The sequence below is a fragment of the Macrobrachium nipponense genome, chromosome 5 (genome assembly GCF_015104395.2).
Source record: "Macrobrachium nipponense isolate FS-2020 chromosome 5, ASM1510439v2, whole genome shotgun sequence".
Taxonomy (NCBI): Eukaryota; Metazoa; Arthropoda; class Malacostraca; order Decapoda; family Palaemonidae; genus Macrobrachium; species Macrobrachium nipponense.
Window position 1 is genome coordinate 112047859 of NC_061107.1, and position 115945 is coordinate 112163803.

Genomic DNA, 115945 nt, shown 5'->3' on the forward strand with positions numbered 1-115945 from the left:
TCTTACGGCAGTAACTAGCATCAGGAACCAATGGGAGAGCAGGAGGATGGTGGCAAGTCTACTGAGTTGGCGGCGTGCGAGTTTTAAAATTGTTCTTGGCGGCCCTGGCGAATCTCAGACTTTACAGTACACCCTTTTGCAACCTGAATTATTTTCATACACAGATGCAAAGAAATCTTCATCTTTGCCTTCGTAGCCTGGATTTTTCGAACGTAGGGACTTATGTATGTGGGGGTATGACTGTACTAGTTATGGCAGCCTAAAAAATAACCACCCAATGCTCCAGTAATGTAAATTTTGAAATTCCAATGAGTAGATGCAGATGCACTGCTGGCAGTTACACTTAACACGCTCTGTTTTGGTAAGATTTATATTCATGTAACTAAACAACTGTTTTGGCAAGATATATGCATATTCATGTAGGTTTTTCAAGAAATTCATGAAATTAACATCAAACAAGTGTTTTATCATAGAAGAGTTCCTCATTGAACAAGTGGTTTTCGTGCTTCCCTACCAATCCGGTGGTCTGAAGTTTGATTCTCGGCCCAGACAACGCGGAATCAGAGGAATTTATTTCTGGTGACAGAAATTCATTTCTCGATATAATGTGGTTCGGATTCCACAATAAGCTGCAGGTCGTGTTGCTAGGTAACCAATTGATTCCTAGCCACATAAAAACATCTAATCCTTCAGGCCAGCCCTAGGAGAGCTGTTAATCAGCTCAGTGGTCTGGTAAAACTAAGATACACCTGACATGACTTGATTTATCATAGAAGAAAGTCACAAACATGAATTATCTTGATGTTTCAGGCACTAATTATTTTGTGCAATGTTTCAATGACAAACCCTCATTAGAGTTAAGGTCTACTCCCTTATGTCTGAAGACAGAGCCTAAAATGGCCCTGTAACCTTTGATCGTGGAGGTTGATAGACCTCTAGAGGTTCTCAGGTATATATATCTTTACATACTCTATTATTTTGAGGGTTGGAATGGATTAAGGGCATTTTAAGTATTTTCAATGGGGAAAATTTATTTAACGTGCGAACAAATCGAGCGACGAGTTCGGCCACGGAACTAATTAAACTTGTAGGTCAAGGTACCACTGTATATATATATGAATGGTCATATTATACTTGATTTCCTTTTCATTAACCCTCTTACGCCGACTGGACGTATTTTACGTCGACATTTTTTGTCTCCCGTGTGCCGACTGGACGTATTTTACGTCGACTTACAAAAGTTTGTTTTTAAATTTGCGGAAAAATACTTATAGGCCTACCACCCTAAAACTTTTGAATCACGCGCCTTGGGGGATGCTGGGAGTTCACGGATCAAGGTGTTGTTTTGTTTACAATCGTTACGCAGGCGCGCATGCGCGAATTTCTTTCTTGCCTCACTAAAAAGTATCTGTGACATCTCGGAAATTATTTTGTCACTTTGACATAATTTTTGTACCATTGTAAATTAGCCGTTACATGAAGTATTATATATGAAAATGTGCGCATTTTTATGTAGAATACAACAATAAAATACTCATGATTGTAGCTTTTATCAGTTTTGAGATATTTTCATATAAATAACGATAATTGCCCAAATTTCAACCTTCGCTCAACTTTGACTCTACCGAAATGGTCGAAAAATGCAATTGTAAGCTAAAACTCTTATATTTTAGTAATATTCAAACATTTACCTTAATTTTGCAACTAATTGGAAGTCTCTAGCACAATATTTCGATTTATGAAAAAACTTTTTCCTTACGTCCGCGCGGTAACTCTTCCGAAAAAAATCATACATTCGATTGTGGTAATGTTTGCACCATTTTAAAATTACCCGTTATATAAAGTTTTATATATGGAAATGTGTGAAATTTCATGCACAATACAACTAAAAACAACCCATGGTTGTAGCTTTTATCAGTTTTGAGATATTTTCATATAAATAACGATAATTGCCAAAATTTCAACCTTCGGTCAACTTTGACTCTACCGAAATGGTCGAAAAATGCAATTGTAAGCTAAAACGCTTATATTCTAGTAATATTCAAGCATTTACCTTCATTTTGCAACAAATTGGAAGTCTCTAGCACAATATTTCTATTTATGGTGAATTTATGGAAAAAAAAAACATTTTCTTTACGTCCGCGCGGTAACTCTTCCGAAAAAATCATACGTGCGATTGTGGTAATGTTTGCACCATTTTAAATTAGCCGTTACATAAAGTTTTATATATGAAAATGTGCAATTTTATGTACAATACAACAAAAAATAATTGAAGGTTGTAGCTTTTCTCATTTTTGAAATATTTGCATATAAATCGATATAGAAAAAAAAAAACACGTTCGGTCAACTTTGACTCTACCCGAAATGGTCGAAAACGCAATTGTAAGCTAAAAACTCTTACAGTCTAGTAATATTCAGTCATTTATCTTCATCTTGAAACAAATTCGAAGTCTCTAGCAAAATATTTAGATTTATGGTGAATTTAAAAAAAAAATCTTTCCTTCCCTCCGCGCGCGGATTCTCCGCCACAAATCTCCGAAACGCATACGTCCCATTCTCGGAATATTTGCTCCATTTCATATTAGGCATTTCATAGAGTTTTATATATGAAAATGTGCGCAATTTCATGTAGAATAAAACGAAAAATATTTGAAGGTTGTAGCTTTTCTTATTTCCGAAATAATTGCTTATAAAAAATATATATATAAAAAAATTCGACATTCGGTCAACTTTAACTTGTCAGATATGGTCGAAAACTGCAATTGTAAGCTAATACTCTTACAGTATAGTAATATTCAACCATTTGTCTTCATTTTGAAAGAAATTGGAAGTCTCTAGGACAATATTTAGATTTATGGTGAATTTTTGAAAAAAAATATTTGTTTACGTCCGCGCGTTACGAATTCATGCATTATTTTGTGATCATATTTTCTCTGTGTTGCTTTTATCGTTTTACAATGTGTTATATACCAAAATGATTGCTATTTAGTGTACATTACAACAAAAAAAAAGTAACTTGTTACCTTTAACCGTTTTGCGCACAGCGCGATTTGAATACAATTATATATGAAATTTCGTTTTTGCGCTATCATATATTGCATTATTTATATATGATAATGATAATTTTTTTCATTTCTGATGGTTGCATACTAAACTTCAGCCAATGACAAAAAAGGAGCCAAAAATGAACTCTTAATCTTGAAAACTAAGCGCGCTGTGATTTTTAGAAAAAAATATTTTTTCCGCTTCCGCACTCACTGAAACACCTCCGGCACACGGGAGACAATTTTTTTTTACCGCTTCGGCATAAGAGGGTTATATAAACATTATCCAAGTCCCAAATATTCTTACACAGTCCAGAGTCATGTTATACCCAAGTTTTTTCTCTGGAAGTGCTTTCATCTCTAATAATTGCAAATGAGTAACACTTTGTACTATATAAAAACTAGGTAACTGCCTAATTTGCAGCCTAAAAATTAGGGTAACATTTATAAGCAGGATACAATCTTAAGGGTAGTTGGATAACTGGTGAACTAATGACAAAACCAAAGGAAAATCCTTCATACAAAAATGGCTCAACATCATAGATCATAAAATTAAGACAACAAAAATTAGCTTAAGTCATGTTAAAATCAACTCCTAATAAAAAGGTGCACAAAACTAGATAAAAAAATATATAGTGGCCTACAAACTACAGTAATTTCATATTTTCCTCCAACTCTACAATCCTTACTTGTATAACAAAGCAGAAGTTGCCTCATCTATGGGATAGTTCTTACTCTTTCCTATGATTTTGTAATATATTACATCTGATCAGGCATAGTCCCTCCCATCAATGCTTATACCCTAGTACTTTCTAATCAAGTTCAATATGCTAAAAAAAGGGCAACTTATGGTAAAACTATATTTATTCGTAATAATTCATTATGAAACTGAAGAAATCTACAATGCAAATGTAGTATATGAGAATATCAAAACTATTACCTTCCAGAACCACCCCACTGAGTATCTGGAGTAACAGTGACTTCTCGACAGGAATCCGTCTTCACATTATAGACGTAAAGTTTCAAAGGCCTACCCTCATGAGCCTCTATCAAGGAGAACAGATCTTCACTTTCATGAAGTACAGAATCAGCACCAATGATATAGTCAGTGTGAGACTGAAGCCCTGCTATGTCTGCAGGAGAATTTGGCTCTACTTCCTGAAATAAAAGGTAATAGAGGATCAGCTCAAGAGGAGCCAACTATTATCAAAAGGTCAATCAGATACATTTTACATGAGACAATTAAAATCAAGAATTACCTATCTTCAAGTATACTGTAATTCAAATTTTTTATCATACATATTTCTTTAAAATTTTCATGATGCCTCCACTTACATTTTATGTAAGTATAATAACATAACAGTAGACCCCTGTATTTGCAGGGGATGGGTAACACAATCCCCCTTAAAAACCTAAAATCCTTGAACATTTAGAACCCCTCTAAAAAAGTTTAGAACAGCCTATTTTGATAGTTAAAACACAAAAAAAACCTCTAAAAATACTTATACCCAAGTACTTTAATACTTTTCCCACAAAAAGTGCATTGAGGCACAAAAATATGAAAATACAGTAAATTTTTAATATTTCTCTGTGAAAAATATGACAAATTTTCTAAGACAATTTGTATTTTTCAAAGCTACAAACCTGATGTCTTAACAATAGGATAATTTCTAGTGCCTAGCTGGATCCGGTAAAAAAGTAGATGAAAGCAAGGAATCTTGTGGTATTTGGCAACGCATGGCGTAGTTCGGGGTAAGAGTGTCAAACGCGCAACATCTACGCCAGTCCTTCCTAACTCAGGATGACTTAACAAAAAGAGGGGCGGCTAGAGGCGGGCAGTATAACGTTAAGACCTCAGGTTTGTAGCTATGAAAACAAATTATCTTAGAAAATTTGTCATTTGTTCAAACGCGAACAAACCTTCGGTCTTAACAATAGGATAGACACATACTTGGAGGGAGGTAAAAGATATCCTAGACCGGCTGGGGGACTACCCGCCAGTCCAGCTCTCAAAAGAAATAGTTCTTAGAGAGGGACTGAAGCCTGTTCAGAAGCTAGATACACTAAAATCTAACCACTCAGAACCTGAGTGACGTATATTGATATGTATATGGGATAACCATTGAATAAGGAACCAAAGAAAAAACTGTGACTGTCCAAAAAACAAACCAGGCCACTAGGGTTTGTAGTACTCCTGACTCGTCCTTGCCCAGGAGCGGAGCCTATGCTACTAAATAGTGGGTAAGATATTGAATACTGCATGACCCCACTACCAGTATGACTACCTCACTCACCTGTATCAGACCAGTCCAGCAAATGATGTGTCAATTCCTTAAACCGCCCAAAGGAAGAAGGAGAGGTACAAGAGAAAGAAGGAGGCCAGCCAACTCACTCATTCTTTCATCCACACAATCATCTTAGGTAAGATACAAAGGTGCCCCGTTAAGGGCAACTATGAGTTACACAACGTGTTGGGCAGCCACCACAGGACCCAGGGAAAATGTGTCCATAGATCTGTGGGCAACATCCTTAAGATAGAAAGAGGTGAACATGGACTGGTGTAACCAAGTACCAGCGCTCAGCACTCTATGTACAGCCAAGTTCTTTTTGAAAGCCAAAGAGGGACCAATACCCCTAATGTCATGTGCTCTAGCCTGCACAGACATGGCGATGGAATCATCAAGAGTCAAGTATGCCTGTCTGATGGCTTCCCGTATCCAAAAAGAGATAGTATTCTTAGACACCTCTTTCTTCGTACGGCCTGTACTGACAAAAATTCTGCGGCAGCCTGATCTAAGGTGCCGAGTCCTTTTAAGAGCATCACCCCCCACAAAGTCAGTCAGTGAGGGAATGGAGAACGAAGCGAACCTGTCATTATGCATCGAGGGATTTTGGGTCTTGGCCACGAACTCCGGAACAAATTTGAAGGACACTGACTTCCAACCCCTGGTGTGCTTCACTTCATAACTCAGACCGTGGAGCTCTCCTACCATTTTGGAAGATGCCAAAGCCAAAAGGAAAACTGTCTTAAGTGTCAGGTTCCTATCAGATGAGCGGCGCAAGGGCTCATATGGGCTCTTAGTCAAGCTCTTAAGCACCAAGGAAACATCCCACGTTGGGGCTTGAGCTCTCTAGGAGAAGACGACTGCTCAAACCCCTTAACTAGCAGGGAAAGTTCCCAGGAAGAGGAGACGTCGATGCCCTTCAGGCGTAACACCAAACTCAGGGCCGCCCTGTAGCCTCTAATAGCAGACACAGACAAACTTTTCTCGTCTCTGAGGAAGGTTAAAAAGTCTGCTATTCACTGAATAGAGGTCGTGAGTGGAGAAAAACCCTGCTTACGACACCAATCACAGTAGATCGCCTATTAGCCTTGGTAAACTGCGGAGGTTGACTTCCTAACGTCTCTGAAAAGGACTCTGATTTAGACACGGCTTGGTGCACCAGACGGTCCTTGGTGTCAGCCCGACGTCAGTCTATCGCATTGTCGAATTCGGTCCGTGGAAACAAAAATTGCGATTCTAACAGGTCACCATTCCTCAAGGCCAGCAAAGACTCGGTGTCGAGCGACCTCTCCATCCTAAACAAAGCCGCATCCCTCCTAACCAGAGGAAGATTAGCCCATAAATTGGCACCGAGGTGAGCCAAATAAGAAAACGCCTTGCCCCCGGATTGCAAAAGATTGGCAAGCGAGGTGGCACTCACCAACCCATCAGGGGACCTGTCAGAAGCTATCTTGGCAATCACCACAGACCAGAGGTCCAGCCAAGAAACCGTCTGCAACATGGAGGCCGCCGTAGATTCCAAGGCTAAGGCGTCTTGCGGAGATAAGGACGGAGCCACTGACCTCACCTGTTCCAAAGTCAAACCCGCTTCAGGCGAATGACGTCTGGGTTAAGGTGGCATGACAACAAAAATGCAGAGCTTGTAGCATAGTACTTCCTATGTCTTGTGAGAGGTGGGGGTAGGAGTTTGGTAGAGCCTCTAGAGCAAAGTGAACCGTCCCGGTCAGAAACAGAGGCATTAACCTTCTGCAAGACTGACTGAACGTGCCCTGACAACGGCAGGTGGAGAGATGATTTGGGGTCCTGAGCAGCTCCTACCAAGGCTTTCAAGCAAGAAGGAGTGTAAGACGACTGATCCTGAGTCCTACTTTCCAAATTGTTGAACACACGAATGAGATCAACAACCTTCGAAAAGGAAGACAGAAACTCCTGCGTGTCCCCTTCTTCCTGGTCTGGCACCGGCAACTGACGACGAGAAGGATGTGTGGGCTAATCTTCACCAAAATTCACAGAAGGGTTAGTAGGCAAACAGTCTGAAATCTCTACTAGCCTATCTGGGCTGGGACCAAGCGTCAGCCTTCGAGACGGACCCACTGTAACATTAGGCACATCACTTACCTCAACAGGTGACTCCAGACGACCATGAACAGACACGGGCGTGGATGCTGTACGTACGTGAGATGGGGGGAAACTTGAGCACTCGAGATTGATGCGATATGCAAGGACGGGGTGGGGGGATAGGGTGGTTGCACGTACGAGATTAGGCGGCGAAGCAACCCCTGCAGAACACACATCACTAACACTGCCCGAAAGCACAGCACTCTCAGGAACACGTCCATGCTGTTCCTCCCTCGGCGGCGAAGGAAGGGCAAGGTCCTTAGCCTTCCAATGCCTAATACGGCCACAAGGCGTAGAGGGGGAAGAGGGAGAGGGAGACAGCACCAGCTTCTTATGCACACTCTTCTCAGAAGGCGGGGAAGAAGCAATGCGTTTCCTACCAGTCCTCCCAACCGAAAAGGCAGCCAACTTCACATCTAAAACAGAGTCCAGCCTCTGAAGCACCGCCTGGCATATGAGCGCGGACTGATGTGCCAGAGAAGGCTCCGAAGACAAGGAAGGGAGATGTTTAGAACTGGACGGCAGAGATGACGTCATGGTTAAGAGAGGCGGCTCGGAGGAGGCGACTGGAAGATACATCATCGATAAGAGTGATGTCACAAGTGGTGGTGACGTCACGACCTCCCCTCTGAGCGAGGGGGAAAGAGACGCCACTGGCGGAGGAAAACACAAAGATGGGCCCCGTGACGACAACAACAGGGCTGATGCCGCAGCATCACTCCGAGACAAGGCGGCGGCAGACACCAGCGGAGCAATACAAGATGGCCGACTGCTCCCACCCGTGAAGACAAGGCCAGGAGGGGGGGGGGGGGGGGGGGGGGGGGGGGGGGGGGGGGGGATGGCCTGGCTGGACTGGGGAGGGGGGGGGTGCGAGCCTCCTCAAAATGCGCTGGCAAACCCCCCCGCCCCAAAGGACGGGGTACCCCCTAGCCCAAGCGTCTTCCAAATCGCCGCCATTTTGGACGCCTCCGACTCTGGAAGAGGAGAATGATGAAAAAACCTTACCCTTCTCAGGAACCAAAAAAACTCCCAAGGAAGAGGGGGCTACATTACCAATAATACCCTGGCGACCTCCCAAAACTTCCATCAACGAATCAATGGAAGAAAAGGGAGAAGCATGGGGCAACGCTACTATGGGGGTTGGCTACTGTGGAAGACAAAACATCAGGAGTAGGAGTAAAGCCCTCCCAAGAAGGAAGAGTAGAGACTCCGACGTTCCCTCTTACCATAAAAATTCCTCCACTGCTCCAAAGGCCATGCCCGCCATTCCGTACAAGGATTCGTAATCGTACAAAAATTGGAACGACACCTACTGTAAGTGATGTGAGGGTCCATTGCTGACGAAGCCAAGAAACGAGAACACGGGAATCCAGGAATTCCGGGGCACCAACGCTGACGTCAAGAAGGAGCAGCAGCAGCCACAATATAAGGTAAAAACACACACAAACACACTAAAGGAACGAAACGGACAAAAACCGGGAAAAAGGCCGAGAGGAAAAACCCAACTCTCGTCCCTAGGCGGTAAAGAAAGACTGGCATAGATGTTAAGCGTTTGATCACTCTTCACCCGATCTACGCATACATTGCAGATACCACAAGATTCCTTGCTTTCATCTACTTTTTTACCGGATCCAGCTAGGCGCTATAAATTATCCTATTGTTAAGACCGAGGGTTTGTTCGAGTATGAACAAACAGCATACAGGCAGTTTCCAGGTTACAGCAGGCTCAGCTTACAATGTTCCGAGTTTACAATGCTCTTGAAATATATTCATAAAAAATCATTTCCTAGGTTACAAAGCTTATTCCAGACTTAAGACACTGACAACACCGATCCGAAAGAAGAAATATGCTTCTAAAATGGCAGAATGGTAAAATTTCAAGTTTTTTTTTATGAAAAACAAAATAAAAATAGAGGAAACATTGTTTTCAAGACACCCAAAGGATTAAAACTATGGCTTTCTTATGATTTATGACAGTATTTATGATGACGCCAGTCAGAAGATGCTGATCCGAAAGTAAGCAATATGCATCTAAAAAGGCAGATGGTCAATATTTGCAGTTTTCTTTATGAAAAACTCAATAAAACTGCATAGTAAGTTGTTTTCAAAAATTCCAAATGAGTAAAACTAAGGTTTTCTTCTGTTTTTCAGACAACACCAGCCCATGCTGATTCGAATGGAAGAAATATGCATCCAAAATGGTGGAATTGTCAATATCTAGAGTATTTTTTGGTGAAAAACTTGATAAAAATGGATGATATGTTTTCAAGACACCCAAAGAATTAAAAGTAAGATTTTCTTAAGACTGCAACGGTTTTTTGGATGACGCCAACCCAAACACAAGAAATATGGATCCAAAACAACATAATGTTAAAAATGTAGATATTACCTCATGAAAAACTCAATATATGTGAAAGACACATTCTTTTCATGACACTCAACGGAATAAAAGTAAAGTTTTCTTACAATTTTCGATGGTTTTTTGGATGCCAATCTAAACAGAAGAACTAAGATTTACATTTGTAGAGCAATAGTCACTAATTACAGATTTTTAATCTTATTTTCATGACTAAATACATCTTTATGATTCAAATATTAATATTAAGATAACCACAGAAAGGTATCAATACTCTCTCTCTCTCTCTCTCTCTCTCTCTCTCTCTCTCTCTCTCTTCTCCCTTTTTCTCTTCCTTTCCCCTTTTTTTTTTTTTTTTTTTTTCCCTCCCTCTTTCCTCTTCTCCTCTATTTATTTCCGTGCACTGCATATTATCCTTTTATGAGCGTGATTGGAAGTAGCCAATAACAGAGCTGCGTAGCAACCCCCTTTCTCAATGAAACACCGCTATTGCTGGAGGACTGAAAGCAGCCCATAAAAGCTCGCAACCAACCCCTCTTATTCCTTGACAACTATGCTATTGGCTGGAAGGGTGGGATTGTAACCAACACCAGATCTTGTAATAAAGGGCTTAGCTTGCACTAACAGTTGGGGTGAGTAGTATTTTTTTTTCTTTCTCTCTCTGAGATATCTTTTTTTTTTGCTTAAGATGCAGCATCATAATAGAACCACTGTCATAAACCAGAGACTACCTGTATAGCCGAATAATGGGTCTATAAGGTCCATAGAAAAATCTATGAATAAGCAAGTCTGCGAATCACAAGTCTGCAAATAGCGGGGGTCAACTGTATATATTCAAAGTGATCTAACACAAATGCCTGTCATTTACTGAACATAATAAATTTTAAAATCATAATATTCACAAATTAATATTATTGGTTTAACAATTACCTTCTTGAAATTATAGGACTCTACTGAAAACTTATTATGTTGGTTTATATCAACTGTTAGACTATGGTAAGAATGAGTAAACTTTCTTTTTTCACAAGACATTTTGGTTTTCAATCATTATTTATCAATAGTAAAGTACATCATATCCTCACCAGTATATGCCAAACATTTTCATTTGCTCCTTCAAAAGAGCAAAATCGGATGGAAACTCCGAGTAACCCTTGGCCACCCCAGAGGTTGGATGGGGTGATGTTAACAGTTCGGATCGTCTGAGTCTTACTACTGTACACAGTCATCTTGAGTTCTTTTTCAATGTTACTCTTCAATAGTTCCTTTAATGTGTCATTATCCTGATCCTGAAAATGAAACAATTACTTTAAATATAAATAAAGTATTTTCATAGAGATAATCAAAATAAGAAATATATGTAATAAACCTTATATGCAGAACCAAGAAGCAATCTCTACAAATTTTAGCACTTTTCACTATCCGTAGGACTCAAAGACATCACTGCACATTAAGTGGGGACTAGCTACTTTGGGGTATAAAAAAAAATCCAAATTTAAAAAAAAATCTAAGTCCTTTTGGGGCCACAAAGGGCACCAAGGTTGTAAGGTGCTGCCAGCCTGCTGCGCAGCAAAAACTGTCCCTATTTACTCAGTCATAAAGCTCATTTTATCCAATAAAAATAAGTGATCACAATATGGAACCAGCTTTTCTTGCAACACTGGTTGTTATATTGATGACTGTAAAAATAAAGGCAGTTGCTCAGGAAATGAAACTCCACTATTTTTGCACAATCATATATTCATAGAAAATCCAATTTGTGCTCTATTTTATTGAAATTTTGGCATTCTGTTGATACTTCTTAGGAAACTGAATGGTCACACCCGGATATTTCCAAATGTAAAAAAAAATTATCAAAAATGCTTTATAATTGAATATTTAATGATGTAACTCGGGCTTGCATTACTGTAACATGGCCATACTATACAGCATTTAGATAATTGAGGAAAACTTTTTATGATGAAGCATTTAGACACTTTCCAGCTATTCACAGAAAAAAAGTTTAACTAAATACTGAGGCTGCTACAACAAAATAGTAAATACTACAACACAATGACATCATGACTGTATGTCACAACTCAGGACATTTAAATTCTTACAAAAATAATAATACCTTGCAGTGTTTATATAGTATGAATTTCCAACCCTTAATCAGCAATAGTTTCTGTTTTATAATTGTTTTACCCCAAAGTGACTAGCGGCCCCCTTTAATTAGTCGAGTAAAGCATCCCTCAAATCATTTGCACTGGATTTGTGGATTCTACAACCTATGCTACTGAATTTGTACTTCAAATTATTAATAATGCAGATGACAAATGAATTTAAGGTAATTCAAACAGAGAAAGATTGACAGAGAAAGATTGACAAATGAATTTAAGGTAATTCAAACAGAGAAAGATTGACAAATGAATTTAAGGTAATTCAAACAGAGAAAGATTGACAAATGAATTTAAGGTAATTCAAACAGAGAAAGATTATTGTTTAGAGGCCGACACCAGCAAAATCACTTGTGTGGACACCTGGCAGTTTGTCACTAATCCAAAGCAAACAGGGCTTTAAACTGGTAAACAGTCTCATTACAGACAAAGCTGAGGTACTTCCTGAAGGAATGAAGGACAGGTACCTGAAAGAATGTGTCCTTCAGAGACAGAAAGCATAATGTTACCCTCTCTGATGGGATCTAATACATAAAGACCATGTTGTTTTCATCTTGAACCAAATCTGTTGGGAAAACAGGGTCGCTTTAAGAGATCTTGGAGGGGAGGGGGATATCTGTTCTTGAAATGATGGTCTTCCCTTTCTTTCATCTCTCTATAGCCCTTTATGCAGAACTTGAAGCTTTATGATCTTGGTTAATGACTGAACTGGAAGAGTGTACTACTACTGTGAAAAATGATATTTCTATAATAAAATAAGGTTTTATATATACTTACCCAGTAATTATGTAACTAAGAGCTTACTACCTACAACAGCCTAACAATTGAAAATTTACGGTAGCACTAGTTCTGGTTACGGTGTGGTTAAAATGCCCCCGCCCACTACTGGGGAGGAGTATATGTAGGTAACAACCTGGCAGAGAGCTTCAATTCGTTTTCTGCTCTAAAGTCCATGCAAGGGGAGGTGGGTGGCTCTGATCCTATAATTACTGGGTAAGTATATACAAAAACTTATTTTATTATAAAAAATATTTTTGTACATGAGACATATCCAGTAATTATATATAGTCGATTACACATTTAACGGGGAGTGGAAATCATGGACAAACTCTATCTCAATACATTACATAGAGTGTAATGAAACTGAAATAAAAAATGCCAACATATGATATTATGCTTGTTGTTTCCTTACCTGGCAAGTGAGCACTGCAGATAATTACTGCCTCTGGCCGGTGCTCCACTTGACCCGTAGAGTATGTGGTTGTCTAGCCCAGAGTCGCCTTTACATAAGTGGGAGCTTTGGAGTCAGGAAGTATAATCGTGTCTCACAAAGCTAAAAAGGTTGCCCTTGCCTTGGGCGAAGACTAGAATCCAATGAAACAAAACAACGGTACACCACACAATAACCATAAAAAATTGTCACAACCCAACCATTAAAAAGGAACTGGTGGGCACTCTAGCCACAAATGTGCATCCAGGCTTCCCAACAAACATCGTACCTTATTCAAAGCAAAAATAAGCAAAGGGAAAGTAGATTCCCTATGCCTCCTCTCCCAACACCATACCAGCCAATGAAATCGGTCCTAAAGTATTATAGTTCTTGGATACAGTTTCTACATTCTTTAGGTAGTGTGAGGCAAATACTGATTTACACTTCCTGAACGTTGCTTGCACAATTTTGTTCAGTGACATGTCATGTCTGAATGTGAGGGACATCGCCACTGCTCTCACTTCATGAGCCTTGACTTTCAAAGAGACCAAATTGTCCTCTTGAATTTTAGCATGGGTTTCTGAAATACATCTCTGGAAAAAAATTATAAAGCATTCTTGAAGAGAGGCCGAGACGGATTCCTGACTCAACACCAAAAGAGATCCAAAGACCCTCTAACCTTTTCTATTCTTTGCAGGTAATATTTTTGGGCCCTGACTGGACACAACCACCTTTTGTCTTCATTAGGTCTGAGAATATCCGTCAAATTCTTAATAGTGAATGCTCGCGGCCACAGATTTGATGGGTCCTCATTCTTTGCCAGAAAACCCAGAGAAGAAACATACTGCGTCTCCTTGTGAAAATCTGACCCTTTTATCTATTGCTCGGATTTCGCTAACCCGCTTTGCTGTGGCTAGGGCCACTAATAACATTGTTTTCCTTGTTAGGTCCCTAAGAGGGGATGACTGGATGGGTAGAAAAGTTGGTCCTAAAATCTACTTCAATACCACATCTAAATTCCTTGAAATGGTATCATATCTTACTTGTTTTGTGACGTCAATAGATTTAATAAGGTTACTTAAATCCTGTTTTGAAGACACATCCAGTCCTCTGTGCTTAAAGACTGAACTAAGCATAGTTCTATAGCCTTTGATTGTAGATGTCGAAAATTTCCTAGATTTTCTCAAGTAAAAAAAGTCAGCAATCTGACTTATAGTGGTTTCAGAAGAGGACACTTTTGTTCTGTTACACCACTTATATTGATATAATTTGTTGGATGAAGGGCGTCTGCATTGGGCGATGGCTTTTGAAGCAGCTTTCAAAAAACCTTTCAATCTGATGAGGCGCTTGACAGTCTGTACCCTGTCAGAGCCAGAGCAGACAACCCTAGATGAAACTTCTGAAAATGGGGTTGTCTGAGAAGACACTGTTTTTGAGGTAATAGCCTGGGGAAGTCGACTGATCTTTGTATCAAGTCTGGGAACCACTCTTTCCCTGGCCAAAAGGGGGACACCAGTCACTATTACATTCTGGTGAGACTAACTTGTTTAAGACCTCCTGGATCATTCCAAATGGTGGAAAAGCATAGACGTCCAGACTCGTCCAATCTAGCAGCATCGCATCTGTCTTCCAAGCAAGAGGGTCCGGGACCGGCAAACAGAATCTTGGAAGCCTGTGGTTCTTTGAAGTCACAAAGAGGTCTACTGAAGGACAACTCCATAGTTTCTAAAGGTCCTTTCATACTCTTTGATCTAAGGTCCACTCTGTTGGGAGGACCTGATTCTTTCGGCTCAATCCATCCACTAAGACATTAATTTTCCCTTGAATGAAGCGAGTCAGCAACGACACCTGATTCTTGTCTGCCCACACCAGCAGTTCTTGAGCCACTTGAAAAAGGGAAAAGGAATGCATTCCCCCTTGTTTCTTGATATACGACAGAGCCGTTGAATTGTCGGAATGTATAGTCACTGTTTTCCCTTGCACTAGTGGAGAAAAAGCTTACAAACCTAGAAACATCACTCTTAATTCCTTTACATTGATGTGTGAACTTCTGAACTCCTCCAGCCAAGTTTCAAATACTTCCTTGTTCCCCATACGAGCTCTCCAACCTAGATTTGAGGCATCGGAATACAAGTCTAGGTCTGGGTTCAACGGAAGAAGAGACTTCCCTTCTTGAAGTCTTTCTTCTGACAACCACCATAGAATATCCTTCTTAGTTTGTGCCGTTATCGGGAACACAAAAGTGTCTTGAGCAGTTTTCTTGCTCCAATTTGCTTTGAGAAAAAATTGAAGTGACCTCATGTGGAGTCTCGCTAGTTTCACAAACTTTTCGACTGAGGCTAGTGTTCCATTGAACCGCTGAGCATTCCTGAAGGGACAGAAAACGTCAGACGCAAAGGAGACAAGCGTTTAATCGTTTTGGGGGAGAGAAAAACTCAAAAATTCTAAGCATCCAGAATCATTCCCAAATATAGAATCCACTGACTGGGAATTATCTGAGATTTCTGTATGTTCATCAAAATTCCTAGTTTCTTTGTAAGGAGCAGCATTGTAGAGAGATCTTTTACTGAGCTCTGAGCAGCCAGTCTTTGAGATAAAAAGAGATGTTCACTCCTAACAGATGAAGTGACTTCGTCAGTGAAGCCAGTAAGTGAGTAAAGACCTGTAGGGCAGTTGACAGGCCAAAGCATAGCGCCCGAAATTGGAGAACCTTTCCTTGAAAAACAAACCGGAGAAACTTTCTGTAATCCGGATGAATAGGGATGTGGAAATATGCATCCTTCATGTCCAGGGATACCATCCAGTCCCCTTGATGTATGGAGGACATGATCGACTGACTGGCCTCCATGTGAAATTTAGTTTTGAGAACGAACTGATTCAAAGCGCTCACATCTAAGACTGGTCTCCAGCCGCCCAATGTTTTGGAGACCACGAAGAGTCTGTTGTAAAACCATTCTGAGCTTTGATCTTCCACTACTTCTACTGCTCTCTTGCAAAGCAGTGATTCTACCTCAAGAGAGAGCCACAAATTTTTCTGATTTTGCCGAGTAGGCCAGTAATGTTATCAGCGAACTGACCACAGGTGGGCTTTCTTTGAAGGAAATGACATACCCCTGCTGTAAAACCTTGACTACCCAAGGTTCTGCTTCTCTAAAATTCCATTCCCTCCAAAATAGGCCCAACCTGGTTCCTACAGGCGTGCGAAGGACAAGCTCCTCACTTCTTACTTGCTGTCTTGTAGGTCATTTTCTTGATAGACCTGGTTGGAGGTCGTAGGTTAGTACGAGGTCTTGTTGGTCTCTCTGTCTTGGTCCATGAAACTCTTAGGTTTGAAGAGGAGAGAAAGACCTATTGTGTTAACTTGACGCTCCCTAGAATGCTTCAACGATTGCGCCAACAGACCGTTAGTCGATTTCTTCTGAACAGGCAACAAAATCTGATGTATTAACTCTTCTGGGAAAAGGTGCTTCTTATCCAATGGGGCAAAAAGCAAGGCCAACTTCTGTGCTGTGGTTACTTTAGTAGTAAAGGAACACCATAAATCCCTCTTCTTCAAGATGCAAAACAAGACGAGAGATGCTAATGGCCTTGTCTGAAGAAACTCACTTGGAAGTATATCTGTCTTACGCTTGGTCGAAACATACTGTCGCTCCATACCGGGGAAGATTCCGGACTATCACAAGCGGATTGGGACCGGGGAGCCGACGAAGCAGGTGGTGATACTGCATAGCTGCACAAAGGTTGAGGGCTACACATCTTGAAATTGCTCACAAACACTCTTGTTGGGAGTCGAGCTGTCCGACTCCGACAACAGATCATGTACACCGAATGAAACGCCTTTCCAGCGGCACTCTGTCGACATCTGGGAATCACCAGCAGGTTCAACTGAGGGGACAAACCCCATCAGCCTCTATTTGACCTCTGGTATGTCTCCTCTCCAGTACAGGGGAGCGTGACAGTGACCTTCATCTAGGATCACCGGGGGGTTGGACAGCGACCTCTTCTACACAATCATTATGCACTTCACTAACACTTTGAGTGTCTTTTTCCATCAAGGCTTTGACAGAAACTCCAAGTTCCGTCACTGCACTTGCTAAAAATTCTAAAGTCTTATCGAATTTTGACTCGAGGCTAGTCATGGTGTTGGGGTCAGAAGCAAGTGAAACTGGAATATGAGTTAGTGACAGGAGCAGGAGAAACAATTGGAGAATAAACATGAATTACAGGTGAAACAATCATGTTATCTTCTACCAATTTAGCAGCCTGAACATTATCTAAACTACATCTATTTTCTGCCCTAACAGCTGTTTTCCTCTTTCTGTCCTTATCCATTTTGTCCTGATGGGACCTAAAGATTTTCCATTTCTTGTCCTCCCAATCACAACATTCAGCATAAGTATTCTCTTTCTTGCACTCTTGGCCTCTACATTTACTACATCTGGTATGTGAATCATAGCAAGATTTTGCTAAGCTGGTCTTACAACCATCTACACAAAACCTAACACTAGTTGTGCTAGTTCTAATCTGACATACTGAAAATGCGCCAATGCAAAAAACAACCCAGAACACTTCACAGAGAACTCCGAATTCATCAATACAATTCGTTGGAAAAAAGGTTACCTAAAACCACCGACGTTGACAGGGAGCCGACAGGAAACTAATTGAAGCTCTGCCAAGGTGTTGCATAACTAGATGTGCTCCCCGGTAGTGGGGGGGCATTCTAATCACACAGTAACTGGAATTAGCACTAGCGTAAATTTTCAATTGTTAGGCTGCTGTAGGTAGAAAGCTCTTAGCTATATAATTACTGGGTAAGTTCCATACATGCAAAAATGGAATTTTCATTACAAAATATTTTATTGCATACTTACCAAACAATTACACAGCTGTAGGTTCCCTACGAATGGCAGACAATAGATTCAAAACTTCCGCGGTAATGCCGCCATCGCTGATGTAGGTGACATCATCTCCCTCCACTTAAGGGAGCTACAGGTACAACTGCCCAGGTAACACCAATTTGTTCTGCCCAGCAATCCACCTGTGGGGAGGAGGAAGGGCTTTGATTAATAATTGTTCGGTAGGTATGCAATAAAATTTTATTTTATAATGAAAATTCCATTTTTATTGCAGTCTCTTACCGAACAATTATACAGCTGATTACCCACTGCAAGGATGGGGGCTGTGGATGTAATGCTCAATTCAAAAATAACATATGATTCTTGAAAAAAAAGACCCAAAAGCACTGTTAGTGCCTGCTGTACCTTACCTTGTATGAGAGCTACTGCAGGAGAATACTGCCTGTGGTCGGTGCTCATCTTACGTAGTAGAGGGCTTGGAGTATGACCAATGGGTGCCTCTACATGGAGTGGAAGATCTTCGTAGTCATGGTGTTCACCACTGATTCAACGAAGATACAACACAATACTGCCCTTACCCTGGGCTAAGACCAGACATAACTAACATGAAAACACAACTGTCACCTACACCAAAATAAAAATCTTTACCCACCAAAACTAAAACTAAATTGACTGATGAGTACTCCAGGTACAATGTACCCCCAGACTTCCCTTTAACCCTTTAACGCCAATTGGACGTATTAAACGTCGACGAAAATTGTCGTCGGGTGCCGATTGGACGTATGGTACGTCAACAAAAAAGTTTTTAAAAATTCGCGGAAAAATAAATATAGGCCTACTAGGCGAAAACTTTTGAATCACGCACCTTGGGTGATGCTGAGAGCTCATGGATCAAGGCGTTGTTTTGTTTACAATCGTTACCCAGGCCCGCAAGAGCGAATTTCTTTCTTCTCGCACTAAAAAGCATCAGCGACACATCTCAGAAATTATTTCGTCACTTTGACATAATTTTTGCACCATTTTATATTAGCAGTTACATAGAGTATTATATATGAAAATGTGCGCAATTTCATGAAGAATACAACAAAAAACAACTCATGGTTATAGCTTTTATCAGTTTTGAAATATTTTTATATAAATAACGATGTGCCAAAATTTCAAACTTCGGTCAACTTTGGCTGTACCGAAATGGTTGAAAAACACAATTGTAAGCTAAAACCCTTATATTCTGGTAATATTGAATCATTTACCTTCATTTTACAACAAGTTGGAAGTCTCTAGCACAATATTTTGATTTATGGTGATTTTATGAAAAAAAAAAAAAAAAAAAAAAAACATTTTCCTTACATCCGCACGGTAACTCTTCCGAAAAAAATCAGATTTTTTTTCATCCGATTGTCGTAATGTTTACACCATTTTAAATTAGCCATTACATAAAGTTTTATATATGAAAATGTGTGCAATTTCATGTAGAGTACAACAAAAAACAACCCATGGTTGTAGCTTTTATCAGTTTTGAAATATTTTCATATAAATAAAAATAAGTGCCAAAATTTCAACCTTCGGTCAACTTTTACATTCTAGTAATATTCAATCATTTACCTTTATTTTGCAACAAATTGGAAGTCTCTAGCCGAATATTTTGATTTATGGTGAATTTATGAAATAAACTTTTTCCTAACGTCCGCACGGTAACTCTTCCGAAAATATCATAAATTTTTTTGTCTGATTGTCGTAATGTTTGCCCCATTTTAAATTAGTTGTTACATAAAGTTTTAAATATGAAAATTTGCGCAATTTCATGTAGAACACAGCAAAAAAACAACCCATGATTGTAGCTTTTATCAGTTTTGAAATATTTTCATATAAATAACGATAAATAGAAAAAATTTGTCCTTCGGTCAACTTTAACTAGACCGAAATGATCGAAAACTGCAATTGTAAGCTACAAAACTTACAGTCTAGTAATATTCAATCAATTCCTTCATTTTGTAACAAACGGGAAGTTTATAGCACAATATTTCGATTTATGGTGGATTTTTGAAAACAGATTTTTTTAACGTCCGTGCGTTATGAATTCATACATCATTTTGTGATAATATTTTCTCTGAATTGCCTTGATCATTTTACAATGTGTTATATACTAAATGATCACAATTTAGTGTACAATACAACGATAAAAAATTAAGTCATTAGCTTTAACCCTTTTGCTCACAACGCGATTTGTATACAAATATGTGAAATTTTTTTTTTGCGCTGGCATATATCCCAATATTTGTATATATTTTTTTTCATTTCTGATGGTTGCATACTAAACTTCAGGAAATGACAAAAAAGGAGCCAAAAATGAACTCTTAATCTTGAAAACTAAGATTGGTGCGATTTAAAAAATAAAAAATTTTTGCTTCGGTGCTCACTCGTGAACGCCGCCGGCATACGGGAGACGATTTTTAAAATACTGCTTCGGTGTTTAAGGGTTAATTTGTCAACCTTGATACAAGGCGAAACATAGGCTAAGGCCAGCCACACACGTGCAGTTTCAACTGACAGTTATAACTGTCAGTTGAAACTACACGTGTGTGGCCGGCCTAACAGAGGGAGCAACCCCCTATGACGTTTCTCTCAACACCACGCCAGCTACCGTAAGTGGACCGAGAGACTTACAATCTTCTAACAGTGTCTCAATTTCTTTCAAGTAATGTGTAGCGAACACAGATTTAGACCTCCAAAAGGTACTTTGGAGGATAGCGGATAGCGACAAGCTGTGTCGAAAAATGAGGGAAGTTGCTACCGCTCAAACTTCGTGTGCTTTCACTCTCAGTAAAGGAAATACTGTGTCGTTAGCTTGAGAGTGTGCTTCGACAATTAATTCTCTCAGAAAAAAGGAGATAGCATTTATCAAGAGAGGACGAGAGGGATTTTTAACAGAGCACCACAAACGATTCAACTGACATCTAATTTTCTCCGTTCTGCGGAGGTAATGTCTTAATACCCACACGGGACATAAGAGCCTTTCTTCTTCTTCCTGGCCTATCAAGTCTGTCAGGTTTTTGAGAACAAAGTTACGTGGCCAAGGATTAGAAGGGTTCTCGTTTTTTGTGAGAAAATTTAGCTCCATGGGGCAAACTGCGTTGCCTTGAGAAAATCCCACCTTTTTGTCCATCGCAGTAGCTCGCTAACCCGTCTAGCTGATGCTAATGTAACTAAAAATAATGTCTTTTTGTTAAGATTCCTCATAGACGAAGAAAGTAGTGGCTCAAAGGGAGGACCGGAAAGCCGTTTAAGAACTATATCGAGATTCCATGCTATCGAGTCCTTTGACGATTTGGAAGTCTCAAACAACTTAATTAGATCAGGAAGATCACTATTCGTGGATAGGTCTAGTCCTCTGTGTTTAAAAACTGAAGCCAGCATCGCTCTGTATCCCCTAAAAGTTGAAGGCGCTAAATGTTTAACGTCCGTTAAGAATAAGAGGAAATATGATATTGTCATGTTACAATAAAGTTTTATACATACTTACCTGACAGATATATACTTAGCTATAGACTCCGTCGTCCCCGACAGAATTTCAAATTTCGCGGCACACGCTACCGGTAGGTCAGGTGATCTACCGCCCTGCCCTGGGTGGCAGGACTAGGAACCATTCCCGTTTTCTAATCAGAATTCTTCTCTTCCACCTGTCTCCTGCGGGGAGGCTGGGTGTGTAAGTGTTTACATAATAAAAATATGGAATGTTAGTCCATATATATAAAAGTCTAAAACTAAAGAGGTCAACCAGATTGCTTGCAGGAATGTGATCAGACTAGAGACGCTAAAGATGACGTATACAATAAAAGTAGGCTAAGATAACATGCCGTCACCTGTAGTCATTCAATTGTTTATAAACATTAGTCCAAGCTCCCTGCTTGAGACAACTACCGCCTACGTGATCTGTAGCGTGTCTCATTTGATTGTGTGTTTGTATGTAACTATGTCATCTGATAGTATGTTCATATGTTCGAACTACTGTCTGTTCCTTCATAACTTGTAACAGAGATGGTAGACAGGCAGAACAGAGTTAGCTATCGTCATTAGAAGACCTGTATCTCTTTACCTAAGCTTTATCATGTAGAGAGAACAGAAGTAGCCATCATCATTGGCAGAAGCGATCAAGCTATCGTTATTAGAAGACTTGTACAATCATACCTGATCTTCATCATGTAAAACTTCAGAAGAATATATCTATTTTTATACTTCGTGTTTTCTACAAGAACCTCCTCACCGAACCATGAGTTTAACACATCGTCGTAATAACCAACAAGATAATACCGACTTCGTAAGTGATCTACAAAACCCCAGACACTCCATTGAAGATGGAAGTGCAATACCAACCGACTTAGCTTAAGATTATCGCAAGTCTAACATTACCTCATAGGGCGCCTTATCATACAAGGCACAAGCCCTAATATTGGTGGCAGTGGACCAGAAGAACTCTACAACTTCTCCGAAGATAAAACAGAATAATAAATCATGAAGTCAACGACGACGAAAGCAGCAGATTCTTCAAGCAACCTAGTATCATCGTTAGTGAGCGACTTCAGAAAACAACAAGATTCGTCAAGCAACTTAGTATCATCGTTTAGTGAATAACTTCAAGAAACAAAACCGACGTGTCCTTTTCCTACGGCAACGGAAGCTTCGTCTCTCATTAGAATCATTCAAGAAAACATCGTTAGTGAGCGTTTCCGGCACTGCAAGAAACAAACCGAACGCATCTGCAGCATCGGATCTTTCAAGGGCTCGAATCATCGAAACAACGCGCACGGGGGGAAACTGAAGCCAAACCAGGTCATCCGCTAAATAGAGAAGGAGGACCAAGGCCGTGTGTCGTTATCGGAACACCGTGACTTCCCACAAAAGCAAGCTAAGTACAATTTTTTATTCATTTGGAGTAACTTTGAGTGTTTCCTTTGCAGGTCGAATTTCGTTATTCCTGTGGCTGAAGTTACGAGACATTCTTAATCTTACTTTTTTTACAGAAATTATCTACATCATTGAGATTTCGCTACTGCGAGTTTTTATCTTTGAGTGTCTGTTTCCAGAAGTTCTACTGAAATATCATAATCATATAGTACTATGTTAATTTTATCATTTTGGGTGATTATTAATCCCTTACGTAACAAATCATATTAAACAGTGAATATACGTTTACGCAGTGGACGTCTGTATTTATACAGATGCATGGATAGGGTCGTTAAGCACCGTAGTGATTAGAAAACACACAAAAAACAAGTGGAACACCCGTACAAATCTATATAAATTAGAGGTAACACTATTTCGGGTCATGACAATAAATGCTCCTTTGCAAGTCCCGATCGCAGTTTTAGCCTTGAGTTTTTGAGTTATATAAAATATCGAACCTCAATGACTCAACTTAACTTTAAAAATATGGCTGGATTGCAAGGAATAACATGTCTGTAAAGAACTTTCATCAGGCTAAATGCGCTGACCAGGATCCCTCACTATTTCAAATTTTAGCAAAGAATGAAGTACAAACAGTTAATATGGAATGCAGTAGTGATAACTTGTCTTATTAGTAATCGCTCAGTTCCTAATAGTTCGTCATTCGTTGCTTTATACGTAACCAGCAACATAATGCTAAAAACACACAATACGTTGCTGATGGTAATAAAGAGAAGGATCCTAATTATTACAAAAAGAAATAGAAACAGTAGCCCGTTCAGAATCAAACAAGCAAACTCAGTGACTGTGTCACCTAGTCAAGCGGTCAAGGTCAGTCAAAACTGCCGAGTGTTCAATGTATAGCAAATTCCACACAATAAGCGACTCTAGCAGAGTGGGGAAAAGCGATGTTGGTTCATACATGCCAATATCTTTTTGAATTAAAAAGGATTTTTTCCTATAAAAACACACGACCGTATAAAGTAATCAGAGCAGGTTTTTCGTTTAATTTTAATACATTAGGTTTATAATAAATACTGGTGGATTAAAGCCCCCAAATGTACGCGCCGTAAAAATTAGAATATCTTGTTTATTTCCTTTAGTACACGTAATATCCTGTATTTACGGACTCACCGTCTGTTGTTCGAACTTCCCTAATGAGAAGTCCGGATAAGCGAGCGTTTACAGATACCTCTATAGTTATAAAAAACATTGATCTGTATCTAGTGTAATTGTAAGATTCATCTGGGGTGGGTATACAAAATATTATCTTACATCCTGCAAAATAAGGCGTGTTTATCAAGGGAAATCCTATAAACCTTCAAACATGTTAAAATCCGTTTTGAACAAAAATGAGACAGTTAATCAAATAATAACTTATATAAAGGAACTATACATTTGTCTCATAAATCGTAACATTGTTCAAATGACCCAACAGAATTCTCCCACAACCGCAGTCGCACTTTGCACGCAAATCTCGAGAACAGGCATGCACCCTCGAATGTCTTAGTGCGTGTAAAAAGACTTTGCTGGGAAATGAAATTTTAATCCTTCCCGACACTCTGAAATATAACGATTTCCGCGAACAAAGCCCTAGACACGGTTGACACAGCAACAAGTTAATCTAGTGATCCACAAACGTATACATATCGTGGATACGGAAGTTATAAATATCGCATTTTTTTATTGTTGCTAATTTTTAATCCCGCCCAACCAGTCGTAGATGAATCTCTCTGATAATCTAATCTAAAGTAATATCCGTAAAGTCATTCAAGCAGAGGTGATTCAGCAGAATTTTTTTTTATCTTTTACCTGAATACCAGGAAGTTTCTCCACTAGCGAGTGATCTCTGGGAGAAAAACGGATGTCATTGAAAACAAAATACGGTCTAAGAACAAACATAAAGCTATATACGTACCTTCGTGTAGAACCCCAATGAAATTTCAAAATAGAGATAAATGACGAAGTTGAAAAATGTTAGTAATAGGAGCCATTAGGAAATCAATAGCCCATATAAATTTTTTTCCCTCAAACGTCATGCCATAAAAGATCGGACTTGGCGTATCTGCGTAGATTTCTGTCGCTTAAACAAGGAAACGACTCCCGATAGTTTCCCGTGCCATGTACCGACGACATCTTATCTCTATTAGGTTAGAATAAATTTTTCACCAGCTTGGAATTACTTAAAGGCTTTTACCAGATACCATTACCTAAGTGATTGTACCTCATACACCGTTTTCAGCACACACAGGGGACATTATAAATTTTTACGTATGCCTCCGGCTTACGTTGCGCCCCAATTACAATATAGTGTTTGGAGACTTTTTAGGGGATACCCTACATGCTTATATGGTTGGTCTTATAATCTTTTCTAAATACCTTAGAAGTACATTACACATAAAAACCCTAAAATAGCTAGTGCTACAGAGACAAAGACAAATAATCTCAGAGTAAAGTATCTAAATGTGAGTTTTTAAAAACCGAACATGTTTATCTAGGTTTTATGTGTCTAGTCAAGGTCTTAAAGTAGTCCATGGTAAGGTGTCGGCTATTCATAACTTCCGGTACCTATTAACGTAAAAAGGGGATACAGCACTTTTGCGCTGTAGTGGGTATTACAATCGTATGCAAATATGTAACTCTTCAATCATGACAGCTCCTTTAACAGATCTTACGAAGAAGAGTGTAGATTTATTATGGTCTAAAAAGCATCAACAGGCGTTCAATATCTTAAAAGCGGAATAATGCAGCTTACCTAACTTAAAAATCCCTGATTTAAATAAGGAATTTTTTTTATTGCAACAGACGCCTCAGACCAAGGGGTAAGAGGGATACTGCTTCAGCAATATGATAAACAGTTCTTTCCTATAGCTTTTTATTCATGTAAACTAAAGCCCTCTGAAAGTAAATATACAGTAATAGGCAAGGAAGGGCTAGGTATCTTTAACTCACTAGTATATTTTAAGTTCATAATCTATGGCTATACTGATAAAATCCTTACTGACCATGAGTCATTTACCGAGTTTTTCAAAGGCTTTAATCACAGTCCAAAAGGAACTCGGTGACAAATGATTATTCAGGTCTTTGGAGCCAAGATAAGATATCTACCTGGGAAAGCAAATATCATAGCTGACGCATTATCCCGCACCATACTGCAAAGAGCCATTAATTGGACTAAAAGATATAGAAACATCCGTGCCTATTGTTAAAACCGTATCTAAACAAGAAAATTCCTTAACCCAAGAGATCGCGAGCATTGAATATCTGGGTCGGAGCGCAGAACTGTTACAAACTGAACGAAGCAAGAGTCAACAGCGATAAGCAAACAATAAACACTTCGAACGGAAACAGAGTCAGCAGCAATAAACACCAAACAATAAACACTTCGAACGAAAACAGGGTCAGCGGCTAAGCAAACAATAAACACTTCGAGCAGAAACCCTAAAGCAAAAGTATATTTAAAGTATGTGTATCAGAATTATGTAATCAAATGTAGTATTATATGTAGGTCCGTGACGAGGAAAACCCGAAGAACACAGCAGATGACTAACGACCAGGTAGTAGTAATAATCTCTATCATACCAATCGTCATAAACTGGTTGCATTCCGTCATCCAGGGTTCCCTACTATGTCACAGAAAGCCAAATCACTGTTTTTATTTACTGGCCTACAATGCTTACAGATATAAAAGCACATAACTGATTGTAACACGTGTCATGAAAACAAGGGACACACTAAGACACCTGTCAGTTAAGGGCCTATCCTGTGCCAAATCAATCCTTGAAAGTATATACTTAGAATTATTAACAGAATTACGAGTCTGACAGAGGGAATAAACACTTCTTAGTGTTAATAGTTCCTTGACACGTTATATAGAAGTAATAACACTAAAAACAAACACCGCAATTGAGTGCATTAGGAATATTTATGAGTGCTAAATCAGTAAACATGGAATTCAACACATGATAATCTGACTAATGTGGTGTAAATCAATAATCTCCTTAACTCGTGTGAATTCTTTTCCATTAAGAAAACCAATAATATATTTTATCACCCAGAGTCAATCGGTTTGGTAGAATAACGGATAATTAAATAGGAAGTGTCAATGTCTTACGAGTTACAACTCGTGATATTGGATCCGAACTGGATTATAGCGGGTCTCGCGGTTTTAAATACCTTTATCATTTATATCTGTATCTATAGAATTGATGCCGCCACGTAGCCTTATGACCGGTACACCGCTAGAACACTTTTCCAACATATTCAAAGCCAACCATTAACTTTATCAAATGTATTATATATAAAAAAAAAATAATATATAACAATAAATAAAAAATATAAAAAAAAATAAAAATTAAATATGGATACAAGTGGAGTCAATATAATACACTCCGTAAGAAGTCGGAAGGGTTACAAATTATAAAAAAATAAAAAAAGGAATCACGATAAAATCAATAAGCAAAACGTAACATAGGTTACTTAATATCCAAATATATATGCGTAAAGAGAAATTTGAACTCTAACTTAACGCTTTAGTAATGACAAATAAGCTAAAGTTCAAACACATATCAAAACCTACTGACATATTGTCGGTCCCGGTAATTTATATTCGTAGTCAATGAAAAAAAAATAATAATATATAAATAAATAAATAAAATAAAAGAGATTTTAAAGTCAGGAAGTCTAGAAGTGAAAATGTTATCTATGGAATAATCCTATATGAATCTTATACAGGGCTAATAATATATATAGAATTTGTATGGAAACTTTTTTCATTAGTTTGAATAAGGAATATTTAATTTAACATAATTACAATTATGCAGATTTCCAACATGAAACTAATATATTGTTCAATTTTGGTACTGTGTTTTTTTTCAGACATTCTTCTCATGTGGGTCGAGTATTAAAAAACAAAAAATTTATCCTAAAGTCGTATTTATTACAGCAAGTAACGAAACTCTTAGCTGGCTGAGAGCAATCTCCTGCCAAGTGACGACGTCATCATTGCCGTATCAGCATTTGTTCCTTTAAACCTCAATAATCTGCTTACACAGGCTTCATCTGTGTCTTGTCTCTGCTTGCGAAGCAGATTGACTGGAGAAAGGAATATGCTTAGCTCATTGAACTTCACATGTGGTTCATAGGTCACATGACATACCACAGAACCTATTCTTATCGGTATGCGCAATGCAACTTGCAATCATTTTAAAATTAAGAAACAAAATAAGCAAATAGAATTTCTATAACATCAAAATGAATTAATTTTTTTTTTCTGAACCTCATAGACAATTAGAAGTATCAAGATATGTATATGAAATATTTACTTGCAACATTAGCCTATTACAATTCAAGTAAAACATTCATGGGAAAATGTCACATTTTCTTGAAAAACCCAAAGTTTATTTAGAAATTAGTTACATAGTGGGTTTTTTCGTTGCATCTCCTACCTATTAATAAAGTTTTTAAAATTAACCTCAAAGGATTCGAGCGAGAAAATTGAATATGAAACTTTTGTTAGGGCACATAGGATCAGATTTCATCACAACTTACTTTCAGTTAGCATAGAGAAATACATAATCATGATTAATCTTCTCTTTGACTCTTATGTTGCCTGGCAATCTTACGAATAGCTCCGTTTTCCACTTCTTTGTCTAGTAACTTACTACCAGTAATATCGAATTTTCTTTGAGATTAGTAATGATATCTATTTATTTTTTATATTTATGGATATTTTTACAAGTCATCATAGACCTGGATAGGTTCACTCATTGTTAACAATGCAGCTGGATAAAAAAGTTTGTACAGCTGACTCTTTTGAATTCCAAAATATCAGCGAATTCATGTGGGTTAAGTCTGGTCTAAATGGCTCTCTCCCCTCCCGTATTTGGATGTTGTCTGAATTTACTTTGCCCTTGTGACAAGTATAATTTCACTTGCAGGCTGATTAATGGAACCTGGTTACAGTATCCTGCAGTACGAGAGTTTCACATCGCAACTTCAAAAAATCGTTCGTCGCAGCGGACGACTACAGTCAAGTAACAACCGCCTACAATGTGAAAGGAATTTCATGGACTTCTTCGACCGACACCGTATCTCGTCGTTAATCTCGTTTTAATGCGGAATGCTCCGGCGGCTGTCGGAATCGACTACAAAAGGGACATACTTCTGACAAATTACGACCCGAAGGATATTCAACTCTACTTTGCTGGCGAAGGACTCGTGCTGGGGATGTTTTTTTTTTATTCATCGCGAACGTAATCATGTAGCTTAGGATGCAGAGAATAAGTATGAGCGCAAAATAGAACGTTGGACCCGCCAGGCAAATTTTCCCCTTGTTTTAACCCTGTGAAAAAGGCCGTTTCATTTGGCTATAGGTGGTTGTCTGGAACTGTGTAATGGACGAAAAGTTGTTCGAAAGCTAGTTAAATGTGAAGTAGTATAACCTCGGTCATGTATCCTATATATATAAAATATCATGTATCCTATATATATAAATGATCATAAATAACAGAATCGAAATATATTTTTTGCGTGTACGCACTAGGAATCTATATATAAATGATCATAAATAACGGAATCGAAATATATCTTTGCGTGTACGCAATAGGTATCTATTTAAAGTGCACATATATTAATCATAATCATATGAATCCATATACATATGTATAAACAAATCAGGTAGCCTATAATCAATCTGTTACCTTTTATCTTACCAATATCTGCAGTTATATATGAGTTAGTATATGGATTAATGAATCAGATATATAACAGTTAGTATAAAAATCAACAAATCAATCAGCATAAACATTAATAATTTTATCAATTCATATATGAAATTTTTTATCAGTTAAAATATGATTTTTATCATGTTAATCTTCATTCTATGCAATTATCAGAGTACATTAGTATTTTCTGTAGCATAAGTATCTTAAAGAGATGAAGTGGAAAACTGTATCATTATATATCACGTGATCACTATTATTTACCAATATCATTGTTTTATATCTTATTACTTGAATCATTTCATGTACACCATGAAATTTTTATTTTACTTATATTATATATATATATATATATATATATATATATATATATATATCTATATATATATATATATATATATATATATATATTCACATAGTGTCTGTATCACACTCTATAAGTCAAATGCAAGTCAAGTTTGAGTAAATATTCAGTAGTTGGTTTTGGTAGCTGACCGAGCTGATGTAAGTGTTTACATAATAAAAATATGGAATGTTAGTCCATATATAATAAAAGAGGTCAACCAGATTGCTTGCAGGAATGTGATCAGAACTAGAGACGCTAAAGTATGAACGTATACAATTAAAAGTAGGCTAAGATAACCTGCCGTCACCTGTAGTCATTCAATTGTTTATAAACATTAGTCCAAGCTCCCTGCTTGAGACAACTACCGCCTACGTGATCTGTAGCGTGTCTCATTTGATTGTGTGTTTGTATGTAACTATGTCATCTGATAGTATGTTCATATGTTCGAACTACTGTTTGTTCCTTCATAATTCTTGTAACAGAGATGGTAGAACAGGCAGAACAGAGTTAGCTATCGTCATTAGAAGACCTTGTATCTCTTTACCTAAGCTTTATCATGTAGAGAGAACAGAAGTAGCCATCATCATTGGCAGAAGCGATCAAGCTATCGTTATTAGAAATACTTGTACAATCATACCTGATCTTCATCATGTAAAACTTCAGAAGAATATATCTATTTTTATACTTTGTGTTTTCTACAAGAACCTCCTCACCGAACCATGAGTTTAACACATCGTCGTAATAACCAACAAGATAATACCGACTTCGTAAGTGATCTACAAAACCCCAGACACTCCATTGAAGATGGAAGTGCAATACCAACCGACTTAGCTTAAGATTATCGCAAGTCTAACATTACCTCATAGGGCGCCTTATCATACAAGGCACAAGCCCTAATAGGTGGGCCATTAATCGCATATATCTGTCAGGTAAATATGTATAAAACCCTTTTGGGGTTCATACATGACAATATCATTTTTATACATTCAACTTCCCTGCCAGATATATACTTAGCTGATTAGCACCCTTATTGGTGGTGGTAAGAGACAGCTAACTACTGAAATAGACAGGTAAACAACATATGTTGTAGGTATTAATAAACCTTGGTTCCTACCTTATTAGGCTGAAGACTTCGCGGCTACTGCCTTGGAGTCTGCTTAGCCTCAAGAGCCTCAGCGAGATATTGATCTATGGCTAAGAGTTCTTGTGGGTCTGCCAATGGGGTCTTATCCACTTACTCTGCAGAGCCTAAAGGCCTTTGTCATTGGGTGCTATTCCACTAACATGACAATACACCTTGTTCAAGGAGCACAACACCGATCCGATCACCTGATCCTAACATCCATGTTAGTTCTAAGATTGCAAGGAGTTATCCCCGAACTCCTTACAAAAACAACCAAAAACCAAAAAACTCGAAACATAATTACACGTTCATTTATACAAAATATAAAAAAAAAAATTTTGTACCCCCCTACTAGCCATACATACCCTTGATCCCCTACAGCAATGACACTATGCGCCCGTGCGACATCCTGTGGCTTTGCTAATAGAAAACCAAGCACATATCTGACAAAGAGGGTTTATGTACGATAAAATTAAAATATTTTAAGGATCAGTCTTTGCTCCAAGACCCAGAACTGTATCTGCTGATACAAATGGACCTAGAGAGAAAGCACTTCTCATAAGTCACTTTCACATCCTTCAGGTAATGAGACGTAAACACTGAATTGCACCTCCAATAAGTAGTCTCAATGATATTTCTAAGAGACATATTCTTTTGGAACGCCAGGGACGTTGCTACTGCCCTCACCTCATGGGTCTTAACCTTTAGAAGACCGAAGGATTCCTCCGAGCAGTTCTTGTGTGCGTCAGTAATTATGCTTCTCACAAAGAAGGCCAAGGCGTTTTTGGACATGAGACTTTTGGGGTTCTTCACAGCACACCAAAGACCTTGTTGACAACCTCCCATCTGTTTCTTTTTCTCTAAATAAAATTTAAGAGCTCTCACTGGACAGAGAGACCTCTCTGTCTCTCTGCCTACGAGGCTAGATAGACCTTTTACCTCAAAGCTTCTGGCCAAGGTTTTTGATGGGTTTTCGTTCTTCTCGCCAAGAAACAATGTCTGGAACGAGCGATAGCAGCATCTCCTTTGAATCCCACTGTGGAGTCCAGAGCGTGCAATTCGCTCGTCCTCTTGGCGTAGCGAGGGACAACAGGAATAAGCATTTCCTAGCGACGTCGCGGAAGGAAGCCAGATGTAAAGGCTCGAATTTATCCGAGGAAAAGGAATTTTTTCCCCAGGAAACAGGACCACGTCCAGATTCCAAACCTAGGTGTTTCTAGGAGTTGCTGCTTTTGAAGTTTCAAAGGATCTAATCAAATCATGTAGATCTTTGTTATCTGCAATTTCTAGCCCTCGATTCCTGAATACTGAAGACAGCATGCTTCTGTATCCCTTGATTGTTGACACAGATAGGTGCGATTCCTCTCTCAGAAAGAGGAGGAAATCGGCAATGTTTAACTATAGAGGTACTGGAGGAGGACAGCTTCTGACTCTTACACCACCTCCTAAAGACTTCCCACTTCGATTGGTATACTCTTCTCGTCGAAGATCTGCGGGCTCAAGCGATAGCGCCTGCAGCCTTGCGAGAAAAGCCCCTCGCTCTGCCAAGTCTTTCGATAGTCGAAAGGCAGTCGGTGAAGAACGAGACCGGGGAGGTTGTGATGAAACCTCTCGAAGTGGGGTTGTCTGAGTATATCTGGTCTGCTTGGAAGAGATCTGGGGAAGTCCACTATCCCACTCCAGTACCTCCGTGAACCATTCTTGGGCTGGCCAAAATGGGGCTATTAGGGTCAACTTCGTGCTCTTTGAAGCTACGAACTTCCTGAGCACTTCCCCCAGGATCTTGAACGGGGGAAAGGCGTAGGCGTCTAAACCCGACCAATCCAGGAGAAACGCGTCTATTGCAAAGGCTCTCGGATCTTCCACTAGAGCGCAAAAGATCTCTACTCTTTTGGAGAGGAACGTCGCAAACAGGTCTATGTGAGGTCTCCCCCACAGGGACCAAAGACTTCGCACACTTCTGCGTGTAGTCCACTCTGTGGGAAGGACCTGATTCCTCCTTGCTTAGTCTGTTCCGCTCTCACATTCTTTTTTATCCCTTGCACAAATCTTGTAGGAGAGTTATGCCTCTTTCTCTGTCCCAGGTTAACAGGTCTTTTGTTAACTGATAGAGGGAGAAAGAGTGCGTGCCTCCTTGCTTGCGTATGTAAGCCAGAGCCGTGGTGTTGTCCGAGTTTATCTGTATCACCCCGCCTCTGACTATCTCCTCGAAGAACCTTAAGGCTAGGTGTATGGCCACTAGTTCCTTGCAATTTGTGTGCCAGGACAAACCTGTTTCCTTTGTCCCAGGTGCCTGACACCTCCCTTGCTCCTAGCGTCACTCCCCATCCTGACTCCGAAGCGTCGGAAATAACACTTGGTCTGGGTTCTGCAGGGCAAGCGACACGCCTTCGTTCTTCTGAAGAGAAGGATCCACCACTTCAAGTGATCTTTTATCTCTTGTGGAGGCAGGAAGGTGTCTGAGAGTTGTCCCGTCTTCCAACTCCACACCCCTTTCAGGAAAAATTGAAGAGGGCGAAGGTGAAGCCTCCCCAGAGAGAAGAACTTTTCTAGCGAGGACAGAGTCCCTAAAAGGCTCAGATAATCCCTCGCTGAACTGCTCTTTCTCTCTAAGAAGTTCGAGATTCTCGACAAACCTCGAGTGATTCTCTCCTCGAAAGGAATACTGAAAACCCCGAGGGAATCCATCTGAATCCCCAAGATAGACCAGCTCGGCTGGGGATCAGGCTGCGACTTCTCGAGTTCACGAGTAATCCCAGCGATTCTATCATGTTTCTTGTTATTGATAAGTCCTCCAAGCACTGAATCTCCGACTTGGCCCTGATCAGCCAGTCGTCTAAGTAGAGGGAGATGTTTATTCCCTCTAGGTGAAGCCATCTTGCTACATTCGCCATCAGGTTGGTGAAGACCTGTGGAGCTGTAGACAGGCCGAAACACAGAGCCCTAAATGGAAAAATCTTGTCTCCTATCATAAATCGAAGATATTTCTTTGACAAATGGTGAATGGGAACGTGGAAATACGCATCTTGCAAGTCCAGAGAGACCATCCAATCTCCTGGACGAAGAGCTGACATTACTGAGGCGGACGTTTCTCATACTGAACTTCTTTTTCTGAACAAAGCGTTCAGAGCGCTTACGTCCAGTAATGGTCTCCACCCCCCCACCCCCCCGATGCCTTTGGTACTAGAAAAAGGCGATTGTAAAATCCCGGGGAGTGTGGATCCTGCACAAGTTCGATGGCCTCCTTTTCCCACATTTGTTCCACCATTTGAAGGAGAGTCTTTCTCATTACAGGGTCTCTGTACCTCGCTGACAGTTCCCAAGGCGTAGATGTTAGGGGAGGACTGTCCTCGAAGGGGATTACGTATCCTTTCTTTAGGACTGAAACTGACCAAGGGTCGGCTCCCCTTTTTGCCCAGACTCCTGCAAAGTTCAGGAGTCTGGCGCCCACTGGTGCTTGAAGGAACAACAAGTCATTTTGTCTTCTTGAAAGGTCTGAAGGAAGACCTTCCTCTTCTTGTCAGAGCTCTTCTTTCTGGCAGGGGGACGAGCCCGCTGCACCTCCACGAAAGGGCTGCTGAGGAGGACGAGAGTCCTTTTTATTCATAGACACTACAGGACGTCCCTTCTTGGACGTTTGTACAAGTAGGTCTTGTGTCGCCTTCTCTGTTAGCGAGCGAGATATATCCTTCACTAACTGAGAAGGAAACAGATGATCTGACAGAGGGGCGAACAATAACGCTGTCCTCTGGCTCGGAGAAACCCCTTTTGATAACAGGGATCCATAGACTGATCTCTTCTTCAGAAGACCAGCACCAAATAGGGAAGCAACTTCTCCCGAACCGTCTTGTACTGCCTTGTCCATGCAAGACAGGACGCTATGGAGAATCTCTGGGTTCTTAAGAAACTCCGGGTCTTTAGATTTATTAGCCAGAACTCCGAGTGACCAATCCAGAAAATTGAACACCTCTAAAGTGACAAAAAGTCCCTTTAGAAAGTGGTTCAACTCCGAAATGCTCCACGTAGATCTGCCCGATCCTAAAGAGTGACGTCTGGAGGCATCCACTAAATTGGCAAAGTCCGCATCTGCCGAAGCAGGAAGAGAAAGACCCATAGTCTCTCCTGTCCCATACCAAATACCTCTCTTTCCATGGAGTTTGGAAGGAGGCATGCAGAATACAGTCTTTCCCAACTCTTTCTTATTGCCCATCCAAGAATCTAAAGATTGGAGGGCCTTCTTCATGGAAATCGCAGGTTTCATTTTCAGAAAGGCTGAAGATTTTACCGTAGCCGAGCTCGAAAAGAGAGAACGAGGAGGAGGAGCCGCCGGGCTAAGAGAGTCTCCAAACTCTTGTAGTAACAAGGAGGCTAAGATCTTATAATTTGAGTCTCCCTCATTTGCAGGAAGCTCGTCATCAGACAAATCGTCCAAACCTCGATCAGACGAAGGAGAAAGTTCTCGTTTGGAGGAAGTGTCTTTCCAAGACCTCCTACGATCTGAAGGAGAGGAGCTTCTGTCTGGAGAAGAGTCATAAATTCCAGAAATGAGTCTCCGACTCCAGCCTCCTGGCTCTTGGACTCTGCCTTCCTGACCTCCTGCCTCCTGCTCCTGCCTCCTGCTCCGGACTCCTCCTCCTGCCTCCTGGCCTTCTCCGGACTCCTGCCATCTGACTCCTGGCTCCTGGCTCCTGGCTCCTGGCTCCTGGCTCCTGGCTCCTGCCTCTTGCCTCCTGGCTCTTGCCTCCTGGCTCCTGCCTCTTGCCTGGGTGACTCCTCACTCCTGGCTCTTGGCTCCTGCCTCCTGGGTGACTCCTCACTCCTGGCTCTTGGCTCTTGCCTCCTGGGTGACTCCTCACTCCTGGCCGGTGCCAGACGCCTGATCGGCTCACTCCGTAAGGTTGACTCCACGATCTTACAAGAAGCCTCACCTCGAGTAGGAGCATCGATCCTGGCGGCAGATACCTCCATACGTCTGGAAGACCTTTTGATAGGAAGGGAAGAGTCTTTCCTTCTAGGAGGCTCCTTTGAAAGCACTCCTACAAAGGACGAAATCTGCTCCTGCATAGCAATCATAAACCTCTTAGTAACCTCCTCTTTATCCTCTTCAGGAGGAGGGGAAGGAGGAGGGGAGGAGTCCATAGCCTCCACCTCCTGACTCCTTCTAACTCTGGTTGACAGAATGGCTCTTCTTGCCTTCTTAACTCCCGAAGGACTCCTCAGGGAAGTTTTCCGGGCTCGAGTCAATCGTCGGAGCCTTCCAGCTCCTCTTCAAAGTGGTCGCGAGCGATCTGAATCCCTCCAATCACGTCTCGGAGACGAAGATCCCGACGAAGAAAAACACTCACGCAGGACGCTTTTAAAATAGCGATCCCTGGCAGTCTGGGGTGTCACAGAAACCGCCGAAGGGACACCTGATCGGTGGGGATTCTCCACAACCTCCTTTCGGTTTTCGACATTCATTCTCCTCTGGGCATGTGAGCTTGGAAGAGGTCTAGACCTAGGAGCGTTGCGGAGCCGACCAGATGCCCCCTCCACTACACTGGGGACACTCATATCACTGTCCACTGAAAAATCACTAGCCTTACCTTGCAATGCAGCCATTTTGTTTTCCATTAACTTGAAGGCCGCTTTTAGATCCGCAAGTTCTTTCGCTGAATCTACAGGTTCTGCAATAGGAGAAGGGGCTGAAATGGAAGGAGAAGTAGCAATACTTACCCTTGGGGAAGATCCCAAGCTAGGAATTAGTTCAGATCTCGAACTACTTAAACTTCTATAAGAAGCCTTCCTCACTCTTTCTCTCTCTAACTTTTTTAAATAATTAGTTAGATTCTTCCATTCATTCTCACTCAAATTCTCACATTCCTTGCAAGTATTAGTGAAAGAACATTCATACTCCCTGCAACGCTTGCATACAGTGTGAGGGTCTACCGAAGCTTTCGGCAACCTCACCTTACAGCCTACATTCACACAACGTCTCACAACCATTCCAGTGTCAGACATTTTTAAAGAAAAATCCAAAATCAAGTCCACAAAACAGTCCAACAAAAGCGTTGCCAATCCAAACAATCCAGATACGTCACCAAAGTCGGTCAAGAAGATCAATTGCCGGTGAAAAAGAAAAACCAACCGAGAGGACCAACAAACAATGTGACGGTCCGGACGACAGAAGAATTCTGATTAGAAAACGGGAATGGTTCCTAGTCCTGCCACCCAGGGCAGGGCAGTAGATCACCTGACCTACCGGTAGCGTGTGCCGCGAAATTTGAAATTCTGTCGGGGACGACGGAGTCTATAGCTAAGTATATATCTGGCAGGGAAGTTGAATGTATAAAACCGTTTTTTCGTTCACAGATGTTTCAGGAGAAGAGACTAGTTTGTTTACACCATTTTTGAAACACTCCCCATTTAGACTGGTAGAGTCTGTTAGAAGAATATTTCTTCTGCAGTTCGCAATAGCTTCTGCAGCTCATTTAGAAAAACCTTTTGCTCTGACGAGACTCCTGACAGTCTGATTCCTGTCAGTGCCAGAGCGAATAATCTTTGGTGGAACCTTGCGAAGTGCAGTTGTTTGAGTAGATATTTCTTTAGCGGAAGAAGCCTGGGGAAATCTACGAGCAAGTGGAGGAGATCTGGGAACCATTCCTTCCTTGGCCAGAATGGAGCAACTAGTGTTAGTGAAATTTTTTCGTGAAATGACACTTTGTTCAACCCTGTCTTATTAGGCCGAACAGGGGAAAGGCATACGCTTCCAGGCCCGACCAGTCTAGTAACATTGCGTAGACTGACCATGCAAGGGACTGGAGAGCATAAAAGCGGAAAGTGGTTGTTCCTCGAAGTTGCAAATACTAGGTCTATCATCGGCTTTCCCCAAAGCTTCCATATGTCTAGGCAGACCTTGGCATCGAGAGTCCATTCCAACGGCAGTAATTGGTGACATCGACTTAGTTTGTCCACTGACACATTCATTTTCCCTTGAACAAATTGAAGGATCAATGAAACTTGAAATTTTTCTGCGCACAGAAGCAGATCTTTTGCAAGGTTGTAGAGGGTGTTTCCTGATGTAGGAAAGTGCTGTGGAGTTGTCTCTATGAACTGCTACCACCTGTATCATCACGAGATGAGAGAACGCCTGAAGTCTCAGGTACATTGCTAATAGCTCTTTCACTTTGAAGAGAGCGCTGAGTTTCCGACCATTTCCCTGACGCTTCGTTCTTCCCCAACAGGGCTCCCTAACCTGCGTCGGATGCGTCTGAAAAGAACTGAAGGGTTGGGTGGAGCAGATGAAGCGAAAGACCCTATACCAGCCTTGGTTTTGAAAGCCACCACGCTAAGTCCTCCTTGATTTTGTTTGTAATCGGGAATACTGTCGAGTCCGGTTGAGTCTTCCTGCACCATGATGCCTCCAGGAAGAATTGTAGGGGCATCAAGTGCAGCCTTCCGAGTTTGGCAAACTGTTCCACCGAAGCTAGTGTTCCTAACAGACTGGTCCAATGGATGGCCGAACAGGACTTGCGGTCCAGGAAGTCCTGGACACTTCCAGACCGACTGGACTCTCTTCGGTGAAAGAAAAGCCCGAAAAACTTGAGAGTTCAGTGTCATCCCCAAATAGAGAATGCTCTGAGTCGCAATTAGCCGAGATTTCTCCTCGTTTAAAAGAAGACCTAACGAGTGAGTTAATGAAAGAGTCCTCTTGAGATCCTTCATACTGTAACTTTCTGAAGAGGAGTGGAGGAGCTAGTCGTCTAGATAGAGTGACACTTTGATGCTCAGGAGGTGTAACCACTTCCCCAGTGGGGTCAGCACTCGTGTAAATACTTGTGGTGCTGTCAAGAGGCTGAAGAAAAGAGCTCGAAACTGGTAGGTCTTGCCCATGAACACAAACCAAAGGTATTTCCTGGAATCCTGGTGAATTAAGATATGGAATTTTTATTCTAAAATTAATATTAATAATACTTACCTGTATAATTTATCTAGCCCTAAATCCCCAAAAACTGCACCAAAATTTACCACATTGGCAACCCTGTTACCTCCTATTTTGTCCGCCAGTTGGCAACACTGTCGTTGACAGATACAAAAACCTTCCCTCAAATCAGTTGTGATAGGCAGATCGTGGGGTAGGATGGGTGGGACTAGATAAATTATACAGGTAAGTATTATTAATATTAATTTTAGAATAAAAATGTTATTGTTATAATACAATTAAGTTTGTTCATACTTACCTGGCAGATATATATATAGATGTATTCTCTGAAGTCCGACAGAATTTCAAAATTCGCGGCACACGCAGTGGGCGGCCAGGTGGTAGTACCCATTCCCGCCGTGGGAGGCGGATATCAGGAACTATTCCCATTTTCTATTCATATTTTATCAGTGCCACTGTCTCCTGAGGGGAGGTGGGTGGGCACTTTAATTATACAGGCAGTCCCCGGGTTACGACGGGGGTTCCGTTCTTGAGACGCGTCGTAAGCCGAAAATCGTCGTAAGCCGGAACGACGCTTGGAAATATGTCTTAAACTAATAAAAAGTTATAAAAACCTTACTTGTAATCCTTTGGTTACACTACATGTTGTTTCCTGTAGTTTTATGTACAACCTGGAGTTATTTTCATAAAAGAATGCTGGTTCTTGAAGGTAAAAACTATTGTAATCCTCTGGTGACACTACATTCTTGAAGTTTTATGTACAACCTGGAGTGATTTTGCAAAATCTTGAGGGCTACAAGAACAGCTGATTACTATTTACGTATCATATAGACTAACTAAAGTAAATGTATCTTTAAATAGGCTTATATATTAGTATCAACAAAACATTTCCTGCCATGAGTCGGAGGCCGTTTAATGAAACGAACACTTCTCTGTCCTATATGTTCAGAAAATAAACGTTACGTCAATCCCCGAGACCATTGTTGCCAAAGCGTCTCTCTCTCTCTCTCTCTCTCTCTCTCTCTCTCTCTCTCTCTCTCTCTCTCTCTCTCTCTCTCTCTCTGATCAAATTACATTGGAAACTTGACATACGATTGCCCTAATATACGAATGTTTTGAGATACAACAGAAAATTTGCGAAAATACAAGCTTTGATATACAACGAAATATTTGAGATACGATTTTGCGATGAGTGTTAGTTGTATAGGCGACCGCTAAATGGCGTTCAGTTCTGTTTGTTTGTTGGTGCTGCATGTTAACACGTCGTTGTTTAGTTCGTTGTATTTGCGCCTATTTTTCATGTTATTTTGTCTATTTTATTATTAACCATGGGTCAATAAAGCTAAAGACAAAGCAGGTGATAAGAAAAAACCCAAGAAAATGATTTCGATGGAAGCAAAACATGAAATTAAAGCAAAGCATGAACGTGGCGTTCGTATCGTCGATTTGGCAAACGAGTATGGTCGAAATCCTTCTACAATATCCACGATCATCAAGCAGAAGGAAGCTATAAAAACCCCCCGAGACCATTGTTGCCAAAGCGTCTCTCTCTCTCTCTCTCTCTCTCTTCTCTCTCTCTCTCTCTCTCTCTCTCTCTCTGATCAAATTACGTACTGGATAATGTCTCTCTTTGGATACTTCGATTTTGCCAAATATTGAGGGCTACAAGAACAGTTGATTACTATTTACGTATCATATAGACTAATTAAAGTAAACGTATCTTTAAATAGGCTTATATTATTAGTATCCAACAAAAACTTTACTGGCATGAGTCAGAGGCCGTTTAACGAAACGAACACTTCTCTGTCCTTAACTCGGAGCGTCGGAAGACGCCTCTCTCTCTCTCTCTCTCTCTCTCTCTCTCTCTCTGATCAATTACTGGATAATGTCTCTCTTTGGATACTTGGAATTTTGCGTTGTAATCTAACCAGAAACTTAGTTCTTGTTATTATTACTGGAAACAAGCAATGATTTTTTCATTATTTGCGCTTTTTTGGACTGTTATATGTAACTAGTATGTATTCATTCGCTCGGAAACTAGTTCCGCATATGAGGCGTCACTAAAAAACATAGAAAAATACAACATAAAAAGTGTCGAAAATCATCATAATCTCAAAATTTTTGTTGTAATCTAACCAGAAACTTATTTTTATTAATATACTGTGCTAAACTATAAAGGATTTTTATCATAGTATGCGTTTTTTTAAAGCGTCGTTAACTCGGAGCGTCGGAAGCGTCAGCGTCGTAACCTCGGAACAAGCGTCGTAACCCAGGACGGATTTTTCCATTGAATATTTAAGAAAAAGCGTCGTAACCTCGGAACGTCGTAAGCCGGAACCGTCGTAACCCGGGGACCGCCTATATATCTGCCAGGTAAGGGGGAGGAAAAAAAGGTAATGAACAAACTTAATTGTAATTATAACATAACAGTTTTGATTCATGAAACTTACCTGACAGATATATATATATGCTGAATCCCACCTTCGGATGGTGGGAAAGAGACAGAATAGGTTTTTGATTTTTTGGAAACTAAATTAAGTAGATGATATACATCTTGGTTTCCCCTCACCTTTTGTTAGCAATAAAGGCCGACCTTCGTGATTACTGTCACCCAAAGTCTTGCTTCTGCGTTACTAGAGTTGCCAGCGAGGTAGAGACCTGTAATGCTGGTGCGCTCTAGATGATCTGTCAACGGGGGCGTGACCACAATGTGACTAGACCATATAACCATCCTTCTGAGGGCAACGAAGCTAAAACCACCACCTGGCCTAACCTATCAAAGTTAGTTCCATAACTTCTAGGCTAAAGAAAAGGAACGCGCCTCAAGCGACCAACCCTTCAAAGTTAAAAGCACACCTATCCCTTTTCTATAGGATAGGATTCGTGCTTCCTGCCCCCAATAATATATCTACGGATATGTATGGTCTTAGCGACTTACGGATCTGAAATGTCGTCTTCACATCCCGTCGGGAGTGTGAAGCGAACAGAGAGTTGCTTCGCTAACGCGTGGCACTCAGGATGTTACTGAGTGTCATGCTATGTGAAATATGCTTCCGAGCCGCGCCCTCACCTCTTGAGCATTCATATTAAGAAAAAATCTCAAATCTTTATGCAAACATAATGAATGAGACCTCTTAAAAGATCCTTGGCTATAATGCCAGGGTGTTCTTGGACATGAACCAGTCTGGTCTTTTTACGGAACACCGCAGATTGTCGGGAGTGTGAAGCGAACACAGAGTTGCTTCGCTAAAGCGTGGCACTCAGGAATGTTACTGAGTGTCATGCTCTGTTGAAATGCTTCCGAGGCCGCGCCCTCACCTCTTGAGCATTCATATAAGAAAAAATCTCAAATCTTTATGCAAACATAATGAATGAGACCTCTTAAAAGAACTCCTTGCTATAAGCCAGGGTGTTCTTGGACATGAACCAGTCTGGTCTTTTTACGGAACACCGCAGATTGTCCGTTGACCTTGACTTTCTATAGTTTTATCAAGATAAAACTTGAGAGACCCTACAGGGCACAGGACTCTCTAATGCCCTTGCCCAATAATTTGTGCCATACCCTTGGTCTCCAAGCCTTCGGGTCAAGGGTTAGACAGGTTTTCGTTCTTATCAAGAACTGAAGGCTTAGAGGACAGACCGCATTATGTCCTTTAAAGCCAAAACCTCTGATGATGGCTAAAACCTCACTCCACCCTCTTTGCCGTGGCTAGAGCGGTTAGAATCTTAGCCTTTCTGGGTCACGTGTATTAAGTTCGCAGAAAGGATAGGGTTTCGAATTGCTTTTGGCATCAGAAAACTCAGACTACGTCTAAGTTCCATGCCGGAACCTTTGATCCAGAGAATTTTAAGATCTCCACAGACCTCAAAGATCGTGAAGCTTTGTTGTTTGACAGAACCGAATCTCTGAGCCTAGAGGCCGTCAACAACATATTTGCATATTCTACAATAGTTAGGACTTCTATCTTATCTCATACTTCAGACGGAAAGATAGAACCATAAGGAAATTCACAGAGGAAATTCACAGTCATTTCCCTTCACTATCTCCAGAAATGGCCTCCTCCGATTGGACACTGAAAATAGGCAGCACTGCTTTGCCTTGGCCAAGAGACTGCCATTACTCTTGAAGACCTTATCGCTCTGTACCGTTGAAGACGAAGGTAGATATTGAATGCAACCTACGTCTTCACAGACGAATCGAGAGGAGGATTCTCAAGATTCTGAACCTGTGCTTACAAATGACTAAAAACGCTAACCGCTATTTCATTGCTGTCCGGTGAGAAGTTGTAGTTGCAATGAAAGCGGGGCGTTCTTCAGTAATGAAAACACAGGGGAAAGCCGCCTGAAGAACTGCTTCTCATGGGCTGAACATTTGGAAGTAGAGCTGTCAGGTCGGAGAGTAGGCGATGTCTTTTGACATATCTGTTAATTCGGGTTAAACAATGAACAATTGTACACCTACGAATATGAGATATTTTAAAGACAAACTCAGATGTCTGCAAAATCATTCGCATTATCGCAGTGCGATGCAGCGGGAGACTTGTACAGACTTCTGTTACCGTGCGGTAAACAGAAAGATGAAAGAGTCTAAGAGATACCTCTGTTGAAAATTCTCGCAATATCGAAGGCGATGGAATCTATCGTCACAGCAGTAGATGGTCCTTCATAATTGCGAGAATCCCCGTTAATCCGAGACCTAAGTCCATGATTGTTGGGCAGAGATACGGTTCGGTAGTCAATCAAAGCAGGAAATGACGCAAAGATAAACTACGTAAATATTGTAGTAATTTGAACATCAAATTCTCTACTACATCTTTCCTCGACGAGGAAGAGAGAAAGAAAGGAAAACGACTGTCCACGTTCTAATGAATGAGACTTTTTAAAAGAACTCCTTGACTCTTTGCCAAGACTCTTTGCCAAGAAAAGGGAGTAATATTCGAATAGAGATCATCAAGAGAGAACCGAGGATCGAAAAGGACCGTTCAATGTTCTCATGATATTGGACATAAGACTTCCTGGATCTAGTCTACAAGTCTTTTTCTTACTCCCCGGATGAGCCTCTGAAAATGAATGAGAGCTCTTCCGAAATTTGTTAATGAGTTTATCCGCTTAATCGATAAAAACGTTAAAATCTATGTCAATGAGAACTACCCCATTTATGAGGGGTCCCCCACTTAAATGACAAAACGTTTAGTATCTTGACAATGGGGAAAACGTCCTTACTTGACAAAACTATTAGCACTTTGCTAATAGGGGAAAACCCTTTAACATGACCGAAAGTCACCCGGAATCCGAGTATATAATCTTCCCGATTCTCAGAGAAATCGATGAAGAGGAACAGAGGGATCGAAGAAAAATTCGGGTATGTCTCTCCGCTAACTCCGAATCCTTTTTAAAAAATTTCTGTAAAGGAATGTCCTGTGGAGAGTCCTGAAAAAACCTCCTCTTGATGAGCGTTTAGAAAGCGTCAAGCGTCCTAAGAACCGTCCTGAACAGCAAATAAAGACGCCTTCTACAAGTCTTTTCTCTCTCAAGCGTCCTGCCGAGCTTCCACCGAAGCGTCCTGGCGAATGTCCACAAAAGCGTCCTGCCGAGCGTCCTCAAAGCGTCCTGCTTATCGTCCTGCTGAGCGTTCCTGCTGAGCGTCCTCAAAAAACGTCCCTGCTTAGCTGCGAGCGTGTCTGAGCAGAGAACACCAAGTCTTCTGAACGACGTTTCAGAGAGGATCTCGTTGAGCGCCCTGATGCATGCAAAGCCCGCCAAGAGGCGTCCTGGCGAGCGACCTTGCCAACATCTCAATGTTATGACGAACCGCGTTTTTGCGTATGACGTTGAATATTTTCAAGGGACGTCTCATGCGAGTCTCCATGGAGAACCGAACGCTGCTCCTGAAGTGTGTGAACACAAAAGGAAGACGTATGGCTTTCGTCTTCAAGACGGGCCTTAAAGACCTTCATACCTTCTTACAAAGACAGTGGCCGCCGTGTGTCGACAACTTGCGTCTTAGTAATGCAAAAGAACATCTCCAGAAACGCACTCAGCAAAGGAACGCCGAGCGTCCGAAAGACACCCTCGCAAGGTGCTTGCCGAGCGTCCTGGAGAATGTCTCTACTTATAGGACGTTCGAGCACCTCCAAAAGCTTCCTCACGGTCTAAATTGCCCTTCTTATGCCGAACCAGAGACATAAGTTTGTTTGACTGTGCAAAGCAGCTTGCCGGACGTCAAACTTATCAGCTTGCTTTTCGAAGTAAAGCGAAACGTTACATAACGTATACGGAGCGCCATGAGGAGAGGAGACGAATACTGAGTTGCTCCTCCAAAAGGTGGAATCTCTAAGAATGTCCTTGATTACCAAATTCTTTTGGAATGCTAGCGAGGTTGAAACAGCTCTAATTCATGAGCGTTCACTCGCAGGAGGCTCAAATCACTCTTCTGGCAAGATGAATGAGCCTCCTTATATGTCCTTAGGAAAAGGAGAGCCAGTGCATTCTTCGAAAAGAAGGGTAAATGTCTCTCTGAGCACTATACATTACCCGAAGGACCTCTTACTCCTTTCGTTTATGTAAATAAAAATTCGAGAGCCCTGACAGGGGCACAGGACTCTTTCATCCTCTCGTGACGAGAAGAGGACGTGAAGCGTCCTCTTCTCTAAAGCTTCTTTAGGGGGTCTGCGAGTCCCTTCCGAGAGCTCCAACCCCTGTGTGGGAGGACGCCTCGGACGGACGAGAAACAGTCCTTCAAGATTCGTGCACGTGCTCGATCTTCGGCAGCCTGGGAAGCGACAACAGGACCTGCCTAAAGGAAGCCAGATCAGCATGAAAAAACCCGTAACCCTCCTTCGGCTTTTGACATGCCCTCTCCCTGGTTTCCTGGGAGTCCGACAGAGGTCTAGGCCTAGAGGCGTTATGGAGCCGATCTGACGTTCCCTCCTGACGAGAGAGAGGACGTGAAGCGTCCTCTTCTCTAAAGCTTCCTAGAGGGCGCGAGTCCTTCCGAGAGCTCCAACCCTTGCGCGGGGAGGACGCCTCGGAGGACGAGAAGCAATCCTTCAAGATTCGTGCACGTGCACGATCTTTAGCAGCCTGGGAAGCGTCAACAGGGCCTGCCGAAGGGACGCCAGATCGGTGGGGAGCCCCCGTAACCCTCTTGCGGCTTTCGACATGCCCTCTCCCTGAGTCCTGGGAGTCCGACAGAGGTCCAGGCCTAGAGGCATTATGGGGCCAATCTGACGCCCCCTCCACAACACAAGGGGCACTACACTTCACAACACTGATTGGAGAGCGAGCACTTTAGTCTAAGATTACTTGATGTAATCCTCTAGCAGACACTTCTTCTAGGCCCGTAAGCCATACCACAGGGTTAGGCAAAATAAAATCTACAGGAGTTAGAAAGTTCATTATTTCTAACTTCTGTTTACTGTGGAGGAAAACTCCTGATTCTAACACGCTCTAAAATGCGTACATGAATCCTCCTTCTTCCGTAATCAGTCACACATTGAACTTATGCAAAGAAAACATGTAAACGTCATATATACTAAGCGAGTGTCTACCGTTCCGGTAGCCTCACCTTACCCCATGCAGACAACAAAGTCTGAAACTAGGCTAACTAGCTTCAGACATCAAATGCAATGAAAAAATTTACGATAGCGTATGCCTAGCCACAAATCAAAGTTAATAATCGAAAGAATAATTAGGATACTTAAGCGGCTAATGAAGTTTTCAAAATCCTAGGCGGATGTCTGTAAACAGTTGTTTACCGACCGGGCGACAGAAAAAATATGAATAGAAAATGGGAATAGTTCCTGATATCCGCCTCCCACGGCGGGAATGGGTACTACCACCTGGCCGCCCACTGCGTGTGCCGCAAATTTTGAAATTCTGTCGGACTTCAGAGAATACAGCTATATATATATCTGTCAGGTAAGTTTCATGAACAAAATTCCATATTAATAAACATTACCTTAATATAATTTATCTAGCCCGATTAACCACATTGAAAAGGAGGAGGGAATCTGAATACAATTTCCCCTTCGGACAGAATAGGAGAAAACAAACAAAGAAATATATATCATAGGCAGTCAAAACTCAACCCAAGGTCTAAGATACTAACAACTCAAAGTCTCCTACCATAATGCCACCAAACTGCGGTAGCACAGGACAAGGAGTAAGTGCATAGTCAGTCCGTCTGTACTAAAGTCAGGTGACCGACCAGGTGACCAGTCAGACGAATTGCGGACAGCATGGCTGCACCCTGAAGACTATCAAGCACTATCCTTTCCCTAAAGGATGAGTGTCTGGACTGTCTGGGCGATTCAAAGCTAAGCAAACCTTGGGGGTGTATCAACGCAACCCGACGTCGTCAGCAACGAATCGGCTCATGAGCAACTCCTAACTCGAGCTTTCTGGTGCCAAGAGAAAAGAGCGCGGAGCAAAAAGGCGATTCAGTCCCGAAGGACGAATGCCTGACAGTCCAACCTGGTCTCATGTTACACGATCATCGGGGGTGGTATCAACGCAACCGACTTCGTCAACAAGAAACTCAGGGCTACTAAATGTCGCCTGATCTCACACGAGTGTCCTGACTCCGAGAAAACAGGTGAGACAAAAAGTAGATGGTGAGCGAGTCACCAGATGACAGCAGCGATCCATCGACTAATTCCCTGTCAGACAGTGAAGAAGCAGGAGTCGTCAGGACAAGCAAACCAGTGGCTATTGTCCTAGGTCAGCATCGACTCTGGGGAGAAGCATAGTCGCCAGTGGCCGACAACCCAGTGGCTGGAACCATTTTCACACTGACAATGAGCAGCATGAGTTGCCAAGCAGTCAGTCCTTGTCATCAACAACACCTAAATACCAAACTGCCTAATTCCCATTATAACTACGTCAAAAACTGCCATGGGTTATAATACAAAAATAAAAAAATATATACAACAAAACAAAAATTAATGAATAATATACAGGTAGCAACAACGTAAAACAGGAAGACTACCTAATTCTCCTGTCTGACGACCTGTCTGGCCATCACCAACGGGCCCAAAGAACGAAGGTCGCCTAGAACTAGAGAAATATCCCTCAAGTAAAAAGAGGCAAAAACAGAATTAGAACGCCAAGTCGCCGCCCTCAAGCACCTTTGGCGACTGAGACGTTCTTCATAAAAGCTACTGATGTAGCAACTGCTCTATACTGTGTGCTCTCGGGGTCTGGTCTTCCCAGCAGCCGAACCACCAGTTTTAACGATCAGATCTCTGAGAAAAAAGGATACCACCATTCTTTGAAATAGGTCTCTTGACATTTCGGGGTGAAACAAACAGATGACGGGGACGACCCTGAATGTCCTTCGTGTAGGCGTAAATAGCATGAGAGCGCCGTAACAGGGCAAAGAACTAATTCCTCATTTAAATTACCAACAAAGTCGACCAGCGACTTCAGTACGAAAGACCTGGGAATGGGATTATCAGACGATTCAGTCTTTGCGACAAATTCAGAAGGTATGACAAAAATCATGTCTTGTCCAGATCTGGCAACCGAGAGAGTGCTTGCGTTCACCCACCCTCTTGGCTGTAGCCAGTGAGACAAAGAAGAGTGTCTTAGAAGAGAGGTCCCATTTGGCAGAATTCAGAGGCTCAAACGGAGGGAACCTTAAGGCTTGAAGGACTTTGTTAACGTCCCATGTCGAAGGCGAACACTGCGGCCTGGGTCGAGATAGGGAAAAAGATCGAAGTAAATCTCTAATGACATAAGATGAAGAGATCTCAGGGAGCCTCGCCTTAAAAACATAGGAAAGCATAGACCTATAACCCTTAATGCACGAAGGTGACAGGGCCCTGTCATGATGTAAATGAACTAAAAACTCCGCTACTTTCGGTAAGGAAGGTCTAGAAATTGAATGTCCTTGAGACTTACACCAACGTCTGTAAACCGACCATTTAGCCTGATAATTTACTCTGGTTGATTGCCGTCTGGCAAGAGCCAACTGTCGTGCCACTCTGGAGGCGAACCCTTCGTGCTTGGAGAACCTCCTGACAGTCTCCAGGCATGAAGATTAAGCATGTGGAGCCTCTGATTGAACCGATGAAAATGGGGTTGTTTGAGAAGATCTGGTCTCTCTGGCAGGCGAATGGGGGGTTCCACCAGTGCTTCCAGAAGGTCGGGAAAACCACTCCTTCTGTGGCCAGAAGGGGGCGATCAAGGTGAGATCCAGACGCTTGGTTGCCCTCACTTTGTTGAGGACTGACCTCACCAGAGAACGGAGGAAAAGCATAGGCTTGAAGTCCTCCCAGTCCTGCAAAAGAGAGTCTGTCCCGGCACTCTGAGGAGTCTGGTAAGGGGCGAAGAATATCTGGCACCGAAGAAAATTCAGTGGGGTGGCAAACAGATCGACTGTGACAGGCCATTTCTTCTGAGGCTGTCGAAGACTTCCTGGCAAAGTGTCCACTCCGACCCTTGAACTTCGTTCGGTCTCGACAAGGCGTCTGCTAAGACGTTGTGATGGCCCAGGATAAACTGAGGACCAACGTAATCCCGTCTTCTGCCCAACACAGGATTGATCGGCTTCTTGAGTGAGAAGATCTGACTGTGTGCCGCCTTGGTTTGGGTTCTCAAGTACGAGACGCTGTGGGTGTTGTCGACAAAGATCGCGACAACCGACTCCAACAGTTGTTTCCTGAAATTGAAAGAAGGCCTAGGTACACTGCCCTCAGGTTCCCCCCCGCCCCAATTTATTGACATGATCCTCTCCTCCTCTAACCAAGGCCCGAAGCGGCTTCGGGAGCCCAGGTGTGCGCCCCAACCTTGATCCGAGGAGTCTGACCAAAACATTAGGTCCGGAGGAACCGAAAGAAGAGATGTCCCTGACTTGAGGCGGTGAACTTGCATCCACCAATGGAGATCCTTCCGACATTGTGGAGAAGAGGCACTATCATGTCCTCGGACACGAAAATCCCCATGACTGGCGCAAGTGTCGACTGAAGGGACCTCATTCTGAGACGACCTCCGGGAACCAGTTGGATGAGGGATGACAAATGGCCCAGGAGAGACCTACAAAGAGAAACGGTGGCTGCGTTACGGAGGACAAAAATTCTTCGATCAGACTCAGAGCTTGTCTATCCGTTTTCTGAGCGGGAGAAGCCCTCAAAATCTGGGAATTCAAAAACAACCCCATCCCCGATAAGTCATGATCTGGCAAGGGATTAGATTGGACTTGTCGAAGTTGACCACAAATGCCCAACTCGACACAAAAGCAGACAGAACTATCTCCCTCCGACCGGAGACATTTTCTCTAGAGATTCGGCCTGGCCTGGACTAGCCAATCGTCCAGATACCGAAGAATCCTTACATTTAACTGATGCCAGAATAGCTGAAACAGGAGCCATCACCCGAGAAAAGACCTGTGGAGCAGTGGTGAGGCGAAACAAAGGGTCTTGAACTGGAAAACTCCCGAGTCCGTGAAAAACCGAAGGTAAGGTCTGCTTCTTGGGTGGATGGGGATTTGCAGATATGCATCCTGCAGATCGATGGAAATCATCCAGTCCCCCCTCCTGACGGATGAAAGAACAGTCTGGACCGTTCTCCATCCTGAACTTGGACTTTAGAATGAACTGTTCAAAACCGAAAGATCTATGATGTGGGGCGCCAGGCACCCGAGGCCTTTAGAACTACAAACATCCGAGAGTAAAACCCGGGAGAAGGAGGAGCTCGCTCTATGGCATCCTTCTCCAATAGGGCCGAAAGCTCCTTCTCCAAGGCTTGACCCTGATTGAGTGAGGGGAATAACTGCTGAACTCGAGAGGACGATTGGAAAGTGGAGGTCTGGAAATCTCGTAACCTTCCTTCAGGACCTCCACCACCCAAGCATCCACCGCTCTCCCCTGCCAAGGGGAGACAAGGAAGAAGAAGAAGAAGAAGAAGAGGAAGAAGGTCCTCCTGGAGGTTGAGCTCTTTCTCTGCCCTTAGAGCCACGCCAAGAACCTCTCCCGCGTTTCAAAAGGGTGAGCACCAGAGGATGAAGTAGAGGCCACCAGCAACCTGAGATGTACTCTGGAAAAAAGAGCCAGAAGGAGGTTGTTGGGCTGGAAGCAGAAGGTACAGATCTGGTCCTAAACTTACGCTTACTCCTTGAAGGAACGGGAGGAAGACCAGAGGAAAAAGCTCTTGATAAGGCCCAGTGAGCTTGGGAAGAGGTATCACCTTGATGTTCCTTCAAAACCTCAGAAAGCACAGAAATATCGAAAAGGAAATCGCCAAAAGGAGAAGAGGACAACAGACGGGTTCTCTGAATCTCCGATACAGAGGAGGGTAACTGCGACAAATACAGGTTATGCCTTAGAGAAACAAGAAAGGCCTGCATTGAAGCAGCAAGCTCGTTCTGATGTACAGAAGCGATTGAAATGGATGAGCAGAATTTCTCAAAAAGAGGAGCATCAGGAGGAACAAACCCGGAGTCCTTGATATACATTAAAAGCCCTCAGGACCCACATATTGAAGGATTTGAGCATCTTGTAAGGAGCTCATAACAGACTCCATAGCAATAAAATCTTCAATTGAGACAGAGACCGAAGCCTTAGAAGGCAAGGGTTGACTTGAAAGTCGGACAAAATCAGGATTTGGCTTGGGGGGTCGAGAGAATGAAGAATCATCCGCCACCTGGTAAACTCCCTCTCCAGTGTCGTAGAAGAGAAGAGAGCTTCCTCTTCCCTTTCCCCGATCACCTTCGAAAGTTTAGCGGCAACGTCCGCCCTCACTCTCGCGAACCTCTGGGGCAAAGGGAAACGTAAAAAATTCCCGTGACCGGGAAGGACCTTCAAGAAAAATCCCTTCTGTAATACAATGAGGCGGAGGCTGCTTCTGCTCTTTAGGGCCTCGCCTGAGGAAGAAAACTCAAATTAAATCAAAAAGTTTTCTTGAATTCTACATCATGACATCCATTCGAGGAAACATCAATATCACATGAATCCGCGTCGTCATCATCATCATCGTCAGATCCTAACTTAGAAACTTCCCCTGAAGTAAAATCCTGACGACTAGCTATCTTAGGCCTGACACTAATATCCCTCCCCCCTTCTCCTAAATAAGCGCCCTTTGGCACTGTTACGGGACTAACAGGGGACACGTTGGGTAAAGATTCGTTAGGCACCTGCCCGGACCGGATCCCCCCTAGGCCTTCGCCACGACGGGGTTCACAAGCCGGGGTATCTGTCGCACCGTTACCCATGGTGCTGTCGACAGGTACCTGACGAGGAGCTGAAAATGAATCTAAAAGTGTGTTAGACATTCTAGTAAAGGCTTCTTGAAAATTCTCTGACAGATTGTTAAACTTCGCTGAAATATCTCTATCTAGACTAAGCTGTAATTTCTTAAAATTCTGTTTCCAGGTAGTTTCCATTGCCAAAATCTTTGAATCTACATCAGAAATAACTTCACTAATTACCGGTTGTACAGGGGGCAAAGCATCAATTAATTCGGAATCGGAGTCGTACGATACCGAAACCGAAGAGCCAGAACCATGAGCGCCCAAGTCAAAGAATTCGTTAGATACAGTTCTAGCAATAGATTTCTTTTTCTCCTTAACCGATCTTTTACGCTGCAAGATTGTTTGGCGTTTCATATAAGCAGTCATATCCTCGTCAGACCAGGGCTTACATACGTCACAACGAGAAGTCAAGTCACAAACCTGTCCACGACAAGAGCTACAAATGTCATGGGGTTCATACTCCCTGCTACTCATCCTTGTCCCACAAACCGGGCAGTTCCTGATGTTGCTGGCAGAAGGAAGCATCGTATTTTCTTGTCAATCCATTGTAGAATTGGACAGGTCAGTAGTTCCGGGTCGCGCAAAAGTTCGTAATTTAAGATAAGAACCACAACAAAAATCAAAGTTAATTCACTATTTCGTGATGTAATGCGTGAGTGGTAATTCACATGAAGTCTCATTTAACAAATAATGAAAGCTTTAAAGGCACAAAAATGTTTAAGGATTTTTATAAAGAGCGGCCGTGATGTAAACAACACGGGCGCTTGTTAACAACTGATTTGAGGGAAGGTTTTTGTATCTGTCAACGACAGTGTTGCCAACTGGCGGACAGAATAGGAGGTAACAGGGTTGCCAATGTGGTAAATTTTGGTGCGGCTTTTGGGGATTTAGGGCTAGATAAATTATATTAAGGTAATGTTTATTAATGTGGAAGTATGCGTCCTGCATATCCAGGAATACCATCCAATCCCCTTGGTGAGGGTTTCCAACACCGAACGAGTCGTTTCCATATTGAATTTGGTCTTCTGAACGAACAAGTTCAGTGTGCTTACATCCAGTACGGGTCTCCAGTCCCCTGATGACTTGAGGACTACAAATAGACTGTTGTAAAACCGCGGGGATGGTCTGTCACTTATTTCCTCTATGACCACCTTCTGAGCAAAGTCTCTATCTCTCGAGTTAATGCTGCAAATTTCTCCGAGCCTGGAGAGTAGGCGGGCAATGCGATGGGAACATTGGATGGAGGCAGAGTGTCTTTGAGAGGAATGGAGTAACTGAACCGGAGAACTTGGATCACCCAGGGCTCTGCCCCTCTGCGGCTCCATTCCTCCAAGAAGAGGCTCAGTCTGCCCCCTACTGGAGCATGAAGGATTGAAGGATTGAAGGATCACTTGGATGATTTGGTATCAGGTTTGGTCGAGGACTTGGTCGGGTGTCGTAAATTTGATCAAGGCCTGACAAACAGTCTAGACCTGCCCCCTCAAAAGGGTTTCTTCTGCAAGGGCGATTCCGAGGTGGTAGGAGTCACAATCGCGGGGTTAACTCGCTTAGAAGACAGAGCGAGCAAATCATTAGTAGAATTCTTTTCCAATGCGGAAAGCGTCTTGGCCACTGTTTTTTCGGGGAACAGATAATTCTTGTCAAGAGGAGAAAACAAAAGGGCGGACTTCTGAGGTGAAGGAACTCCTCTCGAAACAAAAGAACACCAGAGCTGCCTTTTCTTGAGGGTTCCGAATGCAAAAAGAGAGGCCAGCTCATTGCAACCATCCTGAACTGATTTGTCGGCACACCACAAAAGCCAAAGCCAGTCCGATGCCAGGTCCTCCTGGAGAGTAGGACAGTCCTCTATTTTCATAGCGAGGGCTCCAATTGTCCAGTCCAAGAATCTCATAATCCCACAAATCTTGAAAATATTCTTTACCAAATGGTCTAATTCGGGTGACGTAAAAAAAATTTTTGCTGCTGCAAACACGGACCTCCTATTTGCATATACCAGGCCGGAGAAGTCCCCCCTGGGAGGAGGCAGAAACTCCCATGAAGGGGGCTTCTTCAGTTATGTAGAACCTATACCTCTTCTTAATAAGTTTCGACGGAGGATAGGCGAAAGTTGCTTTCCTGAGCTCTCTCTTGAACTTCAACCAGTCTTCCATATCACGAAGCGATCGTTTAGCCGCCTTAGAAAGTACGAGCTTTGGGAGAAGAGGATCAAAATTCTTCCTTCTCATCTGGAAGATGGAAGCAGGCGACCTGGGAGTGGCTGCTACAAAGTAATCCAGGTACATGTCCAGAAGGTAGCGTAAAAGCTTAGAGCAACACAAGAGAGGAATAGAATCCGCTTCTAAGTCCTCCTTGCCATCCGAAGAGATAGGCGACAGAGAGGATTCTTGATTCGACTCATTGTTCTTTGGGCACTGCTTGCTTTCTTTCATCCAGTTCATCAACTCCTGCAATTGTAGACGTAGAAGAACTAAATTCTCGTCTTCTTGAGTTAAAAGGCGTAGCAACTGGGGTTGTGGACTTTGACATGATCGACACCAGAGGCCTCGCGCCAGTCGAATTATCTGTCGCATGCGAAGTCGAAGGTAAACTTTCGACAGCCTGATAAGTCAAAGATCTCGACAGACTCAGAATCATTCGTTCCACAATTGAGTCGAAGGTGGGTGTCACTGTCGTGAGAATCCGAGGCGAAGTCCATGTAGCTACGCTACACGACGGGCGAGGGTTGTCTACTTCTCTGTTCCTCTTCACAGGTGGTGGAGAGAACACCTCTTCAGTCGAACATCTCTTCAACGGACGTGAAGCTGAAGAATCACGCCACTTACGACGTCTAACCAGCGATGAATCGCTCAATTCCATTGATAACTGATTACTGAATGACACACCTTTCCAATAGTGTTTAGTCGAATCCTGCTGTTGCACCACAGGATTGACGGAGGAAGCGACTGTCTGTGGGCAAACCTCGACAGTCTCCCTTGGACCTCCGGTATGTCTTCTCCCCGAGGCAGGGGAGCAAGACAGGGACCTTCATCTAGGAAACTATCGGGACAAACAGCCACCCCCTCAGATTGCACTGCACTGACACTTTTCACTTCACTAGAAGTCTTTTCCAAGAAAGAATTTACAAATAAACCTAACTCCATAACAGTATTAGCTAATACAACAAATTTCTTTTCAAGTTTAGACTCGAGGCTGGCAATGGTGTCAGGAGAAACTCTACGGGAAGTTGGCAAGGGAGTTACAGGTGCAGGAGTAGGAGGACTCAAGATTAGAGACATAATAAGAGGAGAAGGAGAAGGAATAGGAGCAGGTGCTTCGATAGAAGAAGCAGAAGCAGCTATACTAGTCTTACTTTCAGCTCTAAGAGCCGCCTTCCTCTTCCTATCCTTAATTACCTTCCCTGAGTGGGAAACAAAAACTTTCCCCTGTTGTTCACTCCAATCTTTGCATTTATCACAAGTAGACTCTCTAGAGCACTCACAACCCCTACACTTACTGCAATTAGTGTGAATCATATATTTATTTAACTAACCTAGTCTGCGCAAAACCTAACTCCTGAAGGACAGAGTCTGACATGATGGTAAAGCCACAAAATTGCTGAAAAGAAATTCAGCTAAATAGCTGCAATCCCACAAACACGAAGTTGAATACTTCACCAATATTGGTAAGATATACTTCCAACAAATGAAGAAAATGTCGGCACCGACCACCGATGTTCACCAGAAGCCGGCAGAGAACGAATTGATGTTACCTAGGCAGTTGTACCTGTAGCTCCCTCGAGTGGAGGGAGATGACGTCACCTACATCAGCAATGGTGGCGCCACCACGAAAGTTTTGAATCTATTGTCTGCCATTCATAGGGAACCTACAGCTGTATAATTGTTCGGTAAGACACTGCAATAAAATTACAAACCACTGTGCGAGATAAACGTGGGTGAGGTTAGAAGCTGAGGCCAAGCTGAGGCATTCCTCAAAAAGATCTCAACAAAAACATAAGAGAGCAAACAGCAGTTGCGCAGAGAAGTCTTGACACAATGGTGGGCAAAAGCAAAGTGGAGTGCAGACCACTACTATCGGTAACTAACAACCTTATTTGAAAGTTGATGGCCATTCCAGCTCTCATTTGACAGCAAAATCCTATGTAAAGACTGAAGGTTTGTATTTGTATAGGAACAAGTAATAAAGTACTTACTAGTCTGGTATTTCCTATGGATACCACAAAGTCAAAAAATGCCTCCAATCCAGCGATTTGACCAGGGGAATTTTCTTGAACCTGGGGAATAAAAAAAATCATTAAATAATAATAATAGTAATAAGGCATTAAATCATCATTTCCTCTTTCTTCAATATGCTAGTTTGGTGTACATTCCCAACTACGTACTGTACAAAGTTTACTTTCATTAACAAGCCTACCTATAAAAATGACTTTTTATGATAAAATGATATTGTTATGTTACAATAAAGTTTCATACATACTTACCTGGCAGATATATACATAGCTGGGACAATGGAGTCTTAGCTATGTATATATCTGACAGGTAAATTGATTGTATGAAAATGTTATTGTTATAATACAATTAAGTTTGTTCATACTTACCTGGCAGATATATATATAGCTGTATTCTCTGAAGTCCGACAGAATTTCAAAATTCGCGGCACACGCAGTGGGCGGCCAGGTGGTAGTACCCATTCCTGCCGCTGGGAGGCAGATATCAGGAACCATTCCCATTTTCTATTCATATTTTATCAGAGCCACTGTCGTCCTGAGGGAGGTGGGTGGGCACTTTTAATTATATATACTGCCAGGTAAGTATGAACAAACTTTAATTGTATTATAACAATAACATTTTGTTCATGAAACTTACCTGACAGATATATATATAGCTGAATCCCACCTTCGGATGGTGGAAAGAGACAGAATAGGATTTTTAGGAAACTAAATTAAGTAGACGATATACATCTTGGTTCCTCACCTGTTAGCATAGCCGACTTCGTGATTACTGTCACCAAAGTCTGCTTCCTGCTTACTAGAGTTTGCAGCGAGGTAGAGACCTGTAATGCTGGTGCGCTCTAGAATGATCTGTCAACGGGGGCGTGACCACAATGTGCTAACCATATGACCATACTTCTGAGGGCAACGAAGCTAAAACCACCACCTGACCTAACCTATCAAAGTTAGTTCCATAACTTCTAGGCTAAAGAAAAGGAACGCGCCTCAAGCGACCAACCCTTCAAAGTTAAAAGCACACCTATCCCTTTTCTATAGGATAGGATTCGTGTTGCTTCCTGCCCCCAAAAATATATCTACAGATATGTATGGTCTTAGCGACTTACAGATCTCAAATGTCGTCTTCACATCCCGTTGGGAGTGTGAAGCGAACACAGAGTTGCTCCGCTAAAGCGTGGCACTCAGGATGTTACCGAGTGTCATGCTCTGTTGAAATGCTTCCGAGGCCGCGCCCTCACCTCTTGAGCATTCATATTAAGAAAAAATCTCAAATCTTTATGCAGACATAATGAATGAGACTTTCTTAAAAGAACTCCTTGACTATAATCCCAGGGTGTTCTTGGACATGAACCAGTCTGGTCTTTTTTACGGAACACCGCAGATTGTCCGTTGACCTCGACTTTCTATAGTTTTATCAAGATAAAACTTGAGAGACCCGACAGGGCACAGGACTCTCTAATGCCCTTGCCCAATATTTTTTGTGCCATACCCTTGGTCTCCAAGCTTCGGGTCAGGTTAGACAGTTTTCGTTCTTACCAAGAACGGAAGGCTTAGAGGACAGAACCGCATTATGTCCTTTAAGCCAAAACCTCTGATGATGGCTAAAACCTCACTAACCCTCTTTGCCGTGGCTAGAGCGGTTAGAATGTTAGCCTTTCTGGTCACGTGTATTAAGTTCGCAGAAAGGATAGGTTCGAAATGCTCTTGGCATCAGAAACTCAGACTACGTCTAAGTTCCATGCCGGAACCGTCGATCCAGAGAATTTCAAAATCTCCACAGACTTCAAAGATCGTGAAGCTTTGTTGTCTGACAGAACCGAATCTCTGAGCCTAGAGGCCGTCAACAACATATTTGCATATTCTACAATAGTTAGGACTTCTAGCTTATCTCATACTTCAGACGGAAAGATAGAACCATAAAGAAATTCACAGAGGTCGAGGTGGAGGAACAGTCATTTTCCCTTCACTATCTCCAGAAATGGCCCCCTCCGATTGAACACTGAAATAGGCAGCACTGCTTTGCCTTGGCCAAGAGACGCCATTAATCTTGAAGATCTTATCGCTTCTTGATAGTCTGAACGCCTTCAGACTCAGAGAGGAGAGATATTAGATACTTCACTAAGTGACGATGTTAGATTACACCGATTCTCTCGGGAAGGGTCTTTGGACAATTCTCTCTGCATTACATGACCTCTGTGAATCCAACCTCTTAAAGGCCAACATGGTGGCGACTAATGCTAATCCTCTAGGATCCTGAATAAGGGAACAACTTAAGAGGAAGCTCCTTCGTCTTCAATATTATGAAAACTTAACGAAAGGACGCCCTCAGTCTCTCCTCAACTTACGACATAGTACTTCTAAGTGAGATTACTCAGACGTCAGTAGTTGCTGCCTTCGATCGAGAAGACTCGCACGGACGTGCACTAGTTTAACGAACCTCTTGAGGATCGTTACGTTCCGTGCCGAAGCCCATAACCAACTCTCTCTTCTTGAGCTATGAGAGAGCTGAGAAATTATCCGAGATGATTTGGACCACTCGATCAAAACTCACTCTTCGAGGAACTGGAGAGCCGACCAAATTGGCTTCCAATTCTTTCAGACAAAGTGCCGGACATCTGTTCCTCTGTTCGGATGTCTGGTACCCTCTCGCTATCACCTGAGGTGATCCTCAAGCCGTTGAGAGAAAATTAGAATTATTACTAGATCTTTGATGTTATTCCAATTTCTCCGTGAGGAAAAACTGTAGAGGTCTGAATTGCTGTTTATTCAGGGAAAACAAGCTTCTCCAGCGAGGAAATGGTCCCCAGCAAACTCATCCATTCCCTCACTCAGCCTGCTTCCTTCCCTAAATAAGGCTGCGCTTTGCATAAGCAGGAGAGCATTATTATAGTGCTATGCCGCGGTAGACTCGTATAGAATTCTGTTACAGTGCGGTAAAACCGCACCGAACAGGTATAAGAGATATCTTGTTGAAATTTTCTAAGTAAACGGAAGGCATGCTCATTCATGATTACTAGAAATTTCCTCAACCCGAGGCTAAAATCCATGATTGTAGGGCAGAGAGACGGCTAGTCAGCCATTCCCGCAGGGGAGAGAGACGTAACCAACCGCGCATGTCACAGAGCTAGCCGGTACTGCGTAGATCACAGTAACAGCAGCCTTGTTCATTCATCGTCTTCGCACTATCTGCCTGAGTTGCCAGCTACTCCCTTTACGAAGGAATAGGTATGATATTGTCGAGCAAACGGAAACTCTCAAGCAGGCATATTTAAACGAAACAGAATTCGCTAAATACCGAAGCTGAGTTGGTGTTGTCGTAACAATACCTTAAGAGGTTGTTCTTACTTCCGAAAAACTCTTGGAAGGTTGGAAGGGGGTGGCAATTAAATACATTAGAACAACAGTTCTTTCGGCTTCTATCCGTAGAGTAAAATACGATATGCGTTATTATTTGACTTGACCCATGCGTTAGCAAAATGGACGCAAAAATTAAAACTACGTAAGAATTGTAGTAATTTGAACATCGATTCTCTACTACATCTTTCCTCGACGAGAAAAAGAGAAAGAAGGAAAACGACTGTCCACGTTCTAATGAATGAGACTTTTTAAAAGAAACTCCTTGACTCTTTGCCAAGACTCTTTGCCAAGAGAAGGGAGTAATATTCGAATAGAGACCTACTCAAGTGAAGAACCGAGGATCGAAAAGGACCGTTCAATGTTCTTATGATATTGGACATAAGACTTCCTGGATCTAGTCTACAAGTCTTTTTCTTACTCCCCGGATGAGCCTCTGAAAATGAATGAGAGCTTTTCCGAAATTTGTTAATGAGAGTTTATCCGCTTAAACGATAAAAACGTTAAAATCTATGTCAATGAGAACTACCCCATTTATGAGGGGTCCCCCCACTTAAAGACCAAACGTTAAGTAACTTGACAATGGGAAAACGTCCTTACTAGACAAAACAATTAGCACTTTGCTAATAGGGAAAACCCTTAACATGACCGAAAGTCACCCAGGAATCGAGTATATAATCTTCCCGATTCTCAGAGAAATCGATGAAGAGGCAGGAGGGATCGAGAAAAACAGGAAAAAATTTGGGTATGTCCTCCGCTAACTCCGAATCCTTTTTAAAAATTTCTGTAAAGGAATGTCCTGGGAGAGTCCTGAAAACCTCCTCTTGACGAGCGTTTAGAAAGCGTCAAGCGTCCCAAGAAACGTCCTGAACAGCAATAAGACGCCGTCTACAAGTCTTTTTCTCTCGCAAAGCGTCCTGCCGAGCTTCCACCGAAGCGTCCTGGCGAATGTCCACAAAAGCGTCCTGCCGAGCGTCCTCATAAGCGTCCTGCTGAGCGTCCTCAAAAGCGTCCTGCTTAGCGTCTTGCTGAGCGTCCTCAAAAAACGTCCTGCTTAGCTGCGAGCGTGTCTGTGCAGAGAACACCAAGTGTTCTGAACGACATTTCAGAGAGGATCTCGTTGAGCGCCCTGATGCATGCAAGGCCCGCCAAGAGGCGTCCTGGCGAGCGACCTTGCCAACATCTCAATGTTACGACGTACCGCGTTTTGCGTAGGACGTTGAATATTTTCAAGGGACGTCCTCATGCAAGTCTCCATGGAGAGCCGCACGCTGCTCCTGAAGTGTGTGAACACTAAAGGAAGACGTACGGCTTTCGTCTTCAAGACGGGCCTTGAAGACCTTCATACCTTCTTACAAAGACAGTGGCGTCTAAGTAATGCAAAAGAACATCTCCAGAAACACACTCCGCAAAGGAACGCCGAGCGTCCGAAAGACACCCTCGCAAGGTGCTTGCCGAGCGTCCTGGAGAACGTCTCTACTTGTAGGACGTCGAGCACCTCCAAAAGCTTCCTCACGTCTAAATTGCCCTTTTTATGCCGAACCAGAGACATAAGTTGTTTGACTGTGCAAAGCAGCTTGCCGGACGTCAAACTTATCAGCTTGAACAACATCCTTTTTCGAAGTAAAGCGAACGTTACATAACATATACGAGCGCCATGAGGAGAGGAGAACGAATACTGAGTTTGCTCCTCCAAAAAGGTGGAAATCAAGAATGTCCTTGATTACCATATTCTTTGGAATGCTAGCGAGGTTGAAACAGCTCTAACTTCATGAGCGTTCACTCGCAGGAGGCTCAAATCACTCTTCTGGCAAGATGAATGAGCCTCCTTAATAATGTATAAATGAGCTGTCACTCATGCAGGAGGCTCAAATCACTCTTCTGGCAAGATGAATGAGCCTCCTTAATAATGTCCCTTAGGAAAAGAGCCAGTGCATTCTTCGAAAAGAGTAGATGTGGTCTCTTCTGAGCACCATAAATTACCCGAAGGACCTCTTACTTCCTTCGTTTATGTAAATAAAATTTGAGAGCCCTGACAGGGCACAGGACTCTTTCATCCTCTCGTGACGAGAGAGAGGACGTGAAGCGTCCTCTTCTCTAAAGCTTCTAAAGAGGGCGCGAGTCCTTCCGAGAGCTCCAACCCCTGTGTGGGGAGGACGCCTCGGAGGACGAAGAACAAACCTTCAAGATTCGTGCACGTGCTCGATCTTCGGCAACCTGGGAAGCGACAACAGGACCTGCCGAAAGGAAGCCAGATCAGCGTGAAAAACCCGTAACCCTCCTTCGGCTTTTGACATGCCCTCTCCCTGGTTTCCTGGGAGTCCGACAGAGGTCTAGGCCTAGAGGCGTTATGGGGCCGATCTGACGTTCCCTCCTGACGAGAGAGAGGACGAGAGAGAGGACGTGAAGCGTCCTCTTCTCTAAAGCTTCTTAGAGGGCGCGAGTCCTTCCGAGTGCTCCAACCCTTGCGCGGGGAGGACGCCTCGGAGGACGAGAAGCAATCCTTCAAGATTCGTGCACGTGCACGATCTTTAGCAGCCTGGGAAGCGTCAACAGGTCCTGCCGAAGGGACGCCAGATCGGTGGGGAGCCCCCGTAACCCTCTTGCGGCTTTCGACATGCCCTCTCCCTGAGTCCTGGGAGTCCGACAGAGGTCCAGGCCTAGAGGCTTATGGGGATGGGCCGATCTGACGCCCCCTCCCACAACACAAGGGGCACTACACTTCACAACACTGATTGGAGAGCGAGCACTTTTGTCTAAGATTACTTGATGTAATCCTCTAGCAGACACTTCTTCTAGGCCCGTAAGCCATACCACAGGGTTAGGCAAAATAAATCCTACAGGAGGTAAGAAGTTTCATTATTTCTAACTTCTGTTTACTGTGGAGGAAAGCTCCTGATTCTAACACGCTCTAAAATGCGTACATGAATCCTACTTCTTCCGTAATCAGTCACACATTACACAATTACATTGATCTTTATGCAAAGAAAACATGTAAACGTCATATATACTAAGCGAGTGTCTACCGAAAATTCCGGTAGCCTCACCTTACCCCATGCAGACAACAAAGTCTGAAACTAGGCTAACTAGCTTCAGACATCATATGCAATGAAAAAATTTAACTTATGATAGCGTATGCCTAGCCACAAATCCAAGTCAATAATCGAAAGAATAATTAGGATACTTAAGCGGCTAATGAAGTTTCAAAATCCTAGGCGGAGGTCTGTAAACAGTTGTTTACCGACTGGCGACAGAAAAAATATGAATAGAAAATGGGAATGGTTCCTGATATCCGCCTCCCAGCGGCGGGAATGGGTACTACCACCTGGCCGCCCACTGCGTGTGCCGCGAATTTTGAAATTCTGTCGGACTTCAGAGAATACAGCTATATATATATCTGTCAGGTAAGTTTCATGAACAAAATAAGATTTTATGTATACTTACCAAGTAGTTACATAGCTAGTTTCTAAAACCGCCAGCAGCTAGAATTTTTGAAATTCGCGGAAGCGCTAGTTTGTTTTAGTCAGGTGATACCCCCTGCCCACTATCGGGGGAGTGAGGAACCAACACAGTCTGAAAATCAGTTGTTTATGCCCTATTATCCATGTAAGGGGAGGAGGGTGGGCTTTGATCATGTAACTACTTGGTAAGTATACATAAAAATGTTATTGTTATAATACAATTAAGTTTGTTCATACTTACCTGGCAGATATATATATAGCTGTATTCTCCGAAGTCCGACAGAATTTCAAAACTCGCGGCACACGCAGTGGGCGGCCAGGTGGTAGTACCCATTCCCGCCGCTGGGAGGCGGATATCAGGAACCATTCCCATTTTCAATTCATATTTTCTCAGTGCCACTGTCTCCTAGAGGTGGTGGGTGGGGGCACTTAATATATATATCTGCCAGGTAAGTATGAACAAACTTAATTGTATTATAACAATAACATTTTGTTCATGCAACTTACCTGACAGATATATATATAGCTGAATCCCACCTTCGGATGGTGGGAAGAGACAGAATAGGATTTGTAGGAAACTTAAATTAAGTAGATGATGTACACCTTGGTTCCTCACCTGTTAGCAAAGTAGACTCTGTGATTACTGTCACTAAAGCCTGCTTGTGCTTAATCAGAGTTGCCAGCCAGGTGGAGACCTGTAGTGCTGGTGCGCTCTGGATGCTCTGTCAACAGGGACGTGACCTCAACGTGACAAGAACATCGAGCCATACATATGAGGGCAACGAAGCAACTGACCACCACCTGACCAACTATCCAAGACCCCCTGAACACTAAACTAAGAGATGGGAGGTCTTCACCAAAGACTCACCAAACCAAAAAAACACAACAACTAAAAAACTAACCTAACCTAACTAAGGGATAGGGAGAGAGCTACCTTCAGCCCCCAAGACTGTGTCTGCAAAAACGTATGGCCCAAGAGAACAACAGTCCTCGTATATCGTTCTCACATCTCTCAAGTAGTGTGAGGCGAATACTGAGTTGCTCCTCCAAAAGGTTGCGTCAAGGATGTCCTTGATCGACATGTTCCTTTGAAAGGCAAGCGAGGTTGCGACAGCTCTGACCTCGTGAGCTTTCACTCGCAAGAGGCTCAAATCGGTCTTCTGGTAAGACGAATGAGCCACTTTAATCACGTCCCTCAGAAAGAACGCCAAAGCATTCTTGGATAATGGTATATCGGGTCGTTTAACCGAACACCACAGATTATCTGAGGGACCTCGTACCTCCTTTGTCTTGTGAACACAAAACTTTAGAGCCCTGACAGGGCACAGGGCTCTCTCAGGTTCTTGGCCCACAAGGCTTGTCATACCCTTAATTTCAAAGCTCCTTGGCCAAGGGTTAGATGGGTTTTCATTTTTTGCTAAGAAAGTGGGACTCAAAGAGCAGACAGCATTGTCACCTTTGAAGCCCACCTGCTTACTGGCGGCTTGAATTTCGCTAACTCTCTTCGCCGTCGCCAGAGCAGTTAGGAAAAGAGCCTTCTTCGTCAAGTTCCTAAGAGACGCTGCATGGAGAGGCTCGAAAGGACTCGACATCAAACAGTCTAAGGACTAAATCTAAGTTCCAAGAAGGAGGCCTCGCCTGAGGTATCTTGGTAGTCTCAAACGATCTCAAGAGATCGTGAAGATCTCTGTTGTCAGTAAGGTCTAGGCCTCTGTGTCGGAAGACTGCCTGACAGCATACTCTTATATCCCTTGATGGTCGGGACTGCCAGCTTCTGCACTTCCTTAAAAATAGCAGGAAATCGGCTATCTGGCTCACAGAGGTAGTGGAAGAGGAAATTCCCTCCTTTCTACACCATGCCCTGAAGGAAGCCCACTTCGACTGGTAAACAGCTCTCGAGGAAGTCCTCCTTGCGTTGACGATCGCTTTCGCAGCTGCTTTAGAAAAACCTCTCGCTCTGGCCAACTTTTCGATAGTCTGAACGCAGTCAGACCCAGCGGAGAGGTTTTGGTGATATCTTGCGAAGTGGGGCTGTCTGAGTAGATCTTTCCTCCAGGGCAACGTCCTCAGAAAGTCTATGAGAAGGACATTACCTCGTGAACCAATCCTTCGCGGGTCCACCATCGGGGCGATCAGGGTCAACCTCGTCCCCTCCGATGCCGCAAACTTCCTTACGGACTTCCCCCATGATCTTGAATGGCGGGAAGGCATACAGGTCCAGGTTCGTCCAGTCCCAGAGCGAGCGTCTATAGCGACTGCTCCCGGATCCAACACAGGGGAGCAATAAAGAGGCAACCTCTTCGTCCTCGACGTCGCAAATAGGTCGACTAAAGGACGTCCCCACAGTCTCCATAGTTCTCGACAGACGTCCTGGTGCAGCGTCCATTCTGTCGGCAGGATCTGATCCTGTCGGCTGAGAAGGTCCTGCTCTGACGTTCTGGACTCCTGCGATAAATCTCGTCAGGATCCTGATTCGCCTCGCATCTGCCCACAGCAGAATCTCCCTCGCTAAGCAAAATAGAGGACGGGAGTGTGTCCTCCCTGATTCTTTAGGTACGCAAGGGCCGTGGTGTTGTCTGAGTTGACTTGGACAACTTTTTCTTTCTTTGCAACCTTTTGCTGGTAAGAACTGTAGCGCCAGGAAAAACCGCCGCGTAGTTCCTTCACATTGATGTGCCAGGACAACCTGTTTCCCCCCTCCAGGCGCCTGACACTTCTTCCCCTCCTGTGTTGCTCCCCATCCCGACACCGAGGCGTCGGAAAACAACCACTAGGTCGGAGCTCAGAAGCTTTAGGGACAACCCCTCTCGAAACTTCCGAGGATCTAACCACCATCTTAGATGGTTTTTCACCGATTTTGTGTGATCATAAAGGTCGCATCCAGATCCTCTTTGACTCCCCATTCCTCTGCCAAGAAAAACTGGAGAGGCCTGAGGTGTAGTCTTCCCAGGGAAACAAACTTTTCCAGCGAGGAAATGGTCCCCAGCAGACTCATCCACTCCCTCGCCGAGCAAGCTTCCTTCCCCAGGAAGGCCGAAACTCTCTCTAAGCCTTGCAGCTCTCGTTCCTGGGACGGAAACGCTCGAAAAGTCACTGAATCCATCTGAATCCCCAGATACACGATGGACTGTGTTGGGTCAGATGCGACTTTTCGAGGTTGACCAGAAGTCCCAGGGACCTCGCCAAGGCTAATGTGAAGTGAAGGTCCTTCACAACCTCTTTTTCTGACGATGCTCTGATAAGCCAATCGTCGAGATACAGGGACACTCTTATCCCTGCAGAATGTAAACCATCTCGCTACGTTCTTCATGAGCATGGTAAATACCATCGGAGCCGTGCTTAATCCGAAACAAAGGGCTCGGAATTGCCAAACTTTGTCCTTAAACACAAACCTCAGAAACTTTCTTGAAAGTGGGTGTATAGGAACGTGAAAGTATGCGTCCTGTAGGTCCAAGGACACCATCCAGTCGCCCGGTCTTAAGGCTCCTAGAACCGACTGAGGCGTTTCCATCTTGAATTTTTTCTTTTCTATGAAAAGATTCAGCCTGCTTACGTCCAAGACTGGACGCCACCCCGACGACTGCTTTGGTACCAGGAAAAGTCTGTTGTAATATCCTGGTGACCCCAGGTCTAAGACCTGTTCCACCGCTCTTTTCTTGATCATTTGATCTAAAAGATCGAAAAGAATCTGACGTTTCTCCCCTTGATATGACGGGGAAAGATCTCTGGGAGTTGTGGATAGAGGAGGAGGGTCCAAAAAGGGGATCTTGTACCCCTGTTCCACTATCTTGAGGGACCACGCATCTGTATCTCTCTCTCTCCACGCCCCCGCAAAGAACTTTAGCCTGGCTCCGACCGGCATCTGAAGGACTTGATTTTCACTTAGAGGATTTAGGCTTGAAGGAAGCTCTTCCTCTTGAAAGCCCTCTCCCGCGAGCAGCTCTCGAGGAGAGCGCCACGAAAGGGTTTAAACCTTCCTAGGTTGGTCGTCCAAAAGACGACGTAGTAGGGACTGCGGGACGTCTTGAAGACTGGGCCAAGAGGTCCTGGGTAGCCTTCTCCTGTAGGCTCACTGCCAGGTCCTTTACCATAGCCTGGGGGAAGAGATGGCTCGAAAGAGGCGCAAAGAGAAGCTCCGCTTTCTGCGTTGTAGAAACAGACCTAGCCGTAAAGTTGCAGAAAAGCGCTCTTCTTCTTGAGAAAAGCAGGTTTTGCCGAAATGAGACACTAACTCTTCCAAACCATCCCTGAACGGCCTTGTCCATGCAGGATAAACACATTGGACAGCTCCCCCAGACTTAACGAGTCCGGACTCCTAGATTGAAGATCCAGGACTCCCAAGCACCAGTCTAGAAAGTTAAAAACCTCAAGAGTCCTTAAAAGTCCTTTCATGTGATGATCAATCTCCGTTGGCGTCCACGAAATCTTAGCAGTCGATAAAAGGGACCTCTTCTGAGCATCGACCAGACTAGCAAAGTCCCTTGGGAAGACGACGGGATCTTAACTCCTACTTCTCCTTTGGTCTCATACCAGATGCCGCCTTTCCCACTGAGTCTTGAAGGAGGAAGGGCGAAAGTCGACTTGCCCTGATCCTTCCGACGTTCCATCCAATCTTGCAACTTCTTAAACGCCCTCTTAGTGGACAAAGAAGTTTTCATTTCCACAAACTCCGGAACCTTGCAAGACTTAGATGACGAAAACTGAGAGGGTGGAGACTTGGGAGCTGCAGGCTGGAACTTCTCTCCAAAAGAAGAGCGTAACAGTCGAACCAGCACTTTGTAATCTGACACAGACGAAACCGAAGGCTGTTCCTCCTCAAACTGAGTCCGCCGGACTACTAAGCTCTCCTTCCTCCCTAAGAGGCAAAGGAGATTGCACCTCTGGAGAGGGCGTGCGCCCAACGGGTCTAGCCTTCAACAAAGGCTTTCGAGGATTAAGTGTAGCAGCTTCCTCAAAGCGACCGACCTTCTGTCGATCCTTAGAGCTCGAAGGATGAAGAGCGTCTTGACCGCGCTGAGCATCAAGAGAGGCTACTCTAACTCGCTCTAGAGGAGCGTCCTTACGCTTTCCGCTAAAGCGTCCAGCTTTCGCTTTCAAAGCGTCCTTCTGGGCGCTCTCGAAAGCCTTCTCAAAAGGCAAAGCGTCTAGCAAAACGTCCCAACGAGCGTCCTCAAAAGCGTCCTGCCGAGCGTCCTGGCTGTTCAGGACGTCGAGAGGGAAGAAAAGCGTCCTGTCCACGAGACTTCCTACCCGTAAAACGAGAACGAAGAAGCTCCGAAGGAGAAGCAAGCGGAGACAGAGACGAACGAGGAGACGGAGAAGGGGACTGCCTCGTCCTCTTGACAGGCAGTCTGGCGTCCTTCCTACGCTTAGGCTCGACTGCTGCTGGGCGAGTCTTCTGAGCCATTAAAGCTGACAATTGGTCTTGAAGAGACACAAGAATATTCTTCGTTGGTGAAGAAACTAGAGGAGGTGAAGGGCTGAACCTGCGAGAAGACGAGGGGCGAGGGGACGCCTCCTTCCATTCTCACAGGTACAGCAACCTGCCTCTCCGAAAGCGCGAGAGAAGCGCTTCTCAGCGTCGTCCTCAGACGACGTCCTACCTCTCTTCTGTGGAGGAAACGCGTCATACGACGCAGGAGAAGACCGCAACGATAACGGAGAGAGGGGACGTGAAGCGTCCTCCCTCGGAAAAGTCCTTTTCAACGGACGCGAGTCTCTCCGAGCGCTCCACCCCTTGCGCGGGGAGGGCGCCTCGGAGGACGAAAAACAGTCCTTAAGGATGCGAGCCTGAGCACGCTCCTTGGCAGCCTGGGAACTAACAACAGGTCCTGCCGAAGGGACGCCAGATCGGTGGGGAGCCCCCGTAACCCTCTTGCGGCTTTCGACATACCCACTCCCTGAGTCCTGGGAGTCCGATAGAGGTCTAGGCCTAGAGGCATTATGGGGCCGATCTGACGCCCCCCCCCCACAACACTAGGGGCACGATCACACACTTTACTTGAGCCGTTTTCTAAGGCCAACACTTTGGACTCTAGATGCGTAACGACTCTAGAATCAGAGAAAGGGCATTACCTTCTCCAGACACAGAATCAGGGCCCTCAGGCAACAACAACAGGATTAGGTGAAGCAAATTCTACTGGTGTTAATATAGGTGAAATGTTACTTCCCTTACCTTTCGTAGAACCGCTCTTGGAGGAAGCCCTCCTGATCCTATCGCGTTCCAACTTACGCCGATAGGACTCATACACCTTCCATCCATCATCAGTCAAACTTTTGCATTCAATGCATCGATCATCCAACAAACAAACTGCCCCCTCACACCCCATACATACTGTGTGGGGATCTACCGATGATTTCGGTAGCCTCACCTTGCAATCACTCTTCACACACACTCTGAAGCTCACTGAACTTGATCCAGACATCACGTTCACAGAAAAGCCAATCCAAAATAAAAAAACAGCCACTATCGCGTATGCCCAATCCAACAATCCAGAGTCAATAACCCAAAAGTCCAATCCAGACACTTTAGAACGAGTCAAATCCAAAAAAAAATCCTAGCGGAGGTCTGTAAACAGTTGTTTACCGACCGGCGACAGAAAAAATATGAATAGAAAATGGGAATGGTTCCTGATATCCGCCTCCCAGCGGCGGGAATGGGTACTACCACCTGGCCCGCCCACACTGCGTTGTGCCGCGAGTTTTGAAATTCTGTCGGACTTCGGAGAATACAGCTATATATATATCTGTCAGGTAAGTATGAACAAATCTTTTTTTATCATAGTCATTTTTATGTATGTAACTTACCAAGTTACATAGCTGAATCCCACATTGTAGGAGGTGGGATCAATGGATATGCTCATAACTTTTTAAAATTTAATAAATATAAAATGTTATTGTTATAATACAATTAAGTTTGTTCATATACTTACCTGGCAGATATATATATAGCTGTATTCTCTGAAGTCCGACAGAATTTTCAAAACTCGCGGCACACGCAGTGGGCGGCCAGGTGGTAGTACCCATTCCGCCCCGCTGGGAGGGGCGGATATCAGGAACCATTCCCATTTTCAATTCATATTTTCTCAGTGCCACTGTCTCCTGAGGGGAGGTGGGTGGGCACTTAATTATATATATCTGCCAGTAAGTATGAACAAACTTAATTGTATTATAACAATAACATTTTGTTCATGCAACTTACCTGACAGATATATATATATATAGCTGAATCCCACCTTCGATGGTGGGAAAGAGACAGAATAGGATTGTAGGAAACTTAAATTAAGTAGATGATGTACACCTTGGTTCCTCACCTGTTAGCAAGTAGACTCTGTGATTACTGTCACTTAAAGCCTGCTTGTGCTTAATCAGAGTTGCCAAGCCAGGTGGAGACCTGTAGTGCTGGTGCGCTCTGGATGCTCTGTCAACGGGGACGTGACCTCAACGTGACAGAACATCGAGGCCCTACATATGGAGGGCAACGAAGCAACTGACCACCAACCCGACCAACTATCCAAGACCCCCTGAACACTAAAACTAAGAGATGGGAGGTCTTCACCAAAAGACTCACCACAACACAACAACAACTAAAAACTAACCTAAACCTAACTAAGGGATAGGGAGAGAGCTACCTTCAGCCCCAAGACAGTGTCTGCAAAAACGTATGGCCCAAGAGAACAACAGTCCTTGTATATCGTTCTCACATCTCTCAAGTAGTGTGAGGCGAATACTGAGTTGCTCCTCCAAAAGGTGGCGTCAAGGATGTCCTTGATCGACATGTTCCTTTGGAAGGCAAGCGAGGTTGCGACAGCTCTGACCTCGTGAGCTTTCACTCGCAAGAGGCTCAAATCGGTCTTCTGGTAAGACGAAGGAGCCTCTTTAATCACGTCCCTCAGAAAGAACGCCAAAGCATTCTTGGATAATGGTATATTCGGGTCGTTTAACCGAACACCACAGATTATCTGAGGGACCTCGTACCTCCTTTGTCTTGTGAACATAAAACTTTAGGAGCCCTGACAGGGCACAGGGCTCTCTCAGGTTCTTGGCCCACAAGGCTTGTCATACCCTTAATTTCAAAGCTCCTTGGCCAAGGGTTAGATGGGTTTTCATTTTTTGCTAAGAAAGTGGGACTCAAAGAGCAGACAGCATTGTCACCTTTGAAGCCCACCTGCTTACTAATGGCTTGAATTTCGCTAACTCTCTTCGCCGTCGCCAGAGCAGTTAGGAAAAGAGCCTTCTTCGTCAAGTTCCTAAGAGACGCTGCATGGAGAGGCTCGAAAGGACTCGACATCAACAGTCTAAGGACTAAATCTAAGTTCCAAGAAGGAGGCCTCGCCTGAGGTATCTTGGTAGTCTCAAACGATCTCAAGAGATCGTCTAGGCCTCTGTGTCGGAAGACTGCTGACAGCATACTCTTATATCCCTTGATGGTCGGGGACTGCCAGCTTCTGCCACATTCCATTAAAAATAGCAGGAAATCGGCTATCTGGCTCACAAGAGGTAGTGGAAGAGGAAATTCCCCTCCTTTCTACACCATGCCCTGAAGGAAGCCCACTTCAACTGGTAAACAGCTCTCGAGGAAGTTCTCCTTGCGTTGGCGATTCGCTTTCGCAGCTGCTTTAGAAAAACCTCTCGCTCTGGCCAACTTTTCGATAGTCTGAACGCAGTCAGACCCAGAGCGGAGAGGTTTCGGTGATATCTTGCGAAGTGGGGCCTGTCTGAGTAGATCTTTCCTCCAGGGCAACGTCCTCGGAAAGTCTATGAGGAAGGAACATTACCTCCGTGAACCATTCCTTCGCGGGCCACATCGGGGCGATCAGGGTCAACCTCGTCCCCTCCGATGCCGCGAACTTCCTTACGACTTCCCCCATGATCTTGAATGGCGGGAAGGCATACAGGTCCAGGTTCGTCCAGTCCCAGAGCAGAGTGTCTATAGCGACTGCTCCCGGATTCAACACAGGGGAGCAATAAAGAGGCAACCTCTTCATCCTCGACGTCGCAAATAGGTCGACTAAAGGACGTCCCCACAGTCTCCATAGTTCTCGACAGACGTCCTGGTGCAGCGTCCATTCTGTCGGCAGGATCTGATCCTGTCGGCTGAGCAGGTCTGCTCTGACGTTCTGGACTCCTGCGATAAATCTCGTCAGGATCCTGATTCGCCTCGCATCTGCCCACAGCAGAATCTCCCTCGCTAAGCAAAATAGAGGACGGGAGTGTGTACCTCCCTGATTCTTTAGGTACGCAAGGGCCGTGGTGTTGTCTGAGTTGACTTGGACAACTTTTTCTGCAACCATTTTGCTGGAAGAAGAACTGTAGCGCCAGGAAAACCGCCGTTAGTTCCTTCACATTGATGTGCCAGGACACCTGTTCCCCCCTCCAGGCGCCTGACACTTCTTCCCCCCTCCTAGTGTTGCTCCCCATCCCGACACTGAGGCGTCGGAAAACACTAGGTCGGGGCTCAGAAGCTTTAGGGACAACCCCTCTCGAAACTTCCGAGGATCTAACCACCATCTTAGATGGTTTTTCACCGATTTGGTGATCATAAAGGTCGCATCCAGATCCTCTTTGACTCTCCATTCCTCTGCCAAGAAAAACTGGAGAGGCCTGAGTGTAGTCTTCCCAGGGAAACAAACTTTTCCAGCGAGGAAATGGTCCCCCAAAGCAGGACTCATCCACTCCCTCGCCGGCAGCAAGGCTTACCTTCCCCAGGAAGGCCGAAACTCTCTCTAAAGGCCTTGCAGCTCTCGTTCCTTGGGACGGAAACGCTCGAAAAGTCACTGAATCCATCTGAATCCCCAGATACACGATGGACTGTGTTGGGGTCAGATGCGACTTTTCGAGGTTGACCAGAAGTCCCAGGGACCTCGCCAAGGCTAACGTGAAGTGAAGGTCCTTCAGACACCTTTCTTCTGACGATGCTCTGATAAGCCAATCGTCGAGATACAGGGACACTCTTATCCCTGCAGAATGTAACCATCTCGCTTCGTTCTTCATGAGCATGGTAAATACCATCGGAGCCGTGCTTAATCCGAAACAAAGGCTCGGAATTGCCAAACTTTGTCCTTTAAACACAAACCTCAGAAACTTTCTTGAAAGAGGGTGGATAGGAACATGAAAGTATGCGTCCTGTAGGTCCAAGGACACCATCCAGTCGCCCGGTCTTAAGGCTCCTAGAACCGACTGAGGCGTTTCCATCTTGAATTTTTTCTTTTCTATGAAAAGATTCAGCCTGCTTACGTCCAAGACTGGACGCCACCCCGACGACTGCTTTGGTACCAGAAAAAGTCTGTTGTAATATCCTGGTGACCCCAGGTCTAAGACCTGTTCCATCGCTCTTTTCTTGATCATTTCATCTAAAAGATCGAAAAGAATCTGACGTTTCTCCCCTTGATATGACGGGGAAAGATCTCTGGGAGTTGTGGATAGAGGAGGAGGGTCCAAAAAGGGGATCTTGTACCCCTGTTTCCACTATCTTGAGGGACCACGCATCTGTATCTCTCTCTCTCTCCACGCCCCCGGCAAAGAACTTTAGCCTGGCTGCCGACCGGCATCTGAAGGACTTGATTTTCACTTAGAGGATTTAGGCTTGAAGGAAGCTCTCCTCTTGAAAGCCCTCTCCCTCGAGGAGCAGCTCTCGAGGAGGAGCGCCACGAAAGGGTTTAACCTTCCTAGGTTGGTCGTCCAAAAGACGACGTAGTAGGGACTGCGGGACGTCTTGAAGACTGGGCCAAGAGGTCCTGGGTAGCCTTCTCCTGTAGGCTCACTGCCAGGTCCTTTTACCATAGCCTGGGGGAAGAGATGGCTCGAAAGAGGCGCAAAAGAGAAGCTCCGCTTTCTGCGTTGTAGAAACAGACCTAGCCGTAAAGTTGCAGAAAAGCGCTCTCTTCTTGAGAAAAGCAGTGCCGAAATGAGACACTAACTCTTCCAAACCATCCCTGACGGCCTTGTCCATGCAGGATAACACATTGGACAGCTCCCCAGGAATTAAACGAGTCGGACTCCTAGATTGAAGATCCAGGACTCCCAAGCACCAGTCTAGAAAGTTACCTCAAGAGTCCTTAAAAGTCCTTTCATGTGATGATCAATCTCCGTTGGCGTCCACGAAAATCTTAGCAGTCGATAAAAGACCTCTTCTGAGCATCGACCAGACTAGCAAAGTCCCCTTGGGAAGACAACGGGATCTTAACTCCTACTTCTCCTTTGGTCTCATACCAGATTGCCGCCTTTCCCACTGAGTCTTGAAGGAGGAAGGGCGAAGTCGACTTGCCCTGATCCTTCCGACGTTCCATCCAATCTTGCAACTTCTAAAATAAACGCCCTCTTAGTGGACAAAGAAGTTTTCATTTCCACAAACTCCGGAACCTTGCAAGACTTAGATGACGAAAACTGAGAGGGTGGAGACTTGGGAGCTGCAGGCTGGAACTTCTCTCCAAAAGAAGAGCGTAACAGTCGAACCAGCACTTTGTAATCTGACACAGACGAAACCGAAGGCTGTTCCTCCTCAACTGAGTCCGCCGGGGACTACTAAGCTCTCCTTCCTTCCTCCCTAAGAGGCAAAGGAGATTGCACCTCTGGAGAGGGCGTGTGCCCAACGGGTCTAGCCTTCAACAAAGGCTTTCGAGGATTGAGAGTAGCAGCTTCTTCAAAGCGACCGACCTTCTGTCGATCCTTAGAGCTTGAAGAACGAAGAGCGTCTTGACCGCGCTGAGCGTCAAGAGAGGCTACTCTAACTCGCTCTAGAGGAGCGTCCTTACGCTTTCCGCTAAAGCGTCTAGCTTTCGCTTTCAAAGCGTCCTTCTGCGCTCTCGAAAGCCTTCTCAAAAGGCAAAGCGTCTAGCAAAACGTCCCGACGAGCGTCCCTCAAAAGCGTCCTGCGAGCGTCCTCAAAAGCGTCCTCCAAGGCGTCCAGCCGAGCGTCCTCAAAGGCGTCCTGACGCGCGGGCTGATCAGGACTTCGAGAGGGAAGAAAAGCGTCCTGTCCACGAGACTTCCTACCAGTAGAACGAGAACGAGGAAGCTCCGAAGGAGAAGCAAGCGGAGACAGAGACGAACGAGGAGACGGAGAAGGGGACTGCCTTGTCCTCTTGACAGGTAGTCTGGCGTCCTTCCTACGCTTAGGCTCGACTGCTGCTGGGCGAGTCTTCTGAGCCATTAAAGCTGACAATTGGTCTTGAAGAGACACAAGAATATTCTTCGTTGGTGAAGAAACTAGAGGAGGTGAAGGGCTGAACCTGCGAGAAGACGAGGGGCGAGGGGACACCTCCTTCCTTCTCACAGGTACGGCAACCTGCCTCTCCAAAGCGCGAGAGAAGCGCTTCTCAGCGTCGTCCTCAGACGACGTCCTACCTCTCTTCTGTGGAGGAAACGCGTCATACGACGCAGGAGAAGACCGCAACGATAACGGAGAGAGGGGAAGTGAAGCGTCCTCCCTCGGAAAAGTCCTTTTCAACGGACGCGAGTCTCTCCGAGCGCTCCACCCCTTGCGCGGAGGACGAAAAACAGTCCTTAAGGATGCGAGTCTGAGCACGCTCCTTGGCAGCCTGGGAACCAACAACAGGTCCTGCCGAAGGGACGCCAGATCGGTGGGGAGCCCCCGTAACCCTCTTGCGGCTTTCGACATACCCACTCCCTGAGTCCTGGGAGTCCGATAGGAGGTCTAGGCCTAGAGGCATTAGGGGGCCGATCTGACGCCCCCTCCACAACTAGGGGCACGATCACACACTTTACTTGAGCCGTTTTCTAAGGCCAACACTTTGGACTCTAGAGTGCGTAACGACTCTAGAATCAGAGAAAGGGCATTACCTTCTCCAGACACAGAATCAGGGCCCTCAGGCAACAACACAGGATTAGGTGAAGCAAATTCTATATAGGTGAAATGTTACTTCCCTTACCTTTCGTAGAACCGCTCTTGGAGGAAGCCCTCCTGATCCTATCGCGTTCCAACTTACGCCGATAAGACTCATACACCTTCCATCCATCATCAGACAAATTTAAAACTTTTTTGCATTCAATGCATCGATCATCCAACAAACAAACATGCCCCCTACACCCCATACATACTGTGTGGGGATCTACCGATGATTTCGGTAGCCTCACCTTGCAATCACTTCACACACACCCTGAAGCTCACTGAACTTGATCCAGACATCACGTTCACAGAAAAGCCAATCCAAAATAAAAAAACAGTCCACTATCGCGTATGCCAATCCAACAATCCAGAGTCAATAACCAAAAGTCAATCCAGATACTTAGAACGAGTCAAATCCAAAAATCCTAGGCGGAGGTCTGTAAACAGTTGTTTACCGACCGGCGACAGAAAAAATATGAATAGAAAATGGGAATGGTTCCTGATATACGCCTCCCAGCGGCGGGAATGGGTACTACCACCTGGCAGCCCACTGCGTGTGCCGCGAGTTTTGAAATTCTGTCGGACTTTGGAGAATACAGCTATATATATATCTGTCAGGTAAGTTGCATGAACAAAATATATATTTAGTGCTAGCATCCATGCAGATGCTCGTTGGTTCCTTACCTGTTAAGAGAGCTGAACAGTTGATTACTGCCTCTGGAAGTCGCTCGTCTTAACTCATAGGGACGTGGCGGTATAGCCATGGCTCGTCCTCTAAACAGTGAGACCCATGCAGCTGAGGAATGTCCGTGGCTAGCATGGTCAACCAAAGGATGCCCCTGCCCAGGCGCAGTACCAAATAACCAAATGTTACCAGAGTAAAAAACATATCACCTCAACCATAACCATAAAATTCACACCAAACTCTACACTTGACTGAAGGGTACTCCTAGTACATCCATAGTACCTCCAGGCTCCCCTAAAAAACTCAACAACCTTGTTCAAGGCGAAGAGATAGGCTAGGAAGGTATGACTTTCTACACACCCTTACCCAATGCTGTGCCCGCCACTAAATACGGACCCAGGGTACTGCAATTTTCATATATGTACTGTTTCAATATCATGCAAGTAATGCGAGGCGAACAATGATTAACATTTCCAATACGTAGCTTGAATAATCAAGTCCAAAGAGAGATTGCGTTTAAACGAGAGAGAGGTTGCCACTGCTCTTACCTCGGGAGCTTTCACTATAAGTTTATTAAGGTCGGTTTCTTTCACTTGTGAATGAGCATCTACAATCACGCTACGTAAGAAGAACGCCAGGCCGTTTTTAGACATCGGGTGCGCTGGATTCCTCACCGAACACCATAAACGATCGGACGGGCCCCGAACTTTCTCTGTCCTTTGTAAATAACATTTCAGAGCTCTGACCGGGCAGAGCAACCTCTCTTCTTCTTCCGGTCCTAGCAAGTCTGTGAGGCTTTTGATACTGAATGAACGAGGCCATAGTTTGGACGGGATCTCGTTTTTTGCCAAAAAACCCAAGGTTAATGCGCAAACCGCATTACCCTGTGCAAAGCCGATTCTCTTGTCCATGGCATTTATTTCACTCACTCTTTTAGCTGTAGACAGGGCTACTAGGAATAAGGTCTTTCTCGTCAAATCTCTCAACGATGGTCTTTGCCAATGGCTCACACGGAGTTTCCGACAACCACTTAAGTACGTACTACATCTAGGTTCCAAGATAATATCTTTGAACCTTTGGGTTTTTCTATATCAAAGGACTTAATGAGATCTGCAAGATCTCTATTCGATGACACTTCCAATCCTCTGTGCTTGAAAACAGATCCCAACATCACCTTATAGCCTTTGATAGTCGCAGTAGACAGATTTCTATCTGTTCTCAAATATAAAAGAAAATCTGCTATTTTTGTTATAGTTGTTTTAGAAGATGAAACATTATGCTCTTTACACCAGGTTCTAAACACACCCCACTTTGCCTGATAGACTTTACTTGAAGATTCCCTTCTGCACTGCGCAATAGTTCTCGCTGCTTGTCTTGAAAACCCCTTCACTCATAAGAGTTGTCGGACAGTCTGTAAGCGGTTAGAGACAGAGTGGATAGTCCTTGATGGAACCTCCTGAAGCGGGGTTGTCTGAGTAGATCTCTTCTCTAAAAGATCTGGAAACCATTCCTGCGCTGGCCAGAATGGAGCAATGAGAGTCATCGAAACGTTGTGATGCGTTCCGAATTTGTTGATGACTTCTCTCACCATCTTGAATGAAGGAAAAGCGTACAAGTCTTTGTTTGACCAGTTCAAAAGCATCGCATCTGTCGACCATGCTTTCGGGTACGGGGCTGGTGAACAATAAAAGGGGAGACGATGGTTTCTTGCTGTGGCAAACAGATCTATCATAGGTTTCCCCCAGTTTCCACAATTCGAGGCATACCACTGGGTTCATCATCCATTCCGTATGAAGTACTTGCCTTCTGCGACTCAGTTCGTCCGCGAGAACATTGAGTTTCCCCTGAACGAACCTCGGAATTAATGTGGTTTGATTCCAATTCGCCCATACCAGCAGGCTCCTTGCCGTCTCACAAAGAGAAAACGAGTGTGTCCCTCCTTGTTTCTTTATGTAGGAGAGCGCTGTCGTGCTGTCCGAGTGTATCGTCACTACTTTGTTGTGAACTTCGTCCGCGAACTTCAGCAATCCCAAGTGGATGGCGGTCAGTTCCTTCCGATTTATATGCCACTGTTTTTGTTCTGCATTCCAAATGCCTGAGACTTCTTTTTCCCCCAGAATTGCTCCCCAACCTTGATCTGATGCGTCTGTAAAGAACACTAGGTTGGGGCTCTGCGGGAGAAGGGATCTCCCTTCTGCAAGTCTGTCTCTTAACTTCCACCACTGCAGGTCCTCTTTTATTTCCTGTGTGATAGGGAACACAAGAGAGTCCGGAAACTTCTTTCTGTTCCAATTCGCTATGAAGAAGAACTGTAGGTTCCTCATATGCAGTCTCCCTAGTGTCACGAACTGTTCTATTGAGGATAAAGTGCTCAAAAGACTCTTCCATTCCTTTGCAGAGCATACCTGGAGAAATAAAAATTTCACTGCCTTCTGTAGGCACGACTCGATTCTTTGTGGGGATGGAAAAGCCCGAAAACTCACTGAGTTGATCCTCATCCCCAAATAGACTAATTCCTGACTGGGGAGTAACTGCGACTTTCGTCTATTTATTAACAGTCCTAGATCCTGAGCTAAAGTCATGGTTTTCTGAAGGTCCTCCGCGCACCTCTCCTTTGTTTGTGAGCGGAGAAGCCAATCGTCCAAGTAAAGGAATATCCTTATCCCAACTAGATGTAACCATTTCGCAATGGGAGCTAGCACTTGGGTGAACACTTGTGGTGTGGTGGAAAGTCCGAAACACAGCGCTCTGAACTGGTATATTTTGTCCCTAAAGACAAAATGCAGAAACCTCTGAGTTTTGGTGTATTGGGATGTGAAAATAAGCGTCCTCCATATCGATGGAGATCATCCAATCCCCTTGACGGATTGATGAAAGGACAGACTGATTTGTCTCCTTCTTGAACTTTGTCTTTTGCACATAAAGGTTCTGAGTGCTTACGTCCAATACGGGTCTCCATCCTCCCAATGACTTGGGGACAACGAACAGACGATTGTAAAACCCCGGTGTTAGTGGCTCCTCTACTAACTCTACGTATTGCTTTCTTTTGCAAGAAACGAAACCTCTTTCGAAAGGCCGATGAACTTCTTTGAATTTTCTGAGTAGGCTGTCAAAGCTATCGGAGAGCCTGGTAACGGTGGCTTTCTCTTGAACAAAATATCGTATCCTTCTCTTAAAATTTTTACGATCCAAGGTTCTGCCCCTCTTGCTTCCCATTCTTCCAAAAACTGATGGAGCCTCGCTCCTACTGGTGCATGAAGGACTGATACACTACTTCTTGGTCGAGGGGTTGGTTGAGGATTTTTTAATAGATTTAAGGGTGAAACGTGTTCTGCCCCTTGATCTTGGGAAATATCTACCGAATCCCCTGCCCCGAAAGGGTTGGCTTTGGCTGGCTGGCGAGGGGCGTACACTAGGGATATTTTCTCTAGTCCGTTTAGTGGATTGCGAGAGAAGATCCTGTGTTGCTTTCTTCTGCAATTCGGAGGCAACTAGCACTACTGTCTCTTCTGGAAACAGGTGCCTCTTATCCAAGGGCGAATACAACAAGGCAGACTTTTGGGTACGAGATACTCCCTTGGATGTAAAAGAACACCATAGTTATCTCTTCTTAGGATACCTAACATGAAGAGAGGTGATAGTTCCACGGAACCGTCTCTAATCCCCTTATCTAAACAGGAGATCACTTCCGAAATGTCTGTAAAAGCTTCCTCACTCAACAATGAATAGCTCTTCAGTTTTCGTCCCAAGGCTCCTACTGTCCAGTCTAGGAAACTAAAAACTTTGAATACCTTAAAGATATTAATGAGGTGGTCTAATTCTGACGCAGTAAACATTATCTTGGCCGAGTTGAAAGCCGATCTTCTCGCCGAGTCAATAAGCACGGAGAAGTCTCCCTGGGCAGAGGCAGACACACCCAAAGAGAGAGCTTCTCCGGTTTCGTAACACAAGTGTCTCCTAGTTGAAAAATGAGGAGGAGGGAAGCAGAAGTTGACCTTGCCTTGATCCCTCTTATCCTCAAGCCAAAGGTTAATTTCCTTTAAAGCTTTTTGAGCCGAAAAGGACAGGACTAGTTTCGGTAATTTCCTGGAGTCTTCCTGGTTGTCCCTCATGTAAGAAGACACTGGAGACGTGGGGGTTACTGGCGAGAATGAATCTGAAAAATTTTCTACAAAGTAAAAAAGCAAGGCTTTGTAGGCAGTGAGAGAAGACTCTTTATCCTCCTCTTCTCCTTTATCTTCTTCTTCGGCTGAAGAAATAGGTGATAAGGTCTCTACAGGTTGGATAGGGGGTGCTGCAGATTGAATAAAGCCCAAAATGCTGTCTAACTTATTCTGGATGGTTGACAAAGAATGATCGAGGGCAGCCATCACCTGAAGTCCTGCCGGTAGGCCCGAAGCTGAAATTGATGACATAGACTGTCCGAGCGCTTCAGACTGGTCCCTCCATGCACTTGGTTGCATATATACCTGTGGATACTAGGGCGCTAGTGGGTGCTCGGGCGCTCTTGGACGCTTGGGTGATCGTGGATTCTCGGGCGCTAGTGGGCGCTCAGGAGCAACTGTATTCCTGGGCACCAATGGACGCTCGGGAGCCAAAGGTTGTTCTAGCGTCGCCGCGGAAGTTCCGGGCGCCAAAGGCTGCTCTGGCGAGCGGGCAAACTGTGGCGCCGATGGGCGCTCGGGAGTCGGCGGGTTCTCCTGCTCCGAACGCTGAAGATGTCTCCCAGGAGTCTCGGGAATTACAGGAGAGACTGATGGCAGTCTTACCTGTCCTTCAGTATTACAGGTGTGAACCGGTGCTGAAGACATCTCCGGAAGTCTACTCTTCCCCATACTCTTCACCTCTGAACGTCTGCTAGAGGAAGACTTTCTCAACGACAACTTAGACTTAGAGGATATGATCCTCTCACTACGACGTCCCTCTCCTGCCGTATCCTGAGAGAATCTCTCTGGAGAGTCCCAAAAACTACACAAAGGCTGTTCTTTCTGTAAAGGGCTAGCCTTTTTACAGGGGACTGGAGAGGGAGACAACTTACGAGCCCTCCTTTTCAATGGACGGGACTCGGTCATGGAATCGCCACTGGGGCCTGGGAGAGGACTCCCGGAGCTGGAAGCACTAGACGACAGCGGTACTCCTTTAGAGACGCCTTTCCAATGGCGCTCTGTTGCGATCTGGGATTTGTCAACAGAATCGCCTGAGGGGGCGACTGCTCGTGGGCCGACCCCACTAACCTCCCTTGGGCTACAAGTATGCCTCCTCCCAGGTTCTGGGGAGTTTGACAGGGACCTTTGCTTAGGAGAATCAGTGGGCCGAACAGCCACCTCCTCCACCACACTTACACTTGCACTCACTTCACCACTTACCTTGTACATTAGTTTTCATGGAAGCTCCGAATTTCTCCATTGCTTGGAGCATGATCGAAAATTTCTGATCGACTCTTGCCTCTAAATTGGCCACAGCATCGGGCGGGTACGGGTGTGAGAGAGCCAAGATTAGGACTGGGAATGGCAGGTGGAGGGGAAGGTTCAGAAAGAGAGACATTATCATTAGACAATTCCTGACTAATTAAGCTTTTTGCTTTAGCTCTAAAGCAACTTTTCTCTTTTTATCTCTCTTTAACTTATTCGTGTAACTAGTCAAGATCTTCCAAGTTCTTTGATCCCAATTAATACACTCCCCACAAGTTTGATCTGGTGTACAAGTCTGTCCCCTAAAACCTGTGCAATTTGAATGTGGATCATCAACCGCTTTAGCGATCCTAGTATTGCAGCCTTTACTACAATACCTAATCCCAGATGAACCTAGTGTCTGACATTATGTAGACCAATTCAAAACTAGTGAATTTCGGTGCAAAAATATTTAAAACTATTTCAATTCCTAAATAGCTATCACCAAAAACAAAACTTCCAATATTCAGAGTACTTCACCAAATAACTCCAACAATGAGTGACGGCAAAGAATTCCAAAAATTCCGCTGCTACTGAAACTGTGTTGACAGTACCAGCCGGCAGAAACAACTGATTTTCGTACAGTGTTGGTTCCTCACTCCCCTGATAGTGGGCGGGAGTTATCACCTGACCAAAACAAACTAGCGCTTCCACGAATTTAAAAAATTCTAGCTGCCGACAGTTTTAGAAACTATAGCTATGTAACTCTTTGGTAAGTTGCATACATAAAACTTTATGACTAGTACAATTTAATGGTTTTTACTCAAGTTTCAATATTAATGGTTTAAAGCATGCATTTCTGATTCCATACAGTACTACGTATACATATTTCAAGTTCTTCATAACTAATATATTACACTTACTGCCAGGTCAGCATTTTTATTTTTTATTACAAGATCAAATAAATTAACAAATAAACTGCTGAGTAATGTATCTTTATGCTTTGCATACCTGGACACCTGAATAAAGTGAGCTTTTCAAAGTCTGCCATGCAATCTAACACCAATGAATGCACTATAGTATGTATAAAGCATTTATTACAAAAAATATGTACAATGTATGTAAAAATAATGTGCTAACTCTATTGATCATCTCAACCCATCTTTGTATGGAAAATATGTTAAGTTCTACTGGTGAATTAAATTTCTTTATTCCCCATACACCTATGCCATTAAAACCACACATGACAAATGTTCTACAAATTTCCTTACAAGCAAATACTGTATCAGTACATACTAATTTCTAAATCGACAAATACATTCTTTCCTTATCAACAGCATCTAATTTTGCAGTCTAGCAAGCAGTATCCTATTTCCCCATACATATTTATATCTTTCCCTTAAAACTGAACCCAGAAATTAAAACCCACATAAGATTCATATACACAGCATTTTTATAAGCCAACATTGATATTTATACGTAAGGCAAATAAAATTTTGGTCCCGTAATACCTAAAGCAAAGTAAAAATCAGACTGTCTGAAACTGCATTAATGTTCCATAAATCAATGCAATCACTAAACGCTACAGTTAGTATGTATGAAATCTTAAAAGTACTCAACATGAAATGGTCACAAGTAGTAGTGTACCACTAATAATGTAACTTGTAACTAAAAATGCATACTGTTCAAAGTTGATAAGTTTACAGTGAATAAATGATAACCTTATCAAGTACTACAGTATATGGGGCTACAGAGGTTCTCATATCTTATTCCACCTTGGTAACTATACACAAGTCTATGATACCAAACACCATCTTATTTTGTGATTTATAGCAAGGTGTCATGATGACAACTGTTTCGTAACCTAAGCATGCTTCCATCTGCTCATGAACGCATCTATAATAAAATCTGAGTGGATATTGTTTTGTCTTCACCAGGGTGACAGTGGAAAGACAAACTGATATGTCTGGGGGCAGGGTAGGTAAGAGAACGGGAGGGTAGGGGAGACATCTACTCTCCTCCTGCAAACCTTTGTCTGCTCTGGGTGAGGGCAGGGTAGGTAGGGGATTGGAAGGGTAGGGGAGACAGCAGCACCGGGCTCCAGCACACGTAACACACTAACAAGCTTGTTCTTATATAAAGGGTGGGACAAGACAGCAGTCCCAATACATGATATAGCCAAGCTCCAAGGCCCTCTTCCTCATCTGAACCAAGAAGCAAAAATATAATATAATGGATAAATACCTCCCTAAAAATATGTCTATATAAACCTTTGGTTTTAGTCAATTTTTTTATTGCACCCCAGGTCTTATCTGTTCGCTAACATTTCCATCTTGTTTCCCATATCTTAACAACACTTACTTTCAGCTGACTTGGTGCATGATGTTTAACCACACAACAATGATTAATAAGAAACATATTCTCTTAGATAAAGTGCATGTTCATCCATCATCATTTTCTCCTGAAATACACCTACCAAAGAACTCCCAACCAGCAGCTCTTCATACTTGGTAGAGAAACAAATCAAATCCAAGTTATACATTATATGTAGTACATGTATTTAAAGATAAATTCGTACAAAAAGCTTTCAGGGAAACTGTACAAGTTTATCTTTAAATATATGTACATACACATAACTGTGGATTTGTTTTTCCATTTCAAAACTCATGCTATTACGAGTATCTTTTTATCAATGCTACGGTATTATTGAAGAGAATTCTCAAAGTTTTGGATTCTATGATATGTCCTTTTAATCATTTTAAAATCCATTATCTTATCAGGAGGTATACTAGTATACATAATCTAGTAAATTTGGTGGGTGGTTTTGGCCAGTGGATCATCTGGAAATGCCTTGCTTTTTGGGGGGAAGAAAGACCAACTTCTAATTTAATAAAAGCAGCATCCACTGACTCAGCCTCTAGAGAGGCAAAAGCCACAACAGACTTTGGCCCAGGAGAACCTGTGTGGAATGTAATTGGCCAATAGCTCAATGGCATGCAATCATCCACACCTGCATCTCCCTCACCAACTGCTGATGTATGTCATTACAGCTGCTGTATCACTCACTCATACTAAGTAGTGCACTACTATTCAACCCTGGAATACTTGCTGGGCCAACAACAATACACATTTGCAAGATGATGAGCTGGTTGTTCCTGCCAAGACAGGAACTGCACTGTAAACTCCCTGAACTTACTGAAATAAGTGTCAAACAGATAGATTGCTACTGCTACATCTATCAGCATACGTTGCCCAATGCATGGGAACAAGTCTTACTTCTCCCAGTTTATAGTTATCCCCAGATGCTGAAAAAATGAAAGGAATTAGGCTTTAGCCTACAGCAAATTTGCCTCTGAGGGCACCAGAAATAAAAATAAACATATCCCCAGATGCTGAAAAATGCAAGGAAATAGGCTTTAGCCTAGAGCAAATTTGCCTCCGAGGGCACCAGAAATAACCAAACTAAGATAGTGCAGCAGGTGTGTCCCATACAAATGAGCCCAAGTTGACGCCAAAGTAAATGCTTGCACTTCAACACCAGAGAGGTCATTCCCACCCCAAAAGCATGGAGCTTTGAACTGGTAAAAGTCCTTTCACAGATAAAATCGAGGTCTACAGAAAGCATTATATCATCCTCTCTATGATTGATTGATTGATTATGGAGTAGTTCACTGAAGAGAGATCATGACCAGCTTTCAATCTCCTGCTGATCTCAACTTATCAAACGAAACATGTCACCTTCAGAAGCTGGGGGACTGGTCATGTACAACTTCTAATGTAGTTATCTCTGGTGATGTCTCCATCTCTGCTGGAAATATATGAACCCCTTCATAAGGATGATTAAAGATGAACTTCTTCTTGCGATGCTTGTGATGTGTAAATCAGTGCTTTATGCTAACCAGACACTGCAAGCATAGCCACCCTTAAAATGATATTGTTAGTATACAATAAAGTTTTGTACATACTTACCTGGCAGATATATACTTAGCTTAGGTCTCTGACGTCACGACAGAAAATTCAAAACTCGCGGCACACGCTACAGGTAGGTCAGGTGATCTACCTTACCCGCCGCTGGGAGGCGGGTGTAAGAACCAGTCCCCCTTTCTTGTCAGGTTATTTTCTTCCACCTGTCTCCTGAGGGGAGGCTGGGCGGGCCATCAATCGTATATATCTGCCAGGTAAGTATGTACAAAACTTTATTGTATACTAACAATATCATTTTTGTACATGAACTTCCCTGCCAGATATATACTTAGCTGATTGACACCCTTGGTGGAGGGAAAGAGACACATACTTACTTAGAAAGTGGGGACAACACATGTTAAAGGAATACATAATTTAAAACCTCTAGGTTTCTTACCATGATTTAGGCAGAAGACTTGATAGTTTTTAACTGTCTTATTAGTCCTGGCGTTGCCCTAAAGAAGTCCCTCAGCGAGGGCGTGGACCTATGGCTGAAGAACTCTTTGGGTCTACCAATGGGAACTGAGTCCACTTACTTGGCAGAATCCAAGCAGGATCTGGTCAATGGGGATCAACCCGCTTACATGCCAGAGCCTATCACTACCAATTGCAAGGAGCCTCAAGCACAACCGATCACCTAACCAAATACTAACATTAGTATACGAAAGAAGGAGCTGCCTCCTGCAACCTCCTTCGTACAACCAAAAAACTCAAACTTAAGACTAACAGGGAAAAAAGGATTAAAAAGGATGTGTTTCAGCTCCCTGCCCCAGCACTGAATCCGCCGATACGTAAGGCCTAGCCCAAAACACTTATTCATACGTAATCGATACGTCCCTTAGGTAGTGATTAGAGAAGACTGATTCACACCTCCAAAAAGTGGCCTTCATAAGGTTTTGTAATGACAAATTCTTCTTGAAAGCCAAAGACGTCGCGATGGCCCGTACTTCGTGCGCCTTGACTTTCAGAAGGTTAAACTGTTGCTGATTGCAAGAAGTGTGAGCTTCTCTAATAATATTCCTGATAAAGAATGAGAGTGCATTTTTAGATAAGGGCCTACTGGGGTCCCCTTTTATTACAGAGCACCAGAGATTGCTCTCATTAGCAGCAAGTCTTTTCTTCCTCTGAAGATAATATTTCAGGCTTCTCACCGGGCAAAGAGATCTCTCCTCTTCTGTCCCAACTAAGGAGGATAAGCTTTTGATTTCAAAGCTCCTGGGCCACGGCGAAGAAGGGTTTTCATTCTTGGCTAGGAAAGCCGGAAGAAAAGAGCAAACCGCGGAGCCTCCTTGTAAACCTACCTCACCTTCTAGAGCCTGCAGCTCGCTGACCCTCTTCGCTGACGCTAACGCACAGAGAAAAAGAGTCTTCATCGAAAGGTCTCTGAACGAAGCAGCATGGGGAGGTTCGAACCTTGAGGACCTCAGGAAGAGCAGCACGACATCTAGATTCCAGCTAGGCACTAAGGAGGAGGTTCTTTTAACCGTTTCAAACGATCTGATTAAATCATGGAGGTCCTTGTCCTCAGATATGTTTAATCCTCTATGACGAAAAACTGAGGAAAGCATGCTCCTGTATCCCTTGATGGTGGAGACAACCAACCCGCATTTTTCCCTCAGGAAGATAAGGAAATCTGCAATCTGAGTCACAGAGGTACTGGAGGAGGAAACTTTATGAGTCCTGCACCAGCGTCGAAAAACATCCCACTTCGACTGGTAGACTCTAGATGTGGAAGGTCTACGTGCATTGGCAATAGCCCTTGCAGACTTTGCCGAAAAGCCTTAGCTCTGACGAGACTCTTGATAGTCTGAATCCAGTCAGACGAGAGCGGGGGCGGGTTTTTTTGTGAAACCTGTCGAAGTGGGGCTGTTTGAGCAGATCGACTCTTAGAGGTAGGGTGGAATACTTGGACATCCCACCACAGCCATTTCCAGTTACCTGCTGTGAACCAGTCGTGGGCGGGCCAGAACGGAGCTATCAACGTCATCCTTGCTCCCTCTGACGCTGCGAATTTCCTTAACGTTTCCCCTATAATCTTGAAAGGCGGGAACGCGTAAAGATCCAGATTCCTCCAATCCATCAGGAATGCATTCTTTGCCCACTCCTTGGGTCCTGCAATAGGGGAGCAGTATAGATCTATCCGCGCCTTCCTGGAGGTCGCAAATAGATCGAGATGGGGCCTGCCCCACGTCCTCCACAGCTCCTGGCATACGTCCGCGTGCAGAGTCCACTCTGAGGGAAGGACTTGATTCCTTCTGCTTAGCAGATCCGCTCTGACATTTCTTTCTCCCTGTAGACGAACCTGGTGAGAAGCCTTAGGTTTTTCCTTTCCTCTGACCAAAACAAGAAGGTGAGCGATCTCGGCCTGTCTCGTACAGGGAGAAAGAGTGAGTCCCCCCCTGTTTCCGAATGTAATGCCAGGGCTGTAGTGTTGTCGGAGTTGATCTGAACATATTTTCCTTTTACGAGGGGTTCGAAGGTCTTGAGAGCTAACCAAATCGCTGTTAGCTCCTTCTTGTTGATGTGCCAGGACACCTGATCCCCCATCCAATGGTGCCTGACACTTCTCTCGACCCGAGAGTAGCTCCCCAACCTTTGTCCGAAGCGTCTGCATACAACACTAGGTTGGGGCGGGTTCCGAACCTGCAAGGAAAGGCCTTCCTTGAACAAACAGAGGGTCTAGCCACCAACGTAGATACCTCCTTTATCTCTTGCGAAATCTTGAACGCAAAGTCCAGACCTTGAGATTTCCGATCCCAGTTCCTCGTCAGGAGAAACTGTAGGGGTCTGAGGTGCAACCTTCCTAGAGAAACGAATTGCTCCAGCGAGGAGAGTGTCCCCAACAGACTCATCCACTCCCTCGTTGTGCATACCTTTCTCTAGAAAGATTGCTACCTTCTCCAAACCTCGGGTTATCCTCTCTGGGGACGGATACGCCCGAAAAACCTGAGAAGCCATCAGAATCCCCAGATAGATACGCTCTTGACTGGGGATTAGCTGTGACTTCTCGAAATTCACTAGCAAACCCAGAGAAGCTGCTAGATCCACGTCACTCGTAAGTCCTCCAGACATTTCTCCTTGGATTTGGCCCTGATAAGCCAATCGTCCAAGTAGAGGGAAATCCTCACTCCCTCGAGATGAAGCCACTGGGCAACGTTCTTCATCAGTCCTGTGAATACTTGGGGGGCCGTGGAAAGGCCGAAGCATAGGGCCCTGAACTGAAAAACGTTCCCTCCCCACATGAATCTGAGAAATTTGCGAGAAGAAGGATGGATCGGTACATGGAAGTAAGCGTCCTGAAGGTCCAGCGACACCATCCAGTCCCCGGGACGAAGAGCTGCTAAGACTGATGACGTCGTCTCCATAGCGAACTTCCTCTTGCTTCACAAAGACATTCAGGGCGCTCACGTCCAGAACCGGTCTCCATCCTCCTGAGTTCTTGGGAACTAGGAACAGACGGTTGTAGAACCCCGCTGAAAGAGGGTCCTGAACCATCTCTATTGCCTCTTTCTCTAACATCAGCTCTACCGCTAGAGCGAGGGCTTGATTCATTAGTGGGTCTTTGTATTTGGTGGCCACCAGTGCCCTTGGAGTGGTGGTCAAGGGTGGTCTCGAGATAAAGGGAATGAGGTACCCCCTCTTGATGATCGCGAGGGACCAGTTGTCCGCCCCCTTTCGTGCCCAGACATCTGCAAAGTTCAGAAGTCTGGCACCCACAGTTGTCTGGAGGACACACGAACTACTTCTTGGCCCTAATAGACCGGGAGAAGGTCCTTCCTCTTCTAGGTGGTCTCGAACCTCTGGAGGAAGAAGAGCGAGACGAAGGTCCTCCTCGAAAGGGTTCTTGCCTACTTGAAGCCTCTTTCTTCGTCTTCTGCTGAAACGAAGGTTTCGGAATTCTAGCCGAGCGAGCTAGCATATCCTGCGTCGCTTTTGCTGATAACGAGCTGGAGATATCATTAATAGTCTTCTTGGGGAAGAGTTGCGGGGAAAGCTGTGAATACAGCAAGGAAGCTCTCTGTGCGTGAGAAACCGCCTTGGTAAGAAAAGAGCAGAAAACGGCCCTCTTCTTTACCGCTCCTGCACCAAAAAGTGAAGCAATTTCCCTGGAACCGTCTCTCACTGCCTTGTCCATGCAAGACAGAACTGCGTGGAGGTCTTCAGGCGAAAGAGTGTCTTGCTCTTGAGTCCTCTTAGCCAACACTCCAAGGGTCCAGTCAAGAAAGTTAAAAACTTCTAAGACTCGGAACATTCCCTTCAGAAGGTGATCCAACTCGCTCATACCCCACGTCGTCTTCGCAGAATTCAGCGCCGAGCGACGTGCGGAATCAACCAACGAAGAGAAGTCCGAGTCTGCAGAAGAGGGAAGAGTTAGACCCAAGGGCTCTCCTGACTCGTTACCAGAACCCCATCTTACCCGTCAGCTTGGACGGGGGAAAAAGAAAAAACTGTCTTGCCTTTCTCTTCTTTTGAAAGCAACCAGTCGTCAAGTTCTTCAGAGCCTTCTTCATACACACTGTAGGCTTCATCTTAACGACTGAAGACTTCTTAGCCGTATTGGTCGTTGAAAATAAGGACGGAGGAGACGGAGGAGCAACGGCCGAAAGAGACCCCAAAATCTTGCAAGAGGAGGTCTGTAAGTCTCTTATACGAAGAAACCGAAGCATCCTTGGGCAAATCTTCCTCCGAATCACCAACAAATTCTTCCGAAGAATGACGTCTAGAAACGCCTCTACTGCCCCGGCCGGAGGAGAGCTAATCCTTGGAGAGCGCCTGTTCGGAGAGGCGCCTACTAGGTGTGGCGCCTACTGGAAGAAAAACCACTGGGAGAGCGCTTACACGGGGAGCGCCTACCTAGAGAGCGCCTACCAGGAGAGCGCCTACTTTTGGAGAGCGCCTACTAGGGAGAGGCGCTAGTTGGAGAGCGCCTACTAGGAGAGCGCCTAACTTTGAGAGCGCCTCCCAGGAGAGAGCCTACTTGGGGAGCGCCTGCTAGGAGAGCGCCTACTTGGGGAGCGCCTACTAGGAGAGCGCCTACAAGTGGAGGCCCGTCTGTCGGAAACAGATTCTAACTCCACAGAAGATCGTCTGGATTAAGGGAGAGCGCCTATCAGGCTCTCTGCGCCTGCTAGGCTCTTGGCGCCTGCCTAACCTCAATACGCCTGCCAGGCTCTTGATGCCTATTGAGCTCAAAACCCCTGCCAGGCTCTTGACGCCTGCCACGGGGAGAGAAAACATCCACAGATGAATCCCTGTCAGAAGCGCGGCGCTTACAAGGCTCTGAGCGCCTATCCAATCGGGAGTGATCTAACGGAGGAGAAAACTTCCGTTGCCGCCTACCAGGCTCTTGGCGCCTACTAGGCTCTTGGCGCCTACTAGGCTCTTGACGCCTACTAGGCTCCGAGCGTCCGTCAAAAGGAGAGTGGCCACCAGGCGAAGAACTCTTCCTTCGCTCCTGACGAAAACGAGGCTCTTGACGTCTGTCAAGCTCTTGACGCCTAACTGAAGAGGAGCGGAAATCCTGAGGAGAGAGCCTGTCTGGCTCCTTACGCCTTACATGCTCACAACTCTTGCTGGGAAGAGAGGAGAGCCTACTCGGAGAAAGATCCCGAGCTCCAGCCTGCACTTCTGACCTCCTACTAACAGGCTCAAAAGCTTTTCTAGCCAAAGGAGAATTAGCCGAAGGAACGTTCTTAGACTTCACCGGAAGTGAGGCGTCCTTCCGACGATGAGAAGTCCCGGCAATAGACTCCGCTAAAGCCGCAATCTGCGCCTGCAGACCCGCCAGGATACGCGCAGGAGATCTCTTAAACTCCTCTACAGGGGACGAAGTCCGAGAGCGAACAGGAGAAGCGTAACCTGACGAAATCTTGGTTCTCTTGCGTTCCACTTCTGGCTCTTCCGCGAAGGATTCGGGGCTGGAAGGAAGGGCGCAAGGATCCTTCCAGGGCCTCTTGAGAGGGCGAGACGACTCCGAGGCGCTCCATCTACGCTGAGGAGAAGGCGACGAAGATGACGAGAAGCACTGGTGCAATAACTCCTTCTTGGTTCGATCCAAGGCAGCCTGGGAACGAGCAACAGGAACTACCGAGGGGACGCCTGACCGGTGGGGGTTCTCCCTAACCTTCCTGCGGCTTTCGACTTTCCTCCTCCACTGGGTCTGGGAGTCTGGAAGAGGTCTAGGCCTGGAAGCGTTAGTGAGCCGGTCAGACGCACCCTCCACTGCACTAGGGGCACTGCACTGATCACTTGCACTATCATCACTCTTACCTTGTCGAGAGCGAGCGAGGCTCTCCTTACTCCTGATCGAGGCTCTCCCAGAAGCAACTTCCGAAAACGAATCTTCGGGTTCAAAGCTGGGCGCAGGGGCTGAAACTGGAGAAGGAACTACTTCTACTACAGGATTCTCAGCGTCAACTTCACTCACCCTCGATCTACTAGAACTCTTTGAAGAAGCCTTGCGCACCCTATCCTTCTCTAACTTTCTCACATAAGAAGAAAGAGCCTTCCAACCATCCTCATCCAAATTCTCACACTCTTTGCAAGGGTTAATAAAAGAGCATTCATTCCCTCTACAAGACGCACATACCGAGTGAGGATCTAATGCAGCTTTAGGAAGCCTAACTTTACATTCCTTCTCTGAACAAACCCTAAATAAACTAGGTTTCTTAACTTCAGAATCATCCATGATTATAGATATGTAAGAGAAATCCAAAAGAAAAATCCAAAAAACAGTCCAAAAAGTGTATGCCAAGCCAACAAACAAAGGGTACTTCACCAAAATCCAAATCGTCGGCAACGAGAACGAATTTTAACTATCGTAAGGACTGAACAACAGGTGTTGTCCAGCCGGCGACAGAAAATAATCTGACAAGAAAGGGGGACTGGTTCTTACACCCGCCTCCCAGCGGCGGGTAAGGTAGATCACCTGACCTACCTGTAGCGTGTGCCGCGAGTTTTGAATTTTCTGTCGTGACGTCAGAGACCTAAGCTAAGTATATATCTGGCAGGGAAGTTCATGTACAAAAACTTAATTCCAGTGCATTTAAAGAGAAGAGGAGAATCCAACATCAACCTAATTAGCAATGAAAGGCTCACAAATAAGCCCAATAACCTTAAGTTCCTCTACTAGTCCTTGACAGGCATGGAATCTATGGAAGAACCCTCAGGGGCTGACAGATCCTTCATAGACCGAGAAGGGTCCTCCACCAAAGGAGAGAGACATTGGACTTACTAGCCTGCCCAGTGAACACACTGGAGAGTTTGACTGAAAATTAGCAGACCTACTGATGACAACTGTATAATTCCAAGCCGAAGTTGACACCAGAACAGAACAAGCAAAATCCAAACTAGTCAACCGACCCAGATACTGTCCTGTGATCAGCTAAAGTCAAACAAGTTGAAGGTCTGGCTTTGCTAAGTGACAAGCATGTGCATAACAGTATCCATGGAAATTGCAAGCAATGAAGCAGAGACCTGTCTCACATTAATCCTCAATGACATGAAAAAGTTCTCAAGAAATTGAATCCATAAGATTAGAGGGTGAGGAGGTCAATGATAAAGGAGGAACATGAGCAACAAGTCTAGCTGTTCTCTCAAATGATCAACCAAGGACATGATGCAGGAAGGCAGAAGAGAAAATCTGCACTAACTGCAAGAGCTGCTGCTTCTACAGGATCAGCAACAGGGGGTTCAACAGCATAAATCTCCCAAGCAAGAATAGCAATACTATCACTTAAACCCCTTCCTCGAAGCCAAGTGGTCCAAATTTGCTGAGAACTATGAATGATACAAATAGCTGTCCAATATCATGAAAAAATTCATGATAAGGCACTTTAATGGCAGTGAGATGCATACCACAGCAAGAGGTCTGCACACTATGATGGATATAAAATCAGTTATATGCTTCAAACTAGTAAATTACTGACCCACAAGGTAATAATCTGTAATATTATGCCACTTTAATTCCCCACCAAAATCACAATCAGTAGCAAATTGTTGAATTACGGTAGTTTGGCACTTTTTCCATATCAGATAAACACTGTAAATTAACCAATACAAATTTGAGGGTTTGTAGCACTGTTGTTGTTTTTAAAGGCGTGCAGTAGCCTAAATTCTTGGAAATCATTTTTTTCTTTTTAAATATATCTAATACCTAAAATTTTTAAGATATAAAAAACTTTATAAGCTCTCAAGCTTCTGTACCCAGATGCTCTCTGCCTTGCCACTTTTTACAAGTTACTTCAGTTTAGCAATAGCCGTATACAGTGCACCAACGGAAATATAAATATATGGTATCTCTTAAAGCCAAATCAATCGATAAACAAACCCTTGATCCATCTGGGTAAACAGATTCTATTTATCTAGGTACATGGAGTCTATTTATCTGGAAATATAGAAACCGGTAAAACTTCAAATGCATGGCACACTGGATATTAAAATGATATTGTTATGATACAATAAAGTTTTATACATACTTACCTGGCAGATATATACATAGCTATTGACTCCGTCGCGCCGACAGAATTTCGAATTTCGCGCACACGCTACAGGTAGGTCAGGTGATCCACCGCGCCGCCGCTGGGTGGCAGGAATAGGAACCATTCCCGTTTTCCATCAGATTTTTTCTACACCATCTGTCTCCTGAGGGGAGGCTGGGTGGGTAATTTAATTGTATATATCTGCCAGGTAAGTATGTATAAAACTTTGTATCATAACAATATCATTTTTATACATTCAACTTACCTGTCAGATATATACATAGCTGATTCACACCATTGGAGGAGGGTAAAGACAGCTAATAACTGATTTAACAGGAAACACAACAATCGTTGTAGGTATTAATAACATAAAACCTTGGTTCCTACCTGTTTAGACTGAAGACTTCATGGTTAATGCCCAGGAGTCTGCTTAGTCTCAAGAGCCTCAGCGAGATATTGATCTATTGCTAAGAGTTCTTGTAGGTCTGCCAAAGGGGTCTTATCCACTTACTTGGCCGATCCTATAAGGGCTATGTCAAAGGGTTTCAATCCACTTATATGACAAGAACCTTTTTTCTAAGGAGCACAATCCCGATCCTGATCACCTTAACCTAACCAAATGTTGTATCTAAGATTGCAAGAAGTCATCCCCGGACTCCTTGCAAACTACCAAAAAACTCAATCACAATATTTTACACCTAATTCTTTATGAAAAATAAATAAAAATAAACAAATATAATTTCAATTTGTACTACCTCGCTTGTAAGACCTATTCACATTCTCATACTGTCAAAAGCACCAAAAGCCGCCTGTGCGAGCCCAAGCACTCCTGTCAGCAGAAAATCCTGATACTGTCTTAAAAGGAGAGGTCCATGTACGAACTTAGACAATGTCTTTAATACTACTCCGTTTAAAAGGCACATTTCTAGTTCCTCACTAGCAAGGGCTATGGCCGCCTGTGCGACACCAAGCACTTTTACCAGTAGAAACACAAAAAACCGCCTCAAATAGTGGAGATCTCCGTAATCAAAGACACCGTTTTTATCCAAGCCTATCCTGTAAGATAAACTCAAAGTTCCTTACCTAAACAAGGCCATGGCCGCCTGTGCAACAACTAGCCGTCAGGTAAGAAAGTTAGAGCCCATCCCACCAGTATGGTATGGAAGTATTAGACTTTTCATAAAAGTTTAAGGATCGGTACGTGTCCTCAGTCCCAGCACTGTATCCGCAGACACACAAGGACCTAGAGAGAAGCACTTGTCGTAGGTAATTTTAACATCTCTAAGATAGTGGGATGCAAATACAGAGTTGCATCTCCAATAGGTCGCATTAATAATGTCCTTCATGGACATATTCTTTTGGAATGATAATGATGTTGCCACTGCTCTTACCTCATGAGCTTTATGTAATAATTTAAAGGAATCCTCTGCACAATCGCTATGAGCTTCCATAATCACACTTCTAATAAAATACGCTAGCGCATTCTTGGACATTGGTCTTTTCGTGTCCCGAACTGCGCACCATAGACTTTGTTTACATGCCTTCAATTCTTCTTTCTTTTTAAGATAGAACCTAAGAGCTCTAACTGGGCATAAAGTTCTTTCAATTTCGTCTCCCACTAAGTTTGAAAGACTTTTCACCTCAAAACTCCTTGGCCATGGTTTCGAAGGGTTCTCATTTTTTGCCAAAAACAGAGTTTGAAAAGAACAGATGGCTGCGTCATTCTTAAAACCCACCCGAGAATCTAGGGCATGTATTTCACTTATTCTCTTAGCCGTCGCTAAGGCTATGAGAAAAAGACACTTTCTCGTCCACTCCCTGAACGAGGCACGGTCGGGAGGTTCAAATTTTTCCGATGTAAGGAATTTGAGCACAACATCCAGATTCCAACTTGGAGGAGTAGAGGATATAGATTTTGACGTCTCGAACGATCTTATGAGATCGTGCAAATCTCTATCCTCTGCCAAGTTTAAGCCTCTATTTCTAAATACCGCTGAGAGCATACTTCGGTATCCCTTTATTGTAGATACGGACAGATTGGATTCCTCTCTCAGGAATAACAGAAAATCTGCTATATTGTTCACAGAGGTATCGGAGGAGGACAGCTTATTCTTCCTACACCATCTTCTAAACACATCCCACTTCGATTGATAGACCCGGATAGTTGACGATCTCCGGGCTCTAGCAATTGCTTTCGAAGCCTTGCTTGAAAAGCCTCTCGCTCTAAACCAATCTTTCGATAGTCGAAAGGCAGTCAGAGCGAGAGCGGGGAGGTTTTGATGGAACCTCTTGAAGTGGAGTTGTCTGAGACTAAGTCCTGACTGGGGGTCATCTGCGATTTCTCGAGATTCACGAGAAGTCATAATTCCTTTGTCAATTCTAATGTTTTCTTCAGATCCTCCAAACATTGTTCCTGGGATTTTGCTCTTATCAGCCAATCGTCTAGGTACAGAGAGACGCTTATGCCTTCCAGGTGTAGCCATCTGGCTACGTTCTGCATCAGGTACGTAAATACCTGTGGAGCCGTGGAGAGGCCGAAGCACAAGGCCCTGAACTGGTAGACTTTCCCTTGTATCACAAACCTGAGATACTTCTTTGATGACGGGTGAATAGGAACGTGGAAATGAACGTGGAAAATGCCATCCTGCAGGTCTAGAGGAGAACCAATCCAAGTCTCCTCTTCGCAGGGCTCGGAACAGTACCGATGGCAGAAGTCTCCATCGAGAATTTTTTCTTTTCCACATATTTGTTCAGAATGCTCACGTCCAAGACTGGCCTCCATCCCCCGGATGCCTTTGGAACTAAAAACAGGCGGTTGTAAAACCCCGGAGAGGAAGGATCCTGAACCTCTTCTATTGCCTCTTTGTCCTTCATTCCTATCACCATCTGAAGAAGTGTCTCCCTCAGAACAGGGTCCTTGTACTTCGCCGACAGTTCCTTTGGGGATTTCAACAAAGGTGGTCTGTCCTGAAAAGGTATAATGTAACCTTTCCCTAAGACTGCTAGCGTCCAAGGATCGGCTTTCCTTATCTTCCATGCCCCTACGAAGTTTAGGAGTCTGGCCCCTACAGATGTTTGGAGGACTTCGCTGCTACTTTGATTTCTTGAAAGATCTAAAGGAGGACCTTCCTCGCTTTTCTGCTGTCTTCCTTTTCGTTGGAGGACGAGAGGTGGAACCTCTCCGAAAGGGCACTACCGGAGTACGAGTAGTCTTCCTCGCTACTGGTACTGTTGGTCTTGATTTCTTGGAGGATTGTACTAATTAAGTCTTGGGTTGCCTTTCAGCAAGAGACTTTGAAATCTCCTTCACCAAGTGCGAAGGGAAAAGGTGATCCGAGAGAGGCAGCGTATAAAAGGGCTGACCTTTGTGAAGGAGAAAACCGCTTTGGATAGAAATGAACCAAATAATGATCTCTCTTCACTACTACTGCTCCAAATAGAGATGACAATTCTCCCGAACCATCCTGAACCGCCTTATCCATACAGGATAAAAATGCAATGCAAAACCTCAGGTTCTTAAAACATTGGTTCATTGCCTTCTTGGCCAGCACTCCAAGGGACCAATCCAAGAAGTTAAAAACTTCTAGTACATGGAAAAGTCCCTTGAGGTGCTGATCCAATTCTGACATGCTCCAATATGCTTTAGCTGTATTCAAAGCATGTCTTCTCGATGCTTCAACCAAGCTTGAAAAATCCGCCTCCGCGGAAGATGGAAGCATAAGTCCCATCGCTTCCTCTGTCCTGTACCATATTCCCCTCCTACCTCCGAGCTTACATGGAGGAGTGCAAAAAACTGTCTTCTGAGCTTCCTTCTTCACCTTCATCCAATTATTTAAAGATTGAATAGCCTTCTTCATTGATATGGCTGGTTTCATTTTCAAATACGAAGACGATTTAGGAACCTTCATACTGGAGAACAGAGATCTCGAGGAAGGAGGAGCTGCAGGGCTTAGAGAGTCTCCAAATTCTTGCAGGAGAAGAGAGGCTAACACTTTGTAGTTAAGATACCCCCTCATTGTTCGGGGTTTCTTCCTCCGACACTTCATCCAACTCCATCCTAGAAGGAGAGCGAGCTCTTTTATTAGAATCTTTGTCCGTAGACCTATTCCCTATAGGAGAAATACTCCTAGAAGGAGAGAGACTGACAGATCTAGAAGCTCTCCCTTTCTTATCCACCAAAACATCCTGAGACATGGAGGTTGAAACCGTAACCTTCGATGTACCAGGTTGCTTCCTTGAATAAGGGTTTCTACTTGTAGGAGACTCGCTATCCGAAGACATTACATGAAAAGATCTTCTGTTACCCCTTATAACTTCTCGCTCTTGCCGCTCTTCATGTTCAGCTGGCGCATTGCGCCTGACTAGCGCTTCGCGCTTGGTTGAATCTTCTCGCGCGGTTGGCGCCTTGCTGGCTCCTCTTGCGCGGCTGGCGCCTCGCGCTCGACTAGCGCTTCACGCCTGGTTGGCGCTTCGCGGCCGTCTATCGCGTCGCGTCTGGCTGGCGCTTCGCGCCTGTATGTCTCTTCGCGGCCGCCTGGCGCTTCTCGGCAGTCTGGCGCATCGCGCCTGGCTGGCACTTCTCGTCTGGCTGGCGCTACGCTCCTGGATGGTGCCTCGCGCCTGATTGTCTTTTCCTGCTTGTAGGAATTCTCACACGCGGCTGGCTCCTCGCGCCTGGCCAGCTTCTCGCGCCTAGTCGTCTCCTGCGATATCGGATAGCGCCTGGTTGCCGCGTCGCGCCTGGTTGGCGCCTTGCGCTTACGTGGTAGTTCTTTGCGGCTGACTGGCGCTCCGCGCCTGGCTGGCGCTTCGCGCTCGGCTGGCGCTTCACGCCTGGCTGGCGCCTCGCGCCCCGAACTCGCGGGTCTGTGAAAAATAGACCCTTCATCCGAAGAAGAAGAATCTTTTCTGGGAGGTTGATAGTAAGGGTTTTTTGACTTCTTCACAGGAAGATTAACATCCTTTCTTCTTGGAGGATTGGAGGATCTCTCGAAAGAACCCCGACTAGAGAAGCAATAGACTCTTGCATATCCTTCAATATCTTCGTCGTTTCTTCTCTCTGGTCTAAACGAGAGGAAGGAGAGCCTTCTTTCTCCATTCCCCACGACTTAGTGGGAGAAGCCAAAACCTTTGCTTTCTTAATCTCTGTCGGGGAGTCCTCCGAAAAATGTTCCGGACTCGAGTTTATGCCCGATTCTTCCCAGATCCTCTTCAAGGGACGAGAACGATCCGCTGATCTCCATCCTCTTTTAGGTGAGGAATTCTCCGATGACGAAAAACATTCACGTAGAACGCTTTTTCTAATGCGTTCTCTGGCAGTCTGTGACGTTACAGATTCTGCCGAAGAGACGTCTGACTGGTGGGGATCCTCCATAACCTCCGTAAGGCTTTCGACATTCCTTCTCCTCTGGGCTTGGGAGCTTGTGAAGCCAATCAGACGCCTCCTCCACTTCACTGGGGAAATTCACATCACTTTCCACAGCACTACTTTGCTTACCTTCTATGGCAGCCATTTTACGCTCCATTTTCATAAGAGCAGCTTTAAGGCTTGCTATCTCCGAAGCAGAGTCCGTAGGATCTGCATTCGGAGAAGGACCTGAAATATTACAAGGAGCGTTCATAATGTTAGAGGAGGGTACAATATTACTCACCAAACCACTTGAAGATTGAGAGCTAGGCTTGGTTTTGGAAGATGACTTCCTTAACCTGGTCTTTATCTAATTTCCCTTTCTTAAATAACAAGTTAGAGACTTCCACCCTTCAGCACTCAAACTCTCACATTCATGACAAGTGTTATCCATCGAGCATTCATACTTCCTGCATATTTTACATACAGTGTGAGGATCAACCGAAGCTTTTGGCATTCTCACCTTGCACCCTTCATTCACACACATTCTCACCACACTTCCAGAATCAGACATCATGATGAAAATTCCAAGCCAAAATCCAAATAATGATCCACAAAAGCGTATGCCAGTACAACGATCCAAATACGTCACCAAAGGGTCCAAAACGATGATCAATTGTATCCAAAAACGAAATCCAGCCGGAGATACCAACAACGATGTTGCCAGTATGGCCGACAGAAAAAATCTGATGGAAAACGGGAATGGTTCCTATTCCTGCCACCCAGCGGCGGCGCGGTGGATCACCTGACCTACCTGTAGCGTGTGCGCGAAATTCGAAATTCTGTCGGCGCGACGGAGTCAATAGCTATGTATATATCTGACAGGTAAGTTGAATGTATAAAAATATATAATCACCAACATGAAAAGAGCATGTGAAAAGCTATATAAAAAGTATGTATAGTCATTATATGAGAGACTGAACGAGGTGGAATTAAATGAGTTTGATAAGTTTTTACCTCAAATTTTTCCTAAGTCGGGAGAGATGTTTTCTCTACAATAATGTTTACTTTTAATGAGCTGTATAACTACTAAAATCCGCAGAGAAACGAGTACACTATGACTTCTTACACATTTGGCCAATCAGTGTTTCATTTTTTGACACCTCAGAAACTCTGGCCAATGGCATGGGTGTTCAAAAATGTTCTCAGCGCAAGAATACATTATCCAACCAATGCTATTTCAGTTCCTTCTTAGAATGGAGCCAGTAGCCAGCACTTCTGAGCAGCATTTGTGGGACAATATTCCAGATCCTGTTGACGAAATTCCACATCTTGTAGTGACTGTTATTTAGGTTTGTAGTGACTGTTATTTAGGTTATGGTGATTTTTGTCTAGTGTTCTCTGAAAATACACAAAAACCAGTGGATTTGTGCCAGAGATGTAGTGCCCTTAAGGGGTGGTCACAGGCCCCCTTGCTAAGCCTAGGTAGGGGTGTGGCACCCCAGGTTAGGTTAAGCAGTTGTGTTAGGTTAGTTAGTGCCCCACAAATCACCTTTCTCCTGCTCCCCCCACCCGAAAACCCCGGTTCCCTCTGGGGTCCCCTATAATTGTAATACGTAGTAGATTTAGGGTTAGATTGTGTGTGTAAGAGTAAGTGAGTTTCTTGTTTTTAAAGTTTCCTCATGTTTCTACGTATTCTGCAACACCAATCTGGTGGTTTCTTGCCATTTTTCATCGTTAAACCTTAAAAAACTGGGGTGGCATGCATCTGAAGTTTTACCCGAAAACCTAAAACACCTGTCTGGTTCAGAAACTATCACTTCATATGAAAAATGAATTGTGTATTTAATACCAAACCCTTTGAGATCAACATAAAAACAAACATAAGACAGTAAATATCATATAGGGTAAACAACCGCAGACGATCCATCATTATCGCATGGCTCGGCCGTATTCACTCAATATTAAATTGGTGAAACAAGAATACAATTACATCTTTAAGCATACCATTCAAAAGATTTTAGTTTCGTCAACACAATGCGATATACGAAAGCCCCATACAAACTAAAATAGGCATGTGAGCTCTACGTAAAATATGTTTTCAAAGCAGACTTGAAATCCAATATGGCGGCAGTCATGTGACTGGTCGTTCTAACCACAGACAATCCACCATCTTTCCCAGCCTTCCCAGCACTCATTTGAACAATGTTAGCGTATACTATATGTAACATTTATTGATCTTACTCAAAATTGCAGTTGTAATCACCACAATAAAACAACATTTTTTTGCCTATATTAGTGAAAGTATGAAACTTTTATTTACGGGGTCATGGATTGAACTGAAATTCATTTTTACCTTGTAATCGGTGGTTTTATCCTTACTGCCATCACAACTGAAACTCCACAGTGCTTATTTGATTTTTATTATACACGTTTTGGTCTTAATTCACTCCAAATTGCACTTGAACTACGTTGCTGTTCCTGGTTCCTAAGCACTCACTCCACAAACACAGTTATGGGCAGCACACGAGTACGCGGCGTATGAGGTGCAAAGCTTTCTTCCCTTAATTGTTTACTTTACTCATTATTCAGTTTAACTTTGCTTTGTTACTTCATAATGTTTATTTAATTCATGTCTATTATCCCTTTTTTCCAACCATATTAACCCCGAAAAATTACAAATATTTCTTATATACTTACGAGCAGACGACGTGACGAAAAATGACTCATTGTTGCCAATCTAGTGGAGCTCCACACATACACCAATGCATTTGCAAACTGTTTCCATGAATTTTAGTTGTCATAGTAATGCAGTAATGATAAAATTGCTGTAATATGTATATATACTACAAATATACGCTAATTTCACTTATTTCCCCGGTTTTGTGTAAGTCTTATACACAGCTTGGAGAGTAAACACTGATAAACAATTAAAGAGCACAAAGAATGCCGTAGTTCCCTTGGATAAGTAGTGGTTGGAAGTCGTGTTTACGTTTGTTGTGATGAAAGTGCCCCAGCATCTATGGGTACAAGTGGTGTGTGGATTTAGCAAAGGAAATGGGAAGTTTGTTGACACAAGCGACTCCGCAAACATCAAGATGTCGTCAATCTTCTAAACGTTTTTAATTGTAAATATTTCGAAAGTGCCATGGGGGTAGTGTGTACTGCATTGGCCACACTTTTCATTACCCTCAGTTTAAATCTTAAAATATGGCCTTAATTTCTAACTTTGCAGAAAATACTTACTTCGAAAGGAGAGGAGAGGTCTTGAGCTCCTGCTATCACCACCAACAACTCATGACTGATGACCATCTCCGGTGTCAGGAGATGTTAAAGTACTTTTTCGGAGGGTGGCCAAAAACGAGGTTGTCAGTGAGTTGGCCAGTCCAGTCGGTTGTTTACTCTAGCTACTACATAAATAAAATGGTAATACAGAAGACTACTACCACAAGCCTCTAGGTTTGGTAACTTAGGTACCAGTTTACATGCAAAATAGGCTGGTTTAGTATTAGCCCCTTGCTTATGAGTGTAAAAACACAAAAAAGATCAAAGACATAAATAAAAGGCAGTAAGTAGTACCTATTGATCAGCAACTGGCAAGAACCAGGCAACAGCACGGTAGTCTTCAGCTACCTATACCAATAAAAGACGAACATAAACAAATAAAAAATACAATCAAAAGGCAGTTGCGGTTTTTCTATGCAGTCTTACCTACTGAACAATTATTTTAAGTAATAGGGTAAAAAACCGCATGGTACAGGGGTGGACCATGTACGATCAATGTGTACAACCCCAAGAAAAGTACATTATAACGCGTCCTGACACCGGAGTAGAGGTCTTTAGCTCTGTTTCTCACCAACAACAAGTCGCGTCTGATGCCCATCTCCGATGTCAGGACGCGTTGTTATAATGTACTTTTTGGGGGGTTGTACACATTGATCGTACATGGTCCACCCCTGTACCATGCGGTTTTTTACCCTATTTATTCCGTCGACTGTAATTAACCCCCAGGGGCCAATACTAAACACGGCGAAATACATTGGATGCCCCAATCCCTAGTGGATGTCGTATCCGCAGTTACTTTCCTTGCAGTCCGTGCGGACTGCTTTTGTAGAAATAGGTACCAACATTCCGTTCAGCAACACTTGGAAACTAGGCAACAATAGCTGTCACTAGTTTTACCATTTCCTGTAGCTAACATAGCCTAGGTATTGGAAATTTCTGACACATTGCTGTAGGTCACACCAAGATGGGGAGAGGTCCAGAGGAAAGCAAAGCATTACCTGGGTAGTAAGTAGGTAGTTAGGTAGGTTACAAAAGTTGGGTTAGACATTGCATAAAACTCAGTACTGGGCTTTTGACATCATCATTGTCGTGTATTCCTACAGGATACTAGGTAGTACTTCCCTAATGCATTTTGATACCGAATAATACTATGGCTCATTTTTTTTTTTTTTAGTGAACTAACCTAGATATTTTGGAATAGGCTAGGTATGCAATTTTACTACACCATTCCACTTGAAATTAAAAATACGACATGGACTAACTCTAATAAATCGGATCCTATGCTTTACCCCAAGCTTAAAATCCTTTAAAGTACCTATACCTAGTAGGCTAATTAGGTATACCTAGTAGGGTACGAATAACGGGGTGCCGATAACAAACACGACTTCCTTCAATAGAAATAATGGTCAGAAAATATAGCAAAACAAGAAGCAAGCCGTCATAAAACTATGTGTGTCATGCATTTAACGAGAAATTAAAGTAAATTGTTACCAAACACAATTATCTGAATGATTAGGCTAAAATGCAAGCTGCCTAGTAGGCTATACTAGGTACATAACCAGGGCAGTCTGGCATACATTTGTCAATTTATTTCCCAGCTTACCCTCAATACATGGTAACCCTCGGTACCGCCTCCGGGTATTTCGACACTCTGTGACCCACCCATGCTTAGGAATTTCGTTTAAAAATTCTATGAGTCGATATAGTACAAGAAGCCACCAGAACAAATATTGACAGTCTCGACCCGTAAAGGCAAAACAGACGTGGCACAGCTGCGGAGAATTGTGGGAAACAGCTGATGAATTGCTGAAGACGGAGAAAAATAATTTATTTATCTGTAATACGTGTAATGTGTAATAAGAATAACACTTATTAGCTTTAGAAATATTATAAAATTCTTTCATACTATTTTTATCTTTATATACTTAGAAATAAATTAAAGTTTTATAAAATATTTTCCGTTTTCAACTCTACATTTTTGACGTATAAACAGCCGCAGGATATTTTGACGTTTCATTTCTAAAACAAGGTATTATGCGTCATATCTGTGATAAATAATCACAAAATATGCGACAAATTTCTCATAAAGCAAATACTTTTGATAATTTAGATGGGAATAAGATCGTGGTTTCTCATGTGACGTCACCTTTGTTACTCAAGTCAGATTGAAGGCGAGGGAACCCGGTGAAAATCTCCATGTTATCTAACAATTCCGACCATGGAGACATCTTCAATTTTTTTAATGCCACGTTTATCGTTTGGAAATTTAGAGACATTTATAAGCTTTCGCTTGGTCTACCAGGCGGTCAATTTTTATTTGTTGAAGTCACTCTGAGATAGCTTACAATTTCTGTCTCTTCTAGGTGGTTGCTGATTTCTATAGGATATGTTTTTAATTTATATTTTCATATCGTTAAGTTTGTTTAAGTTTTTTTTTTCGTTCTTATGACATTCATACTGAATAGTCTGAATGACTTATGGTAATTTCCTTGCTGAATATATAGCAATACTACTCTTTCCTATATCTTGTATGAAGGACAACTCAAATGTCAATCTGTTCGAATATGTTGCTTACTTGGAATTTTTCGATTCAATAAATAATTGTAGTTGATTAGGAGAAATTTTGCTACACAACCACCAATTTCGCTTGTATGTACTATATGATAACATTCATTGGTAGTTTGTATAATTTTGATAATTTTTATTAATCCTGTTTGTAAATACCGTTACATCAACCTGACTACACACATGTTCCCATGCCTTGAAAAGTTTGTTTCTCAATGACTATCCAAAATACTAGGTATAATTTAATCTATAATTGTTTTCTATGTTCGGTTGTAATTCCCATTCGCGGTTTTCTTCTTTATATACTTTTTGCCTTTTTCCTATTATGTTCTGTGATGTGTGGCCCTTGAAAATGTGCACGCTTGATGTCACTTGAGTTGGTCTTTTAACCTGTATCCTTGATCTACGAAACGAGATATGCATGTCTTGTTGATGCCTCAAATTCGGACGTCGAATCACACATTATTATCGAATACACTTCAAGTTTTGCTTTGCACACGAAAGTGTCATTCCTTGTCATTGTGTTGTCTCTTATCGGCAGTAAAATTCGAATGGAAATGTTTCACATTCTCGGGCCTCGATTTAAGAGTTGCAACGTTCCTCAAGTTATTTGCATCATCGTTCATACTTTCTACGATACCATTTTGCTTAATGTCATCTGGAAAATTAGATACTATAATCTTCGATGTTCTATCGCCCCTCTTTAGTAATGCTGTGTTTTGCATTTTGTTTCGTCCTTCTTTTCCCTAACTTTGTTGTCAGTTTCCTGATTTGGGAAATCAGTCGGAAAGCTCCGAACCGCTGGCTCAGCGACTTTCTTCTGATCAGCAACATACGTATGCCATGGGTCAGGTAAACTAATGACTAATGGATTCTTGGTGGACGCTTTCTCTGGTCGTTTACCGATGGCTTCATATTGATTTCATCTGTCACATTCGAAAGACAAAGTCCAAAGTAATCACATCTTTCTTTGCTTGTTGAGCCCTTCGCTACCATATATCCAAAAATAATTCTTTGTTCATCACTTTTTTTTTCTAATATTTGTGCTTTAATTATAGAACAATTGGAACAGGCGTTTACCAAAGTTCCATGAGATTTAATACCATTCGACTATCATGTTCCTTTTCATTTTCTTTTGTTAATAAAGCATTTTTCACGCCCCATATGAATTGCTTTGCATTTGTCTCATTGGCGTTTTGTGTTAATCTTTATTGAGGTCTGATAATCTTTTTATCTTCTTATCTTAATTACAAATAGTAAAATTTTTAATTCTCTCTTTTTCCTTACGTCAAGGAACTTACTTCAGACACACCCGCTCCAGCAACCATTAAAAAGAAGGAAAAAAAGTACCCAGAATAATCAAGCACTCGTTCTAACAACACTTTGCCTCTTATAAATCTAAGTTATACTGCGACTCTCACCACTGGACTTTGCTTCAATATGCGGAATGAAGATCGAAGGTCCCTTGTTCTGAGCTTCAGGTCAGTAAATGGCATTCCAAAGGTGAGAATGTGCTCTCTCGATGTTATCTCAACCGCCATTTTTTTTTAAATACGTTGGTACACTCGAAAATGTAATAGCAATGGTGATCAAAATGAAAGTGAGTGATTAACCAGAGTGTGTGAGGTGTCTGGACGATGGAAAGATGACAGGATTGTTAAAGGAGAGAAAGTGAGTTTAGAAACAGGCTGGGGTGCTTGGACTGAATGTTTTTGATATGAAAAAAAAGAAAAAAAACCTGTGGCATTCACGATGAACCTCGATACACTTTATGACAGTCAATGAGTGGTCAGTGAGTACAACAACCTAGTAAATTTGATTTGTAAAACGGACTCGGGTACTTAAAAAGGAGAGAGGAACGTATCAATGAAACATTTGTTTATTCCCAAAATACTTCACAGTAAATACTACAACAATTACAGTATTGATATAATGCCCATGTAATCACATCTATTGATCATGATCATTCACAAGACAACCTATATGTATACATAAAGAGCAACATATCAAAATGTTTTCTTTTATATCTTCATTAAAAAAAACATTTAATATAGTGCATGCAACGTATAATCAGCATAACATGAGGCCTCTCTGCTTTAGTGGAAACAAGAAACGTTTGTCATTGCAAACAACCATTTGGAAAAATATCTCTGTAGTAAGACTGTTTACTAGAGGTAAAAAATATACAAGAATGCGACACAGGGATAGATATTCCGAGATCTTCGATACTTTGTGTGGGTAATTTTTTTTTTCTTTAGGCAATGAACGCACGTCTCAGTTGAATATCAGAAAACTGATCTGGATGTAAGGATCCACTAAGTAAACTAACTCAAGCTTCGCCAGAAAGATAAACTGTGGAATAAACTTGATCTGAACAGAGGTATCACATTGCACTTGCCTATCATACACACTCTCACATATATTACAGGTATGGAGATAGGTGTTGAAATATGAGGGCTGTTAAGTACAAGTTGATTCAGCAATCTTTTCGCATTTCGTAATCAAGATTCCGCGCTTCTGTGAGGTGACGTGATGATGGAATCCTTCGCGGAGGAATGTATACTCAGCACAGCTCCGGACATTCATCCCGAAAGATCAAGGTTTTCACACGTGTTCGGGAACATAGAGACAACGTGATCGGCGCATGATCATTTATTGCAGCTGTTGCTGTGCTTGGGCTGAAGTTGGGATGTCAGGCGAGACATCCGATCTGGTTTTGATCAGGTGTTACGACCATAATATGTATGTATCTACGTGTTTGCCTGGCAGTGTATGTTTCCTATATGAAACACGATGTGTCACTCGGCACTTGGGGCCGTGTCACGAATTGCCATGAACCTCTTTTGAGTGGGTTTTATCTACTGCTGATAGGGTAAAGAGAACTTACATTAAATGCCCAAAGTGTATTTTTGTCTTTTATATTTAGAGCGTTTGTCTCCCAGTTTTCTCTTTAATATGTGACTTTGTTCCAGGATATTCGTATTTGCATTTGCCCTGTGCATTGACTCTCATAATTTTGGTTTTGTTGTATTGCCATTTATTTCTTTGTATTCATGTGGGATTCCTAATTTATCAGATGGATCTGGAAATCCCTAATGGTAGGGAATGAGGTGGTATGTACATGTCAAATTGGCTAGGACTCTATCACTGATTATTCTTGACTGGGGAGAATTATTGTGTTTAATTTTGTTTTTTTTGACTGGTGTTTAAAGATGAGTTAGTGTTGGAGAGAAGGGGATTTTGACTGGTTTAGTGCAATCCCCAGTTTTGTTTTGGTTTCGTTTTTCATATTTTCATTTACCAATTTAAATATCGGTATATCATTTTGGTTTTACTCATGGTTCAAGTAGAAGTTAGTTTCAGGACTCGACTTATTAGTTAGCTACTCAGTACCTTAACGTTTATTTAGCTTTTTATTTTATTTTATTTCATTTTATATTTGATTTTATTTTATCTTTTTACGAATAAAGTCTACTTTTACAATTCGGAATCTAATTCAGAGACCTTAGTTAGTTGTGAATTGTGTGAGAGAGAGAGAGAGAGAGAGAGAGAGCGAGAGAGAGAGAAGAGAGGAAGAGGAGAAGAGAGAGAGAGAGGTGGGGGGGGGGCCAAGCTGGTCAACGCTACCAAACTATCTTTGTTTTCATTGTAAGGAAAGTACAAACCGCCTTGAGAGAGAGAGAGAGAGAGAGAGAGAGAGAGAGAGAGAGAGAGAGTAACACATTCCGTGTGCGTGTGTGTTATCTGCTCTATTTCTTTTTCAGTACTCTTTAAGTCGTTTGGGATGGAGTTGTCCTTTTTAACCTTGGCTGCCACCAGTCCTGGAGTCCGGTACAAAATACATAATTCACTGCGACTCCTCTCTCTCTCTCTTCTCTTCTTCTCTCTCTCTCGTTCTCTCTCTCTCTCTCTCTCTACACACACACACACACACACACACACACATATATATATATATATATATATATATATATATATATATATATATATATATATATGATGTATGTATGAGGTATGTATGTATGTATGTATGTATGTATGTATGTATGTATGTATGTATTTATATATATATTGTAAGCCCGATATTGTACCATTGTAACGTCACATTTAGCTTTTGTCGTGAATCATATCTTGTTACCCATACGTACATACATGTATATGTATGTATGTATGGTTAACAAGATATGATTCACAGTAAAAGCTAAATAAGACGTTACAGTGGTACAATGCCTTGCTTACAATGAGAAATCATTTAATCAATAAAAATTTCAAACATCAGTATTAAATGCTTTAGCAAAAAGCGAATTACTTTTCGGCGGATGAGAACTACGAGCTATTGTTGTTTTTACAAACGCTTAACCAAACATTTGTAGTAATAATGAGAATAGTGGCATTTTGTGTAAATAAAGCCACTAACCCAATTGTCACTGCAAATTGACGGGCACCGAGATAGAACATCAGTTAAATAAACAGAAAAAACTAAAGATATTCAGAATGAATTTTAGTAAAGTAAAGGCAGAACAAAATTAAATCAAAACAGCGCAATTTCTATATAGTTCTGGTACCTGAAGCTGTCTGTCGTAACCAATAAATCGAGACCAGATAAAGTCTTATAACCGGCCAGACATGGCCTGCGGGTAATACTTGGATCTGTGACCCCTGTTCCGAAGGAATCCATTCTTTAATCTCATGAACTAAATTGAGTGAAATTGTTACTTTTCTGCAGCAATTCCACACAATCCAAGATTCCACTGATTTCTACGTTTGGCAAAACTTTTTCGTTTTCCTTACACCAAAGTTCGACGTAGATAATCAAGTTTCTGGACGTCAAAGTCGCAAAGTGACTGTTGTGTTAAAAGAAAAAAAAAAGTGTCAGCGATTAGTAGCAAAATATATTCAGATTTTGTTTCATATGTCAGTAGTTACTTGCAAGGTTTTGTAAAAAATAAAATTCACAGTTGAATCATTATATCTATTCTTAATCCTATTTTTGGAAATGCAGTTAACTCTAAACGAGTAAGCAACATATAACTTATTTTGGGCGTTTGTACTTAACTAATTCGAGGCCAAAGATGACTGATCTGTTATGTGATGTTGCCTAACTCTTTGCTCTGTAAGTGAATTCATTGGCTGTCTTTTTCACGCGGGATAATCAAAATGCACATGCAAATGGAATGTCAGTGACATAAAGCCACTTCCGATTTTCCAACCAATTCTTAATTTGATTTGATCTTCTTGTAGTCTCTTAGGGCACTAACACTCTGGAAAATCCACAGCAGCGAACATGCAGTGTAAAAGACGACGATCGAAGTGTCAAATATCATAATACCAGTTATTGGCCAGTACTGAGCATATACTGTGAATAAAGCGCATCGCAATGCCTCTGCAATGGGAGCCCAGCGCCAAGAATCATACATTGAGGTCACTATTCCCATGGAAGTGAGGATGAAGAACAGGAAACGAGCGACAGACCACCAGCTCTCGACCTGTCAGGAAAAGAAACCCAATTAAGTTTTTTGTATCATGGAACTGACCAAAAGCCTACTACGTATGACTGCAGTAGTTTAATTGGGGTCTAAAAACGATAGGATTCTTTCCGTTAGACCTAATTGATTTTTACTTCACCTTTAGCTGGTGACTATGATTGCAATGTATGTTGATGTAGTATTACGTTTCAATACATCACAATGATGATTATAGACTGATGGCCAATGTATTCTAGAAAATCTTACTGATACCTTATATAAACATAATATATTTGTAATACATGGTATAAACTTATAAGCATTTGAATATCATTATAGACAAAACATACTGTATTGACGGAATGAAAACTGGCAACAACGCTGAATTAGGCATTGCTCATAGTACTTTCTTTCTAGAACTGATCACGAATAACATATCCTGCGAGAGTCGGTAGGAAAAAAATTTCGAAAAAAAGAGTAAATGACAGAAATTCTTACCGCAACCTCCTTATCCGACATTTGTGAGGCGATCATTCCGATGAAAAGATGGGTAATGATGTAGTACATCTGCCATCGTGGCAGAATGGGGTTGTAGGGCTCTCTAGGAACAGGGACTGGTGCCATGTTGGCTGGATCACCGAGTCTAGGGGAACCAGGTGTCCATCCAGGTCCGTAAAAGACAGCTTTGAGGCGATCCCCCCAAGTATTCATTGCCCATACTTTCTTGAAGAGTTCGCCAAAGTAGTAAAACTGACAAGGAGAGAATTTCTTCCCAATTAGTATTAATCACATTAGACATATTTGGCATTTTCACTGTTTGCAAAAAGGTTAACTTTATAGGATAATCAAACATTAGCATTATTCTCACTTCTGAGTTTATATGTCTGTAGAACTGTTCTGCCTTCCCTTTTGGGCTTCCTAGGGTCTATGAAATTCTGCTTTTCCAACTAGTGTTGCAGCTTGGTTTATAATAATAATAATAATAATAATAATAATAATAATAATAATAATAATAATAATAATAATAATAATGTGGCGCCGTGGAGGAGTGGGTTAGGTCGTCAATGGACTTAAGTCAAGTTAAGCAACATTGGGGCTGGTCAGTCGTTGGATGGGTGACCGCTCTCCTCGGCGTTGATTCCTTGGGAAAGGATCTTTACCATAATTTCCTCAGTCTACTCAGCTGTAAATGAGTTCCTATCCCTGATGGGGTAGGGTCCAGCTATGGGTTAAATAGCAAAACTCAGCAATGATGGAAAGAAATGAAGGAATAAACGACAACGACGTAAATGGAACCTCTGGCAACAGAGAAGCTTCGTCCGGCAACCAGGTATTTAACCCAATTGAAGGGGAAGACGGTCAGGTACTTGGAGGTCATCATCCAGCCACTGATCACCACAACGACAGTAATCAACAGCCTGAGATTGGAGCTACAGAAGCAAAAAGGAAGAAATGGACAAGAGAAGAAAATAAGGAAATATGGAGATGCTACATCAGAAGCAACCCGACGGAGAGAGGATATAGAAGAAGATTGGTCAACATCTGGAATGAGAGGAATAACACCCCCAAACAGAGCAGAGGCTGGCAGACCAAGTAAGGAACATAAAGAAAAAGAACTGGCTCTCCCCAACAGAAAGAGAAGAACTAGAAAGGGAAATGTCACACGACAACGAATTACACGAAGACGAACTGATAGACGATGCCACAGAAGACGACAGGGAGGATGAAGTATCAAACAACGACACACGAAGAAACACCGACGAAGTAACAGAGAGGACGGAATGGGTAGAAAAGATTAGACAATGGATGGAGCCAGATACAGAGAGAATAAAAGCCTACAACACCAAGAAATTAGGGGAGAAAACAAGTGAGGTCAATGAAATAATGGGCATAATACACACCACCAGTATCACAGAAACAAATAACTTGACATATGCAGGAGCAAGATTAGTAGCAGAACTGATGGGGATTCGAACACCAACACCACCAGCACAACCAACCCAACAGAAACCAAAACAGCAACCTCCTTGGAAAAGGCACCTGGAAAAGCAAATCATGGTGATGAGATCTGACTTGAGTAAACTGATAGAGATGGCAGAAAGAAGGCTAAGAAGCAAGAAAACAAGGGAGGAACTCAACGAGAAATACAAAGTACAAGAGAGGGGACTAAACAACACAATAGAAGATGTAAAACAGAGGCTTAAGGCCAAAGCACATAAGATCCAACGGTACATGAACAGGAATAAGGGATACCAACAGAACAAACTATTCGGAACCAACCAGAAAAGACTATACAGCCAAATAAGAGGGGAAGACAACCACCCAGAAATTCCTGAAGCCGAACCAAGTAAGAGACTCTGGGAAAACATATGGAGCAATCCGGTATCACACAACAAACATGCAACAGGAAGTCAAGGAAGAAGAAACAGGGAGAATAAAACAAAGATTCACAGAGATCACGACAGACGCAGTCAGACACCAACTAAAGAAAATGCCAAACTGGAAAGCCCCAGGTCCCCATGAAGTCCATGGATACTGGCTCAAAAACTTCAAGGCCCTACACCCACGAATAGCAGAACAACTCCAGCATTGTATCTCAAATCACCAAGCACCCAAATGGATGACCACAGGAAGAACATCCTTAGTACAAAAAGAAATATAGCCAGTAACTACAGGCCAATCACCTGCCTACCAATAATGTGGAAGTTACTATACAATTACCTAGAGGAGACAAACACCATCCCCCACCAACAGAAAGGCTGCAGAAGGAAGTGTAGGGGCACAAAAGACCAGCTCCTGATAGACAAAATGGTAATGAAGAACAGTAGGAGAAGGAAAACCAACCTAAGCATGGCATGGATAGACTATAAGAAAGCCTTCGACATGATACCACACACATGGCTAATAGAATGCCTGAAAATATATGGGGCAGAGGAAAACACCATCAGCTTCCTCAAAAATACAATGCGCAACTGGAATACAATACTTACAAGCTCTGGAATAAGACTAGCAGAGGTTAATATCAGGAGAGGGATCTTCCAGGGCGACTCACTGTCCCCACTACTCTTCGTAGTAGCCATGATTCCCATGACAAAAGTACTACAGAAGATGGATACCGGGTACCAACTCAAGAAAAGAGGTAACAGAATCAACCATCTGATGTTCATGGACGACATCAAGCTGTATGGTAAGAGCATCAAGGAAATAGATACCCTAATCCAGACTGTAAGGATTGTATCTGGGGACATCAGGATGGAGTTTGGAATAGAAAAATGCGCCTTAGTCAACATACAAAAAGGCAAAGTAACGAGAACTGAAGGGATAAAGCTACCAGATGGGAGCAACATCAAGCACATAGATGAGACAGGATACAAATACCTGGGAATAATGGAAGGAGGGCATATAAAACACCAAGAGATGAAGGACACGATCAGGAAAGAATATATGCAGAGACTCAAGGCGATACTCAAGTCAAAACTCAACGCCGGAAATATGATAAAAGCCATAAACACATGGGCAGTGCCAGTAATCAGATACAGCGCAGGAATAGTGGAATGGACGAAGGCAGAACTCCGCAGCATAGATCAGAAAACCAGGAAACATACGACAATACACAATGCACTACACCCAAGAGCAAATACGTACAGAATATACATAACACGAAAGGAAGGAGGGAGAGGACTACTAAGTATAGAGGACTGTGTCAACATCGAAGACCCAGAAATATACAGAGACAGGAGAATGACAGACAGAACAGAGGACTGGCACAACAAACCAATGTACGGACAATACATAAGACAGACTAAAGAACTAGCCAGCGATGACAATTGGCAATGGCTACAGAGGGGAGAGCTAAAGAAGGAAACTGAAGGAATGATAACAGAGGCACAAGATCAGGCCCTAAGAACCAGATATATTCAAAGAACGATAGACGGAAATAACATCTCTCCCATATGTAGGAAGTGCAATACGAAAAATGAAACCATAAACCACATAACAAGCGAATGCCCGGCACTTGCACAGAACCAGTACAAAAAGAGGCATGATTCAGTGGCAAAAGCCCTCCACTGGAGCCTGTGCAAGACACATCAGCTACCTTGCAGTAATAAGTGGTACGAACACCAACCTGAGGGCGTGATAGAAAAAGATCAGGCAAAGATCCTCTGGGACTATGGTATCAGAACGGATAGGGTGATACGTGCAAATAGACCAGACATGACGTTGATTGACAAAGTCAAGAAGAAAGTATCACTCATTGATGTCGCAATACCATGGGACACCAGAGTTGAAGAGAAAGAGAGGGAAAAAATGGATAAGTATCAAGATCTGAAAATAGAAATAAGAAGAATATGGGACATGCCAGTGGAAATCGTACCCATAATCATAGGAGCACTAGGCACGATCCCAAGATCCCTGAAAAGGAATCTAGACTAGAGGCTGAAGTAGCTCCAGGACTCATGCAGAAGAGTGTGATCCTAGAAACGGCGCACATAGTAAGAAAAGTGATGGACTCCTAAGGAGGCAGGATGGAACCCGGAACCCCCACACTATAAA

At 43.3% G+C, this 115945-nt stretch overlaps 2 protein-coding genes across 7 annotated transcripts in view; both read right to left on the reverse strand.

Moving 5' to 3' along the window:
• Window positions 1–3965: 3965 nt before the first annotated feature.
• On the reverse strand, window positions 3966–105150 carry LOC135215599 (Golgi reassembly-stacking protein 2-like). The gene is made up of 4 exons (XM_064250489.1): window positions 104965–105150; window positions 56514–56594; window positions 10886–11089; window positions 3966–4202 (listed from the first exon to the last, which is right to left on the reverse strand). The coding sequence occupies exons 1-4, from the start codon at window positions 105025–105027 to the stop codon at window positions 3981–3983; spliced, it is 570 nt and encodes a 189-aa protein (XP_064106559.1). The 5' UTR covers window positions 105028–105150; the 3' UTR covers window positions 3966–3980.
• Window positions 105151–110884: 5734 nt separating this feature from the next.
• The window catches only part of LOC135215601 (alkylglycerol monooxygenase-like), a 792850-nt gene continuing 787789 nt past the window's right edge, over window positions 110885–115945 (reverse strand). For all 6 annotated transcript variants that reach the window (XM_064250496.1, XM_064250495.1, XM_064250493.1 and 3 more), the window contains 2 exons: window positions 111890–112141; window positions 110885–111412 (listed from right to left, as the gene is read on the reverse strand). In XM_064250496.1, coding sequence (XP_064106566.1) covers window positions 111143–111412; window positions 111890–112141 — 522 coding nt within the window. In that variant the 3' untranslated portion in view covers window positions 110885–111142. The remainder of the gene's footprint in view (window positions 111413–111889; window positions 112142–115945) is intronic.

Excerpts from the sequence above, each read along its gene's own strand:
- LOC135215599 (XM_064250489.1), bottom strand. The coding sequence starts at position 105,027 with ATGGGTGGGTCACAGAGTGTCGAAATACCCGGAGGCGGTACCGAGGGT. Across the intron at positions 11,090-56,513 it reads CCATAGGAAATACCAGACTA|GATCAGGATAATGACACATT; the intron begins GTAAGTACTTTA and ends TTTCATTTTCAG. Across the intron at positions 4,203-10,885 it reads AAAATGTTTGGCATATACTG|GAAGTAGAGCCAAATTCTCC; the intron begins GTGAGGATATGA and ends CTTTTATTTCAG.